The sequence below is a fragment of the Panicum virgatum genome, chromosome 3K (genome assembly GCF_016808335.1).
Source record: "Panicum virgatum strain AP13 chromosome 3K, P.virgatum_v5, whole genome shotgun sequence".
Taxonomy (NCBI): Eukaryota; Viridiplantae; Streptophyta; class Magnoliopsida; order Poales; family Poaceae; genus Panicum; species Panicum virgatum.
Genome location: NC_053138.1, coordinates 17,581,244 through 17,719,826, shown reverse-complemented (window position 1 = coordinate 17,719,826; position 138,583 = coordinate 17,581,244). Strand labels below are relative to the sequence as shown.

At 45.5% G+C, this 138,583-nt stretch overlaps 14 protein-coding genes and 1 long non-coding RNA gene across 27 annotated transcripts in view; 8 read left to right on the top strand and 7 right to left on the bottom strand.

Moving 5' to 3' along the window:
* The window catches only part of LOC120698015 (protein MLN51 homolog), a 5,521-nt gene extending 3,575 nt beyond the window's left edge, over nt 1–1,946 (bottom strand). For all 4 annotated transcript variants that reach the window (XM_039981448.1, XM_039981451.1, XM_039981449.1 and 1 more), the window contains exons 1-3: nt 1,289–1,946; nt 126–228; nt 1–47 (exon numbers count right to left, since the gene is read on the bottom strand). The exon at nt 1–47 is cut by the window's left edge and continues 360 nt beyond it. In XM_039981448.1, the coding sequence (XP_039837382.1) occupies nt 1–47; nt 126–228; nt 1,289–1,782 (644 nt within the window). In that variant the 5' untranslated portion in view covers nt 1,783–1,946. The remainder of the gene's footprint in view (nt 48–125; nt 229–1,288) is intronic.
* Nucleotides 1,947–35,811: 33,865 nt separating this feature from the next.
* On the top strand, nt 35,812–41,273 carry LOC120698014 (pentatricopeptide repeat-containing protein At4g39530-like). Its single transcript, XM_039981447.1, has 5 exons — nt 35,812–38,928; nt 39,022–39,087; nt 39,891–40,006; nt 40,420–40,788; nt 40,923–41,273. The coding sequence occupies exon 1, from the start codon at nt 36,013–36,015 to the stop codon at nt 38,695–38,697; it is 2,685 nt and encodes an 894-aa protein (XP_039837381.1). The 5' UTR covers nt 35,812–36,012; the 3' UTR covers nt 38,698–38,928; nt 39,022–39,087; nt 39,891–40,006; nt 40,420–40,788; nt 40,923–41,273.
* Nucleotides 41,274–41,773: 500 nt separating this feature from the next.
* LOC120698013 (glucan endo-1,3-beta-glucosidase 8-like) lies at nt 41,774–45,545 on the top strand. The gene is made up of 2 exons (XM_039981446.1): nt 41,774–42,300; nt 43,737–45,545. The coding sequence occupies exons 1-2, from the start codon at nt 41,948–41,950 to the stop codon at nt 44,845–44,847; spliced, it is 1,464 nt and encodes a 487-aa protein (XP_039837380.1). The 5' UTR covers nt 41,774–41,947; the 3' UTR covers nt 44,848–45,545.
* A 1,372-nt stretch (nt 45,546–46,917) lies between these two features.
* LOC120698012 (probable choline kinase 2) lies at nt 46,918–50,234 on the top strand. Its single transcript, XM_039981445.1, has 7 exons — nt 46,918–47,443; nt 48,488–48,609; nt 48,702–48,897; nt 49,178–49,295; nt 49,409–49,456; nt 49,559–49,659; nt 49,756–50,234. The coding sequence occupies exons 1-7, from the start codon at nt 47,063–47,065 to the stop codon at nt 49,861–49,863; spliced, it is 1,074 nt and encodes a 357-aa protein (XP_039837379.1). The 5' UTR covers nt 46,918–47,062; the 3' UTR covers nt 49,864–50,234.
* A 607-nt stretch (nt 50,235–50,841) lies between these two features.
* On the top strand, nt 50,842–56,472 carry LOC120698011 (tRNA(His) guanylyltransferase 1-like). Its single transcript, XM_039981444.1, has 14 exons — nt 50,842–51,366; nt 51,598–51,729; nt 53,150–53,194; nt 53,328–53,497; nt 53,732–53,817; nt 53,897–54,004; nt 54,074–54,203; nt 54,300–54,399; nt 54,496–54,627; nt 54,804–54,848; nt 54,934–55,103; nt 55,363–55,448; nt 55,548–55,655; nt 56,059–56,472. Exons 1-14 carry the CDS (start codon nt 51,260–51,262, stop codon nt 56,191–56,193), a joined length of 1,554 nt encoding a protein of 517 aa, XP_039837378.1. The 5' UTR covers nt 50,842–51,259; the 3' UTR covers nt 56,194–56,472.
* A 1,342-nt stretch (nt 56,473–57,814) lies between these two features.
* Nucleotides 57,815–62,967, bottom strand: LOC120698010 (type IV inositol polyphosphate 5-phosphatase 3-like). The gene is made up of 10 exons (XM_039981441.1): nt 62,736–62,967; nt 62,433–62,607; nt 61,588–61,659; nt 60,754–60,835; nt 60,411–60,515; nt 59,607–60,093; nt 59,082–59,266; nt 58,790–58,898; nt 58,579–58,721; nt 57,815–58,475 (listed from the first exon to the last, which is right to left on the bottom strand). Exons 1-10 carry the CDS (start codon nt 62,925–62,927, stop codon nt 58,253–58,255), a joined length of 1,773 nt encoding a protein of 590 aa, XP_039837375.1. The 5' UTR covers nt 62,928–62,967; the 3' UTR covers nt 57,815–58,252.
* A 3,965-nt stretch (nt 62,968–66,932) lies between these two features.
* On the bottom strand, nt 66,933–70,901 carry LOC120698009 (glyceraldehyde-3-phosphate dehydrogenase 2, cytosolic-like). Its single transcript, XM_039981440.1, has 11 exons — nt 70,750–70,901; nt 70,584–70,607; nt 70,373–70,473; nt 69,832–69,947; nt 69,644–69,743; nt 68,950–69,096; nt 68,797–68,857; nt 68,600–68,697; nt 67,807–67,949; nt 67,539–67,622; nt 66,933–67,410 (listed from the first exon to the last, which is right to left on the bottom strand). The coding sequence occupies exons 1-11, from the start codon at nt 70,751–70,753 to the stop codon at nt 67,275–67,277; spliced, it is 1,014 nt and encodes a 337-aa protein (XP_039837374.1). The 5' UTR covers nt 70,754–70,901; the 3' UTR covers nt 66,933–67,274.
* A 3,714-nt stretch (nt 70,902–74,615) lies between these two features.
* On the bottom strand, nt 74,616–76,389 carry LOC120698008 (type I inositol polyphosphate 5-phosphatase 1-like). Its single transcript, XM_039981439.1, has 4 exons — nt 75,680–76,389; nt 75,460–75,571; nt 75,244–75,390; nt 74,616–75,116 (listed from the first exon to the last, which is right to left on the bottom strand). Exons 1-4 carry the CDS (start codon nt 75,874–75,876, stop codon nt 75,111–75,113), a joined length of 462 nt encoding a protein of 153 aa, XP_039837373.1. The 5' UTR covers nt 75,877–76,389; the 3' UTR covers nt 74,616–75,110.
* Nucleotides 76,390–91,019: 14,630 nt separating this feature from the next.
* LOC120700667 (type IV inositol polyphosphate 5-phosphatase 3-like) lies at nt 91,020–102,963 on the bottom strand. Its single transcript, XM_039984914.1, has 4 exons — nt 102,788–102,963; nt 99,590–99,677; nt 99,270–99,374; nt 91,020–91,377 (listed from the first exon to the last, which is right to left on the bottom strand). The coding sequence occupies exons 1-4, from the start codon at nt 102,837–102,839 to the stop codon at nt 91,020–91,022; spliced, it is 603 nt and encodes a 200-aa protein (XP_039840848.1). The 5' UTR covers nt 102,840–102,963.
* A 2,188-nt stretch (nt 102,964–105,151) lies between these two features.
* On the top strand, nt 105,152–109,151 carry LOC120698007 (exosome complex component RRP45A-like). Of its 7 annotated transcripts, XR_005684645.1 has the most exons (11): nt 105,152–105,559; nt 105,780–105,989; nt 106,085–106,180; nt 106,281–106,395; nt 106,665–106,745; nt 106,847–107,035; nt 107,656–107,924; nt 108,024–108,079; nt 108,506–108,747; nt 108,846–108,928; nt 109,007–109,151. XR_005684645.1 is itself a non-coding variant. In XM_039981434.1 (10 exons), exons 1-9 carry the CDS (start codon nt 105,432–105,434, stop codon nt 108,703–108,705), a joined length of 1,344 nt encoding a protein of 447 aa, XP_039837368.1. In that variant the 5' UTR covers nt 105,152–105,431; the 3' UTR covers nt 108,706–108,747; nt 108,929–109,146. The 7 variants fall into 7 exon arrangements, 4 of the variants coding, with proteins under 4 accessions (XP_039837368.1, XP_039837370.1, XP_039837371.1 ...); XR_005684644.1 differs by having other exon boundaries at nt 108,506–108,928; nt 109,007–109,146; XR_005684646.1 differs by lacking the exons at nt 108,024–108,079; nt 108,846–108,928 and adding an exon at nt 107,326–107,476 and having other exon boundaries at nt 107,656–107,821; nt 108,929–109,146.
* Nucleotides 109,152–112,943: 3,792 nt separating this feature from the next.
* LOC120701273 lies at nt 112,944–115,231 on the top strand. The gene is made up of 3 exons (XR_005686023.1): nt 112,944–113,301; nt 114,545–114,636; nt 114,737–115,231. It is a non-coding gene; the product is annotated as an uncharacterized LOC120701273 (long non-coding RNA).
* A 444-nt stretch (nt 115,232–115,675) lies between these two features.
* LOC120698006 lies at nt 115,676–117,531 on the top strand. The gene is made up of 4 exons (XM_039981433.1): nt 115,676–115,942; nt 116,495–116,617; nt 116,837–116,939; nt 117,064–117,531. Exons 1-4 carry the CDS (start codon nt 115,848–115,850, stop codon nt 117,307–117,309), a joined length of 567 nt encoding a protein of 188 aa, XP_039837367.1. The 5' UTR covers nt 115,676–115,847; the 3' UTR covers nt 117,310–117,531.
* Nucleotides 117,532–119,556: 2,025 nt separating this feature from the next.
* On the bottom strand, nt 119,557–123,846 carry LOC120698005 (type IV inositol polyphosphate 5-phosphatase 3-like). Of its 2 annotated transcripts, none has more exons than XM_039981431.1 (8): nt 123,663–123,846; nt 122,511–122,598; nt 122,179–122,283; nt 121,250–121,670; nt 120,750–120,934; nt 120,536–120,650; nt 120,328–120,467; nt 119,557–120,211 (listed from the first exon to the last, which is right to left on the bottom strand). In XM_039981431.1, exons 1-8 carry the CDS (start codon nt 123,712–123,714, stop codon nt 119,977–119,979), a joined length of 1,341 nt encoding a protein of 446 aa, XP_039837365.1. In that variant the 5' UTR covers nt 123,715–123,846; the 3' UTR covers nt 119,557–119,976. The 2 variants fall into 2 exon arrangements, with proteins under 2 accessions (XP_039837365.1, XP_039837366.1); XM_039981432.1 differs by having other exon boundaries at nt 120,536–120,644.
* A 1,647-nt stretch (nt 123,847–125,493) lies between these two features.
* LOC120698003 lies at nt 125,494–127,886 on the bottom strand. Its single transcript, XM_039981430.1, has 2 exons — nt 127,636–127,886; nt 125,494–125,902 (listed from the first exon to the last, which is right to left on the bottom strand). Exons 1-2 carry the CDS (start codon nt 127,756–127,758, stop codon nt 125,792–125,794), a joined length of 234 nt encoding a protein of 77 aa, XP_039837364.1. The 5' UTR covers nt 127,759–127,886; the 3' UTR covers nt 125,494–125,791.
* Nucleotides 127,887–128,712: 826 nt separating this feature from the next.
* Nucleotides 128,713–134,474, top strand: LOC120698002 (protein PIGMENT DEFECTIVE 338, chloroplastic-like). 3 transcript variants are annotated; one of them, XM_039981428.1, is made up of 8 exons: nt 128,713–129,593; nt 130,512–130,586; nt 130,666–130,737; nt 130,928–131,008; nt 131,337–131,434; nt 133,786–133,911; nt 134,044–134,092; nt 134,198–134,474. In XM_039981428.1, exons 1-8 carry the CDS (start codon nt 128,754–128,756, stop codon nt 134,354–134,356), a joined length of 1,500 nt encoding a protein of 499 aa, XP_039837362.1. In that variant the 5' UTR covers nt 128,713–128,753; the 3' UTR covers nt 134,357–134,474. The 3 variants fall into 3 exon arrangements, with proteins under 3 accessions (XP_039837362.1, XP_039837363.1, XP_039837361.1); XM_039981429.1 differs by having other exon boundaries at nt 128,714–129,593; nt 130,521–130,586; nt 134,195–134,474; XM_039981427.1 differs by having other exon boundaries at nt 128,714–129,593; nt 134,195–134,474.
* Nucleotides 134,475–138,583: the final 4,109 nt, after the last annotated feature.

Sequence of the window (138,583 nt, the reverse complement as noted above, 5' to 3'; positions counted from 1 at the left end):
GGTCCACCACCACGTCCTCTAAAGCGACCTCCCTGGTTTCTTTTTGGCTGAAAGTACAGTTGAAGAAACAGCAACTTGTTAAGGAAAGATGCATGCATAAATACAAAAGAAGCCATAACACTTACATTTTCACCATGAAAATCATGCAAATCCATCTCATCAAATCTGTCATGGACCCAGGCTTGATCGTCCTTAGGACTCCACAACTTTCTACTGTTCACTATCCTCCTACATGGGCAAGACAGAATTATTAAACATTGATCAAAATCTCAATCATACATATCAAGCTTATATGACCGTGCATCACATCAACATTCCATATGTCAAGGTAGAACATTCATGCAAACAAAACTAAAGTTCTCTAGTCTGGCTAGACAGAACACAGTTCATTCACCGGCTGGGCCACCTTTTTTTTTCAAAAAAGAATGTTACAATATATAAAGTATCATTTTTTAAATGTTACAATAATGATATAAAAAATCCACAAGAAAAATCATGTAGATGCCTCCTGTGCCTACTTCTAGAAACATTTTTCCAAAGTTCACATTCAGAACTTCATTAATATCATCCTTACCATGCACATTAAATTATTAATTACTGTGCTAAGAGCTAGAATGATGCATGATATATTTCCATTGGTTAAACGCAAGACACATGGTTTCAATTCCCAGCTTCACATCACATTTACCTTGTTTCATAGTTACTCTTGTATGTTTTCACGCTAACTCTAGAAGTCTAGATCACTATATAAAAGTTCTTTAATGCCGCATCATGACTCAACTTTTTGCTCCATGTTCTTTATATGGGAAATTTTTGCTCCATGTTTCTATAAAATAACGATATGTCATAAGTAACGGTTGTGCATGCACAAGTTATGGCCACCGGTCCAATCGATCAAGCTCAACATGCATGGTACAGCGCATACTCTTTTTTTTTTAGGAAAAGTACAGCGCATACTCTTGCTATTTTCATGTCCTAAGTAAATGCATGGAACCTAAATAAGTCAGCTTTATCATATGTTTTTTTAACAAACTGGAATAACATTTCTTGTAATCCTTTTGCATTTTCACAATATTACTCATTGGTCAACATAATGCAGTCTTTGGATAACCTCAGATGGAACAAATTGAAACGGGTTGTAGTTAGCTGCAGCTGAAGTAGGCTAACAAAGCAAGTAACAGTGTAACTAAGTAAACTAACAAGTGCATATCATGGTCCAATTATCATATCAATGTGGAAATAATACTAGCAGGATAAGCAACAAAATTGAAGGAGGAAAGGCCAGAACCTTTGACGTCCACGTCCACGGCCACGGCCCTCCTGGAAGCGGTCATCGTGCATGTAGAAGGCGCCGCTCGTCGGCACGGCGTAGGGCTCGTTCCCCTTCTTCTCCTCCTCCCCTGGCGCTGCCTCATCCACCTTTCCAACTTCCCCGCCCCCCGCCTCGCCCTCCTCCTGCCCCGCTGCGGCCACCGCCTCGGAAGCCACCCTCCGCCCTCCCCCACCCCCTTCCTCGAACTCCTCGTACATCTCCTCCTCGTATTCCTCGTACTCCTCCTCGCCATCGTCGTAGGCGCCAACATCGTACACCTCGGGGGCGCCCTGCCCGTCGGAATCCGCGTCGGATCCGGCCTTCCTCCGCCTCAAGGGCGTTCCCCCGTCCTCGTCGTCCTCCTCCCCCTCGTCATCGCTCGCCGCATCACGCCGCCGCAGGGCGGGCAGGGGCTCATCGTCGAGGTCGCTCTCGTACTCCTCCGCCTCCGCCTTCTCCCTGTCGGCCATTGTTGGGAATCAAGAGATCGCAAGGTGGATCACGCGATTTCGGCGAGGGAATTAGGGCAGGGTGAAGGATTCGACGGAATTTGGACGGTTCGAGAGGCTTCCGTCTGTTCTGCTTCTTGCGTTCTTGCGGGTGGTTTGCTATCCACGGGAGGAGAGGTTGGATGTGAGATTAAAAAAGATTTAAAACCATTGGACTGTCCAAATCCTCCTCGAATTGAAAATGTCCTTCCTGGACACTGGGCGTCTTTTTTATTTTTGTATTTTTCAAAAAAAAATTACAGAAATATATTTTTATTTTAGGTTTTACAGTTCTATATCCCTACCGCCCAGCAGGGGGCCGGCAGGGGCCTACCGCCCGGCAGGTGGGCAGTAGGGACCTATATGCAAATAAAAATAATTTTTTTTACGCAGAGGTCCTTGTAGGGAGCCTGCCGCCCCCCTGCCGGGCGGCAGGCCCCCTACCGCCCCACGAAGGAAAACTGATCATTGAAGATAACTCCTCCATTCTAACCAATTAGTTTTTTTCCATTTCGCGGATTTTTTAGGATTTGAGTTGGTTAGCCTCTGAGACGGCGAGTTCGAATCGAGGCTGTGCGCGGGCCATTCTCTTGAGCGGATGTCGATTAAGGTCCCCATCTGTACGGTGCCGTCTCGTAATTGCTCTCCCGTTGCATTATCGTGGCATTGGTGGCAGGGGCTGGGAACTGTGCGGTGGTACCTGACGTGGCTTCCGAGTCGGGTTTGGCCGGCCGCGGTGTCCTCATTCGCTGTTCCTGATGGATACATGCATATATACCTTGCTTGCGATACCTTCTCACTATTCCTGTCGATACCCGGCTGCTGCTGATGTAGAGGTGATCTCTCTCTCTGTGTGTGTGGAAAATTAGTAGGCACATCTGAACATTGATGTGCCTGGTCTCATCCCCTGGCGAGAGAGAAGGTGTGCATGTTCGTAGCAGCAGAGGATTGGGAACTGTAGGGCAAGTTTGCTGCGGTTCCGGTTGGGGTTTTGTCAGGCAGTGTGAGAGCTAGCCTTATGATTGATGGATCCTTCTCGCTCTCATTTGTTTATCTGTTTGTATATGCAGTCATGTCTGAATTTTCGATTACATGCTTTGCCATTGAGAATTTGAGAATGCAATTTGTCAATTGACCGGATATTTATATGAAAATGGACTGCTAATGAGTGGGCGAGTGGAAATGATGATGAGCCTCTTTAAAGGACTTTGCCTCCTGCAATATTACGTACACATTATGTACAGGTGCCGACCGCGCCCCTCCTGCAATATTATGTACATAATGTACAGGTGCTGTATTTACAATATTATTTCCATTTCTGATACTTAATGATTGTAATTAGCTATACATATGTTGAATAAATTCTCTTTCATAGGAGGACGTCACGGCCAACAAGGGGCTCTCGGTATTGCAACCCCTCGTAGGAGGGGCAAGGAGGCACCACCTCAAGACATCGTCAGCAATGAGTCCGAGGAGATATCAAGCTCAGAGGATGCAGATCCTAACTATCTGACTCCCTTTGCGCCATTACTGACGATGCATCCTGTGCATGGGAAGTCATTATCAGGACGTGCCCACAAATGGCTAATTGTTTTATTCTGTCTACATTTAAATTGTAGAATTATGTAACTCAGTGCCCACATTCACTTGTATACCTAGGTGTATCTATTCAAGATTATCAGTGTGGTGTTATTTTAGGTCTGTAATACCGTGGAGATCAATTTTTTTAAATGATAGATGTTTTGGCCTTGATTTCCTTATAAGAAGCTAAACTCGGCTTAGCACTTCTTTACTATGTTTGCTCTCCAAGTTGTTGTTATGTTTTATTTTCATACTCTTTTCAGTTATCAGGAGTCGCGCCATTTATCTTGGCGTGACTAGTTAGCAAAAATTTGGTCTGGGCCAAATCTGGTCGGGGTCAAAGGTTGGCGCGACTTCTCACTGAGCCGCGCCGCTAGAAATGGTGTGACTCTTTGAAGAGTCGCGCCAAGACACTCGGCGTGACTCGTAAAGGAGTCACACCACACGGTAGCACTGACCAGATCTGGACTGGAGTAGTTACGTGCCAATTAGTCACGCCAAGGGAAATGGCCCGACTCCTTGCAAGACAAGATATTTGATTGTCAATCACAAGATTGTAGATATCACATTACTAGTTTGATAGGACATTACAATATACTCGATTGCACAAAGTGTCGTCTATTACATATCTAATAATAATAGTACCAATACATGACCACAAAGTGCACATTACAAGTTCCATGTGCAAAAAAAGACACTCTCTTCCACTTTTGGGCCTGGAGCTGCTCTGTCCACCGCTGGTGTTGTCCGTGGATGTGTTCGTCGCGGGTGATACTGATTATATAAGCACGTTCTTGAAGCAGCCTACAAATAAGCAAAGGAAAAACACGAGGAGTGAGGTGAATGTAGAGGTTTCTTACACAATATAATACTCTTTCCATGCCTACAATCATCTAAGAAAAGAAACACATAAGTTTAAATAAATCAGACATGTAAAAATATTGCTAATAATCTTACATCATTCAAGTACCATATTATAGACAGATTACATGGCTTCATTATTGAAGCGTCCCCTCATAAGAGAAGACTTAAAAGTGATACAATATCAGTCCCAGGAGGCTGATAACACTTTTATTACATCAGATGGTACATCACCGTATAACTCTACGCGGAAGTGGGCAGTGAAGCCCCACTATCGCGAGGATAACAACTAACACCCACACAACGATATTAACTATGAAGAGGGGATCGTCAGAGTCTTGCCCCATGCGGAACCTCCTACGGGTGACCCTAATCCACAGGCAAGGTTGGGTGCAGGACGGAACCTCTACTCGACATCTTCGGGAATGAAGTCTGGATCTCCCTCTGTAAAAATTAAGAATGGGGTGAGTACAAACGTACTCAGCAAGTCCAACCACACCCACGGAGGGGTATATACAGAATATAATGCACAGGATAAATCAAGAATAAGGCTAAGGTTTAATTTGCGGAAAGCTGATTTTTATGGAAGGGTTCATTAGAAAGAAAAGATTTTCAAAGCAAGTTTTCTTTGTACCGAATAACACATAATGTTGGCCCACACATGACCCAATTTTTAAGCTGCTACCGGACTCATCATCCGCCGTAGCACACGGCACAACTGCCGGACACATTCCCCAAAACAACTCATGCCAACCCGTCCCAAAATAAACACTAGTTATGTGACCACACCGTAACTCGCCCAGTACCTATTTGTAATTAGTGAAAAGGACCTGATTAGAATTCCGGGGAATGTTTGGGTTATTCTGGAAAAGGGTAGGGTTTTATTTATGAATAAGTTTATATAATGGAGGGTTTATTTGTAAATATAAAAAAGGATAGGGTTTAATTTGCAAAAGGCCAAAGGGTGGAAGGGTTCTTAAGCAAAATGGAAGAAGGGGAGGGGCTTAAGGGCAAAATAGCCCTTCATCCCCTTCCTCTCAACGCAGAACAGGGGAGGGGCGCTGGGTGCCGGCGGTGGCCCTCGCCGGTGGCCGGGATCAGGGGGAAAAGGAGAGGGGGAGGAGGGGGTCCGATTCCCCTACTCACCTCGGGCGGAGGTGGTCTGTGGAGGGCGGGCGACGGTGGCGGGCGGAGGTGGCCGGCTGTGGCCGTGGCGGCGGCGCTGGAAGCTTGGAAGGAGGGCTAGGGGCGGTGGTGGTCGGCGTTGTGGGGTTCGGGAGTGGCGCAGGGGTCCTTTTATAGGCCTAGTAAGGCGGTGGAGCTCGGCGGGGCGTGGATGGAGGCCGGGGAGCGGTGCGGGGCGCCTTAGTGGCGTTCGCCGTCGGGGAGTGGCGGTGCGAGCGGCGAGGGCGGGGCGCCGCACGTGGCTCGGCTCGCTGGCGGACGCAGAGCTCAGGCGTCGAGGCGGACACGGCGGTGCTGGGGTCGCGCAGAACACGCGTTGCGCACAGCATGCGCGCGTGGCGTGTGGGCAGGCGGCGAGGGGGCTCGGCGCCGAGCCGGGAGCGGCGAGTGACGCGGCGGGCGGTTCGGCCGCGCGAGCAGGGGCGCGCGCGTGCGCGTGGGGCGCGTGGAGGGGAGCATGGCGTGCGGGGCAGGCGAGCAGGGTGCCAGGGAGGGGAGGCCGGGAGCGGCGTGCGTGCGCGCGGGCGGCGCCGAGCGGAGCGGCGCTCGGGAGTGCACAGCAGAGGAGAGGAAGGAGAGAGAGGGAAGGAGGAAAAGAAAAAATGGAAAAGGAAAAGAAAAAGAAGAAATGGAGAAAAAGAAAAGGAAAGCAAAGAAAAAGGGGAAGGAGAGAGAAAGAAAAAGAGAGGGATGGCGGGGATCGCGGCGGCCGGTCGGGCGTGACGCAGCGGTCGGCGGTACGCGACGCGCGGAAAAAGAAAGAGACGAGACAGCGATTGATCTCGGGTGTCGGGGTAGAGATTTGACGGGACGGTTTCGGGGAAAAAGGGCTCAGGGGTTTAGGAAGGTTTGAACTCAACGATAAATTTTTTGAAAAGAAATATTTTAGCGCGTGATTTAATTCGGTAAATTTTTGGGATGTCACAATTATCATCAATTTATTATTAGCTAAGTCATCGGTGCAAGTAGAGTAGTGTTGGATCAAAAAAGAAACAAGGGAAATGGATTGTACCCCAATGTTCTAATTATAGTTCACTTTAGTTTTATTCTAAGTCAACTACTGTTACTTTGATGTTGGATCAAGTTTTTTATATAAATATATTAACACAAGATGGTACAAAATAACTACACTATCTAGACATATTTCATGAAGATTTAACTAACTAGATGTTGTAAATACTGGTTCATTCTTCTATAAACTTGATCATAATAAGTGAAATTTGACTTAGGACAAAATTAAAGTGAACTACAATTTAGAACGGGGTAGTAGTTCACAGACTTTGTTGCAGCTTAGTGCATTTGACTACACTTCGTGAGATGCAAATTGGCTGGGTACAATGAGACTATGAGAGTAGTACAGTAGTCACTTAATAAGGCACTAGCTATGTGATTGTTATCAGGTCAGAGTCATCGTAATTGGCAGTTATGTTGGCAAAGTAGAACAAGTAGTAGATTTCGACGATGCCGCACACAAGCATGATTCCAAGCACATAAAAATGTCATAAACCGGCGGGAGAGGAGAGCCATAGAAAGCAGGCGCGGCAACCTAAGGGTGGTCCCGAGCTCCGGGACAGTGGATGGTTGGCGAAGAGGGACATACCGGGAGCAGCAGGTGGGCCGAGGATGGGCACCGCCCTGCCTTGCGCCTGGGCGGGGGCTGGCACCCTCGCAGAGTACAGCGTGGTGGGGACGGACGGCACCAGCACGGCCGCAGGCCTGGCCTGCCGGTCGCGCGGAAGCGCATCAGGTGCCGCGCGGCCATTGTTGGGGACGAGAAGCACCGGCGCGGCCACGTTCAGGGACGGGCGACGGGTCCTGGGCGGCTACGGCTGGGGACGGATGGCGCCGGGCGTGCAGCGACGGCCATTGATGGGACGCCTTTGGATCTAGAGGCAGTGATGTAGATCGGCGAAATGGAAAAAAAATAATCGGTTAAAATGGAGGAGTTACCTTTAAGGATTGGTTTCCCTTCGTTTTCTCTTCGAATCGGGTGGAGGATGGAGTGGATCTAGAGGAGGAGAGAGAGGGGCGGCACCATGGAGGTCGGGTCGAGTGGGGAGCGGAGGAAAAAAGAATGGGAGGAGGAGGAAGAGAAGGCTGGTCGGATGGGGTCTATATTAGGCTGGGTCGCGCCACGGCGCATGGCGCGACTCAATCGCGCCAAAGCATGTGGCGCGACTCAGCCTTGCCACGTCAGGCCCGCTGGCACGCGTGTGCCAGCGTGGCAGCTCGGTCGCGCCGAAGCATGTGGCGTGACCCTTCAGGGAGTAACGCCACGGGGATTGACGCGACCAAAAGGGCTAGTTCTTAGAAATTTAGATCTACACGGGCTATTATTAAAATATTAGCTTAAAAAGGATTAAAATAAAAAAAATTCCTTGAAATCGGTCTAAGATTTTGTTTAGGTCACCTATGACTAAACTTTATTCCTGACTAAATTTTAGATGACTAAAAGATAACTAGATTTTAGTTCATATATGTTTGGATCTACGGACTAAATTTTAGATATAATATATGTAAAAAAATTATATAGGAGTGCTCTTTTTACTCTTGTATTATTCTATTGTTGTGTCTTTATGCGCAAAATGAGTGGTAGTTTGGTCTTTTCGCAGTTTATAGGTTGGTTTAGTCCAAACTATGTGGCTTTTGGTAACTTACAAACAAAGGCAATGTTTGGTTTCTACAGTAAAAATTTTGCGAAAAGAAATCTTGTATGCATGGAGTACTAAATATAGTTTATTTGCAAAAACCATTTTAGGGATGGTTGTAACTTTTCGTGACGAATCTAATGATGGTAATTAATTATGATTTGCTACAGTGATACTACAATAACTATACTCTAACCGTGTGGTCAAATGGCTCATTTAGGGATGCAAGTCCCATCTTTTTTGGGTCATTGGGTCGACCCAAAACTTGATAAAATGAACTAGAATGGCATGCTTCGTAATTAATTTGGGAGAGAAAATAAACTAAAATGAGAAACCCAAAAATACCAATGGGTGCCCACTTGCATCCCTAGACTCATTAGATTGGTCTCGCGTATTTACCAGAGGTCCTGCACATGGTTTTATAATTAGACTTTACTTAATACTCTAAATTAGTGGTCAAAGATGCAAAAAGTTTTCGCTAATTTTTTTCCACCCCAAACCAAACATGGCCTAAACTTTAGTTTGGTGGAACCAACCTAATTTGGACTAAACCAACCTACAAGCTGTGGAAAGACCAAACTAGCCCTCACTAATCATATTAAATGAGTGTCATGTATGATACTGAGTTAAAAAGAAGAGAATGGGGGAGAAGAAAAGATGTATCATCTAATCATCATGGATATCAGATTAAAAAAAACATCATGGATATCCAATACTCGAAAAACGTGTTAATATTTTGGGTCCACCCCATAGGCACATAAACCCGAGCACATGACAATTAATCGTATTGAATGAAATAGAAAACAATAATACGATATAATATGATTAGAGTACGATATCCTTATTTTACATATAAGCATAGTGACTATTCTACACCTAACAGTCAAATTACTAACCAAACCGACTAAAAATTACCAAACCGAATTATTGAGTCATGTTCAGTGAAAAGGTGTGTACGTAGTAGTTATTACTGAACAGTAATTAATTAGGTGTAGCTAAACCTAGAATATAAAATAGCACATGGGTTATAATTATATTTACTTCAAAAATTATTGGTCGTTACGAAAAAATAATTAACAATTTAACATTATTAGCCACTTACTTATTCCTCATGCAACATACCAAATAAATAGTACTAACGAGAAAATTATGCCTGTCGTTCTTTCAAGATTTCTATCCAGTTGTTTTATTTGGCAACTAAGAATTTGATGCGATGATGTTGGTATTTTTTAAAAAAGAAATATCTACACATAGTATACAGTTTTCGTAATTAGGTCATCAAAGTAGCATAATCCGTTCAGAGATTTATGGACATTAATTTGTAATGAGGCTTGGATCTTCGTATGCTATATCAAGATCTAGCTCACTAGGATCTTCATATGCTATATCAAGATGCAGAGATACATTTGTTTTTGACAAACAGGCATGATGTCTGGATATATAGTATTAAACTAAGAGGGAAAGATGCATGGTCATTGATTAGTGGCTAGACTTGGATTCTCTCATGCTGTTCCAAAGACTTATATACAAGGAATAGTAATTAGACATGATGGATTCCCGCAAGCTCCATATGGAAACAAATATAATCCTTTAGTATATGCACAAATTGATTCATAGTGAGACCTGGATTCTCACATGCTATATCAAAGATGCACTGCCATTGATTAGTTGATAGACATGGATTCTCAAATGATCTAAGGCTCATGGACATTGATTAGTTGTTAGACACATGGATTCCCACATGCCTATATAAAGATGTGCAGGTGCAGGGTATAAGGTTCACATCTCTAGCAGCAATCCTACTAGTGCAGGAATGGCTACTACTAAAGCAACCCTTCGCCCTCTAGTCTTTGCCTTAGCTCTTACTATGCTCGTAGCGCTTGCTCATGGGAGCTTTTACGTTCACAGGATACATGTTTTTGAACATTGCATGGATGTCATAAAAAAAGACCCCCCACAAAGCAATAAACCAAGTAAAAAATGCGACAATGTAGTGAAGAAAAGTAACCTAGTTGGTATTTGTTCTGTCCTCACCCCAGAAGACGAGCAGAAGATAAGCGTGGAGAGGCTTGTTAGTCTCGGGCGCCGGTATGGCCAGGAGTTCACACCCGGGGCAAGATGCGGATCCGGTAGGTGCTCGACACCATTCTATTATTGTTCGTAATGGTTTCTTATGCTGTTATCATGTCCTTCTAGATATTAAAAATGCTAAAATTCCTGGTACACCACCTCATTTTTTCTTTCCGAGTAAATTGCGAGCAGAACCTCATTTGTGATATCGGCTACTTTTTGCAGCTTACATTATTCCAGAACTTCCGGGACCACCACTGTTGTGAAAGGCACGTCTCCCTGAGCACTCCTGATGAGCAGATAGAGAGCGCTATAATAATAGAAAAATAAATATTTGCATATGGCTGAGATCAAAAAATATTTCTGTCATGTCATATGGTGCGTGCTATGAATGAAAAAGTCTTCTGATCTACTATATGTTGGTTTTTGCAACTGCACTACCGGAAACCGTGAGTTCGACGTGTGCCTCAATGTTTGGCGTGTGCTTTTCCTCGGGCACACGGTGAACAGAACTTTTGCCGTGCGCCGAGAACTAAACACACGGCGAACAGAAAGCACACGGCGAATCGAGACTTCGCCGTGTGCACCAGGCCCGACACACGGCGAATCAAGACTTCGCCGTGTGCCCATCAGACAGCCCACGACGAAATGGGCTCCATGTTAACGGCCGTTCGCTGCAGCTCAACGCCGTCAGCATTCGCCGTGTGCCCACAGCCTAGCACACGGCGAACCTTCATCTTTGCCGTGTGCCTTTGGGCAGCACACGGCGAAGTCATGGCCCCGTTAACCGATCCCAACGGCCGTGGACGTCGTCGCCTTTGCCGTGTGCTGGAGTTAGGCACACGGCAAACGTAAGGGTTTGCCGTGTGCTGCTTCTAGCCACACGACAAAGAAGAATGTTCGCCGTGTGCTGAGCCTTTTGCACACGGCAAAATAAAAGGAACCGGTCGAATCCTCTAAGCAAGGCCATGAATACAAATATTATGGATAATCATTTACAAATTATATGAAATCGAAACATGAACTAAAAATTATGAAAATTGTCATGAACTCATGTCATCATATATCGAGTCTCTAGTAAAAATTTGGTTGGATTATTCACTTGTTTCACAAACGCTGCTTATAAACTGCTGTTTCTCCGCAAAAGATCCATATACCTTGAAAGGTTTTAGTTACGTGTGTATGTGTAACGATTTGTAAGTAATAATTTGGATTCTAAACTTTTTCTATGAGTAACACACCACATAATAGTAGTTCATGTGCAATCATGATATTTTTCTGAATTTGTTTGCCCTTTTTTGATATTTTAGTACTATTAGAATTAAAGTGGAAATATTCAAATTGAGATATACATGCATAAAAAATACAAAATTTTGAAATAAGCACTTCATATGATATGTTTAGTTAATTTAATAATACTTTGCAATGTATATTTCGTTAAATTTAGTGAAACATGTTTGGAAAACAAAATGTGGACAAAATAAATTAGGTTTGTCGTGTGCCATAACCTAGGCACACGGCAAATCGCTGATATTGCGTGTAATTTCTATTTTTGTAAAAGAATCATTTGAAATTTAAAATTAAAAAAATGTTCGTCGTGTGCCCTGTATATGGCACACGGCGAAATAGTGTATTCGCCGTGTGCCCAGGTCCAGGGCACACGGCGACCTCCTAAGTTCGCCGTGTGTCCTAGATCTGGCACACGGCGAACTGTTCGCCGTGTGTCCTGGATCTGGCACACGGCAAACTTTGCAACACTTAGCCGTTAGCTCTGGTCCATCAGTCTCTCGCTCTCTCACTCTCTCTCACTCTCCCACGCCGGCCCGCCCCGTCCCGACGCCGCGCCGCCCCGACTCCTGCCCCGCCCTGACGCCGGCCCGCCCCGTCCCGACGCCGCGCCGGACGCCCCGCGCCCCGCCGCCGCCCCTGCGCGCCGGCCCGGCCGCCCCCCCCCCCCCGCCGCCGCCGGCCCGCCGCCCCTGCGAAGTGGCGCGACCCCGCCCGCCCTGCCCCGGTGCCGCCCCGCCACCGCGGCCCTGCTCCGGCCCCGCCTCGCCGGCGCGGCCCCGGCTCTCCCTCCCCGGCACCGCCCCTCCGCCGTGGCCCTACCCCGGCGCGGCCCAGGCCCGGTGCGCCCCGGCCCGCCCCGCCCCGATGCGGCCCTGCCGGCCTCGCCCTGCCTTGCCCCGGCGCCGCCCCTCCGGTGCGGCCCTGCCCCGGTGCCGCCCAGGCCCGGCGCCCCCCCCCCCCCCGCGCCGCCCCGCCCTGCCGGCGCCCCGGCTCCGTCGCGGCCCTGCCCCACGGCGTCTTGCAGGAGAAGAAGAAGGTCGCTCACCGTTAAACTTCTAGGTGAGGACTTGAATAAAAATTTCACATCCTGTATTTTGGTAGTGCTTTTAATTTGTTTGTTGGTAGGTAGTTGTATGTCACTAGTTTAGATAGAAAACTCGATTGTCTGGTAGGTAGTTGTATCTCACTTTGCCGCTCTCGCCACCGCTGGAGAGTATTTTGGATAGAAAATTGTATTGCCTGTGATGATATATGCTATATATATATTGACCTTGAGCTTGAGCATGAGTGTTAGTCGAAGTGTGTTATTTCTGTTCTATGGATATGGTTATCATGGTTGTCATGAAACCATGTGACACATCCATGCCCAAGCAACAACTCGGGTGCGATAATGTTAAGATTGGGCTGAATGTGTCTCATGGTTTAATGGCGGTCATGAATTTATTATAGGTTTCTTATGCTTCAAGTTCAAGGTCAAATGAAAGGGAACATATCTGAGGCATGTTTGTTGGTTGTCGACCACTGTGCTATTTTATCTTTGCAGAATTTCAAACTGAAATGTTCAATTATTGATACTATGTAGTTGTTTTTTTGTTTGTAGGAGAGGTTGTGGCACCGTTCTTGACTCGTCACTTTGCAGGACAGTTAGGTGAGTCGTCACAGACTTTCATTTACTTATCTTGTTTGTGCTTCACGTAACCTAGGCGTCTCCCGTTCGAAAGAGATACGGTTCGAAATATGCAGCTCTTTGCATATATGGAACCGTATGTGTTTCGAATTGTCCCCGTTTTTGGGACAGTCCGAGGATGTGTTGATGTGGTTAGTTTCCATGCTCTACTACGATTCGAGATAGAGTATCGGTATCATCTCTCTGTTGTTCTCTGGATACACAATCTCCCTGTTGGGACGTGTATTTGGAGAACAGCGGGGAGGTGCTGCCGAAATTCTGTCTCGGATAGTAGTAGAGTATGGAAACTAACCACAGCTACACATCTTCGGATGGGATTAGGACCTATCTTCACCTATTAGAGCATGCTAGACATCGTGTTGTTGGTATTGATTTTTAAATCACTTCCTCACATGGTAAAGGATGGATGACCGTGAGTGGATGTACAAGGGCTGGTAGAGCGAGCAAGAGTATGTTGAGTTTGCTCTAAAGGTCAATGACCTCTTGAAAAAGGCATTTGATAGAGGACAGAGTAGAATGCCGTGTCCATGTAGCAAGTGTGAAAATAGAATACATCAATCACAACTCAGTATGGGTAAACACATTATCAGAAATGGGTTTGTGGAAAACTATACCCGGTGGATCTGCCATGGTGAAGCCCATCGTGCGAGAGAAGAGGTCGTCAGACAACGCATTGATGATTATGATGATGAAGCCGGTTGCGCAGATATGTTAGCAGACTTTCATGAAGCACACTTCCAAGAAGTACCTAGAGAGGAACCGCCAGAGCCTATCGCAAAGCAGTATTACAACATGTTGTCTGCGGCATAGAAACCACTTTACGGGCATACCAATGTTTCTCAATTCGATGCTATTGCACGCGTACTGGCCCTAAAGTCTGAGTGTGGCATTAGTCGGGATGTCTTTGACAAAATGTTGACGGTTTTTGGTAGTCTGCTTCCGGAAGGACACATTCTTCCAAAGAGCATGTACGAGGCACAAAAACTTCTTCGTAGTCTTAAGATGCTGTATGAGAAGATACATGCTTGTCCGAAGGGATGCATGTTGTTTAAAAAAGAACATGCAGACGCAAACTACTGTACAAAATGTAAATCATCTCGGTGGCTGGAGGTAGACTCTGGTGACGGTCAAAAGAAACAGCCCAAAATCCCCGTGAAAATCGTACGATACCTTTCATTCATACCGAGAATCCAACGTTTGTTCATGACCGAGGAGTCAGCACAACAGATGCGATGGCACAAAAACGGCAAACGCTACCGTCCTGAGAAGATGATACATCCATCCGATGGTAAAGCATGGAAACATTTTGACAGGCGTAACACAATGGAAGCGGGGGAGGCTCAAAATGTACATGTTGCGTTGCCAACAGATGGATTCAATCCTTACGGAATGACGGCTGCCCCGTACAGTTGTTGGCCCGTGTTTGTTATCCCCCTCAACCTCCCCCCTGGAGTTATCTTTCAACGGCAGAACATATTCTTGTCGTTGATAATTCCTGGATATCCGGGGGATAATATGAGTGTGTATATGGAGCCTCTTATTGATGATTTGCTTAATGCTTGGGAGGAAGGTGTATGGACATATGACCGAGCTACAAAGACAAATTTCAAAATGCGAGTGTGGTACATGTACTCACTGCATAACTTGCCAGCTTATGCGATATTCTGCGGCTGGTGTGTGCACGAGAAGTTCCCTTGCCCAGTATGCAAGGTAGCTATGAGGTTCATCTGGTTGGTGAAGGGTGGCAAGTATTCTTCGTTCGACAAGCACCGACAATTCCTCCCTATTGACCATCCATTCCGACGTGACATCAAGAACTTTATGAAAGGTGTCGTGGTTGATGACCCTCCACCGCAGATGATGTCAGGTGCCGCGATCCGTGAGTGGTTACAGTCGTTGAGGGTTAAAGAAGGCGGTGGTTTTGTGGGTTATGGCGAAGAACATGCCTGGACTCAGATGTCGGGCCTGTGGAGGCTCCCCTACATGGATGATCTTCTTCTTCCTCATAACATTGATATGATGCACTCGGAAAAGAATATCGCTAAGGCACTATGGGGTACAATCATGGACATTCTTGATAAAACAAAGGACAATGTTAAGGCCCGAGTAGATCAAGCTAGTTTATGCGATAGACCAAAACTGAATATTCCGCCACCCAAAGATGGTAAGAAATGGAAAAAGCCTCCAGCTGAATTCGTCCTGAAGAAGCACCAAAGGAAAGAAGTATTAGAATGGTTCCAAACTTTAATGTTTCCTGATGGGCATGCAGCGAATCTAAGGAGAGGGGTGAATTTATCTACTATACGAATCAATGGGCTGAAGAGTCATGACTACCACATATGGATTGAGCGGCTTCTTCCGGTGATGGTTCGAGGCTATCTCCCTGACCATGTCTGGCAAGTGCTGGCGGAGTTAAGCAATTTCTTCTGTCAGCTATGTGCTAAGGAGTTGTCTCGGACTGTGGTTGAACAAATGGAAAAATTGGTCTCTGTGTTGCTTTGTAAGTTGGAGAAAATCTTTCCACCCGGCTTCTTCAATCCGATGCAGCATATGATTTTGCACCTCCCGTATGAGGCACGGATGGGGGATTGTTCAGGAACGTTGGTGCTACTCAATTGAGAGACAACAAAAGATCCTTCGAACCAAATGTAAAAATAAATACAAAATAGAAGCTTCCATTGCAGAAGCATACATTCTGGATGAGGTCTCCAACTATACAACAAAATACTATGGTGAAACCCTTCAAAGCGTGCATAATCCACCCACTCGTTACAATGAAGGCGAAAATGAAACGAACCTCAGCCTCTTCAAAGGGCAACTTGGAAGTGCAAGTGGTGCGACTCCTAAGGCCTTGGTCAATGAAGAGTTGCGTACTATCATGATGTATGTGTTGACAAACCTAGTGGAAGTCGAGCCGTACATACAGTAATTTCTCAACAAACTATTTCCTTGAGTATTAACTATTATGTATCCAACCCCTTTACCTCTCATTTATATAGGGAATTTACTCAACAATTCTGGCGTCGCCGAAGAGTTCCAACCCCACAGGAACTTGACGCCCTTCTTAAGTCGGGTGCGGGACAAAGAGCCCCCGATTTCATTTCTTGGTTCAAGCACAAGGTATAACAAACCATCATGCTTGTTAGACATTTGAAGTTCCTTTTCCGTGCGAATAGTATGGCAAACCATCATGCTTCTACCTGCAGGCCCAAAATGATGCGTCTATGTGTCCCGAGTTGAGACAGGTTGCCAATGGTTGTGCCTATAGGGTCTCATCATACTCCGAATATGATGTAAATGGATATCGCTTTCACACAAAAAGCCACGAGCATAGTCGGCCCAATCGAAGAACAACAAATTCCGGAGTTTGTACGACAGGCCTTGATGGGGTCGAGTATTATGGCATAATTGAAGAAATCTATGAACTCATATTTCATGGTTGCAAACCTCTTAAGCCTGTCATATTCAAATTCCATTGGTTTGATCCTAACGAAGTGCGACGGACCCTTCATATCGGCCTAGTCGAAATTCGCCAGTCATCAGTGTATCTAGGAGACGATGTCTATATTGTTTCTCAACAAGCCACGCAAGTTTATTATCTCTCATATCCGTGCAAAACCGACGATCGCCTTATGGGTTGGGACGTTGTGTACAAGGTATCACCACACGGTAAAGTACCTATTCCAAATAATGAGGATTACAACATAGACCCAAACACATATGACGGGGAGTTCTTTCAAGAAGATGGGCTTGAAGGGCATTTTGAGATAGACTTAACCGGAGTGATCGAAATGGAAGTACACGATGATGAAATGATTGATAACGAGGACGCTAGTGAGGATGTTCGTAATGCGAAGGACCTAGAATTACTTAAGCGGTTACAATTAGGCGATGATAATGAGGATGAAATTCCACTCGACTTGCGTGATAGTGATGATGAGACATATGATCCAGCTAATCCCGATGAAGATGATTATTTCTAATACATGTATGATCCGTACTAATTGATTTATTTTTTTAATCATGTTACTTTTTAATTATGTCGCATTTATTTTCTTTCTCTTTATAAGATCGTTTTGTATATATGTGCTGATTGGTTTACTATTTTTAATTGCAGGTGATTGAAGAAAGATGCCGGGCGGCGGACTTCAACGATCGGTCGCCTCACTGTACAGAAGAATGATGCCACACTCGGATGCTGGTGAGGGCTCCGATAGGGGTTCCGAGTTGGGGCGAGGCAAGGGTCGAGGGAAGGGTGGACCCAAGAGGGGTGGAGGGAAGGGTGGAGGCAGGAGGCGTCGAGAGCCTTCGCCTGTACCGCCGTCTGAGGAGGAGGAGGAGCCTGCCCAGGACGAGGAGCAGGAGCTGGAGGAGGAGGAGTGGCAGGCGGACGCGCAGGAGGAGGAGGGAGTCGTCTGAGGAGGACATGGCCGAGGATACCTCTACGCCGGCTGTTTGGTTGCGAGGTCCCTCGCGACTCCCAGATAGGCCGATACCTATTGTCTTGCGCCCGCTGATTCAACCGTGCAGGGATATGTAAGTAATTTGACATGTTATTACTACCTTTTCATTTCCTAACTCGAAAATCAAGGTACAAACTAATATTTTCTCTTAATCACTTTTGCAGGAGTTGGACTATCCTCAGTGGTGGTGCTCACAAACACAAGGTCAACGGCATCCTGGGTCTTTTCTGCATGGAGCACTTCCCAAGCCTGGTCCACTATCAAGGACGGTACGAGCCGGCCTGGACGTGGGACCACTACATCGCCGCCAACAACGATCAGTTGGATCGGAGCGGCAGAGCCTTTAAGAACAAGGCGGAGCGGGTAAAGGGCGAGCTCTGGGTAAGTTTTTCCCGACAAAAAATGGTGAATACATCACATTTATTGAACATTTTGTTAATGATGACATGATCCATCGTCTTTATATGCAGGATTTTTACAGGTGTGATGAGGAATACGAGGAGCGGGCGGCGATTGTGGCTCACAATCGATGCGTTAAACTCATGAAGGACATGCATTATGAGTTGCAAGTCCAGTGCGTCATCAACTATTGTGCACATTTCCTAAAGCAGAAGATCGGGAAGTCTGAGGCGATGGATTTGAAGCTGACCCGAGAGCAATATTTACAGGTAAGTTCAAATTTATTATAAGATGAAAAACATCGTTAAATGTCTCTTTTCTTACATGTCATGCATTTGATCACGTGTAGGTTCCTGCGTGGTGGTGTCGTAATGACACCGTGTGCTGGGAGCACATAGTGGACAATTGATTCGACCCCGAGTGGCAGGCTTTGCACGACGCTGGCCGGCAGCAGCGATTGCTGATGCCAGGTCCAGCACACCATCAAGGCAGCCTCAACAACGACGAGTACAGGGCTAGATGGGTACACAGTACACAGACTCATTTCTCTAATCTAACATTCAATTCAGCATAATTTGTAATCAACTTCTTCCTTTTAGCATAATTTGTAATTCAACAGGGCTAGATGGGTACACAGTACACAGACTCATTTCTCTAATCTAACATTCAATTCAGCATAATTTGTAATCAACTTCTTCCTTTTTCGCAATCGTCCTCACATGAAGGCCAGGAGTGCAACCCGTTCGTGGGATGGGCTCTGGCCCGCAAGGGCAAGGCGACATCCAACGTCACCTACAACCCTGACGACCCGCCCTCGGCGTACAGCAACCCGTCCGTCCACAGTCATATCCAGGCGTACACAGAGATGGGAAGACATGTCCATGGGGCAGACTGGGATCCGAGGACCCAGCCCCTTGATGCAGAAGTTATTATGAGGGTGGGAGGAGGCAAGAAACATGGGCGCTACTACATTGGCGACGGCCTTTTAGACACGGCCAGCACTCCCACCCTCTCCCAGATTCGAGCGAGGAGCACGACCAATAGCCCGGCCATACGCCCACGGCTGTCCGCGTCGCAGCTCCAAGTGCAGGAACTTCAGGTTATTTCTTATTTATTCATAGTTCATTCGTTTTGTACATATATTTGCTTTGCATTGTAACATTGTCATGAACTATTGTAACACCGAATGCAAGCGCAACAGGCGGCGTACGAGGCGGCACTGGCCGAAGAGAGGAGGATACGACAAGAGAATGAGCAGAAGCAGGCGGCCGAGATGGCCCAGATGTACAACTACATTCATGGTCTTTCTGTCCAAATGGGTAATCCCATCCCAGCCATGCAATTCCCTGTGGCTCCTCCTCCTCCTACTCCTCCGGTGAGTATCTTGAAAACCCTTTAGTTTCTTTTGAAGTATTAGATACTTAGAGAACTTTAGACTTAGAGATTGTGACTTACATTACTCACTTAACGATTTAGGGGACCTACATCTGATCCTTTAGTGCTCTATTTATTGGCAAAATAAATAAGCGAAAAGGAAAGCGTTTGCAATAGCGCTAGTGTATCTAAGTTTCAATTTGGAGTTTTCATTTGGATATCCGAATTCGTAGAAAATTTAAAGTAGGTTCCGTTTTGAAAAAAGTTACTGGCTAAACTATCCCAAACTACATATAGAAATGTTGAAATTGATTTGTAAATAAAGTCATTGGCGAAGGTTTCTTCATAGAAGAGGTTCATGGATTCGTTTGCGGTAATTTGGTCGATCTAGTTATGCAAATCAAATTTGAAGCTGAAGTTTCAAGCTCAAATTACAAGATGCATTATCATAGGAATTCGAAATCAGGTATTTCAATGAAAGTTTGAACTTCTCTTCTGTCTGTCCCAATGCATTTCAGTAAACGAGTGTAGCATATCTCCTCTCATGAATTATAACTTGAGAACTTGGTTTTTGTCTCACCTGCAATTTACTATCTTACTTTTTTTTGCAGAATCTATCGGCGGCATCGAATACGCCAGAATTGTCGTCGGGCATCTCACCGACGCTCCCACAGCAATTTTTCCCGCTTCAATTCGGCGGCGCCCCACCGTTCGACGACCCACCACAGCCATAAACTTGTTTATTTCAATATTTATGGACTTGTGAACTTCTGGATATGTATTTGTGAACTTCTGGATATTTTGTGAACTTGCAGGACTTTGCATTGGACTTCTGTATGTGTTTGATGTTATTTGTGGCTAGTTGTGATATATAATGTCTATGACGTTTGTTATGATATGTAATGACTGTGATATATATGTTGTGATATGGGGTCCTTTTTATGTGAAAAACCAAAAAAAATATGATTTGTTTGGTCACCTTGCCGTGTACCAGGGACTAGGCACACGGCAAAGTGACCATTTGGCCAGCCCTGAACACCAAGTTCGCCGTGTGCCAATGCCAGGGGCACACGGCGAACCTAAATACTTTGCCGTGTGCCAAAGCCAAGGGCACACGGCAAAGAGCTCTGCTGCTGGGCCCCCGTGACCGATTTCGCCGTGTGCCTCTATCCAGGTGGCACACGGCAAAGTGGGAAATTTCGCCGTGTGCCTGCTTCCTGGCACACGGCGAAGTCCTCCGTCACACCGTTAGGCCGACGGCGTCACGACGTCTGGCCTTTTTTTTGCCGTGTGCCCTTGGATACACACGGCGAATGTGTTTGCCGTGTGTGCGACAGATGGCACACGGCAAACTAGGCCTCTGCCGTGCCTAGCGCTGCTGTCAGGGGTTCGCCGTCGGGCCACTGACGGCGAAGTCTTCGCCGTGTGCTTGGGGCACACGGCCAATTAGAGAATTCCGGTACTCAAACTACTTGAAATACTCGAATTAGAGAATGGGGGAGAAGAAAGATGTATCATCTAATCATCATGGATATCAGATTAAAAAAACATCATGGATATCCAATACTCGAAAAACGTGTTAATATTTTGGGTCCACCCCATAGGCACATAAACCCGAGCACATGACAATTAATCGTATTGAATGAAATAGAAAACAATAATACGATATAATATGATTAGAGTACGATACCCTTATTTTACATATAAGCATAGTGACTATTCTACACCTAACAGTCAAATTACTAACCAAACCGACTAAAAATTACCAAACCGAATTATTGAGTCATGTTCAGTGAAAAGGTGTGTACGTAGTAGTTATTACTGAACAGTAATTAATTAGGTGTAGCTAAACCTAGAATATAAAATAGCACATGGGTTATAATTATATTTACTTCAAAAATTATTGGTCGTTACGAAAAAATAATTAACAATTTAACATTATTAGCCACTTACTTATTCCTCATGCAACATACCAAATAAATAGTACTAACGAGAAAATTATGCCTGTCGTTCTTTCAAGATTTCTATCCAGTTGTTTTATTTGGCAACTAAGAATTTGATGCGATGATGTTGGTATTTTTTAAAAAAGAAATATCTACACATAGTATACAGTTTTCGTAATTAGGTCATCAAAGTAGCATAATCCGTTCAGAGATTTATGGACATTAATTTGTAATGAGGCTTGGATCTTCGTATGCTATATCAAGATCTAGCTCACTAGGATCTTCATATGCTATATCAAGATGCAGAGATACATTTGTTTTTGACAAACAGGCATGATGTCTGGATATATAGTATTAAACTAAGAGGGAAAGATGCATGGTCATTGATTAGTGGCTAGACTTGGATTCTCTCATGCTGTTCCAAAGACTTATATACAAGGAATAGTAATTAGACATGATGGATTCCCGCAAGCTCCATATGGAAACAAATATAATCCTTTAGTATATGCACAAATTGATTCATAGTGAGACCTGGATTCTCACATGCTATATCAAAGATGCACTGCCATTGATTAGTTGATAGACATGGATTCTCAAATGATCTAAGGCTCATGGACATTGATTAGTTGTTAGACACATGGATTCCCACATGCCTATATAAAGATGTGCAGGTGCAGGGTATAAGGTTCACATCTCTAGCAGCAATCCTACTAGTGCAGGAATGGCTACTACTAAAGCAACCCTTCGCCCTCTAGTCTTTGCCTTAGCTCTTACTATGCTCGTAGCGCTTGCTCATGGGAGCTTTTACGTTCACAGGATACATGTTTTTGAACATTGCATGGATGTCATAAAAAAAGACCCCCCACAAAGCAATAAACCAAGTAAAAAATGCGACAATGTAGTGAAGAAAAGTAACCTAGTTGGTATTTGTTCTGTCCTCACCCCAGAAGACGAGCAGAAGATAAGCGTGGAGAGGCTTGTTAGTCTCGGGCGCCGGTATGGCCAGGAGTTCACACCCGGGGCAAGATGCGGATCCGGTAGGTGCTCGACACCATTCTATTATTGTTCGTAATGGTTTCTTATGCTGTTATCATGTCCTTCTAGATATTAAAAATGCTAAAATTCCTGGTACACCACCTCATTTTTTCTTTCCGAGTAAATTGCGAGCAGAACCTCATTTGTGATATCGGCTACTTTTTGCAGCTTACATTATTCCAGAACTTCCGGGACCACCACTGTTGTGAAAGGCACGTCTCCCTGAGCACTCCTGATGAGCAGATAGAGAGCGCTATAATAATAGAAAAATAAATATTTGCATATGGCTGAGATAAAAAAATATTTCTGTCATGTCATATGGTGCGTGCTATGAATGAAAAAGTCTTCTGATCTACTATATGTTGGTTTTTGCAACTGCACTACCGGAAACCGTGAGTTCGACGTGTGCCTCAATGTTTGGCGTGTGCTTTTCCTCGGGCACACGGTGAACAGAACTTTTGCCATGCGCCGAGAACTAAACACACGGCGAACAGAAAGCACACGGCGAATCGAGACTTCGCCGTGTGCACCAGGCCCGACACACGGCGAATCAAGACTTCGCCGTGTGCCCATCAGACAGCCCACGACGAAATGGGCTCCATGTTAACGGCCGTTCGCTGCAGCTCAACGCCGTCAGCATTCGCCGTGTGCCCACAGCCTAGCACACGGCGAACCTTCATCTTTGCCGTGTGCCTTTGGGCAGCACACGGCGAAGTCATGGCCCCGTTAACCGATCCCAACGGCCGTGGACGTCGTCGCCTTTGCCGTGTGCTGGAGTTAGGCACACGGCAAACGTAAGGGTTTGCCGTGTGCTGCTTCTAGCCACACGACAAAGAAGAATGTTCGCCGTGTGCTGAGCCTTTTGCACACGGCAAAATAAAAGGAACCGGTCGAATCCTCTAAGCAAGGCCATGAATACAAATATTATGGATAATCATTTACAAATTATATGAAATCGAAACATGAACTAAAAATTATGAAAATTGTCATGAACTCATGTCATCATATATCGAGTCTCTAGTAAAAATTTGGTTGGATTATTCACTTGTTTCACAAACGCTGCTTATAAACTGCTGTTTCTCCGCAAAAGATCCATATACCTTGAAAGGTTTTAGTTACGTGTGTATGTGTAACGATTTGTAAGTAATAATTTGGATTCTAAACTTTTTCTATGAGTAACACACCACATAATAGTAGTTCATGTGCAATCATGATATTTTTCTGAATTTGTTTGCCCTTTTTTGATATTTTAGTACTATTAGAATTAAAGTGGAAATATTCAAATTGAGATATACATGCATAAAAAATACAAAATTTTGAAATAAGCACTTCATATGATATGTTTAGTTAATTTAATAATACTTTGCAATGTATATTTCGTTAAATTTAGTGAAACATGTTTGGAAAACAAAATGTGGACAAAATAAATTAGGTTTGTCGTGTGCCATAACCTAGGCACACGGCAAATCGCTGATATTGCGTGTAATTTCTATTTTTGTAAAAGAATCATTTGAAATTTAAAATTAAAAAAATGTTCGTCGTGTGCCCTGTATATGGCACACGGCGAAATAGTGTATTCGCCGTGTGCCCAGGTCCAGGGCACACGGCGACCTCCTAAGTTCGCCGTGTGTCCTAGATCTGGCACACGGCGAACTGTTCGCCGTGTGTCCTGGATCTGGCACACGGCAAACTTTGCAACACTTAGCCGTTAGCTCTGGTCCATCAGTCTCTCGCTCTCTCACTCTCTCTCACTCTCCCACGCCGGCCCGCCCCGTCCCGACGCCGCGCCGCCCCGACTCCTGCCCCGCCCTGACGCCGGCCCGCCCCGTCCCGACGCCGCGCCGGACGCCCCGCGCCCCGCCGCCGCCCCTGCGCGCCGGCCCGGCCGCCCCCCCCCCCCCCCCCGCCGCCGCCGGCCCGCCGCCCCTGCGAAGTGGCGCGACCCCGCCCGCCCTGCCCCGGTGCCGCCCCGCCACCGCGGCCCTGCTCCGGCCCCGCCTCGCCGGCGCGGCCCCGGCTCTCCCTCCCCGGCACCGCCCCTCCGCCGTGGCCCTACCCCGGCGCGGCCCAGGCCCGGTGCGCCCCGGCCCGCCCCGCCCCGATGCGGCCCTGCCGGCCTCGCCCTGCCTTGCCCCGGCGCCGCCCCTCCGGTGCGGCCCTGCCCCGGTGCCGCCCAGGCCCGGCGCCCCCCCCCCCCCCCCCCGCGCCGCCCCGCCCTGCCGGCGCCCCGGCTCCGTCGCGGCCCTGCCCCACGGCGTCTTGCAGGAGAAGAAGAAGGTCGCTCACCGTTAAACTTCTAGGTGAGGACTTGAATAAAAATTTCACATCCTGTATTTTGGTAGTGCTTTTAATTTGTTTGTTGGTAGGTAGTTGTATGTCACTAGTTTAGATAGAAAACTCGATTGTCTGGTAGGTAGTTGTATCTCACTTTGCCGCTCTCGCCACCGCTGGAGAGTATTTTGGATAGAAAATTGTATTGCCTGTGATGATATATGCTATATATATATTGACCTTGAGCTTGAGCATGAGTGTTAGTCGAAGTGTGTTATTTCTGTTCTATGGATATGGTTATCATGGTTGTCATGAAACCATGTGACACATCCATGCCCAAGCAACAACTCGGGTGCGATAATGTTAAGATTGGGCTGAATGTGTCTCATGGTTTAATGGCGGTCATGAATTTATTATAGGTTTCTTATGCTTCAAGTTCAAGGTCAAATGAAAGGGAACATATCTGAGGCATGTTTGTTGGTTGTCGACCACTGTGCTATTTTATCTTTGCAGAATTTCAAACTGAAATGTTCAATTATTGATACTATGTAGTTGTTTTTTTGTTTGTAGGAGAGGTTGTGGCACCGTTCTTGACTCGTCACTTTGCAGGACAGTTAGGTGAGTCGTCACAGACTTTCATTTACTTATCTTGTTTGTGCTTCACGTAACCTAGGCGTCTCCCGTTCGAAAGAGATACGGTTCGAAATATGCAGCTCTTTGCATATATGGAACCGTATGTGTTTCGAATTGTCCCCGTTTTTGGGACAGTCCGAGGATGTGTTGATGTGGTTAGTTTCCATGCTCTACTACGATTCGAGATAGAGTATCGGTATCATCTCTCTGTTGTTCTCTGGATACACAATCTCCCTGTTGGGACGTGTATTTGGAGAACAGCGGGGAGGTGCTGCCGAAATTCTGTCTCGGATAGTAGTAGAGTATGGAAACTAACCACAGCTACACATCTTCGGATGGGATTAGGACCTATCTTCACCTATTAGAGCATGCTAGACATCGTGTTGTTGGTATTGATTTTTAAATCACTTCCTCACATGGTAAAGGATGGATGACCGTGAGTGGATGTACAAGGGCTGGTAGAGCGAGCAAGAGTATGTTGAGTTTGCTCTAAAGGTCAATGACCTCTTGAAAAAGGCATTTGATAGAGGACAGAGTAGAATGCCGTGTCCATGTAGCAAGTGTGAAAATAGAATACATCAATCACAACTCAGTATGGGTAAACACATTATCAGAAATGGGTTTGTGGAAAACTATACCCGGTGGATCTGCCATGGTGAAGCCCATCGTGCGAGAGAAGAGGTCGTCAGACAACGCATTGATGATTATGATGATGAAGCCGGTTGCGCAGATATGTTAGCAGACTTTCATGAAGCACACTTCCAAGAAGTACCTAGAGAGGAACCGCCAGAGCCTATCGCAAAGCAGTATTACAACATGTTGTCTGCGGCATAGAAACCACTTTACGGGCATACCAATGTTTCTCAATTCGATGCTATTGCACGCGTACTGGCCCTAAAGTCTGAGTGTGGCATTAGTCGGGATGTCTTTGACAAAATGTTGACGGTTTTTGGTAGTCTGCTTCCGGAAGGACACATTCTTCCAAAGAGCATGTACGAGGCACAAAAACTTCTTCGTAGTCTTAAGATGCTGTATGAGAAGATACATGCTTGTCCGAAGGGATGCATGTTGTTTAAAAAAGAACATGCAGACGCAAACTACTGTACAAAATGTAAATCATCTCGGTGGCTGGAGGTAGACTCTGGTGACGGTCAAAAGAAACAGCCCAAAATCCCCGTGAAAATCGTACGATACCTTTCATTCATACCGAGAATCCAACGTTTGTTCATGACCGAGGAGTCAGCACAACAGATGCGATGGCACAAAAACGGCAAACGCTACCGTCCTGAGAAGATGATACATCCATCCGATGGTAAAGCATGGAAACATTTTGACAGGCGTAACACAATGGAAGCGGGGGAGGCTCAAAATGTACATGTTGCGTTGCCAACAGATGGATTCAATCCTTACGGAATGACGGCTGCCCCGTACAGTTGTTGGCCCGTGTTTGTTATCCCCCTCAACCTCCCCCCTGGAGTTATCTTTCAACGGCAGAACATATTCTTGTCGTTGATAATTCCTGGATATCCGGGGGATAATATGAGTGTGTATATGGAGCCTCTTATTGATGATTTGCTTAATGCTTGGGAGGAAGGTGTATGGACATATGACCGAGCTACAAAGACAAATTTCAAAATGCGAGTGTGGTACATGTACTCACTGCATAACTTGCCAGCTTATGCGATATTCTGCGGCTGGTGTGTGCACGAGAAGTTCCCTTGCCCAGTATGCAAGGTAGCTATGAGGTTCATCTGGTTGGCGAAGGGTGGCAAGTATTCTTCGTTCGACAAGCACCGACAATTCCTCCCTATTGACCATCCATTCCGACGTGACATCAAGAACTTTATGAAAGGTGTCGTGGTTGATGACCCTCCACCGCAGATGATGTCAGGTGCCGCGATCCGTGAGTGGTTACAGTCGTTGAGGGTTAAAGAAGGCGGTGGTTTTGTGGGTTATGGCGAAGAACATGCCTGGACTCAGATGTCGGGCCTGTGGAGGCTCCCCTACATGGATGATCTTCTTCTTCCTCATAACATTGATATGATGCACTCGGAAAAGAATATCGCTAAGGCACTATGGGGTACAATCATGGACATTCTTGATAAAACAAAGGACAATGTTAAGGCCCGAGTAGATCAAGCTAGTTTATGCGATAGACCAAAACTGAATATTCCGCCACCCAAAGATGGTAAGAAATGGAAAAAGCCTCCAGCTGAATTCGTCCTGAAGAAGCACCAAAGGAAAGAAGTATTAGAATGGTTCCAAACTTTAATGTTTCCTGATGGGCATGCAGCGAATCTAAGGAGAGGGGTGAATTTATCTACTATACGAATCAATGGGCTGAAGAGTCATGACTACCACATATGGATTGAGCGGCTTCTTCCGGTGATGGTTCGAGGCTATCTCCCTGACCATGTCTGGCAAGTGCTGGCGGAGTTAAGCAATTTCTTCTGCCAGCTATGTGCTAAGGAGTTGTCTCGGACTGTGGTTGAACAAATGGAAAAATTGGTCTCTGTGTTGCTTTGTAAGTTGGAGAAAATCTTTCCACCCGGCTTCTTCAATCCGATGCAGCATATGATTTTGCACCTCCCGTATGAGGCACGGATGGGGGATTGTTCAGGAACGTTGGTGCTACTCAATTGAGAGACAACAAAAGATCCTTCGAACCAAATGTAAAAATAAATACAAAATAGAAGCTTCCATTGCAGAAGCATACATTCTGGATGAGGTCTCCAACTATACAACAAAATACTATGGTGAAACCCTTCAAAGCGTGCATAATCCACCCACTCGTTACAATGAAGGCGAAAATGAAACGAACCTCAGCCTCTTCAAAGGGCAACTTGGAAGTGCAAGTGGTGCGACTCCTAAGGCCTTGGTCAATGAAGAGTTGCGTACTATCATGATGTATGTGTTGACAAACCTAGTGGAAGTCGAGCCGTACATACAGTAATTTCTCAACAAACTATTTCCTTGAGTATTAACTATTATGTATCCAACCCCTTTACCTCTCATTTATATAGGGAATTTACTCAACAATTCTGGCGTCGCCGAAGAGTTCCAACCCCACAGGAACTTGACGCCCTTCTTAAGTCGGGTGCGGGACAAAGAGCCCCCGATTTCATTTCTTGGTTCAAGCACAAGGTATAACAAACCATCATGCTTGTTAGACATTTGAAGTTCCTTTTCCGTGCGAATAGTATGGCAAACCATCATGCTTCTACCTGCAGGCCCAAAATGATGCGTCTATGTGTCCCGAGTTGAGACAGGTTGCCAATGGTTGTGCCTATAGGGTCTCATCATACTCCGAATATGATGTAAATGGATATCGCTTTCACACAAAAAGCCACGAGCATAGTCGGCCCAATCGAAGAACAACAAATTCCGGAGTTTGTACGACAGGCCTTGATGGGGTCGAGTATTATGGCATAATTGAAGAAATCTATGAACTCATATTTCATGGTTGCAAACCTCTTAAGCCTGTCATATTCAAATTCCATTGGTTTGATCCTAACGAAGTGCGACGGACCCTTCATATCGGCCTAGTCGAAATTCGCCAGTCATCAGTGTATCTAGGAGACGATGTCTATATTGTTTCTCAACAAGCCACGCAAGTTTATTATCTCTCATATCCGTGCAAAACCGACGATCGCCTTATGGGTTGGGACGTTGTGTACAAGGTATCACCACACGGTAAAGTACCTATTCCAAATAATGAGGATTACAACATAGACCCAAACACATATGACGGGGAGTTCTTTCAAGAAGATGGGCTTGAAGGGCATTTTGAGATAGACTTAACCGGAGTGATCGAAATGGAAGTACACGATGATGAAATGGTTGATAACGAGGACGCTAGTGAGGATGTTCGTAATGCGAAGGACCTAGAATTACTTAAGCGATTACAATTAGGCGATGATAATGAGGATGAAATTCCACTCGACTTGCGTGATAGTGATGATGAGACATATGATCCAGCTAATCCCGATGAAGATGATTATTTCTAATACATGTATGATCCGTACTAATTGATTTATTTTTTTAATCATGTTACTTTTTAATTATGTCGCATTTATTTTCTTTCTCTTTATAAGATCGTTTTGTATATATGTGCTGATTGGTTTACTATTTTTAATTGCAGGTGATTGAAGAAAGATGCCGGGCGGCGGACTTCAACGATCGGTCGCCTCACTGTACAGAAGAATGATGCCACACTCGGATGCTGGTGAGGGCTCCGATAGGGGTTCCGAGTTGGGGCGAGGCAAGGGTCGAGGGAAGGGTGGACCCAAGAGGGGTGGAGGGAAGGGTGGAGGCAGGAGGCGTCGAGAGCCTTCGCCTGTACCGCCGTCTGAGGAGGAGGAGGAGCCTGCCCAGGACGAGGAGCAGGAGCTGGAGGAGGAGGAGTGGCAGGCGGACGCGCAGGAGGAGGAGGGAGTCGTCTGAGGAGGACATGGCCGAGGATACCTCTACGCCGGCTGTTTGGTTGCGAGGTCCCTCGCGACTCCCAGATAGGCCGATACCTATTGTCTTGCGCCCGCTGATTCAACCGTGCAGGGATATGTAAGTAATTTGACATGTTATTACTACCTTTTCATTTCCTAACTCGAAAATCAAGGTACAAACTAATATTTTCTCTTAATCACTTTTGCAGGAGTTGGACTGTCCTCAGTGGTGGTGCTCACAAACACAAGGTCAACGGCATCCTGGGTCTTTTGTGCATGGAGCACTTCCCAAGCCTGGTCCACTATCAAGGACGGTACGAGCCGGCCTGGACGTGGGACCACTACATCGCCGCCAACAACGATCAGTTGGATCGGAGCGGCAGAGCCTTTAAGAACAAGGCGGAGCGGGTAAAGGGCGAGCTCTGGGTAAGTTTTTCCCGACAAAAAATGGTGAATACATCACATTTATTGAACATTTTGTTAATGATGACATGATCCATCGTCTTTATATGCAGGATTTTTACAGGTGTGATGAGGAATACGAGGAGCGGGCGGCGATTGTGGCTCACAATCGATGCGTTAAACTCATGAAGGACATGCATTATGAGTTGCAAGTCCAGTGCGTCATCAACTATTGTGCACATTTCCTAAAGCAGAAGATCGGGAAGTCTGAGGCGATGGATTTGAAGCTGACCCGAGAGCAATATTTACAGGTAAGTTCAAATTTATTATAAGATGAAAAACATCGTTAAATGTCTCTTTTCTTACATGTCATGCATTTGATCACGTGTAGGTTCCTGCGTGGTGGTGTCGTAATGACACCGTGTGCTGGGAGCACATAGTGGACAATTGATTCGACCCCGAGTGGCAGGCTTTGCACGACGCTGGCCGGCAGCAGCGATTGCTGATGCCAGGTCCAGCACACCATCAAGGCAGCCTCAACAACGACGAGTACAGGGCTAGATGGGTACACAGTACACAGACTCATTTCTCTAATCTAACATTCAATTCAGCATAATTTGTAATCAACTTCTTCCTTTTAGCATAATTTGTAATTCAACAGGGCTAGATGGGTACACAGTACACAGACTCATTTCTCTAATCTAACATTCAATTCAGCATAATTTGTAATCAACTTCTTCCTTTTTCGCAATCGTCCTCACATGAAGGCCAGGAGTGCAACCCGTTCGTGGGATGGGCTCTGGCCCGCAAGGGCAAGGCGACATCCAACGTCACCTACAACCCTGACGACCCGCCCTCGGCGTACAGCAACCCGTCCGTCCACAGTCATATCCAGGCGTACACAGAGATGGGAAGACATGTCCATGGGGCAGACTGGGATCCGAGGACCCAGCCCCTTGATGCAGAAGTTATTATGAGGGTGGGAGGAGGCAAGAAACATGGGCGCTACTACATTGGCGACGGCCTTTTAGACACGGCCAGCACTCCCACCCTCTCCCAGATTCGAGCGAGGAGCACGACCAATAGCCCGGCCATACGCCCACGGCTGTCCGCGTCGCAGCTCCAAGTGCAGGAACTTCAGGTTATTTCTTATTTATTCATAGTTCATTCGTTTTGTACATATATTTGCTTTGCATTGTAACATTGTCATGAACTATTGTAACACCGAATGCAAGCGCAACAGGCGGCGTACGAGGCGGCACTGGCCGAAGAGAGGAGGATACGACAAGAGAATGAGCAGAAGCAGGCGGCCGAGATGGCCCAGATGTACAACTACATTCATGGTCTTTCTGTCCAAATGGGTAATCCCATCCCAGCCATGCAATTCCCTGTGGCTCCTCCTCCTCCTACTCCTCCGGTGAGTATCTTGAAAACCCTTTAGTTTCTTTTGAAGTATTAGATACTTAGAGAACTTTAGACTTAGAGATTGTGACTTACATTACTCACTTAACGATTTAGGGGACCTACATCTGATCCTTTAGTGCTCTATTTATTGGCAAAATAAATAAGCGAAAAGGAAAGCGTTTGCAATAGCGCTAGTGTATCTAAGTTTCAATTTGGAGTTTTCATTTGGATATCCGAATTCGTAGAAAATTTAAAGTAGGTTCCGTTTTGAAAAAAGTTACTGGCTAAACTATCCCAAACTACATATAGAAATGTTGAAATTGATTTGTAAATAAAGTCATTGGCGAAGGTTTCTTCATAGAAGAGGTTCATGGATTCGTTTGCGGTAATTTGGTCGATCTAGTTTTGCAAATCAAATTTGAAGCTGAAGTTTCAAGCTCAAATTACAAGATGCATTATCATAGGAATTCGAAATCAGGTATTTCAATGAAAGTTTGAACTTCTCTTCTGTCTGTCCCAATGCATTTCAGTAAACGAGTGTAGCATATCTCCTCTCATGAATTATAACTTGAGAACTTGGTTTTTGTCTCACCTGCAATTTACTATCTTACTTTTTTTTGCAGAATCTATCGGCGGCATCGAATACGCCAGAATTGTCGCCGGGCATCTCACCGACGCTCCCACAGCAATTTTTCCCGCTTCAATTCGGCGGCGCCCCACCGTTCGACGACCCACCACAGCCATAAACTTGTTTATTTCAATATTTATGGACTTGTGAACTTCTGGATATGTATTTGTGAACTTCTGGATATTTTGTGAACTTGCAGGACTTTGCATTGGACTTCTGTATGTGTTTGATGTTATTTGTGGCTAGTTGTGATATATAATGTCTATGACGTTTGTTATGATATGTAATGACTGTGATATATATGTTGTGATATGGGGTCCTTTTTATGTGAAAAACCAAAAAAAATATGATTTGTTTGGTCACCTTGCCGTGTACCAGGGACTAGGCACACGGCAAAGTGACCATTTGGCCAGCCCTGAACACCAAGTTCGCCGTGTGCCAATGCCAGGGGCACACGGCGAACCTAAATACTTTGCCGTGTGCCAAAGCCAAGGGCACACGGCAAAGAGCTCTGCTGCTGGGCCCCCGTGACCGATTTCGCCGTGTGCCTCTATCCAGGTGGCACACGGCAAAGTGGGAAATTTCGCCGTGTGCCTGCTTCCTGGCACACGGCGAAGTCCTCCGTCACACCGTTAGGCCGACGGCGTCACGACGTCTGGCCTTTTTTTTGCCGTGTGCCCTTGGATACACACGGCGAATGTGTTTGCCGTGTGTGCGACAGATGGCACACGGCAAACTAGGCCTCTGCCGTGCCTAGCGCTGCTGTCAGGGGTTCGCCGTCGGGCCACTGACGGCGAAGTCTTCGCCGTGTGCTTGGGGCACACGGCCAATTAGAGAATTCCGGTACTCAAACTACTTGAAATACTCGAATTAGAGAATGGGGGAGAAGAAAGATGTATCATCTAATCATCATGGATATCAGATTAAAAAAACATCATGGATATCCAATACTCGAAAAACGTGTTAATATTTTGGGTCCACCCCATAGGCACATAAACCCGAGCACATGACAATTAATCGTATTGAATGAAATAGAAAACAATAATACGATATAATATGATTAGAGTACGATACCCTTATTTTACATATAAGCATAGTGACTATTCTACACCTAACAGTCAAATTACTAACCAAACCGACTAAAAATTACCAAACCGAATTATTGAGTCATGTTCAGTGAAAAGGTGTGTACGTAGTAGTTATTACTGAACAGTAATTAATTAGGTGTAGCTAAACCTAGAATATAAAATAGCACATGGGTTATAATTATATTTACTTCAAAAATTATTGGTCGTTACGAAAAAATAATTAACAATTTAACATTATTAGCCACTTACTTATTCCTCATGCAACATACCAAATAAATAGTACTAACGAGAAAATTATGCCTGTCGTTCTTTCAAGATTTCTATCCAGTTGTTTTATTTGGCAACTAAGAATTTGATGCGATGATGTTGGTATTTTTTAAAAAAGAAATATCTACACATAGTATACAGTTTTCGTAATTAGGTCATCAAAGTAGCATAATCCGTTCAGAGATTTATGGACATTAATTTGTAATGAGGCTTGGATCTTCGTATGCTATATCAAGATCTAGCTCACTAGGATCTTCATATGCTATATCAAGATGCAGAGATACATTTGTTTTTGACAAACAGGCATGATGTCTGGATATATAGTATTAAACTAAGAGGGAAAGATGCATGGTCATTGATTAGTGGCTAGACTTGGATTCTCTCATGCTGTTCCAAAGACTTATATACAAGGAATAGTAATTAGACATGATGGATTCCCGCAAGCTCCATATGGAAACAAATATAATCCTTTAGTATATGCACAAATTGATTCATAGTGAGACCTGGATTCTCACATGCTATATCAAAGATGCACTGCCATTGATTAGTTGATAGACATGGATTCTCAAATGATCTAAGGCTCATGGACATTGATTAGTTGTTAGACACATGGATTCCCACATGCCTATATAAAGATGTGCAGGTGCAGGGTATAAGGTTCACATCTCTAGCAGCAATCCTACTAGTGCAGGAATGGCTACTACTAAAGCAACCCTTCGCCCTCTAGTCTTTGCCTTAGCTCTTACTATGCTCGTAGCGCTTGCTCATGGGAGCTTTTACGTTCACAGGATACATGTTTTTGAACATTGCATGGATGTCATAAAAAAAGACCCCCCACAAAGCAATAAACCAAGTAAAAAATGCGACAATGTAGTGAAGAAAAGTAACCTAGTTGGTATTTGTTCTGTCCTCACCCCAGAAGACGAGCAGAAGATAAGCGTGGAGAGGCTTGTTAGTCTCGGGCGCCGGTATGGCCAGGAGTTCACACCCGGGGCCAGATGCGGATCCGGTAGGTGCTCGACACCATTCTATTATTGTTCGTAATGGTTTCTTATGCTGTTATCATGTCCTTCTAGATATTAAAAATGCTAAAATTCCTGGTACACCACCTCATTTTTTCTTTCCGAGTAAATTGCGTGCAGAACCTCATTTGTGATATCGGCTACTTTTTGCAGCTTACATTATTCCAGAACTTCCGGGACCACCACTGTTGTGAAAGGCACATCCCTGAGCACTCCTGATGAGCAGATAGAGAGCGCTATAATAATAGAAAAATAAATATTTGCATATGGCTGAGATCAAAAAATATTTCTGTCATGTCATATGGTGCGTGCTATGAATGAAAAAGTCTTCTGATCTACTATATGTTGGTTTTTGCAACTGGTAGGACTGGTGTGTAATATGCTGAATAACAACATGAAACAGTGAGAGCTTTATGTTGAATGCATCTTCAAAATACACAAAACAGGTTCCCTAAAGACATTGATCTTCAGAGAACAAGTTAAATGGAAAAGGCATCGTTGGCTCCAAACGCGGCACTGCTTATGAAGAACATGCTCCTGCTGTATATCAGTTTGGCACGGCAGTGTTCCTGTCCACTTTCTGCTTAACTTACCCAGGCAGTGGGTTACATGTTTTAGTGTAGGTCGTTATGTGATGCCTTGGCTCAAGTCTAGGTCTAGCTACACAGACTGCCCATTGAGCTTGTGATTTGAGCTTTTTTTTTCAATAAAAAAAAAGACCAAACGTTGTAGTAAGGTTTAGCCTAGTTTCCTTAATACGAGGCATGAATTCTTAGGCCATGTTTAGTTCTCAAAAAAAATCTTCAGTACCCATCACTCGAATTTTCGGACATATGCATGGAGAATTAAATGCAGTTGAAAAAATAATTAATTATACAGTTTAACTATAAGCGACGAAATGAATCTTTTAAATTTAATTAGTCCATAATTGAATATTAATTGTCAAATAACAACGAAAGTGCTACAGTATCAAAACTCAAAAAAATTCGTGAATTAAACAAGGCCTTCTATAAAACTGCGGTGCTCTATCTTAGTGTTTAGTTAAAAATAAATAAAGATATCCAAAGCACCTGCAGAAGTCTCTGAATTCCGAAATTTGGAGAACTTATCGGTGTTTCGATTGGGCTTCACGTTTTATAAAGCTGGACCCGTGAAGTCGTGAACCAACCCAAGCGGCAAGCCCCATAAAAAAAAAAAACCAAGCGGCAAGCCCACCTGGCGACCATGAGTTTTGCGCCACATGCAAAGATCTGGCGTCTGTAATTGCTTAAATCTACACCCTCCAAATTACGATCGGGCGGCAGCGATAAGCGGGACAACATCAGTGTGGTAATGGGGAAAAGGATACGAATCCGCGCCTGCAAGTTGCAACAAATCTGGCTCCAAGATTGGGCCCCCATTTCCATGCTCCAAGCCGCGCCGCCGCCGCCGCCGCCGGCGACGACGCCATTGCCGACCCTGTCCTCATCCTCCTTCGTCGTCGTCGCCCGTCCCCGGCGACCCGCATACCACCTCGCTTATGTTAAGGTCTCTCTCTTTGCTACTCCTACACACATCGCTCCCCTCCAGGCCGACCCCATCTAGGCTCCTCTCTTCCGCCGCCGCCGCCGTCGCCACCTCCGTACCCGCCTTCGGTGCTCCAAATGCCCGCGCGCATGGAAGGGTCTCTGCCGTGCTGGAGATCGTCGGCCCCATCGAGCTCCTCTTCCCGGCCTCCGAGGCGCGCCTCTACGTGCGCCTCGTGCGGCGCTGCGCGCGCGACGCCCTCGCCGCGGGCGCCGCCGCCGCCCACGCGCACGTAGTTAAACGCGGATTTGCGACCGACGTGCTCGTATCCAACGTCCTTCTGGATTCGTATGCCAAAGGAGGCTCTCTGGCGGCCGGACGCCAACTGTTCGACGAAATGCCTGACAGGGACGTCGCGTCCTGGTGTACCGTCATTGCCGCGCATGCCAGCCGTGGGCTCTTCATTGAGGCAATCGGGATATTCAAGGAGCTCTTGTCCTCTGATCAGGTGAAACCAAACCGGTTTGTCATCTCATCAGTGCTGAACGCCTGTGCCAGGTCTGCTATCATGGAGCTTGGGCTCATGGTGCATGGATTGGTGGTCAAATCTGGCTTGGGAGCTGATAGGTTTGTGGAAGTTGGATTTGTCGACATGTACGCGAAATGTGGCAATGTGGGTGATGCTGTTAGGCTGTTTAATAAAATTCCAGTGAAGAGTTCCGTTGCTTGGAATGCAATGATTTCTGGTTTTGTTGAGAACAATTGTTTCGTAGAGGCTGCTGAGCTTTTTCTGGATATGCATAGAGTTGGCATGGCAGTGGATGTGGTGACGTTGAGGGTAGTAGCTGGTGTTGCGGCTGTTCTGGGAACATTTGATCTTTCTCGGAACATTCATGTTTATGCACTTAAAGTGGGCTTGGGAGTAGATTGTTTTGTTGTGTCTGAATTGATCAAGTCAGCTGGGAGGGTAGGTGAAACTCAGTACATTGGAAAGCTTGTTGCTGCTGTTAGAAGGCCTGATGCATCTTTGTATTCTTTGGCTATCTCAAGCTATCACTCAAATGGTTGTCAGGATGAAGCAGTGAAACTTGCAGAAGTTTTTCTTCCTTCAGGTCTCAGTTTGAGAGAAGGAGACATGGTTACAGTGTTAGATATATGTCAAATAGAAGAGGAGGTTCAACAAATGCATGCTTTTAGTTTGAAAACTGGAAATATCTGTTATACTAATGTTTGCAATGCTCTTATGTCGGTATATTCTGAACTTGGATCACTGATGTGTGCAGAATTAATCTTCAAAACTATGCAATCACAAGATATTGTATCATGGGCTGGAGTCATGGCAGGCTGCGTTAAGAACCTCCAGTATGAAAGAGCATGCGGTTACTTTAGGCAGTTAAGTGATGCTGGAGCACCTCTAGATCAGCATTGTATTGCCACTGTCGTGAATGCTTGCACCTTTCTTCAGGACTTGGATAAGGGAAGGCAGATTCACTCTTTAGCTCTTAAACTTGGGCTGCTACTTGTTGATTATGTCAGTGCATCACTAGTAAACATGTATGCAAAATGCCATAGCATTGAGGGTGCTGGTGAGTTATTTTCCCATGCTGTGTTCCCACGAAATTTAGTTGTAATCAATGCCATGCTTTCTGGATATTGCTGGAATTTCCTGCCAAAGAAAGCTCTGCTGCTATTTTACAGGGAATATCAGTTTGGTCTGCGTCCTGATCAGTTCACTTTCTCAATTGTTCTTGGTGCATGTTCTGATATAGGAGCAAAGAAGGCTGGTGAGCAGATCCATGGCTACCTTGTAAAAGTTGGTTCTGAATGCATGGATGTCATTGTTGGAAATGCTATCATAGACCTTTATGTTAAGTGTGGATGCATTGCTAGTGCTTGTAGATTCTTTCATAGCATGAAGAGTTGGAACATCAATTCATATGCCATGTTAATGTTGGGTTATATTCAGAACAGATGCAGTGATGAAGCTCTTCAGCTTTTCTCTAAGATGCAGCACAGTGGATTGCGCGCAAATCGTGTCACCTTCGCAAGAATCTTACGGGGTTGTGCTGATCTATGTGCTATTGATTTGGGGAGACAATTGCATGCTTCCATCATAAAAATGGGTCTGCTTTCTGATGTATATGTCACTAATGCACTTGTAGGAATGTACAAAAAATCTGATGTTTGGACTGACTCAAGAAGAACTTCTCAAGAAACTTTGGCAGGAAATGTTCCAGAACAGGATACCACAGATAATTTCAGTTTAGAAAAAAGGTACACTAGCAGGGCTCTTGAAGAAGTTGGGTTGTTCACATTGGATGAAGAGAATGACCATGTAAGTTTGGCTGATGCTCGGAAGAACTACATTGCTGCTGCTTCTCAGTTTTATGGAAATCTACTTCCCATAGATGTGGTTGGACGTGAACTTGGGATCAAGACCAACATAGGGAATGGAAAAAATGTCAAGTACAGTGGGAGTAAGCTTTTGCTATATTACAACGATGGCAACTACCAGGGAAACAGATATGGATCGGTTAAGTTATTTAACTTGTTTCAAGAAGGCAGCCAAAAATCTGATCATTTTGTCCTTATTGTTTCCATTGATAGTGGGAATTCAAAGATAAAGGATGCAGGATTTGTTAATGTCGAACCAATGAAAAGCTATGGTAGTGCCCCTGCACTTGGTTTTCCTCCTTGACAAACTATAGTGCATGATCAGAAGTAGAGTTTGGCCTGCGATTCTTTATTTCAGCAAAATTGAACTGCCATGTTAACATATTGGCATGCAAGGAAAACCAACTATAAGCATAGGCCAGAGTCCATGCATCAGCAACTTCTTAGATCGACACAAGCATATGAAGTTCACATGCTGAATGGCTCATTTGCATGCAAGAATATATCAGAACATTAGCTGGTTGGCATACAAAAGGTATCTAACACTCCGTGTTTTTATTGTTGTTGCTTTTCACTTTTCAGTATATGGTGAACAGATAATGATTTTCGGACAATTTCTTTCATGCAGGTGACACTCTCAAACAAACGAGGGGAAAGTAGGCTGGGAAAATCAGCTTGAGCTTTGAATGCCAATGTGAGTTAAGGTTCATAAAGTTTGTTAAATAAATTTTGACATTGCCTAAGCACATGCTTTTACCTATACCTCTTATGCTGCTATTCCCTCTTGCACTGTATACATATTAATCTCTCTTTTACCTAGTCCAATTGTAATATCCATTATCATGTGTAGAAAAAAAAAGACGTGCTGTCCCGTAGGAAGCTACGTTGCATCATTTGCTAATATCCATCCACTTCATTTGTGTAGTTGTGGAACTATCAAACTTAAAAGCAAGTGAATGAGCCCAAGAACAGAGTCTTAGTCAACATTTCTTATCTGACTTCTCTATATTGTGGTTCATCTATCAACACTGAAACATAGCTTTGACACTCTAAGACTATATGCATATCATTGCTTCTGTTTTGCGGTCACACCACTTGATCTGCCTTTTTCATAGTATTGGTATTCAATATTTTGAGGAGATGTTTCCTTTATAGTGAAATGAGAACGCATGGATCAGTGGATGTATTTTTAAAACATGTGGATTTGATAGTCTATGGCCAACTGGCGTAGTGTCACCTGTGTGTTCCATGTAAGGCCTACTAGTTCCTCTGTAGATTCAATCTTTAGTAAAATGAACTTGCAAATAACTATTATGTAGAAGAACTATAGCAAAACAACAATCTGATTTTTTTTTTCCTTTTGAAATTTCTTCTTGCTATTCTATCAAAATTACCCATGCTAGGTTCTGACTTCTGGTTGGTCAAGCCTAACATCGTATACTTTGCACGGTTGGCGAATCCATTTCTGGCTTAGCAAATCTTTATTCATTTTGATAGGTACTGGCATTAAACTTGCATGAAATGGATATTACAGCAGAAGAGCAAGATTGAAGAATGACATGCATTTTGATGCATCATTCCTAGCTACCATCCACAAATTCAGCAACTTCAATGTAAGCTTGTCCGCTTTCCTACAATTGTATTTTTTTTTTCGAACTTATGTCTGAGATTTGTGTTCTTTCTGAAAGTTCAAATACGATTGGTATCAGGAAGCTGATCCTACTATATTATGACAGCCTCACCCACCATAGGATTACTAATTCATAATTACATGTATTCTGCTTTGCCTTGCTGCAGCCAATTATGCAGTTCCAATTTGATGGTGCTATATGTCTTGAGCTCTGTAAACCGAACAGATAGTGTTGTAGCTTGAAACAATACTCATAGGACTGTTTGATCATACTATATTATGCATTGGTCTTGCTAAGCCATATTCACTACATGTAATGGCATACGCAGCTAGCACAATATTTTCATAAAGAGAGGTGTCATGCTAACACAGCTTGCTTGTTCTGTCGTTCATCAGGGCCTGAAAGAAGAATAGAAGAGAAGGTACCCACAGCATCGCTCGGCGAAACACCAAATATTGGTGAAGTGCAGGTGGCTGAAGCAAGAAACTTTGGCATTTTTGCCATTATATAACCTAACTGCTATGCACCTTACTTTTTTGGTTGGTGCATTAGGATTATACATTTATTTATACTGTATTGTTGTACTGACTTGAGGCTGTAAGCTGTATCTAGAGATGTCTAGATTTAGGTATAGTGTTATTTATACTGGTACTGTACACGCCAGACGCTCCGCTGGATTCAGCTGGTGTGCTGGAAACTCTTACGAGTTAGAGCAACAATGTGAAGGTCTCCCTGTATTGTCATTCACCAGTACTACAAACCCAGTGAGTTCTCTCACCTCTTGGAACTTTAAGTGAGATCAGATCGAAGTGATTTGTTCTGTGGTGTTTATCTTCCCCACTTTATTTTGACGCTGATCTATTCAATTTTTGATGCTCATCTATTCAATTTCAAGCAGATTTTGCTACTGCTAGGAGAATGGAAAGTTGGCAACCTAATCAAAATCAATACAAAGGAAGAAGCACCTTGATCGAGCCGGAGAGGCTTTTAAAGGTTTGGCCCTACTTCATGCTGAAATTGCAGTCGAACGTAGATTAACAGAGGGGTTAGCAGAGCGTGCCCTATTGGAATGAGCGACTGTTCACTTCGAACCTCATCTTTTCTGGGAGCAATTACTTATCCTTGGTCGCTCACATTTCGCGTGACTCTGATTCAATGGAATTGTTTGCTCTATTTGGTCAATGTTGTATCACGTTTGTATGGCGCATGTTATGAAAAAAACAATGAGCCGCTATTCCGTTTATTTCAAGAGTGTGCCATCTCTCTTTTCTGTTTGCACACTCTCCTTTTTCCGTTTTGAGCTCTGAACTTCTGAAGAAATTAGAGCGAGCCTTTCTTTTTTCCGGGGGGAAAAAGTGCAGAGAAGCTTGAGGGCCGTATGCATGGCAAATGTGCGCGCAATGCAAAAGTATGATGGCTACAAGCGTGGATTGGCCGAGACCTGAACCAAAACTAACCCAACGATTTTGATGAGCCTCCAATTCTATATCTGGCATGAACACCACCGCCAGTAGCAGGCTTTGCATCGCGAGCACAACGTTCCCGGGGAGCTCATCACAAGCTGGCAGCATGTGGCGTGTCATCCGAATGGTCTTTCTCGTGATCCCGACCGGGAGTTTCGATCAGACGGTGGCTGGTGAACCCGTGCAGAGCTAGCTAGCATCTCATCGTCCATGCATTCGGCGACGCACCTGCCACCCGATCATCTCGCCTCGCGCAAAACCTCTCCGCAATTGCATTGCTTCCCCAGCGACACGCCCGCGGAAGAAATCTCCCCACGCTCCTCGCCCGCTTCGCCGATGCCAGACCGCTCCTCCAACTCCAACCCCGCCCCCCCCCGCGACGCCTAGGCCCGTAGCGTAGCACCACAACCCCCACCGCCGCCTCGCCTCCCGCCGCGCTGCCTCCTCCCATCCACCTCCCATGGCGCGCCGCCCCGCCGCCGTCGCCTTGGCCGTGGCCCTGCTCCTTCTCCTGCTCCCTGCTCCCGTGGCAGCGGCGGCGGCGGCGGCCGTGGGGGTGAACTGGGGCACGATGATGTCGCACCCCATCCACCCGTCCGCGGTGGTCGAGATGCTGCGCGCCAACGGCGTCGACCGGGTGAAGCTCTTCGACGCCGACCCCTGGACGGTCGCCGCGCTCGCCGGGTCGGGCGTCCAGGCCATGCTCGCCGCGCCCAACGACCAGCTCGAGTCGCTCACCCGCGACCCGCGCCGCGCGCGCGACTGGGTGCGCCACAACGTCACCGCCAACCTCAACGCCGGCGTCGACGTCAGGTACCCCACCGACTGCCGCTCGCTTCTCTCCCGCTCCCGGAGTATAGTTACTAGCAACGTCCTTGTCCCTGGTGCGCTCGGTGGATCGGCTGCGGGGATGCCCTCGGATTTGCGTTGTATGATGACCAGTGTTGAGAAATGAGAAGAGGTGCCTTCGAGCTCGCGCATGATGATTGCTGAATGCTGAGTGCTTGACTAGCCTGTGCGGTACTGGGGTGCCAATGGGACGTGTTGTGTTCTGGTGCGCGGAAAATGTTTGATAGAATGCCAGCACAATGTGACATGGTGGTTTGTGTGCTGGTGATTGCGTAGTGCTTGATGCATAGCGGGATGTTGCAACGATATTTGCATGTTTTTGGACTTTTGGTTCATACGAAATGGATGCGATGCTTGCGCTGCGCTGCTATTTGTTCAGTTCAGACATTCAGGTTTCTCTTGCTGTTCAGAAGATATTACTTACAGTTACAGGCAAGTTCAAGTTCAGTAGTGCATTTTTTGTGTAGTGTCAGATGCCAGGGGCAGCCACCGCTGCATGCATGGCAGTGCATGGTTCATGTTGGTTGTAGAGCATCACCAGACTTTGCATGATGGTTCGCTCACAAGGAAGTTGTATTGTATATATGTGTTGTACTGTGCTTTGGTTTGTTCTATAAAATGTTGCGTTTGGGCGGTTGGGCCATATGTGCAGCTTTTGCCATGAGCTTAAGTAGTGTTGCATGTGAGATGAAACACTATCTATTTACAGTAGTATCAGCTATCAGGCATGTCATAGTAAGTGAGCAAGTAAAACACTAAAGTAGTCTAATCAATTGGCCAACCATTTGAGGCTCTAACTATATAGGCTGACAGCCAAAGTCAGGATGAACTTACCATTTATAGGCTCTAATTATATAAGCTGAAAACCGAAGTCAGTATGAACTTCATATTTGACTTATGTTGCACTAAACCTACATGCATGGCTTTGAGAATATTTGTGATAATTTAGATATATGTTTGACTGGTGAGGATCTAGGAACCATAAAGCACGTGTTGCATCATAATTTGGCATTTCTGGAGTTTTTCTGGACTTCAGTGCATGCCAGTGAAATTGTAATACCATGTTTAGGTAGTGACCTTTGTGCTTTTAATTTCACTAAGTAGAAATGTTCCCTTATCCATGAATAGTAGTATCATTTGTTCATGGCACACTTTTTTTTTCTCGTCTTTTCCCTTAAGATGATCCTTAAAAACTAAGATGTGGTGTACACTTATTTTGAGATACACAAAGCACAATGGTCATGGTTATTAATCACTAATCCATCATACTCATCGATATAAGCTGAGCACAGTTATTCGTTGAAATCGATGCACAAAATTATGCCATGATCATTCACTTTCATTTTTAGTGTCCTTATCATAACCAGTCCTGATACCTTAATTACATGCCAATTGTTCAGGTATGTGGCTGTTGGCAATGAACCTTTTCTGAAGAGCTACAATGGCAGCTTCATCAACATTACCTTTCCTGCACTCAAGAATATGCAGAAAGCTCTAAATGAGGCTGGCTTTGGTCAACGCATCAAGGTAGTTGTGCCGCTCAATGCTGATATCTACAGCTCCCCTGAGAACAAACCAGTGCCATCTGCTGGGAGTTTTCGCAAGGATATCAATGACCTCATGGTTGACATTGTTAATTTCCTCCATGCGAATAATGCACCATTTGTGGTTAACATCTACCCATTTCTCAGCCTGTACCAGAATCCCAACTTCCCGCTGAACTTCTCCTTCTTTGATGGTGCTACCAAGCCAGTGTATGATCAAGGAATGGTCTACGCCAATGTGTTTGATGCCAACTTTGACACTCTTGTCTGGTCATTAAGGAAAGCCGGTGTGCCCGATATGAGAATCATTGTTGGTGAAGTTGGCTGGCCAACAGATGGCAATAAGAATGCTAACGTAAAATATGCACAGAGGTTCTATAGTGGTTTTCTGAAGAAGATGGCCAAAAATGTTGGGACACCTTTGAGACCTGGTCACATGGAAGTTTACCTATTTGCATTGATTGATGAGAACCAGAAGAGTGTTCTGCCTGGACGATTTGAGCGTCACTGGGGACTGTTCACATATGATGGAAAACCAAAGTTCTCTATAGATCTCAGGGGAAATGGCAAGGTCAATTATCTGGCTGAAGTGAAAGGGGTGCAGTATTTGCCATCACAGTGGTGTGTATTCAACAAGGATGCAAAGGATAAGTACAAAGATCTGCCAGCCTCTGTAAACTATGCATGCTCAAATGCAGATTGTACACCACTGGGGTATGGGTCCTCGTGCAATGGTCTCAGCCATGATGGGAACATATCATATGCGTTCAACATCTATTTCCAGACGATGGATCAGGATGTCAGAGCCTGTTCTTTTGGAGGCCTTGCAAAGATCACAACGACAAACGCTTCACAAGGAGGGTGCTTGTTTCCAGTACAGATTCTGAGCGTTTCAGGAAGAGTGGTGCCACTGATATTTTTGCATCTATCCTTGGTTCTGTTAGTCTCTGTATTCACTCTACTATAGTCTATAGACATGGGAGGACAGTAGTAAGCACTGACATATTAGGTGATTGAAGTTGTGATAGGTTTGCACATGAGAGAGGAAAGAAGAGAAGACGAAATTGTTGAACTGAGTCGTTCTCTCTGTGTTCTCCTGGCAGTAGTACCCCTGCACTTTGGATAGTGAGAAAGCTACAATGATCGGGAGAAGCTAGAACTTCTTATCTCTACTTTTCAGTTGACTGCATTGAATAAGTGTTAAGTCCTGAAATCTTTTACGACATCGGTTGCTATGCTGGCTGCAGATATTGTACAGCAACATGACTTTCACTTCCGTTTTTGGTACCAGATACAGATGGTACCTGTTTACTGGGCACCAGTCGGTCATCTATGAAATGAACATTGGGGTCCCATGGACATTTTGTACAGCTTACCTGTCCTGTCCTGTCCTGTACCTGCGGATTTGGTCTCATCTGGACGTGTGAACCAAGTGAAGGAAACAGTTTCTTTTGTGTCTTACAGCTACACTGGTTTCGCAAGTGTGATATTTTTCTTTCGAGTCACTTCTCTAGGGAGAGAACTTAGAGCTGATTATTATCCCTTTTCAGCGCTCTTTGTTCCATTTTCGATTATCTTATTTCTTTGAGAACATATCTACTTATATTTGTCGATCCTTTTGGTCTAGTCAGTTCAGCCAAACCTAACAGGATCTGTGAAAGATCATACATTTTGGAGTCAGAAACATATGTCTAATTCATGACGAAATTCTGGACGATAACATTTTGTAGTATTTAGGTATGGTACGTCTTGTGTTTTTACATGCTTTCTCCCTGATGTCCGACCAAATTACACGAGTCGCTTTAATTTAGATTCCCTTCAAAGTTATGAACCTTGATGGCTTGATTGCTCATTAATCACAGCATGGTGTGGGGGCGGGTATCGGAATCTAAGTTGTTGCTTTGTCAATTCGTAATTTATTTTTTGATCGGTACATTGAGAAATCTTGATTCCGCATAAAGTCCACCATACACTCAGTACTCCCTCCATATAAGAAATAGATGATGTTTAGGACGGCGACACGGTCTTCGAAGTATAACTTTGAATGCTTATTTTTATAAAAATATTTGTTGAAAAATGATATATGTATATTATTATGAAAGTGTTTTTTAAGAAAAATATATTTATATAATTTTTACTTTTTCAAACTCAATAACTTAAAAGTTATTTATGATTTATATTCCCAATGTTTGACTCAAATCTTGTCCTAAACGTCATCTATTTTCTATATGGAGGGAGTACTTCTACAATGGGCAATCCTAGCCTCACGGCATCTAGTAGTGGGACATCTATATTTTCAATGAACTTTTTTTCATGGATACGAAATTCTAGATTCATTAGCAATTATTGATTATTCGTCCACGTCCACTCAAGAAAGTCGAGATAAGGAAGAAATCCACACGACACGACTTAAAATTCACATTGTTCGTTAACATGCAGATTTCGTTGTGATCAGCTTGTCCAGCTAGCCAGCTACTGTTGTTAGCACGTAGCTCCACACCAGATTGAAAGGTAAAGGATGGCACACACTGAGCGAGGGACATGTTGATTTTCCTACAATTGACATGCATGTGCAGTTACGTTCGCGTTGAATTCCTGCGGGTCGTTTCGAAGTGAATGCGTCGCGAAGGGCGGAGCCGCGGAGGAGTTGAACTCGGCGCGGGCTGCTTGGCTGACACACACCGCTGACAATGAAGTTAGCAGTTGATCCCATCCCTTTGTCTTTAAGTCTTTAACCACTCTTTGACTAGTTCTTGGACCCTATCCGAATAGCTGTCACTGTCAGGCAAATATTTTTCTGTGACCACTATTTACTCTCTCTCTCTCTCTTCTTCTTCTTTTTTGCTTGCGAGAACCACTATTTACTCGTTGACGAAAATGAAGGTCCACTCTCTCTCTCAAAAAAAAATGAGGGTCTGTAAAAAATAATGCCAACTCTTGAGGGTGAATCTGCAAGCTCCCGAGGCAAATATCCACCATTCCGTGCAGCTGTCTGTATTTATACCCGCCCCCTTCCCTTCCCAGAGACGAAATGAAACCAAGCAGCAGCGGAAAGACGCGCGCACGCACGGGGCACGGCTCGCGCTCCAACGCCCAGAGGCCAGCCCTCCCATTTCAGGAAAAGCAAAGATTCCGCCGTCCAATCCCGAGCCGAGCCGAGCCGCTCTCCGTTGATTCGGGGGATGGCGCCGAAGGAGAGCGAGCAGAGTCCGGCCGAGGCGGCGCCCGCGCCGGCTGAGCGGAGCATCCCGGAGGAGGCGCGGCTGCTGCTGCGCGAGCTGGCGGCGGAGTGGGAGGACGTGGCCGGCTGCGGCCGGGAGCCGGAGGTGGTGCCGCTCAAGGGCGCCATGACCAACGAGGTGTACCAGGCGCGGTGGCCCGCCGGCGGCGAGGAGAGGGAGGCGCGGACGGTGCTGGTGCGGGTGTACGGGGAGGGCGTCGACCTGTTCTTCGACAGGGAGGACGAGGTGCGCACGTTCGAGTGCATGTCGCGGCACGGCCACGGACCGCGACTCCTCGGCCGCTTCCCCAACGGCCGCGTCGAGGAGTTCATCCACGCCAGGGTGCGCATTCGCTTCCTTCTCTCTCCATTTTTTGTCTGCTTCCACAAAGTAGGATCAACCGTTCTTGTTCTCTATCCTTGCCATTCGTTTCCAGGTTAACCTTTCTCGAACCATTTTCGGAAGGAATCTGTCTCTTCTCTAGTTTTCTTTGGAATCTTTTGCTACCTATTGGGTGGGGGTATAGTAAGCTGGAAACACACGGTACTACATAAACACACGGTATACATTCACTAATACTAATGACATCATATTAGGCGTTTGTTTTCCTTCATAGAAGAATTGAGTGATGTTTGATTCTTCGTTCAGGAAAAAAGAGGGATATTGGTTTAAGGTTCAACCAACAAAAAAAAGGATATTGTAAATGCATTATTTATTCTTGGACGAGACAATGCCACATCGTGGACTGATTCAATGGTATATAAATGCGTGTTATTGTCAATTACTACTAGCGTGTTGATGTGTGGCTGTGTCTTTCTTTGAAACCCTCTTCCGCTGGTGATGTGTATGTGAACTGTGCTATCATAAATTTCAACGGGTTGGCCTTCGGAATCTTATCTGAAAACGATGATATAAATACAAGTCTCTACTCAGTGAACCAACCAATTGGTGTATTTTTAAATTGTTTTCTTGATACGTCTCTGAGATATTTTTTGCGACAGAAAACATTGAAATATTTGGCACCAGTTGACATTTCTTCTTGCTGATATCTGGTAGTAGTTGTAACATGCAGAATTCAAGATACGTAAACGCTAATAGGTCAGATTGGGTGTATCTGCTTCGCTTAATTACTCAACAAGACTAGGTCAGATTGTTGAAGTGAAAGGTCTTTTCATCATGGAAAAGATGTGAATAAAATAATGGTTATAGTGTCACTCTTTATTCTCCATTTTTCTGTAACACTTTAAAGAAGCATCTTATTCTCTTTACTTACTAAATTCAAATGACAAAACATGGAGCATTGGTTTCCATTTTTTACCATGTAATGAAGCATCGTATCCATTTTGTACAATTTAGGAAGAAAGTTGATGTAATTATTCCTTTCAGACATTTTCAGCTGCTGACCTGCGTGATCCGGAGATTTCAGCTATTATAGCCTCCAAATTGAAGGAATTTCACAACCTTGACATGCCGGGTTCAAAATCTGTGCTCATTTGGGAAAGATTAAGGTGCTGCTGATTTTTTTTCTAAGCATTTTTTATTGTAAAACGAAAATTACCATCAAAGTAAAGTACTAACTGTAACAGAGCATCATTTGCAGGAACTGGCTCAAAACTGCCAAGAGCTTGTGCTCCTCTGATGAAGCCAAAGAGTTCTGCTTGGATAGCATGGAGGAGGAGATTACTGCATTGGAGAATGATTTTTCAGGGGAACGTGAGTGCATAGGATTTTGCCATAACGATCTCCAGTATGGAAATATCATGATTGATGAAGAGAACAAATTGCTGACCATCATTGTAAGTTCTTGTTATTTAGCATATCTGCGTATGTTTTGCTCACTAATTCTGTTTTTCATAAGTAATTAGCTTGTCCTGAACATCATATATTTGGAAACAGAGGTTGTACATGTTGCAGCATTTCTGTTATGGCCTCCTTGCTTTTAGTCTGTCATAGGTTTCTGAACCCATGAACCCGAAGCTTTGCTTCATCTTTAAATGACTATCCCATCTGACTTATTCTGAATAAGTTGGAAAATGTATTGCTATGATCTTACTTTCTTCCCTACCGCCTTTGCAGGATTACGAGTATGCAAGTTTTAACCCAGTTGCCTATGACATCGCAAACCATTTCTGTGAGATGGCTGCGGACTACCATTCAGAAAAGCCGCATGTACTGGACTACACTAAATATCCAGGTACCAAATATATTTGAAGCTATTGGTTTCTACATTGTTATTTTCATCTTAGATATCTTGATGGGACCTATGTTTATCCACTCATCCTTGCCTTTGTGCTCATATCGCAACAGATACCGATGAGCGGAAGCAATTTGTGCAGACATACTTGAGCTCATCAGGTAAGCACAAATATTACATCACTTCATCAGCATCAGTTTAACCCCCCTTAGCAGATTACAAAACAGCATTAGTTCTTTTTGTCTCACTGCAATCTCTAACAGGTGAAGAATCTGACGCGGAGGAGGTAGAAAATCTGATCAAAAGCATTGAGAAGTACACCCTTGCCAGCCATCTAGTTTGGGGCCTCTGGGGAATAATTTCGGTGGGTTTTGCTCACGCAGATTCCACCACTCGTGTTACCTGTACTCCCGAATACCATGTCTGCCATCCATTGAAAACTCGCATCCTCTGGCTGCAGGAGCATGTCAATGATATCGACTTCGACTACAAGGAGTACGCGAGGCAAAGGTTCGAGCAGTACTGGCTGAAGAAGACAACGGTCCTAACTGCTCAGACTGCTGAATAGATCCCGGGCATCAGGTTCTGCACCGATGGCCTATTCTGCACATAGCTCGTCCAGTGCTGTCGACGTATTGACTTGAGACCTGTCCCTAGTCCCTGGGACAAAGATTGTGAGGAAAGGTAGATAAAAAAAAAAGGTTGTGAGGAAAGGTAGATAAAGAAAAAAAAAAGGTTGTGAAGAAAGGCTGAGCCCAGAGGCCAGGTCAGGCATTCAGGGCTTTATTCGTTTGGTAGTTAGGTTGTTCATAGTGTAAGGCGACAGCTGTCAATGAAGCCCTGATTGCTCGCTGTATGTTGGTATGATCACTTTCTGTATGCGCTTGCTTGGTTTGTGGTTAGCTTAGTATTGCATTTATGTCTTCAGTTTATGGAAAACATGTCTATTGGGTCTCAGATAAAGAGTTCCTGATGCGGGTTATGCACCTCTGCGCTCGGTGCATGCTTGTTCTTGGACTTGAGAGAACGGCAGAATCAGCAATGCGAAAGAAGAATGAAAGACCACGAACTTAACAATTCCGTCAAGCATTGGAAATTTGGACCATATGGGCTCTTCAGTGAACAAGAAGCGGACAAAGCAGCAAGCACCGATGACAACAAAATAGAATGCTAAATCTCAAGAGATGGGTCAAAATGAATCTAGAACTTGACATTCTGCGAAGTACTTAAAACGCAGGAACTGCATCATAAATGGTAGTGATGAGGGCAAAGTAGAACGGCACAATCAGAAGTACTAGAATGCAGAATCTAGAATGAAAAACTTCAGTGAATGCGTCATCTTCTGATCTTTGCGAAAAAAACACACTCCCTAATGCGAAAGTATGTAATTTCTAACAATTGAGCATGCCGGCCCAGTACTTTGTACAGAGGCTTAGCCCAATATCCACAAATCCTTTCTGACCTTTCACCAGCCCAATCAACCCGTTGGAGGCCCATGCAGTTTGTGGGCTCGTGGCTGCTTTGGACGCCGTCAGTAGCGCCCAGTAGCAAACACCAGCCCAAAATCTCAGGCTGTCAGGCACAGTCCCCTCTCCCCTTCCCTCTCGCCGCCGACGAGACGACTCGAGCGCCACCAGCCCACCACTCCCGCGCGCGCTCCTCGCTTCGCGTCACCTCCTCCCCCGCGCTGCGGCTTCTTGCACAGTGCGATCCTGCCCTCTTCCCCCAGCTCACGCGGCCTCCGTCCCCGCGCTACCGTCCCCACTTGGCGCCGCCGCCTCCTGACGCGCTCCTTCCCTCAGCGGGGAACCCGAAGCGTGGCCGGGATTCTCAATCGCTACGCACCGCGGATCTTGACCGCTCGTCGGCGCCGTCCCCGCGGTGCTTTATCTGCTACTTTCCAACCTGAAGCGTAGCTCGTCTGGTTGTGTGCATTGTGGGGGGGGGGGGGGGGGGGGTGATTGATGGCCAACAGCGAGTATGAGTACGTGAAGAGGGAATTCGAGTTCGATCGCCGTCTCCCGCCCTCGAACTGGATCGTGGTCCGCATCGACGGCTGCCACTTCCACCGGTGCACTTCTTCTCTTCTTTGTTTGCTCTGGTTTAGTTTAGTTCGCCCCCAACAAGCTGTGCACTGCTTCGTACAGGCATGTTTTACTAGTGGTTAAACAACTAGATTGGCCATGTGGTCATGCCAATCGCGCATCTAGTTTTGTTGGATCCGTGTCAATCGTGATTACCCGGAATTTGGAGCTGTTTTCCTTGGTTTGCTATCCACTAATTTCATTTTTCTCTTTTATAGGTTCTCAAAGATTCACGCTTTTGAGAAACCGAACGATGAGAATGCTCTAAGATTGATGTACACTTGTGCCACTGCTATTCTTGAGAAATTCCCTGACATAGTCTTTGCTTATGGTGTTAGTGATGAGTACAGGTACAGCATTAGACATCCTCTCATGCAAGTTCCATTATAAAACTCTATGCAATACAGTATATGACTTTGAATAGAAATTTTGAATTGAATTCCATAGTGTCCGATGCTTGTCGGTACCCTGTAGCAGGGATACCCACTCCTACTGCAGCAAGGCAGGACTCGCGTAGTCATCCGTAACTATGCCATAAGGGGCGGAGCAGCCGGGTCCCACGGGTCAGGCTCCTACCTCACCGGGCCAACGGCACCGGACCCGCTCCCCGCTCTGGGACGGGTCCGGTGACGCCACGTGTGCCTGAGGAGGGGAAGCTCCGAGCCAACAGCCGAGGGCTCGGACCCCCCCATAGGGGTCCGGGACCTCCCGCGTCCATCCGGACCTCCCACGCGCGTAGAACCAACATACCGTCGGGGGGGGGGGGGGGGGGGGGGTCCGGAGGCGCCACGTGTCCCGCGGGCGCGGGCGCGGGTCTTCCGCTGGAAGACTCGCCCACCCACCGCATTCAATGCGGGTGGTTGAGGCGTGCTCTGCCGCCGCGGCACGCGGGGCAGCCTTTGTCAGGCCTCACTGTAGACCGCATATTACCGAGGTACACAGTGCAGTCGCATGCGCCGCATTCGCGCAGAGCCCGTTTGCCGCATTAAATGGATATGACGGCACAACACTTTTCCATCATACCGCGTACGCCGCAAGCTACACGGCCCGTTCAGCTACGCTGCAGGCAACGCCGCAAGCTACACCCTGGCGCTGTTTCGACAAGACAGGGCATGGGTATGCTGGACGGAGGATTCCCAGGAGCAGAGCAAGAAAATCTAGGAATGAGATCTCCTTCGCCTGCAACACCATAAAGTATGAACATTATGTTATTTTATATTACATTGATTGGGCCCACCTGTCGGGGACCCAACGGCCATGTACGCGCCTCCCTTGAGATATAAAAAGGAGGCGCTCGCTACAGATTCTCAGACTTACTCTGGACTCAGCACTAGACACGCCAAGACTCTCAACCTCTTGAGAGCCCAAGCAATACAACACACAGTGGACGTAAGGTATTACGCTCCGGCGGCCCGAACCACTCTAAACCTGCTGCGTTCATCGTGTTCTTCCACCAAGATCGAACTAACCCTAGCTAACCCCCGAGTACTCACCCTCTGGGTTTAGGCGGGTGCACTACGCCACCCGGCTGTGGGTTTGCACACCACGACAATGCTTATTTTCCAAACATAAATGCAGCACATTATTGGTTTATATTTGGTTAAAGAGCACATTATGTAATTTATTTAAGAGTTGTGTTGTTAAACTGCAAGTACTGAATGCACATGGGGTCGGCAGATGCATTTATAATAGTAAAACTGAATTTTTTAGCATATGATGCATTATCTGCTCTATTATAATAATTTTCTTATATTCATGTTTACCCTGCAGCTTTGTTTTCAGAGAGGAAACAGAATTTTATCACAGGCGAGAGAGGTAACCCATTCATTTTCACTTTTTTCCGCTGATATTTGGAATGTTCATTGTGCGAAATTGCCTTTTCTTTTTGTTTTGAACTATGAGCAACTTCATGGCATCAATGATATTGACATCTCTACAATACCTTCAGCAAAATTCTTTCATTATGTGTTTCCTACTTCACTTCTGTGTACGTAATGAAGTGGAAAGACTTCTTTCCTAACAAAGAGTTGAAGGAGCCACCATATTTTGATGCACGGGCTGTATGTTACCCAAATTTGAAGACTATTCATGATTATTTGGCTTGGAGACAAGTGGACTGTAAGCTACTGAAACTGAAATCAAAATTTTCTCATATAGCAAATAAGACCTATTTATACTTTGGAATTTTTTGCCCTGAAGTCCTACAAGAAAATTGCATCATATCCACCAAAGTTGTACAGATCATGAAGCTTCATCAATGTAAAGAAAAAGGAATGATCTATTAATGCACCAGAATTGAGCAATAACTTGATTAGTTGGCTGATGTCCGTACTTTTGGTTTGTGGCTTTCAGGTCATATAAATAATCAATACAATACCTGCTTCTGGGCGTTGGTGAAATCTGGAAAAAGTGAACAAGCAGCTCAGCTAGCATTGAAGGTAGTATAAACTTGTCTTGAGTTGATGACCTTTCTGTTGCAATTGCACAATTGTTTAAATTCATCTTTTGTTTGTTTAGGGAACATTTGCAAAGGACAAGAATGAGCTCCTTGCTCAACAATTCCAAATAAATTATGATGATGAACCAGCTATATTCCGCAAAGGATCTAGTGTTTGCCGAGAGAAGGTAATACCACAAATGTTGTCAATTATGTAAACTAATATCTTTGTTATAATGTGTTGTGTATAACTATAGGTGGAAACAACAGTGAAGATTGATGACTATGGGACTCCAATAAAAAGATCACGATTGAAAGTTACAGTAGCACATGTCGATATCATAGGGCCTGAGTTTTGGGAAAATCATCAATACATTCTTCGAGAAAGTTTGTTTGAATTATTCTAGTTTCAGCTATCCTTTCAACTCCAGATCAAGTTGTGAATGTAAATAACATTAACCTAATTGATATGTTTGGGAACAGGCAAATTCATGCATGAGTTCGTGAAGAAGTTTGGCATCGACCGCGTTCTTCCACCTTGTAATTGGATTGTCGTCCGCATTAGTGGCTGCCAATTTGATCAGTGAGGAACCCTTTTTATCTATCAAAAACATGCTGGTTCTCTTTAGGATAGCTTGATTGCCTTATTAACACAGGGTTGATTCATTTTCCCGCCCAGATTCTCAATAATTCATTCACTTGACAAGCCAAATGACGAGACTGCTCTAAGACTGATGAGTGCATCTGCATCTTTGATGATGGAGCAATACCCTGACATTGTATTTGGCTATGGTTTTAGCAACGAGTATAGGTATGTATATGAAATAAATATAGGTTTGGCACAATAAACATTAATGAAAGCCGCAAGTGAAGCATACAATAAAGCTGAAATGTTATTATACATTTAGACAATTATTCCCTTGCAAATGACCATTATTTATTGGCATCCATTGCAGACATCCATTCTTACTGTGTTTATCATTGCAGTTTTGTGTTCCATGAGAAGACTGAACTATATCAGAGACAGGAGAGGTGGTTATCAGCATTATGCATGTACATTGTATTTGTGATTTAAGGGGTAGATACTTGACTAAAATGATGCCAACTTATTTTGCAGCTTAATCCTTTCATCATGCTCTTCATATTTCACTTCTTGTTACGTGACAAAATGGAAAGAGTTTTTCCCCCACAAGGAATTAATGCAGACACCACGTTTTGAGGCAGAAGCTCTGTGTTACCCAAAATTAAAGATAATATGTGAATACTTGTCATGGAGGCAAGCGGAGTGTAAGTAATTTACTAAAAAAAATGCACATCTGAACTTAGTTTAAAACATATTTGTAATATGCCTGTATTCATTTGTAGCGTGACTGAATTAGGTTTCAATGCTTGTATAGCTATATGCTGTGAATTGTGATGCATACTGATTAATGTCTATGTCCCTTATTTTTTTTAAGATATCCTACTGCAAAGTTACTTCATCAGTTAAAATAGTAAACCACAAGAGCAAAGACATAAATTGACCTTTATATCTGCTAACTTTCAGGCCATGCTGGCAACCAATACAATACATGCTTCTGGATGCTAGTGAAATCTGGAAAAAGTGAAGCAGAAGCTCATGAGATATTGAAGGTCTTCTTTCATTAATGCTTTAGTCGTTTTCCCTTGATCCTGGTTGTTTCCATACTTGTCTCATTGTGTGTTCTCTAACTGCTATAGTTTTGAATGCAGGGAACATTATCTAAAGATAAAAATGAGTTGCTATTTCAGCAATTCCAGATGAACTACAACAATGAACCTGCTATGTTCCGAAAGGGTTCATGTATTTATCGGCGAAAGGTAAATTTTTACTGCAATGTTGTGCTTTTTACGCGGTTACCATATTAGTATAACCCAGGAGTGATAAAATTGCGGCATTGGTAAATAAGAAACTTTTAGCTTGCCTACAAGATTGAAGCAGCTTTTCAGACAATCCTGAAATGAAGTTTCGGCTTGTGATATCATATATGCATACTTGATATGCCTGATTAGTAGGTCCCAATTGATTCCAAAATAAAATCAATAAAGTTGTGCATTTACATCACTCCAATTAAGTAAAACTTGGCAGCCAAGTTGCCTCCAGATTTAGTGTTCCTGTCTTATTCCAGTCAATCGAGCTGCTTCTTCGCGGCAAAAGATATATTCTAATGCTCTTACTTCCAGTTTTTTGTCATTTAAACGAGCCCATCGCAAATGTTTACAGGTGGAAGAACTTGCGGAGGCAGAGGGTGGCGACAATGGCACCGCAAGAGAACAGTGGGATGTGAAAGTGGACCACGTTGACCTGGGACCTGGATTTTGGCGAAAGCACCCTTGGATAATGACTAATTGCAATTAGTAGTTCCGACTGATACATGGTTATCATCAACCACTCTAGATAGATACCCCGACAATGTTGTTGTACTTGTGTCAATTCTTCCTCACCGGCCAGAAAAACACAGCTTTCTCTCCACGGATCAACCGTTACCTTCATCCTCTTTACGCTTATCGTTTTTTGAGTTATCTATCCATCTGGAGCCTTACTAGCGATGTTTTCCTTTTGAGCTGTAAATAGCAACATTTATTGTTACTCACACCCAATGTGATGCGCACACTGAATTACTAGAAGTTCGCTTAACATGCTGGGACTCAGCAAATCCCTTTTCGTTTCAATTCGAAATGTTGCCCAATGTGATGCGTACACTCACTTGCTGAAAGTATGCGTAACTTGCTGGGACTCGGCAAATCCTTTTCGTTCCTCCTCGAACTACAACACAAGAACTCCCTGGAAGATGTTTGAAGTGACCCTGCCCATCTTGAACCAAAGAGTACGGGCAAACACAACAGCTATTCAGGTTTCAGCTCCCCTAGACCTAAGACATCTGCCTACCAATAGTCCAATACTCTGGCAAGACTCTGGCGTGTGGTCAAGCCGACCTCTGCTTCTTACTTCGAAGCCCTGCACGCAGCGTGCTCCGGCGGCGATTCTGGCATGGCAGTGACATGACCCTAAGGAGCAGAAGCACCGGCCGCGCGCCATCGAGGAGGATGCTAGGGCAATCCACCGTTGCCTTCTCGGATTCAAGCCATCCGCTGGTGGTTGATGAGTAATGACAGGAGACTTGCGGAGGAGCAGGAGGAAAGAGGCCACTTGCCCAGCACCGGCCAGAACGCGGCGGCGCTCCGGGGAGCCGCGCCGCGCTCCCTGCGGTGGACGGTATATGAGAAACGGACCAGGGTGGACGGTGTTTCAAATACCGTCCACCCCGGGTCCTTGCCGGCCGTCCGATCGGACACGTGCGGTCCGGATTGGGTGGGTTGCCCGTTGACAGCATGTCGGTCGTCTTCGTAGAATCGTAGCGAAGCGAAGCCACCGCGACAGCAGGGCGCGCCGCGGCAGCGGCAGACCGGCAGTAGCGGAAGCTCAACGGACGGGCGGCGAGCGACGGCGCCGGACGGCGTCGTCAACGCCGGCACGCGGCTGTCCCGTCGGCGGCGCACGAGCAGGAGGGGTCAGCTCCGGCGCCGGCGTTCCCTCGGCCTGCTATCAGCTCGCCTCAAGCCGGCAGCTCCACCTCGAGCAGAGCAAAAGCTTCCATCGCTGGATGCCCAGAGATCGAGCACGGTGGCACAAGCCTCCCGTGCCGTGGCGGGCTGCCGGCTGCTGCAGGCAAACATCAGCGGATCAGCCAGAGAGCTGTGATCCGCTCAGCGCTCACGGCTCACGCTCCTTGGCCGCCGCCGCCGCCGGCGGTGGTTCGTGTTTGCTTGCTCACTGCGTCCTCCCTGGGTGAGGAATGTATTTATATAAGTTTGTCTCCTTTTTTGCCTACGAATTTTGGCCTGCCATTAAACAGCATGTAGGACTGCGCTGTGATATGGTTTTGATATGAACTCCCTTGAAATATTTGGAGTATTTTGTAAAAAAAAATATACTTGCTACAACGAGCTCCAAAAGATAATCAGAGATTTCAGGTGAATTTTCAAATCAATAAAGAGTATGTACGCAAGAAATTTGCTGTATGATGACAAAAGTCACACAAGCATGAACTTCTGACGAGTTTCCAGCCACATATCATCAGACTGATAAGAAGGCTATGGCTCCATGTTAGAAGGAAAAATGAACTACCTTTTCCTAACCAACGATAAAGTGAGGAAGCACTTATGCATAAATTTGCCAAAATTTCAAATGACGCTGCCTTGACTCCTGTAATGAAGCATAATGCTTGAGATGTTCTTGGTAAAACATGCGTGCAGCAAATCTAATCCATGAATGTGGTGGAGTCATAAATAAGCCGCTTGTGATAGAATATGTAATGCAACGGAACCTTCTCTGACAGAGTTCCGGAAACTGGCATTGGCCACGTGCCCACATCACCTACTTGGAACCAGAGCTAAGAAACTGCATGTATCATGGTTCAAAGACTTTTTGGTTCAGAAAGCCCGTCGTCCTGGGATGATAGGTAGTGCTCAACCTCTGCATTAGTGAATGTTAGAGCCCTCCGCAGCTTTCTACGGCGGAAAACTTCAACCTCAGCCAAGTAAACTGCAGTGACAGGGCGGTGATCGGAAAGTGTAAGCTCCCCCCTCTTGTAGGAAAGTAGCCTGATTCCCTTTCCATATGAAAGAATGCGGTCACACCTACACACGTCGATGAGAATGCATGTTTATTGTTATTGGTATAATCAGTGCTGATGCCTAGAATGATTGATTGATGAATCTGAAGGTTAGAAGAACAACATACCATGCAGGAGTTCTTCTCCCAGATTTACTCTCATCGTTTACATAGCTTCCTGAGTCAAACTCATACTTATATGTTGGAGGAAAGCTGATAACTCCTTCAAACCAGCCGTCAAATGTGCATCCTTTCCTCAATTCTCTTTTCAGCTGTCACACCAGAAGCATGAGCTGGAAATTCTATAAAAGCAAACTGATTTACTAGCCCATCAAATTACCTGATCCCTCTCGAACAATCCATCCCAGTCCTGTTTGGAGATTAGTTCATGTGCCCTTTCATAGGATAAGTCAATCCGATAGTTGAGGTCTCCTAACCATATAATCCTTCTGAAATAAAGGAAAAAAGATTGAACATAAGAACATATGGCTGGATATAGCATCCATAGGAAGACATATTGAGTTTTACCCAACCATCTAATGATCACCATATAACAGTAGATACACATGGATAATTGAGTGTCAGCTTCGGAACATAGCACGAATTACCAGAAGACAAATTAGCCAACTTACTCATGGTCATGTATTCTCATAGGCATGCCTACAGTATGGACTGGGTTAAACACTGTTCTTCGAAGTATTTCTTCGACATTTGAATTCCTTTTTAGGTCATCTCCATCTTTTTCACCAGCAGCCAGGTGGCAACAAACAAAGCAGAAAGGAGTCTGATGTATAGACATGCTGACTGATATTGATCCCTAAAGTATATTGAAGGGACAAATGTCAGACAAGTGTATCCATGCTGAGTGAGACGATAGCAGGGTAGCGGATAAAATTTGAAGATGTTGAACTTAAAGGAACAAAATATCAGACAGTTAATCGGCTCTCCTTAAGAAAATTCTATTTGCCTTTTCAGTGTCCATGAAGGAATGGAAATTCCAAACGATGCATTTTTGAAACTCCAGTTCGCATCAGGAGAAGATACCACATAATGTGACAAGCAGCATCCTATGTTTCTAACCAAGTATAATCCAGTTATAACTGAAATGTCAAGCTGCATGAACAATATAAGGAAAGAATATGAAATTTGGCACTTGCCTTGTTACCAATATAACCCATCGCGCCTACACCAACAGTTGATACTCTCAAATTCTGAATGTGCTTCCGCAGGCTTCTCCGAACCCAAATCGAAAGAAATATTCCCACCATTTGCTTACTTATCATCCGTACAAATTCTGGCCTTTCCCTTTTTACTCTCTTATCTAAACCCTCTTCTGGAAAAGCTTCAAAATTCTCATCTGTTTTATCTTGAAGTCGACAATCATGGCCTTGCTCAATCAACGGCTGAAGTTCCCCATCACTATCATTGTCGGACCCACTAAGCGATTCATGTTCCATGGAAAGAGCTGCATCTGATGTATTGAATCTTGACGCTGAAGAAGGATCACTATGACATTTAAACCTTGATTTATCTGAAAAATTCTTATTCAAAGTTTCACGAATGATTTGCTCCCATACAGAAACTGGACGATTGTCTTCAGCACCAAATATGTTCCCAGCATTGAGTGGAACGATCTCTTGAAATCTGAAAGATGATCCTAATTTCCATGGTAAATGAAATTCTTTTTTTACCAAAAACTAATCAAGAAATGAGTGGCAGTATCATCTCATTGCCAAATTGCAAGCTATCATACATATGTAAGGCGGCTCACATACTTAGATACCTATTAAATAACCATTAAAGTTAAATAAACATACTAGCATATTAAGCTGCCTGCGATAGTCAAATAACTTTTAAATACAATAAGTAATCAATTATCCAGTGCATGTTCCCTAAACATTTTTATAGAATCAACAGTAGGTTTGGTACACCTAAAGTGAACTTTTATAGTGGTTAATTACCCAATAACATAAATATCAGCTGGATCCTCCATATCCAACCATTCTTCAATATCTAAGTCAATGGGTGGAAATCTTCCTCCAACATTCCAAGTCCCCAAGCAGATCCTGCATATTAAACCAGAACATCATCACAAACTTAAAACTAGCACATTTTTCAGTTCCAGCCTAGTAGAAAATTTTAACTATTTATAACTAATCTTATGCAATATGAAATGTTTCAGTATAACAGGATGAATGAGCAGCAGTAATACTATTACAACTAGAGGAGACGCTGAAAGAAAAGTACCGTCGAAAATGTATAACTAGACGACAAGGTGAATGGAGACACCTGTTAGGCGATTACCTGAGTTCTCTAACATCAACATACTGAGCACGAAGGATCTCTGATCTGTGCCTTCTAAGCCTGTAAGGTACATCATTCGAACCTACGAGGCACCAATAATTTTGTTAACATATAAGGCAACACGCCAATCCAAGACTTTTTATCAAACAGGTGTTTGTGCAGAACACAAAAGCAAAAGAAGAAAAAATAATGAAGAAGCAAGCGGTTGTGCCAGCAGATAAAGCAACCTGTCAACCCATGCCTTACCAACCAGACACCTAATGTAATAAAAATGGACTTTAGACTAAATCAAAACAAATACTGATATACATCCAGATTTTCTTGCTAATTATTCATCAATTATGTTTCTGTTCATTATCACCCATGAATCATTTTGACATGTTTACCAAGAAGAGCCAGAAAATCCCCATTAGAACAGTGTAAATTCAGAATTCTATAAGCTTTTTCAGGAAGATCAGAGGCAGAAGTTGAGGCTAAAACTGAGTCAGCAGGAGCTCCCAAGTTGGAAAATTAACTGCAAATAACTCTGCTATCTCTAAAAAATCAAACTAGCATCTCATCTGCCCTGGTGGGTATTTCACCAGCATTATAGTGCACCTACTTCCTTGTCTAACAATCAACCAGATCCAACTCAAAGATAAAATAAATAAAAAGAAACATACTCCCTCCACTCCAAATTATAAGCTGTTTTAACTTTTCTAGATACATAGCAAAATCTATGAACCCAGAAAAACCAAAACAACCTATAATTTAAAAGGGGGAGTAATTATTAGACATTAATCTTCTGCACACTTCTCATTTCTTTGGGGGGAACATTATGTGCTCATAAATTACCAGTCGTGCTTGCACCCAATCCAGCTAATATCCTTTCTTCATTACATAGTTCACACTTCCAACCAGGCAGGTCTGCAGAAAAGCCATTAAAAATACATCAATCGCAATTTATGATTATCAAAATCTATCCAGAAAATCTTCAAGAAAAATCAGTAAAAAACATAAGCTAAATAAAAGCAGAGACTATATATAAATGCAGGTTTTATTGCAGTAAAGAGAAAATATATAAAAGTTCTAGAATGTGGGGCACAAGAACCATTAGATAGTGAGGTCAAGTTGAAGATGGTGGTCACGTCACCATTTCTGTTTCTTTCCCAAAGATTCAAAGAACAGACAAAAGTTACCTTAAAAGGCAATGTGCAATGCTTAATAGCTTTCCTAAAAGATTGAATATGCCAATAGCTAGGAATCTCTGTTCAGAAGAAACTACTAGCCACACATCACAATGGTTCAAGCATTCTCAGCGAAAGAGATGGTCATACTTCCATACCATATCGAATTGATGGCAATCAATGAACACTTACAATAAACCATTAAAGCAATCATCAAGCAAGCAATATAATCCAGCGTGAACTGACCAATTATACAGAATAACATTTTTCTGGTCCACTTGTAAAGTCAAATCACCAGAGACAAAACAGTAGCGTACAAGAAAGAACTTTCATTGCAACACTGTTGTCTCCTATGCGTTACCGTCAACGCCTACCCAAACTTCCGAACCAAATTCTCCCCAATTTCCCTCCAAACAAGAGCAAGTTTGAGCAAACAGATCGATTTAGAAATTTAGAAGTCAGAACACTGCGTTCAAGAAAGGGAGCGGTGGAAGAGAAGACGGGGTAAGTAACCTTCGCGGTCGGCCTCGCCGTCGGAGCGCTCGTCGGCGCTGAAGTCGGAGTCCCCGGACCCCGCGCCGATGTTAAGCCACTTGCGAAGAACCACCCTGTTCCACAGCTGCGGCACGCATCCCCAATCCGCGCCACAACACAACACCATCTCGGCCCACCTCTGCATCACAAGATCCTTCCGCCGCGAAAGCAAGAGATAAGATCACAAGAACAAAAAAAAAAGAGATAAGATTTTGATACAAGAAACGGAAGGTTGGAGAGCTTATCACTTATCAGAACCAGCTCCGGGCATCAAAGAACTACCTGCATCTGCCTCCCTCCGCCGTTACGCAGAATCCGCGAGGCGCCGAGCGAAGGCTGCGAAGCAGCCATGGTTGCCTCGTGGTGTGCTCGGTGAGCCGGGATGGATAGCCGCGGCAAGGAGGGGAGGGAGGAGGAAGAGGACGCCATGCGCACGACTGCAGCAGCTCCCCTGCCCAGACGCCACCCGAGCATGCCTGAGACTGAAACGTGATGGCCGCTTTAGGCGTTGGCTGCCTTTTCTATAGAACGATGTGTTCTAATCAGCCATACTGTTTTTTTTTTTCTAAAAGAAAGATAAAAAAATCGAGGACCTAGTGTCATTGTAATTAGAAAGAAAGACACTAAAATTCCTGTCTACTCCTACTATTTTTCCCCAAGCGTTTAATAAAATGCCATGTATTTATGTTATTTCTTCGATCAGATTTACATGTCGTTTGGACAAGGTACTGCAGGTGCGCACGCTTTCAAATGATCATATTTCATTTATAAGTTAAATAAAGAGTAAAGTCCATCATCAATCTTTCAATTTGTACCTGTGTGTCATCCCGGTCCCTAAATTTGCAAATCGACCATTTAGATCCTCAAATTTGTTTAGCTGTGTCATCTCTCTAAACTTAGAAATTATCTGTTTAGATCCTTAAACTTATTTAGTTGCATCGTCCCGGTCCCTAAACTTGATTTTGAGTCTCATTTATGTCAAAACAATATGATCTAAAAACTCTATCAAAAAATAATGCATAGCTTCTTCATATAAACTCAAATGAAGATAAACTTTATATTAAAATTATAGCCCTCGACACGATTTACAACTTTGTAGTTGAAAACTTTTTTATTTGAAATCATTTAGTGTCCCAAAATTTAATTTTAAATTTCAAAAGCTATAGACTTATAACAATATTTTGGGACCCTAAACAGTTTTAATTAAGAAAATTTTGTACTACAAAGTTGTAGATCGCGTCGAGAGCTACTATTTTGATATAAAGTTTGTCTTGGTTCAAGTTTATATAAAAAAGTTATGAATTCTTTTTTTGATATAGAGTTTTTTAGATTGTATTGTTTTGATTTATGAGACTCAAAATCAAGTTTAGGGATTGGGATGACACAACTGAACAAGTTTGAGGACCTAAATGGGTGATTTCTAAGTTTAAGGACTGAGATGACATAGCTAAACAAGTTTGAGGACCGAGATGATCCAGATGAAGAAGTTTGAGGACCAAAACAGTCGATTTGCAAGTTTAGGGACCGACATGACACAACAGTACAAATTTAGAGACTGCTGATGGACTCTACTCTTAAAAAATTATAGAATTGTATCATTCTACTTTCAAGAAAACACCAAATATTTCTCTACATATCATAGTGATAATCTCCTATTCATATTTCAGGAAAAGATGAGCCAAAGCTCCAAACCACCTCTGCTAGGCATCCATAGCAGTAAAGAACGTCCAATCGTCAATATTTGCTCCTGACCTCTGAACATTTGAGCCTGACATGTAGTTGTCGGCCAAGTTTAACATGACACAATGATATGCACACTATCTGCCACACCCAAGCAGACATATAGTAGTAGTGTACTGGTGTTCAGCCAATATTCAGCGGTCACACTGGGGTCAAACCGTCAAAAGAGGCACACTAGTAGGTCGAGTTGCTTGGGGTTGAGTGAAAGTTACTCTATCTTTTATTTTTGCATCTTAAGCATATCTGAGGCCGCTGGATTTTATTTTACATTATATTATTTTTAACTATATATCCATCTATTGTTAACAAGGTTACATATGGAATATGCTTTTGATCGAAAAGGCCACATATGAAACATTCCTGTTTTATTGACACGGAAATGAGGTTGCTTCTAACAGTTTATAACAGTTCTTCCTGTTTGGTCCTATCTGAACTATGATAGCTTTCGTTGTAGTACGTTTCTTGCGTCTCTCTTAGAGCATGGTCAATAAGAGCGCCGAGCGGAGCGGATCGGCTGTTGTACTGTTTATGCGCGGATGAACAGTGAATGAACAGTAAAACAGTACGATAAACACTGAGATGAACAGTAGATGAACAGTGGACGCGCTCGACGACGGAAGCGGCGACAAGCTCGGCGCAGACTCTCCTCCAGCTCAGTCAGGCAGCTGATGTGTTCGGCGATTCGCCGATTGCTGTACCTGCCCTTAGTCAGTTAGGCAGATCAGAAGGAAAATCGGACATGGAAAATGTTTCGCTTGCTTCAACAAGCAAGGATCCATCTCTTCAAGCAGAACCTCTTGGCATGTCTCAAAATCATTGTACTGAGCTTACTATATATATGTTACTGACTATTAGCATATGCATTTTTCTACATGAATTTTATGGTGGAGATGTCGCATATGCATTCTTCTACATGAATTTTATGGTGGAGATGTCGCCAGATTGTCTTGAGATGATGATGTTGCCTTAACTTTAAATGTGTTACTGATACAAGTTATGTTATTTTAAGATGGTACAAGTTAAGAGTAGACTGGGATCTTGCAGAAAGCAGCCTGCCTGTTTATCTGCCACATCTTTATAATTGTGTCAAAAATCTGAACCACGCACTTATCTGTCACGCACCTACTATGCCTGTTTGCTGCCCTCCCACTTGATTTGCAGGCATTTCTGAAATCGGCATCAAGAATTGCCTGGTCCACATGAGCATGCGTGTGAAATACTGAAATGTCATGGCCATCTCTTTCTTTTCTGTGAACCAAACGACCAAATTTTGTATTTCTCATCCCATTTGTATTTTCTAATACCTCCTGGTTTAAAATATTACAGTGACATGAACTTCAAAGTGGCATAACAGGTTAACAATCATTTCTCACCGCACAATTTTTTTTTCATAATTGATAACACTAAAGGTGAAAGGAGAATTACTTTTGAAGGATCCATGTCGCCACTACAAAAATTATTAACCGAGGCGGACAAAAACGCTTAATCGAGGTATTTTTGGCAACCACCTCGGATGTAAGGTCACAATAAATGACCTATTTTCTAAGGCAGTTTGCTGTTTGTTTCGGTTAATCAAATAATTTTTTAAAAAAACACCGAGCTCATCACGGGCCCGCGGAGCCTGCCGCCGGCCGCGTCCTGTCCCGCCCCACCGCCGCGGGCCACGCCGCCTCATGTCAATACCCGATGGTGTTCTTCTCTCAGATTTTGTCGCGTCACTTACATATTTTTCTGAGTTAAACTTGTATTTGTATGTTGGGGGAAAGCTCATAGCTCCTTCAACCCAACTATCGAATCTGCATCCTTTCCCTAGTTCTTTTCTCAGCTGATAGAGGAGAAGCGTGAGCTGGAAATTCTAGGGAAGTAAATTAATGTAGTGCATCAAATTACCTGACCTTCTCAAACAATCCATCCCGGTCCTGTTTGGATATAACTTCATGTATCCTTTCATATGATAAGTTGAGGCGATAACTGAGATCCCCTAACCATATAATCCTTCTGAAAAATTTAAGGGCGTGTATTGATATGAAAAACCATGGAAGTGGCTGATTCAATGTAATAATGAAGCGTAGCATAAAGTATAGACACAGATTAACTCGCTTACTCTTGGTCATGTATTTTCTGGGACACGCCTACTATATAAACTGGGTTACCAAACACTGTTCTTCTATGGATTACCACCAGGAGCCAAGTGGCAACATCCAAAGCAAAGAAATGAGTTTTTTTTTTTGAAAAGAACAAAGAAATGAGTGTCATGTATAGACATGCTGACTGATACCGATCCCTGAAGCATGTGAGTACGTGCAAACAAGTATATCCATGGTGAATACAATAGTAGGCAGATATACTTGTTAAAACTTAATGTTTCAAAGTGACTATTCTTGAAAGTATGAAGGTATTTTTAAAACTCCAGTTCACTGTAGAAATATTTAAAACTATTGTTGAATTCAAAATGGCTGTCAACATTTAACATGGAAAGCTTCCTAAGTTTCCAAGTGTGATACAGTTATTAAAGTATTAAGCTGCATGAATAATAATGAAAAAACACCAAATTTGTCACTTGCCTTGTTACCAACAAAACCTATTCTGGGTGTGCTTCTGCAGGCTTCTCCGAACACATACATAAAAAAATACTCTTGCCATTTGCTTGCTTATTAGCTGTACATACTGGGGTCTTTTCCTTTCAACTCTATTATCAATGACATCACAAGCTAAATCCAATGGATGCAGACAGTGAGCTGAACCAATCATGATGATTGCATAAGACAGCAGAAAACTAAGAAGCAGGACCATGCACGAGAATGTCATCACCAAAAACTCAACAAACCGACCACCAACACAGCAAAATTACAACCGCCTGTTTATATTCTTCACGAGCAAAAAACTAACCCAGGTCCATATTAGCAATTTCGTTACAGGATGGTGGCTGATACGAAAAACAAAAGGCAACCCATGTCCCAACTTAGCATGAATCCTGGCGTAAGGTGGGCGCCATTCACATTTATTCCCTGCATAGACAAGCAGCAGGCCGGTCCACAACCAGAAAAGCCCATGGGAATAGAACCATCAAGCGGAAATGCTCTACTGGGTCTTGAATATGTGGCGGATCAGGTCGACGACACGGTTGCTGTAGCCCCACTCGTTATCGTACCAAGAGACGAGCTTGACGAAGTGCTCGTTCAGAGCGATTCCAGCCTTGGCATCAAAGATGCTCGACCTGAGAGGAAGGAATGAAATGACGATGAAATACGGCAGAGAATGATGAAATACGGCAGAGAATCACCAGACATCATCGTAAGTGTTAGTCCACTGATTTCTAAAAGGACCCAAAACAAAATTCAGTACCTGCTGTCACCAGTGAAATCGGTGGAAACCAAATCCGCCTCTGTGTATCCCATAATACCCTTGAGAGGCCCCTCAGACGCGGCCCTGTAAAACCAAAGCAATTATGTCAATGATGTTTTGTGATCTCAAACCACGCAAGAAACATGGACCAAGAAACAAGTACCAAGAACCATCACTCCATTTTGAACATAGCATTGGAGAATCCCAACAAGAAACATTATGATACTCGTGAATATTAACTTTAAAAATAAACAAAAAAACTACTTACTTGATAGCCTTCTTAATATCCTCATACGAGGCAGCCTTCTCAAGTCTAACAGTGAGGTCAACAACGGAGACATCAACTGTCGGAACACGGAAAGACATACCAGTGAGCTTGCCGTTCAATTCAGGAAGAACCTTACCAACAGCCTGCAACACATTAATACAAAAGTCAGCATGCAGAATTTGAATAAATTTACTAGAATATGGAATGGATACAATCACATCAAGAATAATAATGAGGTGGAATAAGCAACCATTTAACTAAAAAGAGTATTGATTGTGTATCATGGTATCAGTTAGCACCTATACAGCAGTCATTTTAACGCCCGGATACTATGTATGTGCATGCTCATTTAGCTATGTTATTTCAGGTCAGATTGGACCAAAGTATTATAAATTAATTCACAAAACTAAGTAAACCCCCAAACACAGTAAAGCAAGTTATCACATTTCTACCACTAATTGACAGCCAAACCAGTAGGTCAAATCAGTTTTTTTCAAACAAATGGAAAGGAAATATTAGCTCAAAGCATACTCCCTCCATCCTGAAATATAATGCATTTTGATTTGTCCTAAGTAAAAGTAGGCTAAGTTAGTCAAAATTTATAGAGAAAAATATCAAAACCTAACATAGCAAATGAGTACATTATGAAAATATAGTTCTCATTTGACATTTAAAATATTATTATTACTCTTCTCTAAAAACTTGGTCAAACTTAGGGCGGTTTGACTCGACAAACAAAAATGCCTTATATTTCACGATGGAGGGAGTCCAACATTTTGAGTTTATCATATACCTTGGCAGCACCAGTGCTGCTGGGAATGATGTTGAAGCTGGCAGCCCTGCCACCTCTCCAGTCCTTGGCTGATGGCCCATCAACGGTCTTCTGGGTGGCTGACATAGAAGTATCATGCAATCATTTTACAGCGAACTACAAGTACCTTCCCAATAATGTTAGTACAAAAGATTGCTCAACAGCAAAACAAAACTCACCAGTGATGGCATGAACAGTAGTCATCAGACCCTCGATGATACCAAAGTTGTCATTGATGATCTAGTTTAAGGAAATAGACATCATTAATTAATAACCAATCTACGCCAAAAGAGCACAAACAACTAAAAAAGCAAAAAGATGCAACAGCACACCTTAGCGAGGGGAGCAAGGCAATTTGTGGTGCAGCTAGCATTGGAGACAATGTTAATATCTGAGGTGTACTTGTCCTCATTGACACCAACAACAAACATCGGGGCATCTTTGCTTGGAGCAGAGATAATAACCTTCTTGGCACCACCCTATTATTCAAAGGGAAATGCAGCTGTCAGAAACAGGCAATTAAAACTTAAAGAAAGCATCAGAACTTATCTAGAAGAGGGGGAACCACAAAGCTAAAACTAATTTCATGAGAAGTAAAGTGATAGTATAGACACCATGTTAATCCTAATCATGACACAAAACTACCTTGTTTCAAAGTCACACAGTATCTATGCTTAAAACAGCATAGACTAAAATAGACTTCCAAACTGGTAGACTAGACAAGAGTATATTCCAAATCTCAGGTTACTACAGCATGTCAGAAGTAGATGATCAACTCAACCAAGAAGCTACCATTAAGCCCAGGCCATGCATACTGCAAGTTATTAAATAAGAAAAAATACTGCTAAAAGTTAACACACCGTTTGCTAAGCCCAACTAAGTGGACCATCAGTTAATTTGTCACAACTGCAAGTATACAATCCCCCACCCCAAAATGCGTATATTTAGAAAACCGGGAGAACATAATACACAAATGAACTACAAACATTCTATAACAGCCATGAGACTATCAAGCAGCAGCTATACCTTCAAGTGAGCCGCAGCCTTATCCTTGTCAGTGAAGACACCTGTGGACTCCACAACATAGTCGGCGCCAGCCTCACCCCACGGGATCTCCTCTGGGTTCCTTTCAAATTGCGGCAGCTCAAACATCAGCTCACAGCTTGAACAGAAAGCTTAACCCATCTATGAATAAAGCAGAAACAGGGGGCTACCTGAAGCCGAAGACGGTGACCGGCTTCTCACCGAAGAGAAGGGTCTTGGAGTCCTTGAGTTTGATGTCACTGTGCTTCCAGTGGCCGTGCACGGTGTCGTACTTGAACATGTAGGTCTACACAGGACAGGGGAAGCACATAAACCATGAGGACAGGACACAAAATTCACAGCGCAGTACCCTATCAAGACTAAACACAGAGCGAAGCACTAAATCTCAAGCTGCGCAACCCACAAAATTAAGCACAATGCGAAGAACTAAATCTCAAGCTGCACATACCCATACCCCACTGCCAGGATAGATTGATAGAATTATATTGATAGAATTATTATAATTAAGCAACAAGACCAACATCCCCCCCCCCCGATCTGTGGAACTCGAGTAAAGGAGTTAGAACAACTCTAGATGCAACGATTAACCACTTGATGCACGCCAGCTCACGAATCGGCGCTACCCCCCCCCCCCCCCCCCCCCCCCCCAAACCACCAGATCTACACACCGTATGACCGCAACGAGCAAAACTCACAGATCGAAGCGCGTACCATGTACTCAGTGGTGATGAAGGGGTCGTTGACGGCGACGAGCTCGACATCCTCGCTCTGGAGGGCGACACGGGCCACGAGCCTGCCGATCCTTCCGAAACCTGAGCCCAATCACAGACGCGAACGAGCAGAAACCCACTCAGATCAGTCCAGATTCAACCGCACACAGACCAAACAAGCACGAACTACTAGTAGGAAGCCAAAAACTCACCGTTGATTCCGATCTTAATCTTGCCTGCACCCCCAAATCCAGCCAGCAAAACGAAAAGCAGAAGGAAACAAGTCAGCAAAACCCTCTTGGCTAGGTCGTAAATGGAGCACAACGGAGCAGCGGCTAGGCCTAGGCGGGGAGATCCGGGGCAAGAGAGTGCAATTACCCATGGCGAAGGGTGCCGCGACGACGAGAGACGGGATGGGATCTAGATGCCGCGAGGTCGAGGACGAGAAGACGGCGGCGGATATGGTGAGATGGGGAGGGGGGCCTCGCGGCCGCCCTTATAAAGCCGAGAGCGACAAGGGGACGCAGGCGGACCCATGGGCTGGCTATGGGGTGCGGGCGCCCACGGGTTTCACATCCGATGGGTTCGGGTGCAGGGGCAAAACCCCACACCCCATGGGCCCAGACCTCTCTGGTCACTGCGCGCGACGCCACGCGACGAGTACCTGGCCCCGAGTTCCAACCAAAGGCCAGACCGCCGCGGCCGCGGGTTCCGAATCCTGCCGGCCGCCGCCGCCGGCGGCCGGCGTCTTCGCGCCCGGGTGGCACCACCACGTTGCTTGCTCTCCTTTTTCTTCCGCTACCGGTTTCTCGAGGTTCTGCACGAGCGTTTAGAAGGCGTGTCAAGAACGAAATGGGTGTAGGGGCTGTTCGGCTGATTTAAAAGTCGGCTGATTTCGGCTGATTTAATAGTATCATGTGAGAAGAAATAAGCCAAAATAAGCCGAAATAAGCCAGGAAAAAAAAAGCGAACAGGGCCGTAGAAAAAGATGGTTCGGTCAGCTTGTTCTAGGTGCATCACAGGAACGGTCGGCAGAAATCAGAATCCTTTTCATAAAAAAAAAACTGCAGCTGATTTGAAGTTTTCCCGTTCGGTGTCGATGGATATCTCGGGTGCATTTCTTACGAGAGTTTTCCTGAAAGTCTCCTGGGCTATTGGGAAGAGTTTATTTTTTTTTTGAAGAAAATCTATTGGGAGGAGTTATACACCTTTTTCGGTTCCACTACTTGTTGCAGCTGGCTGGGCTGATTCCGGCTGCACGCAGCCGTTCGGCGGCCCTACATGGGCCTAGCCATGCACTCACCAGCAGCAGTGCCCGCCGGCTGCAGCAGCCATGGCCGGCCGCAGCTCCACTGCTCAAACTAGTGCAGCCAAACGGCGTGATAGTAAAGGAATACACCCTCGAAGCTCTGAATTTTCCTACAGCTTGCTTTTGTGTGATTTTCGGGTAAATACTGGGACAATCAATGATCTTGGGTTCAATTATGCTTAGTTTTTTTAATCCGAACAAATTTGTTTTGTTGAACCTTTACTTTCTATCTAGTTGAATGTTCATTAATTAAAGAGGAGTTCATTTGTTCCAACTAATCAAACTGTAAGGTAATATTTTGTTAAGTATAGCTTGAAACTATGAAATAGATAATGCTATGAAACACTCAACTAAAATAATTAGATCCTTCGGTATACTTTCCGTACTTAATAAGTTCAACTTTTCTACTATGGTTGGGGGGAATGGATGGTTAAGGAGGCCGACGGTTCAGAATTGATAAGCATCAAGATGCAAAAAAAAAGAGACATCTATAGACATCGGATGCATATTTAATGGTGGGCTCACATGCACTAGATGCCTATTAAATTGGTGGGCTCAACTTTTAAAAAAATAACTCTGATAATTCTATATTTGAAATTATTTTATTTAATCAAGGGTAAGATAGTAAATCAATCAGTGTAAAAAATAGCTCGCTATAGCGCCGAATAGCGCCGCTATAGCGGTAAATAGCGTTTTGGTCAAGTTTCCGCTAAATTCTATAGCTCGCAATTTTAAACATTGAAATCGATATAAGATAGAATAATGTTTGGAGTAGTATAATTGAAGGAGGTGATTTAGTGGACTATAGTTTTCTTGATGAATAGGGTTTCGAATTGTTCTTTATCCAGCCAGCGGCGTGCCTTCCTCCAGTCGGCGGCGCCATGCCGGTGAGCCCGCGGCGCCCTGCTCCCGCCGCCCGACAGCCTGCTCATCAACGGCGCCCGGTCGCCGCCGGCGGGACCTACCTATTCCCAGGGGCGGATGCACACCCCGGGCCACCCGGGCCATGGCCCGGGGTTCGGCCCAATTTTTTTTAGTTTTCCGATCTCTGGCCCAAATGTAATGTAGCGGCTCACTAAACTCTGAAGCCCAAGGCCCAGTTGCACAAATAGTCAACCCTATCCCAATCCACTATCCATCCATATCGCGCATCGGCATCGGGGGCACCCAGAGGCGGCAGCCGGCGGCGGCGCACCGAGCTCGCGCGAGGCGCAACCAGGGACTGGCCGGGGGCCGGGGGCGACGGCAGTCGGCAGCGGCAGGCAGGCAGGCACCTAGCCACCCAGGCGGCACTGCAGGCGGCTGCACGGGCGAAGCGAGGGGCAGGACTGGGGAGGGGAGAGGCCAGCGGCCAGCCGGTCAGGTGCGGCGAGCGGCAGGCGGCTCGCGCCTCGCGGCCAGGCACCTGCGGCCTGCGCCGCCGCACACCCGCGCGGCGCGGCAGTGGGTTGCGGTGAGCCAGTGCTGCAAGTCAGCAGATAGCGAGGAGAGGTAAGAAATTAGATGAACAAATTAACAATTTTAGAATGATTCAGTTTCTATTTTCAATGATTCAATATTTGATTAGTATGACAGACTTCAGAATGTCGAAAAGAAGACTTAGGAAATAATTTATTGACTTCACCATTTATACAAAAAGATATGTGTGAAGCTTGTGCCAAACTGACAACTAAAGTCATTTTGGATATCATCAAAACGGAGTTGCGGAATAAGATGGCTGATGATTGGCTAAATCACCGCATGGTTGTGCTATATTGAGAGAGAGATATTTACTGCCATTGAAAACGATAAGATATTAAGGCACTATTAGGATATGCGAAAGCGCAGGATTCAACTACCTCATTCGAGTGGTATTTACAAAATCCTTATTCGAATTGTTGATTTACATTATCATTGCTACATGTTTTAGATATTTAATATATCTTTTTCATTTTGCAGTAGCTTCTACCTCTGGACTTGGATCAATTGCTGAAGGAGGACTTGGATCAATTGCTGAAGAAGAATAAATATATTACTTCGCGATGGCGCTTTTTGTATGTTATCTATCTTTCCGTTTATATTTTCATGTATCTTTTGAACTGTGAGTTTGTGGACGTCTATACTTAAAACTCGGCCCGGGGTTCGACTTAATCCTGATTCCGCCACTGCCTGTTCCGTGTCTCCAACGTCACGCTCTAGCCTCCATCAACGTCCAGATCCAGGGCCACCGCCTTCGGCTGGTGGAGGTGGAGGGCACCCACCCCGTGCAGAACGCCTATGACTCCCTCGACGTCCATGTGCGGAGGTGGAGACGGCGACGGCGACGGGAGAGCGAGCGAGGGCGCGGCAGGACGCGGCGAGAGAGGATGTGTGGTGAGCAATGTACAAAATAGCCCGCTAATAGCTCGTTATTGTCCGCTATTAGCTTTTTAGGAGACCTACCGCTACGCTATACAATATTTGTCCGCTATGTCCGCTAAAGGGGGTTTTACAGGATTTAGCGGTAATAAATGACCGCTATGTTCGCTAAAGATTTATTCAAAAGAAATAAAGAATTAATATAACTAGAGTGGATCATAGACAAAGCAGTATATGCACCGTTGGACAGTCAAGATATGTGTCGAGTCTATTTTTAGAGTGTTAGACCAATGATTCTTCTAAATTTGTATGTAATTATTGACTATTTTATTATTCCGCTAAATGATTTAGCTTCTGCTATAGCTTTCCCTCTAGCTCTTTTAGCTTTTTGGAAGGTCTTCCGCTAAATATCTTAGCCCGCTATTTCTTACATTGGTGGTGAGCTATGCTTTTCAATTACCATAATACCCATCATCAAATAAATTTAATTGAAACTACTAATTTAGATAAGCATCCATAGCCATTAAAAAGCATCCACAGCTACCGTAAAAAAAGCTAAAAAAGTACTTAATAAGAAGAATAAAGAAAAGAAAGAAAATAGAAGGAGAAACAAAATACTGTACTCGAGAACTTGGTGTATGACTTGATCGATCTTACATGAGTGTTTATTCCAACTAGTGACATCATACTAGCAAGGATGCTATGGCTAGATAAGGGTCCATAATCATGGTCTCATAGACACAACTCCCGGTCTCACATAATGAATGATGTTCTTGGTCAAATAAGAAATACAATTGAACCTTCTCACGCGGATTCTGTGATCTGGCATTGCATTGCCATCACCTTGGATGGAACTTGAGCTGGGAAATTGCCTGTCTCATGGTTCAATGGTTCTAGAAGTGCTTCCTTTCCCATTAATAGGCGATCATCAACCTTTGTACGGGTCAATGTTAGAGCTCTCTGAAACTTCCTATGGACAAAAACTTCAACAACTGCCATGTAGACTGCAGTCACAGGACGATGATCAGAAAATGTAAGCTCCGCCCTCTTGTAAGAAAGTAGCTTGGTTCCCTTCCCATATGAGAGAATGCGGTCACACCTACACATGTAGGTGAAAGTGTTTGCTTATTGTCGGCATATCTTCAGTTCTGTTATCTAAAACGGTCGGAATAATTAGAATGAATCTTATGCAGGGCAAAAGGCAGGGCTTAGAAGGGAAAGCATACCATGCAGGCAGGTGTTCTTCTCCCAGATTTTGTCGCATCACTTACATATTTTTCTGAGTTAAACTCGTATTTGTATGTTGGGGGAAAGCTGATAGCTCCTTCAACCCAACCATCGAATGTGCATCCTTTCCCTAGTTTTTTTTTCAGCTGTCAGAGGAGAAGCGTGAGCTGGAAATTCTAGGGAAGTAAATTAATGTATTAGTGCCATCAGATTACCTGATCCTTCTCGAACAATCCATCCCAGTCCTGTTTGGAGATAAGTTTTTCGTGTGTCCTTTCATATGATAAGTTGAGGCGATAATTGAGATCCCCTAACCATATAATCCTTCTGAAAAATTTAAGGGCGTGTACTGATATAAAAACCATTGCAGTGGCTGATTAATTGTAATAATGAAGCGTACCATAAAGTATTTAAGACACAGATTAATTTGCTTACTCATGGTCATGTATTTTCTGGGGCACGCCTACTCTATGAACTGGGTTACCAAACACTGTTCTTCTGTGGATTTCTTCAACATTTCTATTCCTCTTTAGTTCATCCCCATTTTTTTCACCAGCAGCCAAGTGGCAACATACAAAGCAAACATGAGTTTCATGTATAGACATGCTGACTGATACTGATCCCTGAAGCATATTGCAGGAACATATGTGAGTATGTGCTGTATTTACAGCAAACAAGTATATCCATGGTGAATACAATAGTAAGCAGATACTTCTTAAAACTTAAGGAAATAAAACGTTTCAAAATGATAATTGCCCCTCGGTACAAAAAAAAAAACTCTACTTGTCTTTTTCTGCTTGTCTTTTCACTATTTTTGAAAGTATTGTAGTACCAAAAACATGCATTTTTAAACTCCAGTTCTCCATTCGCTAAAAAAAACTCCTGTTCTCGGAAGAAATATTTAAAATTATTGTTTAATTCAAAAATGGATGTCAGCATTTAACATGGAAAAGCAGCATCCTAAGTTTCCAAGTGTGATACAGTTTTTTTTTTGTACTGTGTGTGATACAGTTATTATTAAAGTATAAGCTGCATGAATAATAAAGGAAAAAGCACCAAATTTGTCACTTGCCTTGTTACCAATAAAACCTCTTGTACCTACACCTACAATTGATACTCGTACATTCTCGATGTGCTTCTGCAGGCTTATACGAACCCATAAAGAAAGAAATACTCCTACCATTTGCTTCTTACTAGCTGTGACGGAACCGCTAAATTAAAACTCTAATTGAGCGTAAAGGCCATCATTTGAACACATCGGGCTCATTGGCTTAACGGCTTAATTTAGCGATCCTTTCTCAACCCACGTCCCGATCGAAACATCACCGATAGTCCCACGCGAAGGTGGGCGCAGATGGTATAAGCACGACACATATTTGAAAAATACGACAAAAATACATAATACTTTACTTTAAGTTTTACAAACCAAGTACGAATAAAAACATAATTTATAAACTTTGCATTACTGAAACCGGGTTCGACTAGAGGAAAGGGGGCCTACGACTAACAAAAGTGTGCCCTAGGGAGATTCCTAACTAGACGTCTGGCTCCACAAGCTCTCATCCCTCTGCATCCCAGCGGATGAACTTGGCGCAGCAGGGACATAAGTCTACGTCTGCGTGTCATGAAATAATTGTGGCAACAAACCCTGAGTATACTAATACTCAGCAAGGCTTACCCGACCAGTGGGTATAACTTAGCCCACATACCTAGACATGCAAGGCTTTTGGCTGGTGGTTATTTTACAGAAAACAGCAACTAAAGTTATTCCTCACTTTCTTTGTTTTAGCCCAAATTCTATATAAATTAACATAGTCTAATATTTGAATAACCAAATCTAGAGCAAACATAATGTAACAATAAATGATATATCAAAGTTCATCAATATGGGTATAACCGTTTTTCTCCAAAACAACACTACGCTGCGACGCGGTGACCAAGGTGCTCATATCCGAGAGCGACTGACGGCGAATCGATTCGGTTTAACCTTGCAAGGTGGACCTAACCAACACGGCACGTATTTGCCCCATCGGACTATACATGCCAACCATTCCCCTCCCCGCCCCCAACTACAGAACCGCCCCACCTGCATATAGTCAGCCGAGCCCTACGAGAGACCACCAAAAGTAAACATATGCATCCCGATTCTCCGCGGCCACTCTACTCGCCCTAAGGGGTGGGTAGAAGTTTTGTACTTTCGAAGCAAGGCAGTACTTGGCTTACCGGTTTCGACTACCTCCTACTCCCGGCATGCGGTTAGTACAGTTCAAACATGATCAGCAGGGCCAACAACGGCTCGGTCCCTTAACCGACACAGGCGGAACTACACTTCTCCCGCCCGGTCTCAGATTCTATTCTTTCTTTCATTCCAAGACTTTCATCCAAAATTAGTACTCATACCTGAAAACATAAAACCATCATATATCTCACGAGTAACCAAGAATTTCTCGACTTCTACCGAACCCTATCTAGCATAGCATTTCTACCGTCCTATACATACTAGTACAACTCAAGGACACCTAGGGTTCATGCAACTAGGGTTTCAAACAACTCCTAAACGTAATGCATAAGCAATAAATACATATATAGGTGTCATAATTTAAAATTAATAGGATGTGCACCGGGGCTTACCTTCGGGCTGCTGCACAGAACTGGGGTCAGACGGGCCTTGGGCCGGGTGCTCACACCTCTCCTCCTGGGCTTGCGTCGGCTGCTCCTGTGGTGCCGCAATCACCTCAAATACGGCGCCCTCAGCTGCGGATGCTACACGTATGCATATGAAATAAATGAGTGCAGCTCAATGATGTAACTACTTTATTTCAACTGGTTTACCCTGCGGACTGTCCGCTCCCCAGTGGCGGACCGTCCGCCGCACTATTTTACCGACACACCAGCTCCAAGTACATCTCTGGACAAAACTTCAATCTATACGGCGGACTGTCCGCTCACCCTTAGTGGACCGTCCGCGGTACACCTGCGCCAGCCCACCAGAGACAATAACGCCTCTGGAACAATTTCTAAACTCTACTGCGGACTGTCCGGCCCCCCTTGGCGGACCGTCCGTAGTTCACGTATTCCATCCACCAGAGACGACAATGTCTCTGGGCAAAATCCTAGACTCTACTGCAGACTGTCCGCGCCCAAGCGGCGGACCGTCCGCAGTTTAATCCTGCGAATCCCACCGGAGACACCGTCTCTGGACAAACTTCAAGCTTCAACGGCGGACCATCCGCTCCCCTATAGCGGACTGTCCGCAGGTAACTCTGCTATACTACCAGAGACAACATCGTCTCTGGTCGAAACCTAATCTGACCGGCGGACTGTCCGCATCTCCCAAGTGGACCGTCCGCGATACCTAGCTTCTGACCCTCGCCACAGGCGGCAGTACGTGCGGCGGCGACGGTGGCGGCCGTTCTTCGGCGCCGGCGACACACCATGGAAAGGGAAAAAGTCCGGAAAGCACAAGGAACTCACCACGAATCCATTCCCGCGGTCGGTTCGAGTGGAGGACGACCGGAGAAGCGGATCGATGCGGAGCAAAGCTTCAAGCACCTCCAATGGCAACCGGCAGTGGCGGGGGATGATTTCGCCGTAAGAAGCCGGTCTAGGGGTTTGGGGAAGGTGGAGGAGGTGCCGAGGAAGGTTCCCGCGCGAGGAATCGAGGTTTGGTGGCCGGAGGAGGGAGATCGACGGAAAGGGGAAACCGGCGGGGCGAGCGCACGAGCTCCGCTCGGCTCTGGACGGAGTGAGGAGGAAGAGAGAAATGACAAGTGGGTCCCACACCCATCCAGATAAATATCTGGACGATGCCTGGCGCACTGTCCGCCGGTCCCGCGCGGACTGTCCGCGAGGCAGGCGTTACAATCCTACCCCCTAAAAGAAATCTCGCCCCGAGATTTAATGAATGGCTAAAGGGAGAGTCAGAAATTGGTGTGTACCTCGATAAGCTTGTAGCAATTCCGGACATTTAGTCCGAACAAATTCCTCCGTCTCCCAAGTAGCTTCCCGCTCGGAGTGATTACTCCATTGCACCTTATAAAAGTCACTGGTTTGATTCCGAGTGACCCTGGTCTTGTGATCAACAATTTTGACTGGGTACTCCGGATAGACAAGATCAGGCTCCAGTTGCAATTTTTCTATATCAATCACCTTTTCTGGAACACGGAGGCATTTCCGGAGTTGAGAGACATGAAAAATATTATGAACTGCGGATATTTGGGCAGGATGTTCCAGGCGATATGCTACCAGCCCACACCGCTCAATAATAGGAAAAGGCCCAACATAGCGAGGGGCGAGCTTTCCCTTCACGCCGAATCGCTGGACTACTTTCATTGGAGATACCCGCAAATAGACATGGTCTCCCACTTGGAATGTGACAGATTGACGTTTCTTGTCCGCATAACTTTTCTGTCGTGACTGGGCTATTTTCAAATTCTCCTGTATGAACCGGACTTGTTCTTCTGCCTCACAGACCATCTCAGGGCCGAACACACTTCTTTCTCCTGCTTCTGACCAATTCACTGGAGTTCTACACCTCCGCCCATACAATGCCTCAAAAGGAGCCATTCTGATGCTTTTCTGATAACTATTGTTATAAGAGAATTCCGCTAGAGGTAGTCATTCATCCCATTTCTTGATATAAGAGAGCACACAGGCTCTAAGCATATCCTCTAGAATTTGATTGATTCGCTCAGTTTGACCATCGGTCTGAGGATGATAGGCTGAGCTGCGAATAAGCTGAGTACCCAGAGATGCATGCAACTGCTCCCAGAAACGGGCAACAAACTGTGTGCCTCTGTCGGAAATAATCGTCTTGGGTACACCATGAAGACTCACAATCCGAGCCATATATATCTCTGCATATTGATGAGATGAATAACGTGTCTTGACTGGAAGAAAATGAGCGGACTTAGTGAGGCGGTCAACAATAACCCAAATAGAATCATATCCCTTTGACGTGGGAGGCAACCCAACAATGAAGTCCATACTAATATCCTCCCACTTCCACGAAGGAATATCCAAAGGCTGTAGCATACCGGCAGGTTTGAGATGACTTGCCTTGACTCTTCGACAGATATCGCACTCGGACACATATTTAGCGACCTCACGTTTCATCCTGGTCCACCAGAACCGCTGCCTAAGATCTTGATACATTTTGTTACTGCCCGGGTGAATTGAATACCTAGAAAGGTGAGCCTCATCGAGAATTTGTTTCCGGAGCTCAAAGTTCTTAGGCACCCCTAACCGATCTTTAAACCAAAGAACCCTCTCACTATCTTGATGGAAGCATTGCACCTGAGGATCATCCTCACTGAGCCGTTGCCTGATCTTATCCATGCCCATATCATTCTTCTAAGCAGTAATAATCTGATCTCGAAGTGTGGGTGTGAGGGTGATATTAGCAAGTGTGCCCTCAGACACAATAGCCAAGTTCATCTTCTCCATCTCTTGACACAAGGTTTCATGCAGAACTATAGCGGACACGCAGCTACAACTTGCTTTGCGGCTTAAGGCATCGGCTACAACATTAGCTTTGCCCGGGTGATAATGAATCTCCAAATCATAGTCTTTAATCAATTCTAACCACCGTCTCTGGCGCAAATTTAGCTCGCTCTGGGTAAAAATATACTTGAGACTCTTGTGGTCTGAGTACATATGCACTGGATTGCCAAGAAGGTAATGACGCCAGATCTTTAATGCATGCACCACTGCTGCTAATTCCAAATCATGAGTAGCATAATTCTCTTCATGCCGTCTGAGGGCTCTGGAGGCATAGGCAATCACGCGCTGATCCTGCATAAGGACGTAGCCTAGGCCCGTACCTAGTGCATTACAACAAGCATTAATGGCCGAATTAATATCCGGCGAAGACAAACAGGGATGAGAACACAGCCGAGACCCGTACCTGATGCATCACAATACACATCAAAAGGCCGGTTAATATCTGGCTGAGCAAGGACAGGGGCAGACGTCAGAAGCTTTCTCAAAGTCTGGAAGGCCTGCTCACATTTGTCGTCCCAACTAAACCTCACCCCTTTCTTGAGTAACTCAGTCATGGGCCTAGTAATTTTAGAGAACTCCGGCACAAACCGGCGATAATAGCCTGCTAGCCCAAGGAAACTCCGGATCTCTGAAACAGATTCTGGAGTCTTCCAATTCAGGACATCCTGAATCTTGCTAGGATCAACAGAAATCCCCTTGTCTGAGATGATGTGGCCCAAGAACTGGACTTCCGTGAGCCAGAAATCACATTTACTAAATTTGGCGTACAGCTTGTGCTCCCGCAGGCGCTGAAGCACAATGCGGAGATGTTCTGCATGTTCTTCTTCATTCTTGGAAAATAGCAGGATGTCATCAATGAAAATCACGACGAACTTGTCTAGCTCGGGCATGAACACCGAGTTCATGAGATACATGAAATGAGCAGGGGCATTGGTTAGCTCGAGAGACATGACCAGATATTCTAAAAGTCCGTATCTGGTGGAAAAAGCTGTCTTGGGAATATCTTCAGCTCTAATCTTTATCTGATAATAGCCAGAGCGGAGATCAATCTTGGAAAATACTTTGGCCCCGAATAGCTGATCAAACAGAATATCAATCCGGGGAAGTGGATACTTATTCTTGATTCTGACGACATTCAGAAGTCTATAGTCCACACACAACCTGAGGCTTTTGTGACACCTCCGGTGATTATCACTGTTTAAAACTGCAATTAATGGGAAATGACGGGTTAACCCCCCCAAATTTTCAAATTTCTTAAATGTCAAAAATCCGTTTAATTAAACCAAAAAGTCAACTCTCACACCTTAGCCCGAATGAACTTTTGCCCAAAACAAAAGTTGTAGAGTTTGACAAGGCAAACAACTTTCGTTTTCAAACTTTTTGGAGTTTCAATACAAAAATTTGAGTTATTTTGGAGTCAAACCGGTTGACCTCTCTCTTTCTCTCTCCACTCTCTTTCCCTCTCCCCTCTCTCTCTCCCTCGCTCTACCTGCCTCTCTGCGCGCGCAGGCACTTGAGCGTGCACGCACGCCCGCTCGCTGCGCCTACTGCTTGGCCGCGCCGCTGACTCCCTCCCCGTTCGAGTGCGCACGCTCGCCCGCTGACCCTCCCCCATCCCGTCGAGCCTGCCGCGCCCTGCCCGTTGACGAGCACGCCGCGACGAGCGCTCGGCGACGCGCCGCGACGCCGCCGTGGCACCCAAACGAGCCGGCCATGCCTGCCTGAGCCACTAACCGCAGCCAGCCTTCATTACCGCGCGCCACCGTCGCCCCAAACCCCCTCGCTGCACCCTGACCCGCCATCAAGGCCGCTCGGCGAGCACGCCACCGCACGCCGCGCATGCGCCGCCGCTCCCTTCTTCTACACCCCCTTCCTACCGAGCTCCCCCTCCCCATTTGCTTCGCCAAAGGGCGTTCCACCCTCCTACTCTACTCCCCTTCCCTCACCAAGCCGAGCCGCGCCCCCAGTGCCAGAACGGCGCCACCGCCCCGCCATTGCCGCCGCTGCTCGAGCTCACCATGGAGCCCCTACCTCCGGTGCCCCTCGGTCCCAACTGAACCCCGGAACGGGACCTCCTCGCCGTGGTGAAGCTCTGCGGCTAGGCCTCGCCCATTCCCATCGCCGCCGGGTGCCGCCGTCGCGGAGAGAGTCGCCGCCGGCCGCCCGCCCGCCGCGGAACTCCCTGCTCCGCCCCTCCCCAACTCAAATCAACCCCCTAGCTAGCTTCTCCTCGCCGCCGTGAAGCTTCCCGACCCCTCGACCACCCCCCAGGCCATCGGAGCGCCGCCGCCCGCTACAGCCGCCGCCGCCGCTCCCTGTGCGCCGCCGGCGCGCCTGCTCCGGCCATCCCCGTCGACCACATCACCCACCCACAAGTAGAGCTCGGAGAGCTCTCACCCCTGGACGCCATCCCCGCCGCCGGCGAGCCTCCTCGCCGAGAAACAACCGCCGCCGCCTCCCCTGTCCCAGCTCCAGCCAAGGGCTTATGTGCGAGCCCCCAAACCTTTCCAGGGGCCTAGATACAAGTTTCCGTTTGCTTTTTCTTTTGTTTTAAAAAACAGCAAACTTGTAAATTCGTTTAAAATCGTAGAAAAATCAGAAAAAATGCAAACTCAACTGTTCTGGAATCTTTGCCAAGAAGTCTACAACTTTTGCTACATGCAATTTTTCATTTGCTCAATAGTTATTGCTTTATTTAAAATACAAAGAAAATATATATTTTATTAGATCTCAAGTTACAAGCATGAGCTGTTAGCCATTTTTGGTCAGTGGGTTACATGTTAGATGAATGGCCTTGTGTAAAAGTTCTCGTGGACAGTTGACATGCCTACCTATCAGTTTAATTAAATCTTGGTGTATGCCTAGGATAGATAGTTTTATTTATCCAAGTGGTTATGACATGTTTCATGGGTTCAAACTTTTGCAGTACCTGTATTTTAGTTGCCAGAGTCTACAGAAAAAGGTTGAGAATTTTTAGTTAAATCCAACTGGATCAAAGGATTTTTGGTGAGGATAGATACATTAAATCATGAAAAATAGTTCCTGCACATGAAAAATTATAATAATTTTTCTAGGGTTTAAATTTAATTATATAACCATGCTGGTAAAAGATGAGGCTTTGGAACTTGCTATAACAGTCTATAGAATTTGGTTTTGATCCATGCAGCTATACCTTGTGCTATTTTTCATGCCTTGTGTAATGATTAATTAAATCTGAAATTTTTACATTAGACTTAACATAAGCTTAGGAGAACCCAGTAAAAATTTTAGCATCTTTACTTGTAGGATTTGTTCTGTATAAATGAATATTAATCCTAGCAGTGGCTGTGTAATGAATTTTTAATAATTATTATGCTTAGTGAAAATAGCAGAAAATTTTATGAAAAGTTTGTAATTAAGTAATTGACTCTCCATAAAAATTTCATCATCAGAAACTATACCCATCATCTGTTTTAAATATTTCATGCTTGTACTTGAAAATAACTTTTCTAAAAATAACAAAACCCCCACTTACTTAATAAGAAATAGTTAATCTAGACAATACTCTATAAATGATTGCCCAAGGAGGTGTAAAGAAAATATTTTACAACTCTTTAGTGAATTAAATTAAGATTGTTACCACCACCACAACTCACGCATATGCATTCGTGTAGATTTGACTACTCTCGTCGACGGTATGTACGAGCTGGTGCCGGAGTCCGAGAGTGAGCAGCGTGAAGCTCAAGTTAACCTAACTGAAATCACTGAAGACCTGAACCAGAGTTCAGAAGAGCCCAAGGCTAGCTCCGCTCAGGAAGGCAAGCCCCGGAGCATGTCCTACCTATTTTAAATTTATGCAACTGTTTATATCCCTATTTTATTTGTGCATTTAAGTTGTAGAAATTGTTTGGAACCTTAGTTGCATGATCCTAGGTACCTATGCTTGAACACTAGTATGTGTAGGTCGCTAGTTGGCTATGCTAATGGTTCAGTAGAAGTCGAGTGATTTCCTGTCACTCGCGAGCTCATAGGAGTTGAATGATTACTACACACTGCAATATAAGGTTTACGGGCGGGGTTGTTGTACTTGTGATACCCCGTTTGTTTAGTGAAAATGGATAAGGCCGCGGTGTGTGGTAGTGGTGGTTAAGCGTTTGAACGTACTAACCACATGCCGAGAATATGGTAATTGGTAAGCTTAAGTACCTGATGGAACCGGCCGTGGAACATACTCCCCACTGTCTGGTCTTTGGTCACGCACGGGTGCAGGTCACCCTAGGGCGGTGGGCCTGTTTCATGCCCGGGGAAAAAGGGGAAAAGTCGCGTGGGTGGTTGCATTCCCCATGCGTGTATTTAGGTCTGCCTGACCAGGTTAACAAATTCGATTCGAATCGTCCGTCTCTCACGGATATTGAGACTGCTTAACCCTTTTGCCACATAGAGTAAGAAGTGGAACAATGATGATGAGAAATATGGTTGAATGATGAAAAATAATTGTTTTTCACCATGTATGCTTTTGGATAGAGGCTAATGTAGAATGGTTAATCAAACTAGAACTTGGAAGCTAAAATCGGAAAATAAGGACTTACTCTTTATTGCTTTTCGGCAAAAATAAACTCCTCAAGCCAAAAGCCTTGCATGTCTAGTTAGAGGGTTAAATATATTCTAGTCGGGTAAGCCTTGCTTAGTATTAGAATACTCAGCCTTGCTTGTGGCTCCACTTTGTTTTCAGGTCATACGTTTGAAGATCAAATAGCTAGTTTGACCTGGCCGTGTGTTTTACCTCCTGGTTGGTCGGTGGAGTGGGATACGACTCCGGCTAACGATGACAATGCCGAGTGATGTCATGTACGGGCTTCATCATGACATCTTATATCGTCGTTTAGTAATCGCTTTATTTCCGCTGCAGTGAACTCTGACTACTGTCAATTTGAACTTCAAGTACCTTTCAGAGATTTTGAACTTGGTTTGTAATAATTAAGTTAAGACTCTGTAATGTAATGTATCTGTGAAATGTTGTACTCTCTGGACTCACCTTCGTATGGGTTGCATGTAAGCTTTGGGTTCGATCGACGCTCAGGTGGATTCTTCAGGACTTTACCTGACAGCCCTGCCCGATTACTCCGTTTGAAGTGCGTGTTAGCCGGGATTACCTTTAAGGTGATGGTTAGCGCAGTTGAGCCGGATTAATTTGGGCGGTACTGCCACAGCTTTCCTCTTTCTTTTTCACAAAGAGTGCAGGACAGCCCCAAGGTGACGTGCTAGGACGGATATAGCCCTTATCAAGCAATTCCTGTAATTGTTTCTTTAATTCTGCTAATTCATTAGGTGGCATCCGATATGGCCTCCTGGAGATTGGCGCCGTGCCCGGTTGCAGTTCAATAGAAAACTCCACAGCACGGTCAGGTGGCATGCCCGGCAATTCATCCGGAAAAACATCCGGCTATTCACATACCACTGGTATATCCTCTAGCTTCTTGCCCTCGGCGTGGTGCACCGCATGGACCAACGGGACGGAGCTCATAAGACTCAAGATCATCGAACCATGAATAGGAGAGTTGATGTGCACAGATCAAGAAACAGTGTCAAGAATGACTCTGTGAACTCCCATCCAATTCATGCCAAGAATAATATCTATCTTCTGGGATGGCAACACTATAAGCTGGGTGGCAAAAATCCTTCCCTGTAACTGCAAGGGTACTTGTCTAACAAGTTGATTAGTAATCAAGTGCCCCCTGGGTGAGTGAATATTATATGGCCTGGATATGCTCTCCACTTCTAATCCCAATCTGCTTACACATTCCTTGCTAACAAATGTGTGAGACGCCCCAGAATCAAATAGTACAGTAACGGGGTGTCCGTTAATAGAGAACGTACCCGACATCACTGGTGCTCCCTCAGGGATGGCCTCGAAGGTAGTATAGTGCACCTGCCCTGGCTTGAACTGAGCCACTTGCTGCTTTTGGTTTTGCTGGCTTGATTGCTGACCTTGCTTTGGTGCCATCGGATAGTTCCGTGCAAAGTGACCAAGCTGCCCACAGTTGTAGCACGGAAACAAATTGGGGCGCGTCCCCGGCTGCTGCACCCACACCTTTTGCTCACTCTGCTGAGGAACATGAGGCCTAACTGTCCCCTGTGGCTGAGTGTACTGAGGGGGCCTGTATCCCCACTGCTACGGTGGCTGGTGCTGAAAGGGGGCATGCTGTGGGCCCGACTGTACCAGGCGGAACCTCTGAGGAGCACTGCTAGAAGACCCCCACAGCCGGTGACTTTCTCTTCTTTTCTGCTTTATGAGCTAGAAGGGCATCCTCCTGAACGACAGCCCCATTGACTAGCTCACTAAAAGTGTTGAACTTGAACATCGCCAGGCGATCCTGGACCTTGCTGCTAAGCCCTTGCCTGAAACACGCCTGCTTCTTCTCATCAGTATCCACGTGATAACCAGCGTACTGTGAGAGTGTGTTGAAATTCTGGGCATATTGCATCACATTGTTGTTACCCTGCTTTAGGGCCAGGAACTCGGTGAGCTTCCTGCGAATGACCCCTGTAGGAATATGGTGTGCTCTGAAAGCTTCCTTGAACTTATTCCAAGAAAACCGAGTGCCAACAGGAAACATAGCCATGTGGTTGTCCCACCACGTGCGTGCGGGACCCCTGAGCTGCTGTGTTGCATATGACGCCTTATCATTGTCATTGTAGGGGTACAGCGTGAACTTGGACTCTATGGTCTTAAGCCAGCTGTCGGCCTCCAACGGCTCATCTACCTTGTGAAACAGCGGCGGCTGGGTCCCCAGGAACTCCTGGTACCCAGGATCTGGTGGTTGGTGGTGAGGCTCAGGCCGCGGCGCTCTGCCCTGCTGCACAAGCTCACGGAGGAGTGCGGTCTGCTCATCGCGCCCAGTGAGCATAGCCGCAATGGCCTGGGCCAACTCAGGAGGGTTCGGTGGTTCTCCCATTCTGCATTCAACCATGACGAGGTTAGTTCCATCATTCCGATAAATTAAAACAAAACCGATAGTAACTAATCCTTTCTAGTCATGGCACAATGCAGAATGTATGGCTTCAAAACAATTCTGAATGATGCTTGCAGGCGGGGCCAGGCAATCGATCGGCGCATCCGGTCGGTCTGACCGATCTGCCCTGGTCCAGCCGAGAATGGTACGGCGGACCGTCCGCAGTACATGGGTGGACCGTCCGCTTTACCAAAAATCTGGCTAACCGAACCGTCCACTGAGATTATACGGACCGTCCGCTGTACATAATGTCAACCCGACTCAGTTTTAGACGGTTCTGTGTGTTTCTCCTCAATAGCCGGCGGACCGTCCGCGTGCCCTGACCGGACTGTCCGCATAACACATTTTAAGCTACCAGACTCTGTCTTTGGCCCGGCCGACGACACTTCTGTAACGCTTCACGGCAAGTCTATGAAACCTTACGACCCGAACTTCGTCTACAAGAGTCCTTACGGCCATAAAATCACACCCCTATCATTTCGTAGGGGAAAATCCCAAAAACACTATACAATGAGATGCCTGCTCGCCCTACGTTCTTTCTAATGAAAATCTTTATACTTTTGAAAAACTTCGAAACTAGTCATGCCCGTACCACCCTCGGTGTGTTTCCGCTCTGATACCAGCTGTGACGGAACCGCCAAATTAAAACTCTAATTAAGCGTAAAGGCCGTCATTTGAACACATCGGACTCATTGGCTTAACGGCTTAATTTGGCGATCCTTTCTCAACCCACGTCCCGATCGAAACATCACCGATAGTCCCACGCGAAGGTGGGCGCAGATGGTACAAACACGACACATATTTAAAAATACGACAAAAATACATAATACTTTACTTTAAGTTATACAAACCAAGTACGAATAAAAACATAATTTATAAACTTTGCATTACTGAAACCGGGTTCGACTAGAGGAAAGGGGGCCTACGACTAACAAAAGTGTGCCATATGGAGATCCATAACTAGACGTCTGGCTCCACAATCTCCCATCCCTCTGCATCCCGGCGGATGAACTTGGCGCAGCAGGGACAGAAGTCTACGTCTGCGTGTTCTGAAATAATTGTGGCAACAAACCCTGAGTATACTAATACTCAGCAAGGCTTACCCGACCAGTGGGTATAACTTAGCCCACATATCTAGACATGCAAGGCTTTTGGCTGGTGGTTATTTTGCAGAAAACAGCAACTAAAGTTATTCCTCACTTTCCTTGTATTAGCCCAAATTCTATATAAATTAACATAGTCTAATATTTGCATAACCAAATCTAGAGCAAACATAATGTAACAATAAATGATATATCAAAGTTCATCAATATGGGTATAACCGTTTTTCTCCAAAACAACAGTACGCTGCGACGCAGTGACCAAGGTGCTCATATCCGAGAGCGACTGACGGCGAATCGATTCGGTTTAACCTTGCAAGGTGGACCTAACCAACACGCCACGTATTTGCCCCGTCGGACTATACATGCCAACCATTCCCCTCCCCGCCTCGAACTACAGAACTGCCCCACCTGCATATAGTCAGCTGAGCCCAACGAGAGACCACCAAAAGTAAACATATGCATCCCGATTCTCCGCGGCCACTCGACTCGCCCTATGGGGTGGGTAGAAGTTCTGTACTTTCGAAGCAAGGCAGTACTCGGCTTACCGGTTTCGACTACCTCCTACTCCCGGCATGCGGTTAGTACAGTTCAAACATGATCAGCAGGGCCAACAACGGCTCAGTCCTTAACCGACACAGGCGGAACTACACTTCTCCCGCCCAGTCTCAGATTCTATTCTTTCTTTCATTCCAAGACTTTCATCCAAAATTAGTACTCATACCTGAAAACATAAAACCATCCTATATCTCGCAGGTAACCAAGAATTTCTCGACTTCTACCGAACCCTATCTAGCATAGCATTTCTACCGTCCTATACATACTAGTACAACTCAAGGACACATGGGTTCATGCAACTAGGGTTTCAAACAACTCCTAAACGTAATGCATAAGCAATAAATACATATATAGGTGTCATAATTTAAAATTAATAGGATGTGCACCGGGGTTTGCTTTCGGGATGCTGCACAAAACTGGGGTCAGACGGGCCTTGGCCCGGGTGCTCACACCTCTCCTCCTGGGCTTGCGTCGGCTGCTCCTGCGGTGCCGCAATCACCTCAAATACGGCGCCCTCAGCTGCGGATGCTACACGTATGCATATGAAATAAATGAGTGCAGCTCAATGATGTAACTACTTTATTTCAACTAGTTTACCCTACGGACTGTCCGCTCCCCAGTGGCGGACCGTCCGCCGTACTATTTTACCGACCCACCAGCTCCAAGTACCTCTCTGGACAAAACTTCAATCTATACGGTGGACTGTCCGCTCACCCTTAGTGGACCGTCCGCGGTACACCTACGCCAGCCCACCAGAGACAATAACGCCTCTGGAACAATTTCTAAACTCTACTGCGGACTGTCCGGGCCCCCTTGGCGGACCGTCCGTAGTTCACGTATTCAATCCACCAAAGATGACAACGTCTCTGGACAAAATCCTAGACTCTACTGCGGACTGTCCGCGCCCAAGCGGCGGACCATCCGTAGTTTAATCCTGCGAATCCCACCGGAGACACTGTCTCTGGACAAACTTCAAGCTTCAACGGCGGACCGTCCGCTCCCCTATAGCAGACTGTCTACAAGCAACTCTGATAAACTACCAGAGACAACATCGTCTCTGGTCGAAACCTAATCTGACCGGTGGACTGTCCGCACCTCCCAGGTCGACCGTCCGCGATACCTAGCTTCTGACCCACGCCACAGGCGGCAGTACGTGCGGCGGCGACGGTGGCGGCCGTTCTCCGGCGCCGGCGACACACCACGGAAAGGGAAAAAGTCCGGAAAGCACAAGGAACTCACCACGAATCCATTCCCGCGGTCGGTTCGAGTGGAGGACGACTGGAGAAGCGGATCGACGTGGAGCAAAGCTTCAAGCACCTCCAATGGCAACCGGCGGAGGCGGGGGATAATTCCGCCGTAAGAAGCCGGTCTAGGGGTTTGGGGAAGGTGGAGGAGGTGCCGAGGAAGGTTCCCGCGCGAGGAATCGAGGTTTGGTGGCCGGAGGAGGGAGATCGACGGAAAGGGGAAACCGGCGGGGCGAGCGCACGAGCTCCGCTCGGCTCTGGACGGAGTGTGGAGGAAGAGAGAAATGACAAGTGGGTCCCACACCCATCCAGATAAATATCTAGACGATGCCAGGCGGACTGTCCGCCGGTTCCGCGCGGACTGTCCGCGAGGCAGGCGTTACACTAGCCGTACATACTGCGGTCTTTTCCTTTCAACTCTATTATCAATGCTAACATCACAGTCTAAATCCAATTGCTGAAGACAGTGAGCTGAACCAGATGACTTTGCACTGTCCAATAGATGAAGTTCCCCATCACTATCATTGCTGGATTCACTAAGCAGTCCATTATCCATTTCAAGAACATAATCTGACGGGTTAAACCTTGTTGGTGAGTCACTATGGTGTTCAAACTTCGATTTATCAGGGCACTTCTTATTCAAAGCTTCATGAAAGATATGCTCCCATACTGCAACTGGACGAGTATCTTCAGTGCCAATCATATACCCGACTTCTAGCGGAATAATCTCTTGAAATCTGAAAAAGGACAGTAGTTTTCATGGTAAATGAAATTCTTTCTTTTAAAAAACTATAAGTAATTGCAGCGATCTACATCATTTCATAACCAAATACTACCTCCAATCACTTTTGCATGATGTTTTAGAACAAGTTTGGCTTGCATGTATCTTTAATTTTTCGTCTGAAACGTCACTTTTATGTGGTCACTCATATAATGGATTTGCTTTAAGTAGATACCTGTCACTTTTAAGATATCAAAGGTTCCATCTGATAGCAAAATAATTTTTAAATATAACAAGTTTCCAGTTCATGTTTCCTAAACAGTTTTAGTAGTTTCCCAAGTTCAAACTGGTTGATTAACCAATAGATGGCAACCCTCTAGCCTCCCGCTCCCACCTCTCCACCTTCCCTCGCCGGCGCCCCCTCCCCTTCCACCAGCCCCCCGCCGGTGTGCTTCCCGACTCCGGCGGCCACCCCTTTCACCAGCCCCCCGCCGGTGATCACCCCGACTCCGACGGCCACCGTCCCAATCCTTTCCTCAGCGTCGGCGACTCCCTCCGCCGGCGGCCCTCCCGGCTGCAGCAAGGAGCCGCGGTGGTCTTGTGACACCCCACCGACCGGCAAATCTGGCGGTGGTGCTTCTCCGTCTTCCTTCAACGACGTGCTGCTGGCGAGCCTCGCTGCGCAGGGTGTGCAGCCGGAGCCGGAGGCGACGCTTCCCTCCTCTGTTCCGGCATCTTCCGTTGGCACGGCTCCTCGTCCAGTTATTCGCCTGGCTCGCCGGCAGGCGCCTCCCCGGCGGCTACCTGGCCCTGACTTTGATGGATGGCACACTGTGGTGAGCTGTCACACGCGGAAGGAACTGCTGCGCCATCAGGGGCGTCCTGGGCGTGTTCCGGCGGACCTACGGGGAAGATGCTTCAACTGCTTCTCGACACAGCATCGCGCGGCTGATTGCCGTTCCGGTGTTCGGTGTTTCCGGTGCCGGTCCGTCGGTCATCGGAGTTTCATCTGCCCAGAACGGCGCGCGGTCCCTTCGACGTGCCCCCGCTTCAACCTGGTCTGGCGCCCGGTCGCTGCCGCACCCTTGCCGGCCGTTGCATCCCCCCGGACCAAGCCGGCTACTGCTCCCTCCGGGTCTGCGCCAGCGGCGATCTCCCAGGCTACCTCGACGGCTGCGTCTCATCATCGACCTCAGGTGTGGAGGCCTGTTACTCGGGTCACAACGATGACGGCTCCGGCCAGCGTGCAGGATGGTCCCGCTGCCGCCGCAGCCGGTGGAAGGAAGCGGCGGCGTCGTGCTCACTCTGGGCGCGGCCATGGGGTGGGTGGACAGGGGCCATCTCATGTTTCAGGCGGCGGGGGGTCGGCGTCCTCTCCTGATCCCCAGGTCGCAACCGTCGCTGGTGCTCCGCTCGAGACAGTGACGCGCCCACTACCCCGGCGTATCCTGGACAGGACGGCCGGCATTTCTCAAAGTGAGGATGATCTTGCTCGCGTGTTGGTCGTTCATGTGCTTGACGGTGCAGCCGACTCTATTGTTGCCACCATTGCCCAGTTGCTCACCGGTTTGAGGCCGAGGAATCTGTGCTGGACCTACGTCCCTTTGGGCCAGCGCGATTTCTCTTGATCTTGCCGAGTTCTGAGCTGGTGGAGAGGATCTACAACGACGGCCGGGCTATTGTCACTCCATCTCTTCGCCTGCATATTATGAAGTGGACTCGTTTCATCAACTCCACGGCGCTCCCGGTGGCGGTGGAGGTGGACATTCAGGGGATCCCCGCCCATGCCTGGGAGCTCTCGACGGCGAAGCTTCTGCTCGATGAGTTTTGCTGGATCAGTGGTTCACATCCGGACACCGTGACGAGGCGCGACGCGTTCCGGGTGGCGGCTTGGTGCTCTGATCTTGGCATCTTGCACATTTCCCTCCGGCCATGGAATTGGAGATCGTCGAGCCCCTGGTGGCGTCTGGTGGCCCGGCGGCGAAGCGTACACTGTGCTACCCTATCTCCATCTCTGTCTCGCCGTACGACCTGCCGGCTGGACCTGGGGCTCCTCCTCCCCCGCCGGCCAAGGATGACCGCCCGGGTCGCAGAAGACGGCGGAGTCACCGGTTTCGCTCCCGCTCCGGTCCTCCGGCGGCTGGGCTGCACCGTTCGCCGCCGGCTGCCGCGCCCACTCCTCGCGTTCCCGTGCATGAGCGGCTGGGCCCACTTCCTGCGGCAGCCAACCACGTGGTGCCCGCTACGATTGAAACGGGGATCAATGCGCAATCGGGTATCGAGGAGTCTATTCTTGATGACGCCGTGCCCCACGCGGGCACTGAGGTGGATGTTATTGATGACGGCATGGCTGATTGGAACGCCGAGATCGGTTCGGCTGAATTGCTCGTGGGCACCGAGGATGACGGCGCGGTGGAGACCTTTATTGGCGATGAGCTGTTCGGGAGCGCCGAGGCGACGGAGATCGATGGTGGACCGGCTCCCTCTTTCGCCGTGGACTCTGTAGTTGTTGGAAGCCCGACGCTAACGATGGGGCGCTTTTTTCATTTTTATATTTAAAAAAAACAAAATTTCAAAAATATATGTCGAATAGGGAAATTTTTAAAAATGGGTGCCTGTCGCCCATCCAGTGGGCGACAGGACCTAAATGTAAAAAAAATTACATTTAGGTCCTGGCGCCCAGGGCACATTAAACAGTGGACTAAAAAAATTACATTTAAGTCGTGGTGCCATGGCACTGTGCGGCACTGTAGCATGGAGCTGAAACGCACTGACTCCTTGCTACAATCAACTAAGAAACCGGTGGAGCTGCTAAAGCCAGGTTTCACTGGCTCCTCCCGCTCCGCGCTAAAGTGGTGAACAGTGATGAACAGTGACGGAGCCGGAGCCGGAGGGAGCCCTCCCAAAGAGGCCCGGAGTCTGATCTGGTAGCTCCGGTGGACACCGTGGACAATGCGTCGGCGTCTCCGATTCCTATGACGGGTGCGGATGATCCTGCTGCGACGGCCCCGATCCTGTCTCCAGCCCCTGCACTCTCCGCGGGTGTGGCTGTCGAGACGGGGTCCGATGTGGAGTTGCAGTTGGGAAGCTTGGGCGTTGGTCCTGCTGGCGTGGGCGGGCGCCATGGCTCTGACTGCACTCTTGACGGGTCCTCTGCAGTGGCGGAGCTAGGAATTTGTGACTGGGTATGCCACATATAAAAAAATTTCAAAGCAAATACGCAATACAATGGACGATAAGTTATAATGGCCACAACAAATTCATAATAATAACCAAAGTATAAGTAATAATTAAAGAATATTATAAAACAATAAAGACTACTACAATATAATCCTACGACCCCTTCTGTTCAAAGAGATTGATAATATCCTCATCTTTCACTTGACTGAAGAATTCTCTCTGAATAAATGTAACTAAGCAAATGTAATCGCAGCCCGCGAGCGATAGCCGATGGGGGCGAGCGCGCGAGGTGATGGGCTACCCGCCTATCGCTAGAGTGACCAAGTGTGAGAGCCGTCGAGCGCCAATTGCCGAGCTGGGGATGCGCCGATGAGGCCTCCAGGATGCGGCGCCGAAGCGAGCGGGGAAAGGGGTGATACAATGCGACTCGCCGCTTGCGAGATGCGAGTACTCGAGTCTAGACCTGTATGGTTACTTCAAGCCCATAATCCTCTTGTAGAGGCGGAATAATAGGGGTGTGGAGTGGCACATGTTAAAAAATGTTATTTTCTTGATGCGGCCCACATGAAATAAACCTCGTAAGCATCCTTTAAAGGAGCTTATGGGTTTATGGAGGGGTTTATAAGTCTATGTGTTTGGATGAAATGAGACTTATTTGAAGTTTATTGGGCTAGTTTCTCCCTTGATGAGCTAGTAGACTTTGTTCCTTCATGTGCTGAATATACATGATACGTATAAATATGTATACATATTAATATTTGATCTCAAATCATGGGTATGCCAAGGCATACAGGGGCATACCCCTGCCGCCGCCCATGGTCCTCTACTGTGTCGTTCGGATACATTGATGATGCGGATACTTCGGTTCTCACTATGGATCTGGCCCACGGCCCTGCAATTGGGTTAGCGACCAGAATCCTTCCCGACAACCTCATTGTATACACGCGATCATCCAGGAGGAGAGCTGACCCACCCCCCACTCCTACGCCAGCTGAGAAGTTCATTGGGAAGGTTACTAAGAAGGTTGATGCTCTTGTGCAAGCCCCGATCGTACACAAGAGGCGGGCAAAAACTGCAGGAACTATAAACCTATCGCGTCACAGTCGTCGGATCGCGAAACTCCCCCTCCCCCCCCCCCCCCCCCCCCCCGAGTGCGATTCTGTCTCGGCGGCAACGATTTGCAGAAAATTGGGATTCGCAGGTGATGATGGGCGGATCTCTGATGAAGCCCTCGAACGGTATTCCAAATTCTACCATGATCTTCCCAACAGGGACCACGTTGAGGCCCTGGCTGCTCTATTTGGCTGGGCTGTCCCTTCAGATGTGTTGGCAGATGGAAGCTGAGCGTTGTTGTATTTTGTGTGAGTGCTGGTCTAGTTTCTTCTCCTGATCCTATGGATAGAACAAGCTTTCTGGTATGGAATGTTCGTGGTCTTAACGATAAAGCAAGGCGGGATAATCTGAGAAAGTTAGTGGATGACTCAAAGCCGACAGTGGTCTGTCCGCAGGAAACAAAGTTACCTCTAATCACTGAGCGTGATGTTGCCTCCTTCCTTGGGCAACAGTACACCAATTTTGTTTTTCTGCCTGCACAGCAAACTAGAGGGGGTATATTGGTCGCTTGGAGGGAGGAAACCTTTGTAGTTACTCATCATCATATACATCGGCATTATATTTCAGTTCTGCTCAGCAATCAGTACGACCCACCTTGGTGGTTCACTGGGGTCTATGGCCCTCACCAAGATGCTTATAAACCTGCTTTCCTTGATGAGCTCTGAGAGGTACGGTCCCTCTGTCCTGGCCCTTGGATGTTAGCCGGGGATTTCAACATGATATACTGTTCGGAAGACAAAAACAATGAGAACATAAACAGAGCAATGATGGGTCGTTTTTGCCGTTTTGTGAATGAGTTTGAGTTAAAGGAAATTCTGCTATTAGGAAGGAGATATACCTGGTCGAAAGAACGCGACCACCCGGGACAAAAGGCCCATGTCCCCCCCCCCCCCCCCCCCCCCCCCGCTGGCCCGGCTAGCCTTTGGACCCGGGACAAAAGCCACCTTTTGTCCCGGGCCCAAAAGTAACCGGGATAAATGACCTGAAACAAAGGCTTATTCTGTAGTAGTGTGTGCTTGATGCTCCATAAACTGAGGAAGAAGTTTGGGCAACTATAAAGGCACTACCAACAGATCGAGCGGCGGGACCGGATGGTTTTACAGGTCGCTTCTACATATCCTGTTGGCATATAATAAAGGCTGATATCATGGCGGCTTTAGTGTCACTGCAGCAAGGAGATATGAGGAATTTGGAGCCGCTCAACTCGGCCTACATAACTCTAATTCCCAAGAAGGCTGATGCTAGTGAGGCAAAAGATTACCGTCCCATTAGCTTGGTACATAGCTTCGCGAAACTTGTGACCAAGATTCTGGCTAATCGACTTGCACCGTAGCTTAACACTTTGGTTGCAACCAATCAGAGTGCTTTCATCAGAGGCAGATGTATTCATGACAATTATATGCTGGTACAACAAACTATCAAAGTCCTGCACCAGCGAAAAATCTTGAGTTTATTCCTAAAGTTAGATATCTCAAAGGCATTTGATTCGGTGGATTGGGCCTTCCTTCTGGAGATTCTTACACATCTAGGCTTTTGTCCTACCTGGGTTTCCATCATCTCCAATTTACTAAGGTCTGCTTCCACCCAGATTATTCTAAATGGGATACCAGGGGAATCCATTTTTCATCAACGAGGGCTTCGTCAAGGGGACCCTCTCTCTCCGATGTTGTTTATCCTAGTCATGGATGTGCTTAACAGTTTGTTTATCAAGGCGGAATCGGAAGGACTACTCTTACCTCTGCTTTCCACAGGACAGAGACTCTCTCTGTACGCTGATGATGTTGCTTTATTCAGCAGGTCAAATGAGCAAGATTTACAGCTTACAAAAAATATTTTGGCAGTCTTTGGGGAGGCCTCGGGTCTGCAAACCAACCTGCAAAAAAGTTGTGTCATTACTATTCAGTGTGATGAGGAGTTTCATGGCGTCGTGAATAATACTCTGCATTGTGCCACATCCAATTTTCCCACCACTTATTTGGGACTACCAATCTCTAACAAGAAGTTGAGCAAATGTGATCTGATGATTTGGATAGAAAAGATCGCTAACAAGCTGCCAGGTTGGAAGGCCTCTCTCATGACTTTGGCTGGTCGCGCAGTCCTGGTAAAATCTGTTCTCACAGCTATACCCATTTACATCCTGGTAGCAATCAAAGTGCCTAAATGGTTCTTAAGAGCGGTAGACAAAATCAGGAGAGGATTCTTATGGACAGGAAGACAAAGAGCTAATGGTGGCTGTTGTCTAGTGGCGTGGGAAAAGGTCATGCGGCCCCTCGATCTTGGAGGGCTAGGCATACATAATCTTGAGGTTTTAGGATGGACACTCCAAATGCGGTGGCTATGGATGGAGAAAACTAGACCAGACCGCCCATGGGCAGGTCTCCAAATCCCGGTCTACTCACAAACATCGGCCATGTTTGCTATTGCAGTTGAATCCATGGTGGGGAATGGAAGGAATACGCTATTTTGGACTGATCGCTGGTTGCATGGCAGCAGCTTGGAGAGCTTGGCCCCTAACGTTGTCCGCTGTGTTCCCTTCAAATTCAGAAAAAACCGAACTGTGCATGAGGCTTTACAAGAGAATCGGTGGGTCTCAGACATTAAAAATGCACTTGGTTGGCTTGGCCTTGCCGAGTATCTTGAGTTGTGGGACTTACTTGCTGAAGTCAACCTATCTGATTTGGAAGATGTACATCGTTGGAAACTTGAGTCCTCAGGATCATTCTCGACGCAATCGGCTTACAGAAGTTAGTTTTTGGGATCTATCACATTTGAACCTTGAAAAAGGCTTTGGAAGTCTTGGGCACCAGGGAAGTGCAAGACATTTGTATGGCTCGCCATTCGGAACCGCTGCTGGACGGCAGACCGCTTAGAAAAAAGAGGATTGCAGCATCCTGAGCGGTGTGTGCTCTGTGACCAGGAGGAGGAAACAATCCAACATATACTCACCTCATGTGTTTTTGCAAGACAATTCTGGCATACCATCCTGCAGCAGCTAGCTTTAGCTACTCTAACACCCACCAGGAGTTCGTCTTTTGCTGATTGGTGGAAGAAGGCCGAAAAGAGACTACAGAAACATCTTAGAAAAGGCTTCAACTCCTTCTGCATCCTAGGGGCATGGATTATTTGGAAGCATAGAAATGCTTGTGTCTTTGATGGAGTAGCGCCCAACTTACAACAAGCAGTTCGGGCTTTTAAGGATGAAGTGTGCACATGGCAGTTCGCCGGGGCTAAAGGGTTGGCTACCCTCTACCTTGAGAGGGGAGTGGTCCAGGGGTAGAGAGTTGGGTGGTTCTGTTGGTCTGGTCCTGCCTAGGCATTTTTCCGTAATTTAAATCCTATTTAACTTGTGCACTCCTTTCTCTGGTCCAAGGTTTGGAGTGTCTTTTTGTAATTGGACTATTCTTTCCTCTTAATACAAAGATACGCAGCTCTCCTGTGTGTTCGAGAAAAAAACTGGTTGATTTCGAGCAAATCGGGCACATATCGTTTATCGTGCAAAATTAAATATGAAGATGAAGAAAAGGGGGTTCACGCAATTGAACTTTTTCCTTTAGAAATTTACTGTGGGTTTGGCCCACCTGAATCGAAAGCTTTTATTTTGAGCAAAAGATTTACCCAAGAGCGTAAATATCAGCTGGCTCATCCGTATCCAACCATTCTTGAATATCCAAGTCACTAGGTGGACATATGCTTCCGACATTCCACGTTCCTGCGCAGATCCTTTGCATTAAAAGCTGCAGTTTAGAATAAAGAACATCACTCAAAGACTAGCATGCTTTGTTTGTTACTATCTTATTTGATATGCTATCACTGCATCAGTAGTAAATGAGCACCAGGAAATAACATTTTGCCAAAGAACTACAGAGGGAAGAAATACTGTCAAAGAGGTAGTAACTGGACCCAAGCAAACAAATGCAGGATCTGTATGGCTATACCTGAGCTCTCTAACATCAATATACTGGGCACGAAGGATCTCCGATTTCTGCCTTCTAAGCCTGAATGGTGCAGCCCACGTTTGACTATCTGCGAGGGGAAGTAGATTGCATGAGCATACACGGCGACAAGCTCGGTCCCATAACTTCAGGCCCTGTTTGGTTGCATACAATGAGTAGCACACACAATTCCCGAAAAAAGAATCTCACATGCATGAAGTACTAAACGAAGTTTATTTGCAAAATCTTTTCACGGATGGGTGTAACTTTTCACGACGAATCTAATGACAGTAATTAATCGACGATTGGCTACAGTGATGATACAGTAACCGTCATCTAATCGTGCGGTCAAAGGCCTCGTTAGGTTCGTCTCGCGAAGTAGTGCAGGGTTGTGGAGTTAGTTTTGCAAATTGCCTTTATTTAGTACCCTTAATTATTGGTCAAAATTTTTGTGCTACTGATGCTACAACAAACCAAACAGGGTCTCAATTGAGCAGTCTGTGGAATAAAGTACACGTGTGCTAGTGAAACAAAGACAGCACTGAAAGAAATCCAAGTTCGTGCTGATGTACCCATTGTCTGCCCTTCCAATTATCATCACTCATGAATCGTTTGGAAATGTTTATTGAAAAGTATGTGTTCTATGGACAATATTTTTTAAATTTGTTACGGTGCTTGAGAGGAACCGGTGATTCCTCGTAGCCTAAATTTTCTGGAGTGTTGATTTTAACTGAGGGTGTTTTATTTAATCAGGAACAATTTGGTCAATTTACCCTAAGCACAAATACGTCTTGTTCATGCCTCCAATGACCTGAGCATCTCCAATACATTGCTTATGTCTCATATTCTATATATTCTCTCTCCATTACCAATAATATTTTTTATATTTATAGTAGCAAGTGATGTAACAGATTACTTAAAGCATAGGGTGGAAGGAGGAACCCTATATTTAAGCAAGATGGAAGTGTGTTTTGGCGATTGCCAAAAAAAATTTGATATTGGTGATAGAACTGGTAGTCTACTAGAGCACCTTCTATTACAAAAAAAAAATTTGGTACAGAGAGGGATATGTAATCCGCAAGGGCAACTTCTATTAAAAAAAATTTAGTACTGAAAGAGAGAGATAAGCATTCTGATACCATCTACTGTTCCAATTTTATCCCCAACCGGCGGCCTACATGCGGCTTGTGCCCCCAATCAGCGGCTTACATGCAGCTTTTGCCAGGCGACGGTGACGGCCTGCGCGCGGCCTTTCCCTAACGGCCACCCGCACATAACTCTTCCACGGCGGCGGCGGCCTGAGGCCTTCTCCAGCCGTTACAGATAGCAGGAGCGACTTCGCTGGATAGCAGAGGAACAGCAACGTCTCGAGTCGCGTGCATGTGAGGAGGAGTGCGTTCTCGCCAAGCGAGAACTTTTCCGCTAGCTAAAGCTATTTTGCACTATTTATTGATTAAAAAACTGATTTAGCTAGCGACTTCCCCAGCCACTGGAGGAGGCTTGAGCGCGGCCATCCGCTGATTGGAGCTCCGGCTAGAGTCTCTTCACGCACGCTGTCACGACTAGGCCTCCGTATGCATAGGGCTCGCTGGCCAGGGCCTCGTCGCGTAGGGTCTCCACGAACAATGCCAAGCTCACCTACTGCCATGGCAGCTCTCACCGTACCTGGGCCCCCGCTCATGGCCGGCGTTGAGCGGCGGTTCCATGATGGGCAGCTGCCGCGTGCTGCTGCTCTTGGCGTGCACCACAGGTGGCGCACGGCCGCTGGAACTGCAGCAGCGGAAGGCTCACCGAGTCGCCGTGCCATCACCTTCGGAGACATCGACGTTCCCGCCATGTAGCCCGTCCGCTGGCCACACACTTCGGCAAATGGCCGCCCATTCCGGCGCCGAACAGCCGCCGCGTGCCGCTGTCCATCTCGACGCCGAACGGCCGCCCTGCCACCCATCCAGACATCGAAACGCATCGCCCGACCATCGGCGTGCCCCGTCGCCGGCGCCGCGCCTCCCGGCTGTCCCGCTCCCTAATGCTAGCGCTATGCCGCTTAGCCGGCACCCGCCTCGCTCGTGCCGCACCGCCATCCCCGGACCAAGGGACATGCGGCGGGGGGCTGGTCCTCATTGTCAGTGGCAGCGATGGAGACGATGCACAGGGAGTCGACGAGATTTGGGATGACTCCGATCGATCGTGTTATTGAATTGAACGAAAAAGGAAAATACTAAAATATACATAGCATTATTTTCATGAGTAGTTTCTGACCCACATAATAATGTGTTCCGGTCCATATTTTAGAATTTAAAATTTCTCTTTTTTAAGTAGTGTAGAACTGTGTTCCTTTTGAAGTGCAAGATTCTCTTTTTTTTTGTTTCTTCTTGCACTAATCTCAAACTCTGCATGATGGTAGATGCTTACGCGCTTTATCCGTTCATATTTTCATTGGAATTTTAGATACACAAATTTAGATGCAATAAAAGTTAGTAACATAATAACACCGTAATGGCCGGAGATCTCCCACTTTTCTTTCTCCCTCGCGAGCCCACCTCACCTGCTGCCATCGCTTTCACCTCAATTCTTTTTCTCTCCCTCCCTCAACGAGGATAAAAGAGAATCCCACTTTAGACTTTTACAGAAGCCAAATGAACCCAAAAGATTCGTGACCAACTCTAGTAAACAACATAATGACCGGTTATTCAAGAATCAAGACGAGATTTTTCTAATCCACTAATAAAAATTGGGAGTCAGGGCAGTCCCAATGCAGACTCCACTCATAGAGTCTAAGCCTCAAAGACTCTATCACAAGAAACTATACTTTCCAATGCAAAGTGTGTTACTTTGGTTTATATAGCTCACTTGTCTCTCTCACATTCATTCTTGATTTGTGTGAAGACTTAGAGTCTAAATAAGACTTGGAGTCTTGATTTTTCTCCCTCTCTCTTCCATAAATATACTGCCACATCAGCAAAACATAATAAATAGGAGGTTTAGACTCCATGGTAGAGTCTGGGTTGGGACTGCCCTCAAAGCACCAGAGTCCAAACAGCTAGCTGACATGCAGCGTTGCCTACACTCGTTTTGCTTCAGACAAGATCAAGCTTCAGTAACCGGACCAAAACACACGTTGAGAACAGCTTCTGCGCATATGAAAGGAAGAGAAGAGGAGAGAACAAGAAGAGAAGAGCAGGGCAAGAACTAAGAAGAAACCTTCGTGTTCGGCCATGCGCGGCGTCCGTGAGGAACCTGGCGGAGCGGCCATGGCTGGCCCCGGGTGGTCTTGGCGAGGTCGGAGCAATGACCGGACGACAAGGAGGAGGAAGCGCCAGGCGATTGCAGTGGCCGGCGAAAACAAAAGACACAACAAGCTGCGTGAATGGTAGTTGATGGCCGCTTTGGGGCTCCACGCCTCACTCCTTCTATGAGCAAAAAAAGTAGCTCGATTGGTCTCGCTACTGACAAGAAGGTGGGGCCGGGTAATTCGATGACACCTGCTATTACCAAGCAAGCAAGCGCTCGGTCCAAACTAGTTCAACTACGCCATCGTAGATTTGCAGACGTTATAATAAAAGCCTTGCTACAGATCATTTACTTGGAAACTATCTTATGACATCCCCCCCCCCCACCCATATATATAGAACTGACTATATGGCTCCGTTTGGATCCTCTAGATCCATGGACTAAAAACTTTAGGTGAGAAACCATTTGAAATACGTAAATGAGTGAAACTAAGCTTTAGCTGGAATTAGATAGGTTTTATGGAATAATTAACTAAACTTTAGTTGAAATGAAACTAAACTTTAGTCCGCCCGATTGATAACCTAATGGAGTGAACTTTAGGTCTAAAGTTTAATCTCCGGAAAACATTAGTGAATTTCTGCGATCAAGCCCGCGCAGCACGTGAAAGCATGATAGGAACGGGTCATCGATGCCATGCCATTATGCACTCTTTTGTTAATCCACCCTAGCTAAGCACGCTTCCATGATTTCATCACATGGCCGGGCTAGCAAATAGGCCAAAGACACATATGAGAGCAAATATTTTGAGATTTAACGATGATGTGCATTCAGTGTGGTAGGCGACGTTCCCGTCGACAGCTACCGAGACGCCTGTGGTGACTTCGTCAATCTCGAGGATTTACCGGCTTAGCCTTCGAAAATGCTTATAGGGGTAGGGTTTGCATACGTGTGTTCATAGGGGTGTAAGTGTGCATGTGTTATGAGTGTCTGCGTTGTATTGTGTGATCTAAAAAAATTGGCTGGACCTTGAGGAAAATTGCTGCCTTGTAAACCACTAATCATAATTCCAACTTGAATACAGCAATTCCTTCCTCTGAACAAGGAGTTTATTAAATATCTAATTGCTCATGCAGCCTATAGCACGTGAAAGCACGAAGGGGACTGATTATACGACAACACCATGTTCCATCGTTTCAGAATGCAATGATCCAGACAACTATAGGTACCAGTCGGCTAATGCCTTGAGACAAACGCTGCCTTATTTTACCACATCTATGCAGCTGATTTGTTCCGTCATTGAGATTCATATCGCGTTACAGCTAACCACCGTAGGCATCCAAGGTTCAGAGTGTTCATCATTGAGATCCGCCACTTACAGTGAGCTCAGGATTTGGCCCTTGCATGTTATGCGTTGCAGGCCAAATTTAATTAACATGATACAATACTGCCTTGTAGAAAATAAAGACCTACATTTTGTGTTTCCTTCAGCGAGGCCCCGTGCCTTGCAGCAAAGATCACTCCTGGAACAGTTGAGAGACCAAATCATTGCCTCGTGCTTGAAATGGTGCTGAATATTAACAGGCTTCTCGTCTCGCCTGCAATGATGTGCGCAGTCAACGATCAACGATGACGTTGCTGAGTTTGGAGATGGTGCGGAACTGATAATGACACTACTGATGATGAAGCTGAAGACCCTGAAGGTAGCAGCCTGCCTAATGTGAAGCAATTTTTTTATCATTGTGACAAAACCTGAATTTATTCACTTAATCGTCGTCCGGCACCTACCATCTTACCAAATCCATGGCCCTCTTGTGAAACCAGTGATGCCATATCCTACCTAGCACACTACTTTATCGTTTCTACCTAGCTGCTGGGCGTATGCAGATATTGACGTGTAGTCTATTCATCGCACGTGCGATTAGAAGTCATACTATCGCACTTAATTATATTTAAATAATACTTTTCTAAAATATTTTTATTTGTTCCGGAACAATTTTCATCTCTAGATATTTTTTTGAAATATTTTTATTTATTCCGAAATAATTTTTTGTTTTTATATCTCTAACGGACTTGTGTAATAGCATAACTTCTAGTCGCACGTACGATGAATAGACACCATCACGCACGGTTGGTGTAGGGCACCGTGTGTGACTAGCCCTGACGGTGGGCCATGAAAATAGAAGGGCTTTGGGGGCCCTCCAAACTTATGGGCTAAAAATTTAAGGTTTATTATGGGCTTATCAGATAAAAGATAGGATTGGATCGGGCTTTGCTTCAAAAGTTTCGGCACAGGCTGGATTTTGGACTTGGCCCATGTCAGCCCGTGGACAGAAACCAAGGGCTCGTCCAGTGTCCGGCACCAGCGCAGTGCGCAGACACGCGATAGGGTTTTGGGTGGGGTGAGGACGGGCCGGCGGCGATTCGGGGACTCCGACGAAGACCCGCCGCACAACGCCGACGAAGGCGCCTGGCGCGACGCCAGGGAAGGCAGCCTGCCGCCCGCTGGCCGCGCCGTCGCCTCTCCGCTCCCCACCTGCAACTGTACCACGGCCTGCGGCGCCAGGTGGGCCACTCAACATTCGCCGCCGCCTCCCATCTCCAACATCCGCCTGCCATGGAGCACCTCCGGTGGCGCCCCTCGGTGAACGAGCGCGAATTCATTGAGACCGCCCTCCAGTCCGACCTCCGCGTCGACGGCCGCCACTCCTTCGACTTCCGCAAACTCAGGATCAGCTTCGGCAGGTACATCCACCTCCACCTCCACCTCCACACCTCACCCACCCTCCTACCCATTTCCCAGCACACTTCCGCTCCGCTCCTCTGGGTGTCGAGATTCCTCCTCAGCCGTAGCTAGCCGCCTGCAATCTGATCTCGCCGCCGCAGCGGCTTGGCTTTGCTTTGCTCCGGCGCGTGGCGAATTTGGGCTTGCATCCTTGATTGTTGTTGCTGGTGTGAACTCCAGGGAGGACGGCTCGTCGGAGGTGCAGCTCGGGGAGACGCACGTGCTGGGCTACGTGACCGCGCAGCTGGTCCAGCCCTACAGGGACAGGCCGAACGAGGGGACGCTGGCCATATTCACCGAGTTCTCGCCCATGGCCGACCCAGCCTTCGAGCCTGGGCGTCCAGGGGAATCAGCAATTGAGCTTGGCCGAGTCATCGACCGTGGCCTCAGGTCGCCAAATTCTTGTTTCTCTTCCATTTCGTCAAAGGGTTTTGAGCGCTGAGCCTAATGACGACTTCTTTCTGCTACTTATCATGTTTTTTCAGGGAGAGCCGGGCTGTGGACATGGAGTCCCTGTGTGTTGTTGCTGGGAAGCATGTCTGGTCCGTGCGGGTTGACCTTCACATCTTGGACAACGGAGGGTACGGGTTATTGGGTTATGCATTATCCGATGATATAATTAATTTGCGAACAAACACTTCCAAGTTACGGCTCTAAGCTTGTGCCATGCTTTTCCCTCAGGAATCTCATTGATGCAGCTAACATTGCTGCATTGGCCGCTTTGTCTACTTTCCGGAGGCCGGAATGCACAGTTGGTGGGGACGATGGTCAACAAGTTATAGTGCATGATCCTGAGGTAGGCATCCACTTGCAGTGTGTTCTACTTTATATCATCTTGCTAATAATCCCCCAAAGGTCAAGCACCCTTGTAATGCATTAGATTCACTAATTAATAGGTTATTATGGTTTAATAATTTACTAGGTTGTTATGATTTAATGTGAATTGACTCCCATAAATTTCAGTAGACACAAGTTCAATATAGAATCATTCCTAGTTGTCATATTCTGACCAGATTGTTGACAACACTGACCTATCCTGCGTTCTGTTTCTTATGTATTTTACAGGTCAGGGATCCACTCCCTCTTACAATTCATCATATGCCCATTGCTGTAACCTTTGCATATTTTGGTGAAGGTAACATCGTGGTATGTACCAATAATTCAGAAGATTGAACTGATTTTTGACTAACATCCATCATGTTCTGTCATTATTATCCTCATTTGTGTAACTTAATCTTTCTGTGTAGGTTATTGATCCCACATACAAGGAAGAAGCAGTAATGGGAGGGAGGATGACTGCTACGATTAACTCAAATGGTGATATTTGTGCCATCCAGAAAGCTGGTGGGGAGGGTGTCATGTCTAGTGTTGTCATGCAGTGTTTAAGAATTGCTTCTGTTAAGGCTGCTGATATAACAAGCAAAATAAAGAAAGCAGTAAGTGGGGCCTCAAAGATTAGCCAAGGTGTCCATGTTTTTGATACGGATCTAAAATTTAGAAGTTAAAAATCAAATCATGCAAATGATGGATATTGCATTATAGTGAAATTCTATGGCACTTTACTTTTGTATTAAAAATTCCATCTCTATCTACATAGAGATTAAGTTGCATATTTACTTAGTTGAAAAAAATGTTCACTTGCACTACATTACCATTTGCAGCAGACTACATTCCCCATTGTACTCAACAGAAATAGTTTCACTTATAGTAGCAATCTTTCCACTAGATACATGGAAAATTTAGTCAAGTGCTAGGTGAGGTGGTACTGGTGGGCCCACATGTTGTGTGAGGGGACAGTGAGCACAAATGGGTGGGAGGTAGCGCTAGGTGAGGTGGTACTGGTGGGCCCACATTGTGAGAGGGAAGAGGGATTCGAGGTGAGTAGAATTGTGTACCACTGCCATTGTGTTTTTTAAAGTAGCAAAAAAGTGAAATAATTGCAGTTTACATGTCTTTGAAGTTCTATGGAATGCAAAACTATACAGATTATGATTCTCATTCTATAGTTGGCTTTGCATTTCACCAAGCATCAAACATTTGTATTCTTTGGTTTCAGGTAGACTCATACACCACTGAGAAAGCTTTAAAGAAAGTAAAGCGTTTACCAGCCATGTTGCCTCAAAAAATTAATGTAATTGATGTAACTATGGAGGACAAAGTTGATGGTGAATTGGAGACGCAAACTGTGAAGACACCCAGTGAAGTTCAGGAGATAAGCAAAGGTGATGAAGACCATCGAAATCTAAAAGGGAATTCACCCTTGACTGGGGACAGAATTGCTAAACAGAAACAAACATCAACATTCAGTGGTGGTCCATCAAATTGGTAGCAATTAGCCTGATGTTTTGTTCCCAAGTTCTAGATGTTTAGCAAATATTTGCTTGACACAAGTTTTGCCGACTAGTCCTGATTTTTGCCATGTAGGGACCCATATTCTAAAGGAGTTTCATTAAGCTCCCTCAGAATTTTGCAGTTGCCGGGTACTGTTAATTTTGTTTGCATGTTATGAGTTCTCTTCTTGCTTGCTATCTGCCAATACCATCTCTCTGTGATGTGCTTGCAATCATTCTTTGGTTGGCATTTTAGTGCACATTGATTATCAAAATATCATATTTATGGCAAGTCCCTCTCCACTGTTAGCTTTCTAGACATGTTTTGGTACCATTTATTCTAGGGCTGATAAATATTATATATCCATGCTTTCAGTGTGCTGGGTCCTTTAAATTATGATATGTACAAATCAGCTTCTGCCAGTCCAAAGACTTCAGTTTACAGTCATTTTGATTTGACATACTTAATCTGCTGTAGCCTTCCTTGAGGAATCATTTTTATTGCCTTGCCAAGATTGATTCTCTCTTATGAGTTCAGATGCAGTTTCTTATGATTGTTTCCTGCTCAACATGCAGATCCAGCAACTACAGGTAAGGCCAGAAGCCATGAGGAGGCACAACCAATGTTAACTGAGTCATCTAATGCTGAGGTGAAAATCATCACATCAAGCTCTGGGGCTGTTGGAGAGTCTGAAGAGGCCCAGGAAATTGGGTCGCCAAAGAGCCTAAAAGATGCTATCAAACCAAAACACAAAAGAAAGAAGAACAAAAAGTGACAGGAGTTAGATTAATTGCAAGCCTGTAATTTCATGGCTAAGGTGAGTGGTCATTTGCGCTACTGTCATGTATGTTGTGTGGGCGTTCCTACTATAAGTTGTGGGCATGCCGATTGTCGTGATGACTGCACACGCCACAGTTGTATGCTACGAGCACTCTGATGCTGAAGTGATGTATGGCGCACACACAAAACCTCCTAAAGAAGTGATGTATGTTCTGCAGGTAAATCAACGATAGCCTACAACTCCTATTCAAATTCACAGAAGCGGCATACATGGGTTACAAATTCTGTGTTTTTAGTTGTTACTGATGCAGGAGGTGACTGCAGGCAAATTTTGTACAAGCTGTACAATTCAATTGTATTCTAGGAATGGTCAAGTTTTCAGGCAACTTTGCAACTATCCTTGTGATGCATGATGTCCCTACCCATCTTTATTCCATGTTCTGCTCGAGTGTTTGTTTTGTGCAGCAATGCCGAAATGGAATCTATTCAGGACTGTTGCGTTCCACCCCACCGTAAATCCATCAATTTCAGCTCGGAGGGGGTAACAGTTTTCCACTAGCCTGTATCGATTTACCTGGTAACACAAAAACAAATTATGGCGCACCCAAAACAAACAAAATCTAGCGCAACTAGTCACCGCTGCAATCAAATTATGTTACTAGAGATGAAGCAAACACAACCCTAGAAGGCCTGGACCAAATTTAAGTTCACAGAGTACTTTGCTGGCCCATTTGTTACGGAATTTGATCGAAAGTTTGAGTGACTCGAAACCCAACATCCTATGTATTCTATTTGTCGTGGCTCTAAGAGGAGGGCCACAGCCGGGTGGCGTAGTGCACCCGTCTAATTCCTGAGGGTGGATACTCGGGAAAGTGCAAGCTATTCGACCGATCTACCCCTCCATCAAGAACACAAGAACACTTGAGGATTTTAGAGTGGTTCGGGCTGCCGGAGCGTAATACCCTACGTCCACTTGAGAGTAGTATTGCTCTTGTGTCGGTGGATGAGTCTATCCTCTGCCTTCCAGTCCTCTTCTGGACCTGAGTCCTTCTCTAACGGGCGTCTCCCTTTTATAAAGCAAGGAGGGCGCGTACACAGGTGTTGGACCCCGACAGGTGGGTCCAACAAGGATGTATACTATACTAAATAAACACTAATGGAGCTACAGTGATGGAGAATCTCTTGCCGGATACACTTCATCGTCTTGTAGACTCTCTGACCGAGGGGGGTCTTCTCCTGTCCCATCGGCGAGGCGCCCGTTGAGGTAGTGTAGGTTGCGGTGTAGACTGTTGGGTCTACCGCGTAGGCGTCATAATGGGCGAGCCCGAGCCGTCGTGTCCAACTGGCATAGTAGACTGATATACGCGGCGTGGACGGTGCCAGCGACTGCACTGTGCGCCTTGGTAACACGCGACCAACAGTGCAACCTGGCAAAAGCCGCCTCGGGCTCTGCTGTGGCAGGGCGCACTTCCGCCTACCGCATTGAATGCGGTAGGTAGGCGAGTCTTCCAGTGGAAGCCACGCGGCACCGCGCGTGTGCCCGCACCTGCGGACACGTGGCGGCTCCGGACCAGCCCCAGGCGGGTGTCGGTTCCACTCCGCTGAGGGGTCTGGATAGTATATGGGGGTCCGGGACCCGGCGGGGGTCCGGTACTCCCTAGAAGGTTCGGGGCTCCGTGGGAGGTCCAGGGCCCCCAGCTGTTTTGGCTGAGGACTACCTCCTTCTTGGACACGTGGCGTCACCGGACCCTCCCCAAGCAGGGAACGGGCCCGGGGCCGTTTGCCGGGAGAGTAGGGCTCCGGACCACAGGGGTCCGGCTGCTCGGCCGTCAGGGCGTAGTTAAGGATAACTACGAGACTCTTACCTAGACACAGCAAGAGGGGGTACTCCAGTCCTGGGGTACCGACACTATTCGTGATCTATTTGCCTTCCAAAGTAGTTATTCACTATCCATAACCTTTATCAGTATCTGACCTCTTGGGCAAGCCAGAATCAGTAATTCTTAAAAGCTAGTATCTTTACCTCTTTGTGTTCCTCCATCTCCGAATGAAACCCTGTCTTCCCCCTTTGACGGGTTAAATAGTGGCGATCGTCCTTAAAAACATTCAGAGAATAAACTTTCCCACGGTTTTAGTTCATCTCCAGCGTGATTGTGACGGAACCGCCTAATTAAAATTCTAATTAAGCGCAATGGCCATCATTTGAACACATCAGGCGCATTAGTTTAACGACTTATTTTGACACTCTATTCTCAGCCCACGCCCCGATCGAAACAACACCAGTAGTCCGATGGAAGGTGAGCACAGATGGTACAACATGTCAAATACTTTAAAATACAACCACAATACAAAGTGCAATATATTAAGTTTTACAAACTGAGTTGAAATACATAAATAATTTACAAGTTCAACTTTATTCCAAACCCGAGTTACCGACAACTATGATACACAAAGCACGGTGACACAGATTACATCCTCTGCCCACGAGTGTGCAATCCGGTAAACTCCAAGGCCTAAGCGCCTGATCCAGCCACCTCCCAACCATCCGAGTCAAGGTAGATGAACTTGGCGTAGCAAGGGTAGAAGTCTACATCTGCGGGGCTTGAAATTAATTTTTGCAACGAAGCCCTAAGCAACTAATACTCAGCAAGACTTACCCGACTAGTGGTCTATTGTTTGGTTTCTTGTTTATGAAAGCGCGGTATTTATGAGACGATGACTCGGTTTTGTCATTCCATGAGTGGATTGACACCTCCATCCGTCCCCATGATCAGCAATGTGGCGTGGTTGAAGAAGGTGGATGATGATGTACGCAAGTTCGAGCGTGAGAAAGAAGAACGGGCAGGACATGGAAAAGGTAGTGACTATGAATGATGGATATTGTAGTGGACCGTTTTGTTCGGGTCACTCCTGTTGTCTGAATAAGTCATGTTCCTTTCGGAGCAAGGCCTCTTCTGGCTCTTATGCTTTGTATGTGTACGCATTGTGGTTCTGAAGGTTGTTCTCGTTTGTAATAAAACCGTGCATCATCCAGCATTGTGAAAACAACATACTAGTAGTGTAGAAGATGCAATAAATTCAGTCAACTCATCTAGTAAAGGGCTCGGCTACACTCAGCTTGTCTGTCACTATATTTATATGTATTATTAAAACTTAATATTGATTTCCAAACCCCATATATTTTTATCCTCAATATTTATCCTAATTATTAAATCTCAGATTTATTTTTCATCAAATCTAATTTTTAAATACTATTTTGATTCCATCAAAATTTAATCGACTCAATCCAAAAATATATTTGTAAAATATGCCTCACATGTTATTTAAATCACTCCAATCAAATAATAGACATGAAATATATTTTCCAGTTCAATATAGTAACAATTATTATTTTTTATTTAAATATCCAAGGAATAGCCAGTTTAAATGGCTATCGCTGGTTCAACCAGCAATATGTTATTGTACATAACTGCTACAGCACACCTATAGTTGCCTGTAGCATGGCGATAAGACCTACCGCCAGTTCATCCGCCGAAGGGGTTACCGCCGGATGAACTGGCGGTAAGTTGTATGGGCCGTGCCGCCGGATGAACTGGCGGCTAGAGGCTAGTTTTGCAAAAAAATAAATATTGAGGCATTTATTTTTGAAAAAATGTATAAAAACTAATATAAAAATAAAAAAATCCGCGAGCACGACCCACACGAGTTAGCTTTTACCAAAAAGAATGTGTTTTGATTGGTTTATCCTCACGTAGCTACGACCCAGCCAACAATCCTGGGCTCCTTACCTGGGCGATTACCACCTGCGTCGCAGATCTCTCACAAAAAGAAAGAAAGAAAAAACAGTTATCGAACCAAACCAAACCCCTCTGGCTAAAACCCTAGCTCTATCCTGCCGGTGGCGAGAGTCCGCGGCAACCTCCGGTGGTGCCCCTCGGTGAATGAGCGTGAATTCATTGAGGCCGCCCTCCAATTGTGCGATGGCGCACAGGTGTCTCGCAACTTTTTAATAGCACACGGATAACCACCAACTTTTATCTCTACTGAGTAAGGGTCACTTTTTTTTTTCCTTCCTCGTCCCAGCCCTTCGTACGTCGCCCCCTCCACTGTCGTCCATCCGCGGGCTGATTTGCACCGTCCGTTTCCAAATCCTCCGCATCAAAGGCCAGCGATTGAATCAATCCACTAATTTCTCCTTCGGTACCGAGGCCCCGCCCACGATGGTCCTGCCGCCTGCTCTCACCCCGCACACAGGCACACGGCACTACCGCCGCCTCCGCGTCTCTGCACCCTCCGGCCGCTCCGGCCGGTCGCCGCGTCGCTCCAGCCCCCGGCCGCTCCCGTCGCCCTCCCCCTACCCCTCGCACACGCACCATCACGCCCGACGCCCTGCCACTCGCGCCCGGCCATCGGCCGGTTCCCCTCGCGACGCCGATCCCTTCCTTAACGAAACACCGATCCCTCCTCACCCCGTCGCCCTCGCCCAGCCCTTCCTCACATGCAGTGCCGTATGCCGCTATCATCAACGAGATTGGAATCGATTGGTGGTGCCACTTGCCTGCCCTACGTCTCCTTCCTCATGGTGGTCTAGGTAAGCCATCTGATCTGATTCAATCTATTTATGCCATCCCTGGATTGTTGTTCTCCCTTTGTTTCTTTGGTCGTCTCGTGTCTGCGAGCGACTTCCTAGCCTTCTGTTCTATCTTTGTTAGTGATCTGATCCCATTTCATCCTCTTGGTCGTGGTGATCACCTTGCCGGTTCATGGCTTGAGCGGTGCAAGATTGATAGAAGGCGGGTTAGCTCAAATGCTAGACCTAGATTTACAACTCTCAAAACAGTCCTTCCTGCTCCCTACTCCCTGATTGATCCATCATTGTTTATATGGAACACATTCAGAATTATCAAATATCAAGCAGTACATGTTAGCCCATGTTGTGAACTAGCAAGCAACACATTCAGCGATCTACAGTTAGTAAGTACATATTAGCATCAGGTGTCATAATGCTGAGTGTATTATCAGAAAGTCTCGTCAGTTGTTAGGTTTTGTATAGTTAGTGGTTAATCTCATCAGGTGTTTGTGTTTAGTGAATAATATCTGGATTAGGGGTGGATTAATTAGGATCAACAAATTGTTGAATTAATTAGATATGCTAGCAAGACTTATTTCTGCAGACTGATAAGTTAGTGTTTCAGTTGAATTTTATTTGTCAGGCAGCATTTCAGTGTGATTTTGATGCAAATGGATGGATAGTTGAAATTGAGTTCGACAGAGTTTTCATGTGATCTGCTCTACTGCTTGTCTTGCCATCGCATATGCATGTTTTGCACTATGAAATATTTCTGTTAGCTTCATTGTAGCATAGGTGCCGTATCTTTTTTTCCCCTAAAACTGAAACCTTAGTGTTTCTGTTTATTTAGCTTCTCCTGTTGTTTCAGTTGAATTCATTATGGCAGGTAGGATGAAGGTTATTTTATTTGATGTAAATGATTGGATAATTTAAATTCAGTTTGGGAGAGTTTTTCAAGTGATTTGTTTACATTTATCTGCTATACTGTGTATCTTGCCATCCTATATCTTGCCATCATTTTTACTTTGAGTCTAGCTTTTCATGGTGGTAGTATATTCTATTCTGGTAGTGTCCTATGCATTTTATCTTTTAGACAATTCCTTCTTATACTAAGATGCAGATCAAATAATTGAAAGGCAATGCTGAAGGCTGAATTTCAGAGAAGTGGTCTATGGTCTATTGCTTAATTACTAGATCGTGTTCAGTGTCAACAAACTTGCTAATATGACAATGGTTTGATTGGTTAATGTTCTATTATTACCAGGTTAGCACATTCAAGGACAGATTGTACGGATCTGATGAAAAAGAACAGTGATCACATTCCATTTGGAGACCTTCATAACACCACAAATGGAGGTAACTAATGAAGTCCGCTTCAACTTGCATCCTTGTGAAATATATGATTGATCGCTCTAAATAGATTTGTATATGAAACTCATGTTTTCGCTGTGACCAGTCAAAATGAATAGTTCACTGCCACAAGCTGCGCTCCGCTGAATTGCACCTACCCGTCCCTGGTACTATGGTGTTCACACACAATTTGCTGGTGGCGATGTCATGTTAAACAAGGAAAACATAGACACTAATGGCAGTACTGATTGGCTCCATAGAAACTCATCATACCAGCACCACAAATTTGATAATGATAGTATCCATTCTAATACCAGCTATTTTTACTATAGTGGCCTCTCTAGGAGTTTGATGTTTACTATTAGATTTTCAAGAAAAACCATGACGCCATTTTCTACAAACTCAAATTTTATGTATATATTCAAGCAACAATAGTATTATCGATTTCGTCTGTGTAGGTTTGTACTTCATGCATGTATTGGACTTATGTACAATTTTATAGTTTTGGATTCAGTGATGAAAGTTTGGGCTTATATGTATATAATCGTGATGAAAAATTGACCATGCTGAGGCATTGGATTTGTAACCTATTATAGATAATTATTTGTCCTTGTGTATTATTATAGTTTTAGGTTCAGTGAAAATGTGCAAACCATGACTTAGATTGCTTTCTTGAAGATTCAAATGATGATTTGATTTTTATTTCTTTTCTTTAATTATAGTACTTTGGTAACATCTGATAAATATTTTGCTACCTGTGATTGGTTGGGTTGCTAATTGTTTTGCCCGTGCGATCGTTGCATCGCACGGGCACGAACCTAGTAAACGAAAATCGCTGCAACCGCTTCCCTTAAGGCCGACGAGCTCCTCTGATTCTACAACAACTCTTGTGCTGCGGAGGAGAGAAATTGTGGAGGAAGAACTCCATCGCTGCATTTTAGTTGACAATCCGCGTGGGCTCCTAGAAGGGTAGTCGGAATAGAATTCAGCCCAATTGACCCCAGACTTGTTGACAAATAGCCCAGCAATTAACCCTAGCCAAGCTGCTCAGCTCTCACTCAGCCCAACTCCCCAATCGCCCACTCTCGGTCTCTCCCCTACCGCCGCCGTCCGCCCCCGCGACTGCCCGCGCCCCGGCTTTCCCGAGGGCGCCGCCGCCCGCCGCCCGCCGCTCTCCGCGCCTCCCGCCTGCCGCCGCCGCCCACGGGAGGAGGGAGATGTCGTACATGCGGGGTGACTTGCTGACCAAGACGCGGAAGCTGGTGAAGGGCCTCGCCAAGCCCGCCCCCACATGGCTCAAGGCCATGGAAGAGTCAGTGCTCTCCTAGACTCCTACCCCACCCCCGCATCTCCGTGTCCCTAGCTGTGTCTGTGCATCTACGCCTGCATTTCTCCATTATCCTACCTTTGGCGCTGCGGTTGGGATCAGATCCACATGTAAACTATGATGCACCCCGCTGATTATGTCGAGAAAAGCTCTACATGACATCATAGATGGTTCATTTTGTTGCTCATCCGTGGATTCATGAAGTGAGATGTTGTAAAATGGCATGATTCTGTGCTGAAACAAGGTTTGATTTCTAATTACTATCGCATCAATCACCCTGAACGCCATGGTATTGCATATAACTGGGATCTGTGTATCTCCTGATGCTTATATCGTTTTTGTTGTCAAATGGTTTGCAAAAAAAATTTTAGTGAGGTTCAATTGTGTAACATTGTGAGCCTAGATGTTTGTAAACAGTAAACTAGGGGTGTGCTGGATCTATGCATGCTTTGCTGTTATTTTTTTCAAACTGCTATGCCTTTCTTTTGTTTGCCATATTGCTTGCTGGTTAATTGAAATACGAGACTTGTTGATTAGGGCACCTCCAGTGACATTTCCTCGTGTGGATGGAAAGATCAAGAAGATTGAGATGCCAGAGGATGTGTACGTTAAAAAGTTCTTCAAAAAGCATCCAGATTCGCTCTACCACGATGCAATCAAGTAAGTTCCTTATCGTGTGCTTTGTGATTTCCTTGTAAAAATTTACCACTTCAGCACTGTACAGTTGAAATAGTATACATGTATTTAAGACTGCAAATTTTGAAGGGAAGGGCAAAATGTTCTATTGTTTATCTATTTCCTCTGCACATGCAAATGGTGCTCTTATCTAAATTTGTCTCGTTTTGAACACAAATTTTAATACATATCCGATCATTTCAGGATAAGCGGATTTGATCCGCCACCAGCACGAGTTTTTGCATGGCGTGTCTTGGAGTTGAAAGAGCAAGGAGTCAGTGAAGATTATGCGATGGCTGTAGCAGATGTAAGAATCCTATTCTGAAGATGTCCTTTTATTAATTTTATCAAATCCTTAACTTGCAAGTTATAGAAATGTACAAGTTTAAACACTGTCAGTTTTATTCGATCACTATCATCCTTTTTTCCAGTTTGAGTATCGCAAAGAAAAGAAAGCAAAGAAGAAAGCATACAAGGAACTGAAAGAAATTGCCCGCAGTGAAGGGAAGGAACCGCCGCCAGACCCATACCCAAGTGCCATCAAAGAAATACAAGCAGAGGAAAAGAAGTATGTATTGGACCGTTTCTATAACCCAAAGGTAATTGAGATTGCAAATAAGATGAAAGAGGAGAGAGATATGTTGCTTCAAGATAGAGCGGCATCAGGTCGGTGGTAGTAGCAGGTTTTAGTTGGACTGGGCCAACTAGGTATTATTGTTTGACATCAGCCAACTGTCGTCATAAAAAATAATGGATGCTTACATGACATTGATGTGGCAAACAAGAACCTCATTTGATCTTGTACATTTTTCTTCTTTTGATGGTAGTATTTGACCTCAAAAAAAAAATCTTAATGGCTTGATGCTATATGGATGGTTTTGCTCTGCTCTTATTATGCACACGCATGACTACATGAGAAAAGCTGTTGATGTTTTGGTGACTTAATTCGCTCTTGCAGCAAAAGTTCTAATTCTAATAAATTACATCTGTTGCTACATAAGCAACTAGCCATGTTGGACCATCTCTCCCTGACCTACTATCACTACTGCCTACTATATTGGAAACTCTCCATTTTCAAACATGACAAGTTATCAGAAAACTGATACTTTGAGATTGCTGGGTGCGTCTATTCATAGCACGTGTGACTAAAAAGCCATACTATCGCACTTGATTATGTTTAGATGATATTTTTTTCTTAATATTTTTATTTATTCCGGAACAATTTCTATCTCTAGATATTTTTATCTTATCTTGGAACATTTTTATTTGTTCCGGAACAATTTCTATTTCTAGATATTTTATCTTATCTTAGAACATTTTTATTTGTTCTAGAACAATTTCTATTTGTAGAATATTTTTATCTTTCTTGGAGCATTTTATTTGTTCTGGAACAATTTCTATCTCTAGAATATTTTATCTCCAACGGACTTGTGCGATAGTATGGCTTGTTATGAATACATGCACCCCATCATGCTTCCTTCAGAATGTTTTCCCTCTATGTTGGCCATGCAATTTTCTTATGTCCCGGTGATGAGCATTTTAGTAGTCTGAGCACTCATCCAGTTGGTGCTCCTTCCTTATCACTCTGATGGGAGGTTGAAGGAACCAATATCTCCATATGCACTGTTGAGATCTGGCATTCTGAGGGATGCAGGGTTAACCGAACCGTCGGTAACCGGTCCGGTTTGACCGGTTACCGGTCAAACCGGTCCTCCGGTTCCGGTTCGGTCCGGTATGAAACCGGTCCAAAATCAAAATTTAAATTTGAATTCAAAAAAATGAAAAAAATCCCAAAAAATTCCTAAAAATACTTCAAGGTGCAACGAATCTAATGGTGTCAAATTTTCTCCAAAATTCATTTGTTTAACATACTTTTCAAGCATTTAAAGTTAAAAGAAAAAAGAAAAAGAAAAAAATGAGACGGCCCATTAAGGCCCACTTGATAAACCGGTCTAACCGGCTGGTCAAACCGGCCGGTAAACCGGTCTAACCGGCCGGTATACCGGTCCAAAACGGTTACACATGCGATTTTAAATTTGGATTTGAATTCAAACTGGTCAAACCGGCCGGTAAACCGGTCAAACCGACCGGTAAACCGGTCTAACCGACCGGTATACCGGTACGAACCGGTTGAACTGAGTTTTTTGAATTCAAATTTGAATTTGACCGGTTTCTACCGGTAACCGGCCAAACCGGTCCGGTAAACCGGAACCGGTGGCCGGCGGTTACCGGTTAGCGGTCGGATACGTTAACCCTGGAGGGATGATCAAATTGTTGATTGCTCATACTTAACATTTGGAACATTTTGTGGTTGTTTCTGTAACATTTCTATACCTTTCTTTCTTTCTTTCTTTCTTTCTTTCTTTCTTCATTGTTTTCGTTTTTTATTTCTTTCCCCTTTGGCTGCAAATTTGTGCGTCCTCAGTCCTCAAAGAGAGATGTTTGTCCTGGAAAATTGTTTCCTCATTTGATTGCCTACACCTTTCCCCTATGCTTGAAGCTGTGTTCACTAAATCTTCTAGGTGGATTCTCTCCCTTTATTCTGAATACGTATGGGTACAGCGACAAGGCTTTTGATCTGAGCGAAAATGCTGCGTACTGGGAAGGGTTTTGGCATCGAATATTAAGAACTTGAGTTTCTGTCTGAAGCTCTGAATTTCCTACAGCCAATGCTTTTGGGTTCAGTTTTCTATTAAGTTCTTTTTTGTAATCCTGATAAATTTGTTTGCTTGGCGTTTACTCTTGGTGTAGTTGAATGTTCAGGAATTGAAGAGAATGAGTTCGTTTGATCTGACTGATAAACTATTGTGAGGTTCGTTTGATCTGACTGATAAACTACTGAGGTAATATTTTGCTAAGAAGTATCTTAAGACAATGGAACATATGAGAATTTTCTCAACATATAATGGATAGATTCTCTCTCCTTAAAAAAAATAGATTTGCTATAAAGTACTGAACTCAAATAGTTGGGGATTTCGGTACAATTTCACAAAGAATATAGAAGATAGAGAAACAATATACAGTAAATAAAGGACCCGGCGAATGACTTCGGTCAATCTTTCATGACTATTTGGTCGAACCAATGACATCATACTACAAAAGGATGCTATGGTTTGATAAAATGACAAGGGTCGATAATCATGGTTTCATGGTCACTGCTCCCCTTATGATTTTTTAGATTAAACCACTCCCCTTATAAAAGCACATTGCATGATGTTCTTGGTCAAATAATAGCAAAGATTATAAATGGATATGTGAACCTGTGAAGTGATAAACAGGCTAATGGATATGTCATGCAATGGAACCTCCTTAGACGATCCAACATTGTCATTGCATTGCCTGTCTCAAAGCTCAGTGGTTGGAATTTGAGCTAGGAAATTGCCTGCCTCACAGTTCAATAGGTTATCCTCAACCTCTGCATTTGTGAATTTTAGAGCTCTTTGAAACTTTCTATGGATGAAAACTTCAACCTCTGTTATGTAGAATGCGGTCACAGGGCGGTGATCAGAAAGCGTAAGCTCCGCCCTCGTGCAGGAAAGTAGCTTGGTTCCCTTCCCATATGAGAGAATGCGGTCACACCTACACAAGGAGGTGATAATGTTAATATGCTTATTGTTGTACACATATCCACAATTATGATATCTGGAATGATCTTATGCAAAAGCATAAGGTGGAGCTCAGACGGGAGAGCATACCATGCAGGTGTTCTCCCAGATTCAGAAGCATCACTTGCATATTTTTCTGAATTAAACTCATGTTTATATGTTGGGGCAAAGCTGATAGACCCTTCAATCCAACCGTCAAATGTGCATCCTTTCCCTAGTTCTCTTTTCAGCTGTCACAGAAGAAGCATGAGCTGGAAATTCTGTGGAAGTAATGAATGTACAAGGACATGAAAATTACCTGATCCTTCTCAAACAATCCATCCCAGTCCTGTTTGGAGATAAGTTCGTGTGTCGTTTCGTACGATAAGTTGAGGCGATAGTTGAGATCCCCTAACAAAATAATCCTTCTGAAACTTTTAAGGGCGCATATGAATGAAAATCACGGAAATGGCTGAGTCAGTGCAATATTAGATCATAGCGCAATGTAACAAGACTGGGATTAACTCACTTACTCGTGGTCATGTATTCTTTGGGGCACGCCTACTCTACCAATTGGGCTAAACACTGTTTTTCTAAGGATTTTCTCAGCATTTGCATTTCTCTTTAGTTCATCTCCAATGTTTTCACCAGCGGTCAGGTGCCAACATACAAAGCAAAAATGAGTCTCATGTATAGACATGCTGACTGATATTGATCCCTGAAGAATAGCCATCATGATGATTACACTGGTAAGCAGCTACTTATTAACACTTAAGGACATAATAAAATGATAAGTTATCTCTTTTAGTAAAAGGTCTAACTGTCCTTCACTATTCTTTAAAGTATGTTAGAACGAAAACATGCATTTTCTAAACTCGAGTTCTCAGGAGAAATATTTGAAATCGTTGATTCTAAACAGTGTAAGCACCATGTAATTTGACAGGCAACTCGCTAAGTTCCCAAGTATGATATAGTTGAAATATAGAGCTGCATGAGCATGAGTAATAAAACAGACATCAGAGTTGTCACTTGCCTTGTTACCTACATCTACAATTGATACTCTCAAATTCTGAATGTTCTTCTGCAGTCTTCTCCGAACCCATACTGAAAGAAATAGTCCTACCATTTGCCTGCTTATTAACCGTACATACTGCAGCCTTTTCCTTTGAACTCTATTAACAATATTAACATCACAGGCTAAATCCAACACCTGAAGACAGCGAGCTGAAGTAGATAATTTTGCACTGTACGGCAATTCATTATCCATTGCAATAACACAATCTGGTGGAATAAACCTTGCTGATGGAGGAGAGTCACTATGGCATTTAAACTCTGATTTATCTGGGCGCTTCTTATTCAAAGTTTCATGGATAGTATGCTCCCATACTGCAACTGGATGATTGTCTTCAGTACCGATCATATACCCGACACCTAGTGAAATAATTTCTTGAAATCTGAAAATAGACAGTGGATTTCATGGTAAATGGAACTCTATTATTAAGTTGCAGCAATAATACTGCATCATCTCATGGAGAGCTTGCTTATTTAGATACCTTTCACCTTTAATATACTTATCAAGCTGCATGCGATTGCTAAATAATTTAAAACATAACAAGTTCCCAGTTCCTGTTTCGAATATATATAGTTAACAAATTTTCCTTTTTGAAAAACAGCAAAAGCACTGCTAATTCATTATTTAAGGAACTCAAGTCCGAATTGCATAGTTAACAAGTTCCCACTTCTCCCAGTTCCTGTTTCCCAAACAGTTTTAGTAGTTTCCCAAGATTAAAACCAGTATGCCAGATTTTGGCTCATCTGGTGCAAACATGTGCCACATACCATCCATTATTTTGAGCAATATATGAAAAAGAAAGGTTCACACAATTTTTTTTCTTTAGAACTTAATTCCTGGTGTTGGCCCACCTGCCACCTGAAACGAAAGGTTTTTGGGCGAAAAATTACCCAAGAACATAAATATCAGCCGGGTCATGTATATCCAACCATTCTTGAATATCCAAGTCACTGGGTGGACATTTGGTTCCAACATTCCATGTTCCTGCACACACCCTGTATATTAAAAGATCAGTTTAGATGAAAGAACATCACTCCAACTTACGAGTAGCATGCTTTATTTGTTTGTTTCAGCGTAGTAGCATCACTCCAAATTATAATCACTGTATCCTAGTTGAGATGCAGGTGTACCATTTGCTGAAGAACTACGGAGGGAAGAAATACTGTCAGAGACATATAACTGGACCCAACGAACAAAACACAGGACCTGGGTATTGCTATACCTGAGCTCTCTAACGTCAATGTACTGAGCACGAAGGATCTCCGAATTCTGCCTTCTAAGCCTGTACGATGCAGCCTTCGTTTGACTATCTGCGAGGCAAAGTAGATTGCATTAGCATACAGGGCGACAGTGGCGGAGCTCGCCCAAAATTCTAGCTGGGGCAGAAAGGAAAGGCAAGGTCGCCGCCTCGTCGGTCGACCTCGCGTCACCGGAAGCTTGCCTATGGCGTGCATCGATGGTGGGTGGCGGCGCGGGAGCGCGGTGGCAGAGCACTGCGGTAGTGGGCGGCGGCGTGGCACGACGCACACTGGTAATGGGCGGCGGCGCGGCGGGCTAGAGCGCGAAGGCGAAGCGCTATGGCGGCGGTCAGTGCCAGTCATCGGCTCGCCGGCATCGCTGCGACCAACCTTCCCCATCCCACCAATTCCTCCTTCAAAGCAGCCTCCCACCTGCGCTTGGGCCGGTGCCGCGCAGCTTAGGGCCGGTCGGCCGGGGCGCCTCTGGCCAGGGTGGCTCCAGCTCCACGCGACCACGCTCCAGCGGAGGCAGCCTGAGCCTGCGGCTGGCGGCAGACTGCGGAAGTGCGGAGGCCGGAGATGCAGATGTGAACGGGAGGTCGGGGGGAGCCGATGACAGGACGATGGAAGGTCGGGTCATCATGGTGATTTTTCCACTTGCATGCTCTGCTCTCGTCACGCTGAGTTCAAGACGACGGACGCTGCTGTGGCACCGCTTCATTGCTTGCCGGCTCGCCTCCATGCCAGAAGGGAGGAAGACAAGGGTCCTTGTGGCGTTGCTCCGGCGGTAGGTGGGGCAGCTGCCCCACCGTGCCGCATGGGGAGATCCGCCTCTGCAGGGCGACAAGCCTCCCAGAACTTTAATCGAGCAGGTGTCTGTAGAATAATGTGCATTCGACGTGTGCTAGGGTTAAACTAAATGAAACAAACCAAACACTGAATGGCATCCACGTTCATGCTAATCTACTTGCAAATCAAACATCTTTCATGCCAATTTTATTGTTGTCTCCTCTCGTTTTGCTTCAGACAAGATCAGCAAGCTTGAGTAAACGGATCGAAACCACGCACTGAGAACAGCTTCCGCACATATGAAAATGATCGGAAGAGAAGAGAAGAGAAGAGGGGCAAGAAGAAACCTTCGTGGCCGGCCATGCGCGGCGTCCGCGGGGAACCTGGCGGAGCTGCCATGGTAGCTGCCTCTGGGCGATCTTGGCGAGGTTGGAGCAATGGCCGCGACAACGAGAGGGGGAGAGGAAGAGGACGCGTGATCGAGAAGACCGCAGTGGCCCCCTTTTATGAGCAAAGCTAGCTCGACTGGTTATTGACGATGAGGTCTGGAGGAGGAGGTGGGGGCTGGTGCACTATATGACGACGGCTACCAGCCTACCACGCAATCGGCTCGGTCCAAAACTAGTTTAATTACGCCATCTTATATTTGCAGATGCTATAATAAAGGCATGGTAAGAATATATAATCACTGTCATGGCGTTCTTGCATAATGCTTTGTTAATCTCATGCATTTTAAAGACACTCTCAGTGCGCAGTTTTATGATACAGTTATATCAAAATTGAGAGCTATAGATAATTGTATCGGCTGAGTTCTATAGGGATGAAACTTCTTTTCTCTAGTTCCGTAAAACTCCCTCCTCTCTCATTGTCATGTCAGTAAAATTAATGATGTGATATAGAATTTAATGTCATGATTTTTTTTATGAAACCTCCATGGAGACTGATCTAAGATGACAATAGCATCAGCTCTGTTATTTTAATATGATAAAAAAGTAATAATAACATGGACCTTGAAGTCCTCGCAAAAAAAACATGGACCTTGAAGAAAAGCCGCCGCGTACGGGCGTACCTACTCCCAAAATGTGTTATCACCTTATTGCCCGTCATACATGGTAAACCACATTTTTTTTCAATCGTGATTCCAAGTTAAATCCGCTGCTGCTTTCAGCGGAAGACTCTGCTGCATCTAACTACTCCATCCAGTCAAATTTAAATGACGTTTCCGACAGCTAGTTTGGCTAGCTTTAAAGTTCTTTTTTGCTCTCCAAGACGCCATATATATAGAAAGATGACTGAAGGAGGTAGTCAAGCAGCACGTGAAAGCATGAAAGGAACAGATCACGCGACGCGACAGATACCATGTCCATTGTTTCGTATCCGCCGTCGGCTAATGCCTTGAGGCCAGCGCGGCCTTTCCATCCAAGGCTCAGGGTGTCCATCCTAGAGATTCGAGGATTTGGACCTAAAATGTTATGTCGCCGGCCAAATTCAACAGGATACGCTACAGCGTAGTAGAAAATAAGAAGTGAAAGATACATTTTGGCTTTCCTTCAGCCAGGTCCATGCCTTGCAGCTAAGATTACTCCTGGCATGGTTGAAATATTTTCGCTTGCCACTTGCTTGCCATGATGTGCTCAGTTAATGATGATGTTGCTGAGTTTGAAGATGGTGCAGAACTGATTATGGCATTTGTAATGATGCATTTAACATGATGCTACATTGCTACTCCCCCATTCCAAATTATTGGTCATTTTGAGTTTTTAAATTTATAGGCTTTGCAATGCATCTACATATATATTATGTCTAGATGCATAGCAAAGACTGAATCTAGAAAAGTCAAAACGACTAATAATTTGAAACGAATGGAGTACTTAGATTAGAGCAGCCTGCCTCATGTGAACCACATTTTTATCATTGTGACAGAACCTGAACTTTTTCACTTACTCATCACCAGCCGGCACCAACCAGATACATGATGGCGCTCTTGTGAAACCGATCCAACAAGGCAACAACCTCCCTGCTGTGTTCAGGTAAACAGGCCGCTCCAATTTTGGGTTCAAAAACAAGCAAACCGGCGCTTAATGTAGGCCAAGCAAACCATAAATGACACAACGCAGTACATGTGCTCATTGTGATGCAACGTGCATATATCAGAAAAAAAAATGGGACACAGTGAGATGATGCAGCAAAATCCATCCATCTCAAATTGGTGTTGGGTTTACGCCCATTTGGTGCACGTTCTGTATGCCTGAGCAATCAGAGTTCTGATGTTCATGTGCATCTGACATGAAACACAAACAGAATGTAGGGGAAGAACCTCAGCCTCAGACAATTGCGGTACAAAAGAAGCATCCTAGATTATTTTGTTGTCAGTCAGGCCTCTTGCTTTCAAAGGAGAAGATAACCGGGTAAAGAAAACAGACGTAAATCATCCGCGCTCAAGCCTCATAGTGAACACACTAATCAGAGAGATCTCCTAATCAGATGCATCCGGAGCATCCCCAGTGCTCTGCTGACTTTCCAAAGCTGCAAGTCGTTTTTCAAGGGCTTTGTAGCGAGCGTTGGTAGAGTCTTGGAGACCTTTTACCTGAGGATATCAATTGTAAAGGTCAGATGCTTTCCTTCAACACAGCCAAAGTCATGCAATACAGAGAGGAATTTAACAAAGGCAGAAAGTTTTGCTGCTAGAACAGGATATGAAATATAGCTATAGAGAACTTAATATTACAGCTACAACAAAGCTTGATCAGCCTGGGAGACTGATGCGATGTGAAAAGGTAAACAGTTTCTGTGAATTTAAGCCTTCGGCAGAGAGGAATTTCACACGTGCAGAAAAAATGTGCGGCTGGAGAAGCTTTTGAGCTACAGAGTACAGATATAGAAACCTCACCCGTAATGTCAAGGTAACTGCCACTGCTTGTTCAAAACTATAAGACCATATGACAGGTTCCTCTAATCGCACATAGTTGAACAATTTCCCTGGTCTTCTCTGCACAATCTACTCATTTTTATGAGTTAAAACATTTTTTGTTGATGCTTACTGAATGTATCTGGTTCAAAAATTTCCCAGTTTTCTCTGCATAACTCCATTTATTTCTTTAAGTTATCAAATTGTCATGAATGAATCAGGTTTTGAGACTCAGAAACAGGGTACGTTCGGAAGTTCACAAAAATTCATACTTCTGTATTATGTTCACTCTAAAGGGAAAAAAACACTACATATTTTGCAAAATACATACAGGAACATATGGATCAAAGTCATAAAACAAAAACCAAAATACACTGCATTGGTGAATGCCAATGCCTACGTCTATACATATGCTCAAGACACACGTAGGAAACCAGTTTGGATTTACTCAAATTCTGCCACACAATTGAATTTTAATGTAAATGCTAGCTTAAAATTCACAATCACTTCCACAGTGCCACTTTGTTAGAACACTAATACATGAACATCCTGTGTCTGCAAGGGATTGCAAACACATTATTTTGAGTAAAAAAATGAACATATAATTCAATAAGGACTGTGGTTGTAAAATAGTTCTGTACCAAAACATGTTCGTTCATCCAGATCCAGAATCTAATGGTAAAGAACCAGATAATACTCCTATTTGGATATTTGAACACGTCCATAGACACTTCCAGAAGCAATTACAGGTATGAGCAATATGTTCCAATCTCCCAGCATAGTGCATAACAAGACATGATTTAACAGAAACTGAGACATTGAGTAAGGAACAGACAAGAAAATAACTTCAATTTGACATTCTACATCATATCTTGCAGTGCTGAAACTGCAACCATGGATTTCACATAGGCAATGCTAGTTGCATTTTTTCGATATTGTACAGAATGTAAATCAAACAAATTAATACAGGAACGACTTCAATTGAAAGTGTCAGGTCCATGGCAATCCCGCACATACCACCAAATAGTCAGGAAACAATACAGTCCAGGCCCTACATCCAAGCATTTGATATCTCAACGAATCAATTACGTCTACCCCATTTCCACTAATATGACAAGCTCACAAGAGCAAATGATCTAGATAGAAAAGCTATCCGCAACCTTGCATCAAGCAATCAAAACTAGCATTCTCGGCAAAAGAACCATATGAACGCTCACTGAGTCATCAACCAAGACGCATAAGACATGTTGGGTTGGGCACTCAATCACAACAAGGGTTTACCCCTGATCCCCATTCCCGCACGCAACATGTTGATGCGCTTCAAGCACTACTAACCACCATCGCCGAGGGCACCAAGAGCGACACGCGCGCAATAATCTAAGATCCGAGCAGAAAGGGGTGCGCGGGCATACCTTGAGGGCCATGGAGTCGTGGGCGAGCCTGTAGTCCTTGTAGAGGAAGTAGCTCCCGCCCGCCGCCGCGGCCGCCGCCCCGGCGAAGAAGGAGGCCAGCCTCACCCGCAGCATGAACCCCATCCGCCTCCGGCCCTAGCAACCTTGGGCTCCTCCTCGCTGGCCTGCTCGCTCGGCTCCCTTCCTTCCGCCACTAGGGGATGCGAATGCGAAGGATTCGTGCCTGCGCCCTGCGGGGGTCCTCGACCTAGACGCGGGTGCCCTGCTGCTGGGTCCCGCATGTCAGTGACGTTGGGTGTGGTACGGTTCTTTCAACAATTGTGTTCGTCTCAATTTTTTTTTGAAATAAAAAGGGGTAATTGCATTTCCGTAATTCCAAGAAGTATGCGTAGGATTTGTATATGTCTGAACTAAGGGAAGTCAGGGAAGAACAAAATATGGGTAAAGTTTAAGCAACTGGCGATTTGGCATGGACATTTTCCATCTCATTGAAAATCATGGTTGTTTATTTCAAAAAAAAAATCATGGTTGATCACATTTCTATCGAGGACTAGATAAACAAGATACTCTCTCCGTCCCAAAAAAAATGTAAATCTCGCTTCCCAAAAAATCAAATACTTTTAATTTTGACAAAATTTATACAAAAAATTATTAACATTTGTGCTTTCAAATTGATGTAGTATAGAAATATATTACATGATTAATCTAAAGATACTTATGTTGTAATACATATATTAGTACTATATTGTATAAATTCGGACAAAGTTGAAATTGTTTGACTTTTCGAAAAACGAGATTTACATTTTTTTGGGACGGAGGAAGTATATTTATATAGTCATAGGAGAAATAAATAAAACGTTTTGTTTGCAAAAGAATGTATAAACGAAAAAGGTTTGATCTATCCTGGCCTTCTTCTGATGGGCCCATCAAAGATCTCACCATTTGGGGGGCCGTCAGTAGCGAACGAGAGAAACCGACGGAACGGAAATATCCATGTCCTTCGAGGCCGCGCCAAGTGCCGACAATAGCAATGGGCGCGGCGAGGGGATGAGATAAAACCGCGCGACGGCCGCCCACGAGCTAGCCGTTCGCTCGCCCGCCCGCCCGGCCGCTTCGCCATGCCGCCCCCCTCCCTCCTCTCCCTCCTCCTTGCCGTGTCCATCTCACCTCGAGCTCGAAGACGCCAAGCCAAGCACCACAAGACCCCCGCCCCGAGACACCTGCTCTGCTCCCGACGAGCAGCCGCCCCATTACCGCTCCAAGTCCACGCCTCGTCCTATTCCTCAGCCGACGGCGGCGGAGGCGGGGGTGGAGGCGACGAGCTCCACCTCCTCGAGAAGCCGTCCCCCTCCGCCGCGGAGGATGCCGAGGAGGAGCCCGAGCCCGTCCCGGTGCTGTCCACGGAGGAAGCGCTCGCGCCTTTCCTCAAGTTCTTCCAGGTGAAGAGCACTGACCCCGACGCGGGAGCAGAGGCGGCCGCAGGAGGGCGCGCGGAGAGCGACGCGGCGAGGACCTATGGTGGAGTGTCCGCCGGCGGGCGTGGGGTCAGGTACTACGACCCCAAGCCAGGGGACCTCGTCGCCGGCGTCGTGGTCCGAAACGACGGGAGGACGCTAGACGTCGACATCGGCGCCGGTGGCGAGCCGGCGTTGATGCTGACGAAGGAGGCGGTGCCGGTGCCCGGAGAGGAGTTCGGGTACCTGGCGTGCGACACCGGGTCGGAGCGTGCGGCCGAGTTCGCCACGGAAGGGAGGGTGGGCGTCGTGGTCAGGCAGGTCGGCGCCGGAGAGGAGGGTGGGGAATTGACGAGCGGCAGGAATGGGAAGGAGAAACGCGCGGCAGTGATGGGCGTTGGCACGATCGTGTTCGCTGAAGTCCTCGGTCGAACACTTGGTGGGCGGCCGCTGCTGTCCGCACGCAGGCTGTTCCGGCGCGTCGCGTGGCACAGAGTGAGGCAGGTCCTCTATGCCGATCCTTTCTTTTTTTAGATTACACCGAACAACTAACACTCACAACGCACGCACACTCACACCTCTATGAACACACGTACGCAAACCCTACTCCTATGAGCATCTTCGAAGACTGAGCCGGCAAATCCTCGAGAGTGGTCTCTTACAGATAATTTGGTTGTTCATTATTTGTTGGGGTTTTATGCACTGTCAAGTAGATGTGAAACATGATCGAATAGAAACTGGTTCAAAGCTCAAACCAACTGCTACATATGAGGAGTAGGTCTGGAACTCATGATCAGTTTACCATCTTGCTGGTACCACCTACAAACCTGCTAAACTAATTTCCTGTTCTCAGACCTCGAGATGTTAGAACATGGTGGATAGCTGATATATAGTTGAAACCAAATTCTACCTTAGGTTCTTAGGATGGTGTTAATCAAAAGTATTTGGTGTTAAATTGTGCTGTAGAAAAAGAAATGGCACCATCTACATTCAAAGCCATTAGACTTGACCTCAAAACGTTTTCTATGCAAGTATTTATCTTTCATCATGACCTGTTTTGGTGACAAGACAGTTGTCTTAGGCTAATCCCAATGGGTAGTTTCATTTTGTTGTTTCCAAGAGTGTCACATCACCAAAACACAAATGAAACTATAGATGAAACTCACCCTACAATGCATTGGTTCATGTTTGGCTCTCATCCCACTCATCAAGTGTTAGTAACCATGTATACATGGTTTCATCTAGATGAAACTCATTTCATCTCTCTCCTCATTAAACTAGTGTCACATCATCTAAAATTGTGACATGACATCCTATTTAATGTGCATGAAATTCTCATGAAACCTCCATTGGGATTGGCCTTATTAGCTATGCAAGTGCTCTATGAGAAAGTTGGATCTTGTTTGTATTAATGATGTCCAGATAAAACAGCTAGATGTACCCATCAAGGTCAAAATTTATGGGTGGAATGCTGGTGGCTTGCTGTCTAGAATCGATGTAAGAGTTTACGGTACTACTCCATACAACACTTAGTTCACTTTTGTAATTTATGGCTGAAGTGCATTTCCCTTCTCAGGGCCTTCGGGCATTCCTCCCTAAGCCTGAGATGATGACTAGACCAAGAAATTTCACAGATCTAAAGAATAAAGTAAGTGCTGCATCATTTGTATTCCGTAATATATTTTTTTGCATCTCATATAGACAAACCTGAGTCTTGTCTGGCTGTATGCTGTTCCACACGTGGTATCAGCACGGTTGATGGTTTCAAATTCACCTTCTGGGCTTGAATTTGATACATGAGTAGTTATTATTATTTATTTATTTATTTGCATACACAGGTTGGTCAAGAAGTGCACGTCTGCATTACAAGGATTGACGAAGCGAATAACGAATTGATAATTAGTGAAAAAGAAGCATGGGTAAGTTACCTAAATTTACCTCTGCTACCTGTTATGAAGCATAGACCACATACTTTAATACTTTGTCTTACTCTTTTTCTTTTGCTGTATTTGTTTGAAGTAGGTATTTGTTGTATACTTGTTTTAACAACTTATCTGGTTGCTTTAAGCAATGTTTATGCAAGAAACAGTTCTGCTTGTTTACCTTTTGATACAGTTGTTTCCAGAGTGCTCTCCAAAGTACCTTTGTCATTTGGCAATACTTTTGTCAATTGTCACACTCTAATTTATGAGTGAATTCATGAATTCCTCTCAGTCTTTGCCTTAAAAAAACTGCTTACTTGTTTAGGCGGTGACATACCTTAAAGAAGGGACGCTCTTGCAAGGGACAGTCCGCAAGTTATTTTCATATGGTGCGCAAATTAGGATTGGCGAGACTAACAGAGGGTAACATCTCAAGACCCTAACCTATGTTTTTACAGATATTCTTCCTGTTTTGCTCGACCTAAATAAATTTTCAGAATGATTTCATACTCTTTCCTAACCGTTACATTATTTCATTCAGTACCACTGAAATTTCATTTCTAGCAGTACTTTTTCCTTTAATCAGCATTTGATTTCAACTGTATATCTATATATGAGAAGTTTACATAATGCAAGTAGCGTTTGTTAGAGTATATTAGGCAACTCCGGATATAGTTAGTTTAGGATTGATTGTAATCCCAGGATAACCTTCCTTATCTCTAGGAGAGGCTACTTGCCCTCCAAGCCATGCACTCCTATATATACCGCCCAAGGAGCTCAATGCAATACACCGACCACATTATATGCATCCTACTTTCTTGCATGGCATCAGACGCATAGGTTTTAGATCCTAACCTAGCCGCCGCTGCTTCCGCTGCCGTCGCGCCGCCCTCGGGGAGATCGATCTCCGCCGGGGGCAGCGCCCTCCTAGGATGCGCCGCGGATCCCTCTGATCCGCGCCGCCGTCGTCGTCAACCAGCAGCAAAGGGACTCACCTCGCCGGTCGTCGCCAGGATCCGCCGCAAGCACCGCTATCCTCGTCGTCCCTGCCAGCGCATCTGGCAATGTGCCCCCATCTACTCCTCCAGCGCCCTCCCCACCGGCTGCGGAGATCGGGGGGCGCCATGCCGCTGCACCAGTAGAGCGCGTCCGGCGGCCGCACGCCGCCCCTCCCTGGCCGGTCCAGCTGCGCCGCCTGCGGCCGCCGCTGTACCCGCTAGGGTGGCGGCCTGACCTCGCTGCCTGCTGTCGTCGTCGTCGTCGGGCTGCGGCGCCCCGCCTGGTCCTGCTTCGCCGCGCTGTTTTGGATATGGTTAGTTTAGGATTGATTGTAATCCCAGGATAACCTTCCTTATCTCTAGGAGAGACTACTTGCCCTCTAAGCCATGTACTCCTATATATACCGTCCAAGGGGCTCAATGCAATACATCGACCACATTATACGCATCCTACTTTCTTGCAGCGTTCTTGGACTGGATTATTTGAACAGAGCCATGACTGTTAAAATGAGATTTGCTAATCTGCCTTCACATTGATGCCTTTCATTACGTATCTCAAGATAAGATATGCCTAGATGGCTGAGCTAGCTCCTTCTAACAATTGCAAAAATGATCGGTGCTCTTCCCAACTGCTCCAATAAACATTTGTACCTACACCTGTTTCCGTCAAGGAACACTAGCAAGGGATCTCTCCTATGTCAATCTTTGACTTAGATTCAGAGCAATGGTGCTGTGATTCAGCTAAGAGTCCATTCCCTTATTATACAGGCACCATCTTTCCATGATCCTGTGTTTTCAATAAGTTCTTATTAATTTCAGTCATTTTTAGTTGTAATTTGCTATTCACTAGTCTATCAACCCGTGCTCCCGCGCGGACTAATTAGAGATATCTAATAATTTTCTATCTCAGGCTCTCTTTAATCAATTAAATATTCTAATCCAATATTACAAAGATACATATTTATCATTATGTAATTGTAATAAATGTGATAGATTTAGTTACTAACAATTTTTTCGCATTTTGCATCATACCTCCATATATGTTTGATATGTATTTAATTGAACACTTTGTTTGAGATATGTGGACAACATAAAAATTAGTATTCTTATCTCTTCTCTTATACATGAATATATGGTGACACACACATTATGGTTAGTATTTTTATATAAATAATAACATAAATAATATAATAATAATGATAGAAATAATAATTTAGAATTTATATTGATGTGCTTTAAGATTTTATTATAATAATATAATTTTGATTCAGATTTGGGGTTTGTTTCAATTTTTTATTATGATATCATTGGATAGTATATACAAAAATTTAACGGGTTATTTGATATTATTTTATAATGGCATAAGTGGGTAATTTATATGAAGATTAGGGGTTACTTTAGATTATTTTTTATAATGACAAAGGTGGGTAATTTAGATACATGTGTAGGGGGTTACTTTACTTTATTTTCATAATGGCAAACGTGGATAATTTATTAGAAAAAGATATCTGATCCAATGGCTATTATGATCTAGTTGTCAAATTGATGGCCAGATGTTTCCGAATTTTGTGAGAATTTGTAGAATTTCTCTATTTTCTTTAGACTGTGCACCTAGGATCCTAGATGGCATCACCTGGAGGCTTCAAAAGGAGCCTCCAATTAGTAATAGTAAGATGTGTCTTTGCCATATCAAAAGTTCAAAACTGACAACAGACCTTCTTCTGATACTTGAACCATGAATCATTTTGCATCTCATAAGTTTGTAATGTTTTGCAGTGGCTTACTTCACATGTCGAACATTACAAATGGTCAGCTGAGATCTGTCGCTGATGTGCTAAAAGTGGGCGAGACAGTGAAAGCTCTTGTCATTAAATCGGCATCTCCAGAAAGAATTGCCCTCAGGTATGACATAACTTGCAGTGACTGTGGAGCATACTGCTGCTCTAATGCATTGTAAGATTTGTTATGGTAACAGTCATCTGCTGCTCGGTGAGTTTCGGTTATGCATGACTACATGTGTTTGGCTTTATGCAGCACAAAGGATCTCGAGAGGGAACCTGGACTGTTTATCACTAACAAAGAGGTGAGACCATGTGACACGCTATTTTCTTTTGAAGTGGAATGATTACCATTTTCAGTTGCATGTTCATCGGAGTGCTCACATTTTCAACTATTCTGGCGGCAGAAGGTGTTTTCTGAGGCTGAAGAGATGGCGCGAAGATACCGGGAGCAAATTGCAGAGCCCCCGCGACCGGCTGAGGCAGAAGACTCCTGCAACTGCAACGATGCTGTTCCTTTCAACAACGAGGCCCAATCCTATGCTAACTGGAAGTGGTTGAAATTTTAAGCCAGATGAAGTAGCAAACCGCAAATCTAATTCTGAATTCTAATTGCCGTACAGGAGTTGTGTAGAAATTTTGGTCGATTCAATATTCAATTTCAAGCTTACAAATGTGACCGCCGCAGCCCGAAGAGCTTTTCTTGATCCTGCAGCGGGCTCAGATGGGCCCAATTTCCTCGGAACCACAGATGGGCCTAATTCATTGATCCTGCCGTGTGAGCACTGACCAGTGACCTGACGCTCACGTTTGATCGGTGAGCAGTTGCCTCCTCGCCGACGGAGGGGGAGCAGAAACCCGGTCATTCCTGTCCCGGACGAACACGACCTTCGCATGCGCCGCGACCGTGTCAAAAGCGTTTGACGCGCACGGCTCACCGTCTTCGTCTTGGCCAAGACAAGATTCCTTCTCTCCTCCCCACCTACGAACATGGACTTGTTATGCTAGGGCGGTATCGCCTTTTCTAATCATATTTTCACCCACCAGCATCCTTCCTGATTTCGTCTGAACAGTTGAGGACAGCAGCATCTGTCGTCGTGCGTTCGAAGTTTGGGAACGTGTCGCGTTGGTGTCGCCGCACCGAGGAGAACAGGCCCTCCCCGGCCTTTTTTGGCTCGAATTCGCCGTTGCAGGTGCACAACCACCCAATCTATCATGTCGACATGAACTGGGGTTGGCATGAAAGCGACGGCTCAACTCCAAGCAGGCAGCATTGTGTCTGTCGTGCGTAACTGCGTACCCAGCAAGTTTCGGACTGATGAAAGCCACTTCGTGAACCTACAACATATCTCGATCGATGGAGCATCGGCGTCCACGCACTACGGAAGCTTTTCAGCTTTTCCCTGACAAAATCGGCGAGAATCAGAAGAACCGGGATGATGTTTTGCTTTAGGGGAACAATATAATGGTTCTTCCCTGTAGGGTGTCACTGGCTCTAGAAGCAGCTCCGCCTGCTTCGGCCAGTGCCGTCACCCTACGTTACCCCGATACTCCAGAGGAGGTGCGAATTACGTATCCGATACGTATATCGGATACCGATACGCGGCGGATACGCGACGGATACGTATCGGAGAAGTATCCGTAAAAAAATAAATGAAATATAAATCGGATATTTATTTGGGTACGTATCGGATACTCCATTGAACGTATCGCAGAGAGAGAGCAGAGGATCTGCTTCCGATCGACTGATCCAGAGAAATGGAAGGTTATATGGGCCGTTTGGTGGTCTCTTGGACTGAGCTTTCTTAGTTTCTTCTTTTTTTCTTTTTTCTTTTCCTTTTCCTACCATTAAAATGCATTAATATTTATTTTATAAAAAATTACTAAAACGTATCAGCGTATCGGGTTTTTTTAGAAAATGACGTATCCTCGTATCCGTATCGGCCCGATACCGATAGGCGTATTCGTATCGTATCCGTGCTGCATAGTCGTCAGCGACCATAGCGGCATGGCCTCGCCACGATCACGGCGGCCGCCTGCGCCTGAGCGGTTGGCGAGGCCGCGCCCGGATTGTTTCCCATTTTTCCGAGCCAATAATCAGGCCCAAACTGTTGTTGGAGGTACTGTACAAATTAGAGTCCGCTTCCTCTTGTTCTCTCTCATTCTGGCCTTCTCATTCCTTTTCCCTTCTCCCCCTTCTCGGGTCACACTGCTTTCACAAATTCATTGGGCCTGTCGTATGTGACCTCACGCTCACGTCCGGCCTTTTGACTCAAAAATTCGCCATTGCAGGTGCACACAACCGCCCAATCTATCGTGTCGTGTCAACGTAAACTGGGTTTTGAAACCTGCCCTTTATGCGACCCTGTCCGTGAGCGAAGACGACGGCTGAAGCCTGAACTCCAAGCAGGTAGCATCACCGAGCATGCAGGACCTCGCTGGACAATTACACACAGGTGTGCCTTCTTCATCGGGGAACCGTAAATATAATAATAACGCCCCCCCCCCCTCCCCCCACCCCAAACCACTTCATCTACAGATCAGTTAACAAGCAATCAGGCAACCACTCGAATCTTTGTAGCCTAGCTTTGCAAAGCTGAAAGCGAGGCCCTAACTCGAATCTTATACACACACAGACACACACACACACAGAGTAGCAGAACTCTTCCAGGCACACACGGATTCACGGAAGCTTTCAGCTCTTCTCCCTGACAAATTAAAATCCGCAGGAACCAGTTAACGCCAGCGGCTGAACAACCAGCCGGGGTTGGTACAGTGCGGATCAGGAACCGGCAGGAAGCCAGGAACAGCTGTTTGCTTTGTGACCTGTTTAGATTTTTACCCGTAAATCTCGTAAACACAAAAAAACCATCACATCGAATGTTTCGTCACATGCATGGAGTACTAAATAAAGTCTATTTACAAAACTTTTTATATGAATGGGCTGTAAATCGCGAGACGAATCTAATGAGCCTACTTAATCCATGATTTGCAACAGTGATTCTACGGTAACTATCTCGAAAATTATTGATTAATTAGCATCATTAGATTCGTCTCGCGATTTACAACCAATCTATGCAAAAAGTTTTATAAATAATCTTTATTTAGTACTTCAAATTAGCAAAATTCTAACGCAAAATTTTTTTTGCGCCGGAACTAAACACGGCCTTAGGCGAGTATAATGATTCTCCAATTCCTTGTGTGTGATCCAAACGTACACAGGTGCCCCTCACTTTAGGTCGCCGGTCAGCTTTTCCTTTCACGCTGGGCCAGCTAGCTCCGCGTCTTGGTTTGCCTTTTGCGATTGACCTTCTCCTTTTTGCACATGATTCCCCCAACGGTTGCCGTCAAACTGACAAGCAGCCGGTGGGTTGGATTGGATCTCGTGAAGCCTAAGACGACCAATGTATAGCTGAAGGCATCCATCCATCCACTTGCGGCTGAACTCGATCACCTCCTACAAGCGATGGAAGTCTGATGGTCGATCGAATGTCCTGGTCGTCCACTCGTCATTTGCTGCGCAGGAAAAAAGGATTGACATGAACCGCGCCAGGTGAGCGAACGTGACCTGAAGCTGTGCCCCCGCTCGCTCGTGCGTGCGGCCAGCCGCGTGCCGGTTGGAACAGGAATCGTGGGAGTGGGAGCACGCCGGGACGGGAGGGGATATCGGAGGGCGGCGTGCAGCCTGCTCCATGAGGCTGCGGCGTGCGTCGCACCCTCGCCGCCCAATCGCCACCATAGCCCCGCGCGGCGGGGGACGCAGCATGAGACAAGCAAGGGTGTGCGGTTGCCTTGCGCCTGGACGCCTGGTCCCTGGACCCTGGGGCGCCGACCGGCTGGCTGCCGGCAGCACGGCGAGGCCCACCGCACGCGCGTGACGTCGGCTGGCTCGTTCTCGGCGCGCGCGTGCCTCACCGGCCGGCTCGTCGCCGCCCTCCCCGTGCCGTGGGCGCGGACGACGCATGCTTTTCTTATTTTTTGGGGCTCCATTTGTTACACCCAACTCCAACAATACCCCCTACATTTCAGCCCCTATTCAACTATGATATATGGGACCTGAATGTCAGTGGGCAGGCTCTTTTTTTTTCCTCCACGCTTTTCTCTCTCCCCATGCTCCTGTGCATTCTCTCTTTGGCCGCTGCCGGAGCAAAAGCTTTGCACTTTTTCCCTTCGCCTCCTTCCACAGCAGCGGGCAGCAAGTGCCGCCGACCTCGGCCGGCTAACGAGGAAGGGGCAACAAATCGACGATGAGAGGGGTCGGGTTGTCGATTTGGAGGAGAGGAGGGAGAAGGAGCATCGACATCGCCTCGATGCGGAGGAGGGGATGCGGCGGGGGAGCTCAATGGCACGGGCGCCGCCGAAGCTCGAGGTGGCGGCGGAGCTCAAGGTTGCGGACGGCGGCGGAGCTCAAGCTCCGGAGATGCCGAAGGAGGTGCGGAGGAGGCTGACGCCGGAGCAGCAGGGGGTCTCCGCCCGTTCCGTGCCCCGGCGGAAACGCCGAGCAGCAGGGGCAGCGCCGCCGATCTTGTCCCCCAACGGCGGCGCGTCGTAGCAGGGGGCGCAACGTGCGGGCGGGAGCTCCGCCACGTGCGCGTGCGGGTCCGGCCGGTCGCGCGGGCAGGAGATCCACCGCGGGCGCATGCGGGTCCGGCCGGCCACGCCGACGGGAGCTCCGCCGCGGGCACGTGAAGCTCCAGCCGCCGTGAGGGACGGAGATCCGTTGCGGGTGTGTGTGGCTCCGGCCGGGCGGCGGCGCACTGCGGCAGCACGGGGGATGAGGGGAGCAGCGTGGGATA

Bases quoted from the DNA above. Each gene is read 5' to 3' on its own strand.
- LOC120698014 (XM_039981447.1), top strand. From the start codon at position 36,013: ATGTTAAGGTCTCTCTCTTTGCTACTCCTACACACATCGCTCCCCTCC.
- LOC120698013 (XM_039981446.1), top strand. From the start codon at position 41,948: ATGGCGCGCCGCCCCGCCGCCGTCGCCTTGGCCGTGGCCCTGCTCCTT. The intron at 42,301-43,736 runs GTACCCCACCGA...CCAATTGTTCAG, and splicing joins AACGCCGGCGTCGACGTCAG to GTATGTGGCTGTTGGCAATG.
- LOC120698012 (XM_039981445.1), top strand. From the start codon at position 47,063: ATGGCGCCGAAGGAGAGCGAGCAGAGTCCGGCCGAGGCGGCGCCCGCG. The intron at 48,898-49,177 runs GTAAGTTCTTGT...CCGCCTTTGCAG, and splicing joins ACAAATTGCTGACCATCATT to GATTACGAGTATGCAAGTTT. The intron at 49,457-49,558 runs GTAAGCACAAAT...AATCTCTAACAG, and splicing joins GACATACTTGAGCTCATCAG to GTGAAGAATCTGACGCGGAG.
- LOC120698011 (XM_039981444.1), top strand. From the start codon at position 51,260: ATGGCCAACAGCGAGTATGAGTACGTGAAGAGGGAATTCGAGTTCGAT. The intron at 53,195-53,327 runs GTAACCCATTCA...CAATACCTTCAG, and splicing joins TTTTATCACAGGCGAGAGAG to CAAAATTCTTTCATTATGTG. The intron at 54,005-54,073 runs GTAATACCACAA...GTATAACTATAG, and splicing joins CTAGTGTTTGCCGAGAGAAG to GTGGAAACAACAGTGAAGAT.
- LOC120698010 (XM_039981441.1), bottom strand. From the start codon at position 62,927: ATGCTCGGGTGGCGTCTGGGCAGGGGAGCTGCTGCAGTCGTGCGCATG. The intron at 62,608-62,735 runs GTAGTTCTTTGA...TCGCGGCGGAAG, and splicing joins GCGGAGGGAGGCAGATGCAG to GATCTTGTGATGCAGAGGTG. The intron at 58,722-58,789 runs GTAATTTGATGG...CTGGTGTGACAG, and splicing joins GATTGTTCGAGAGGGATCAG to CTGAAAAGAGAATTGAGGAA.
- LOC120698009 (XM_039981440.1), bottom strand. The intron at 68,858-68,949 runs GTGTGCTGTTGC...TCCTTAAACTAG, and splicing joins GCCTTGCTCCCCTCGCTAAG to ATCATCAATGACAACTTTGG. The intron at 67,623-67,806 runs GTAAGTAGTTTT...TTGGTTTTACAG, and splicing joins GATATTAAGAAGGCTATCAA to GGCCGCGTCTGAGGGGCCTC.
- LOC120698008 (XM_039981439.1), bottom strand. From the start codon at position 75,876: ATGCTTCAGGGATCAGTATCAGTCAGCATGTCTATACATGAAACTCAT. The intron at 75,572-75,679 runs GTAAGCAAATTA...TAAATTTTTCAG, and splicing joins CAGAAAATACATGACCATGA to AAGGATTATATGGTTAGGGG. The intron at 75,391-75,459 runs GTAATCTGATGG...CTCCTCTGACAG, and splicing joins GATTGTTCGAGAAGGATCAG to CTGAAAAAAAAACTAGGGAA.
- LOC120700667 (XM_039984914.1), bottom strand. From the start codon at position 102,839: ATGGCCGCTCCGCCAGGTTCCTCACGGACGCCGCGCATGGCCGAACAC. The intron at 99,678-102,787 runs GTTTCTTCTTAG...TTCCCCTCGCAG, and splicing joins GCGCATGGCCGAACACGAAG to ATAGTCAAACGTGGGCTGCA. The intron at 91,378-99,269 runs GTAAATCTTTTG...GTCCTTTTTCAG, and splicing joins GCTGATATTTACGCTCTTGG to ATTTCAAGAGATTATTCCGC.
- LOC120698007 (XM_039981434.1), top strand. From the start codon at position 105,432: ATGGAGCACCTCCGGTGGCGCCCCTCGGTGAACGAGCGCGAATTCATT. The intron at 105,990-106,084 runs GTCGCCAAATTC...ATGTTTTTTCAG, and splicing joins GTCATCGACCGTGGCCTCAG to GGAGAGCCGGGCTGTGGACA. The intron at 106,746-106,846 runs GTATGTACCAAT...CTTTCTGTGTAG, and splicing joins TTGGTGAAGGTAACATCGTG to GTTATTGATCCCACATACAA.
- LOC120698006 (XM_039981433.1), top strand. From the start codon at position 115,848: ATGTCGTACATGCGGGGTGACTTGCTGACCAAGACGCGGAAGCTGGTG. The intron at 115,943-116,494 runs GTCAGTGCTCTC...CTTGTTGATTAG, and splicing joins TGGCTCAAGGCCATGGAAGA to GGCACCTCCAGTGACATTTC. The intron at 116,940-117,063 runs GTAAGAATCCTA...CCTTTTTTCCAG, and splicing joins ATGCGATGGCTGTAGCAGAT to TTTGAGTATCGCAAAGAAAA.
- LOC120698005 (XM_039981431.1), bottom strand. From the start codon at position 123,714: ATGGCAGCTCCGCCAGGTTCCCCGCGGACGCCGCGCATGGCCGGCCAC. The intron at 122,599-123,662 runs GTTTCTTCTTGC...TTTGCCTCGCAG, and splicing joins GCGCATGGCCGGCCACGAAG to ATAGTCAAACGAAGGCTGCA. The intron at 122,284-122,510 runs GTATAGCAATAC...TTTAATATACAG, and splicing joins ATTGACGTTAGAGAGCTCAG to GGTGTGTGCAGGAACATGGA.
- LOC120698003 (XM_039981430.1), bottom strand. From the start codon at position 127,758: ATGGGGTTCATGCTGCGGGTGAGGCTGGCCTCCTTCTTCGCCGGGGCG. The intron at 125,903-127,635 runs GTATGCCCGCGC...TGATATCCTCAG, and splicing joins ACGACTCCATGGCCCTCAAG to GTAAAAGGTCTCCAAGACTC.
- LOC120698002 (XM_039981427.1), top strand. From the start codon at position 128,754: ATGCCGCCCCCCTCCCTCCTCTCCCTCCTCCTTGCCGTGTCCATCTCA. The intron at 130,738-130,927 runs GTAAGTGCTGCA...TTGCATACACAG, and splicing joins TCACAGATCTAAAGAATAAA to GTTGGTCAAGAAGTGCACGT. The intron at 133,912-134,043 runs GTATGACATAAC...GGCTTTATGCAG, and splicing joins CCAGAAAGAATTGCCCTCAG to CACAAAGGATCTCGAGAGGG.